This window comes from Pleurodeles waltl, chromosome 7 (genome assembly GCF_031143425.1).
Source record: "Pleurodeles waltl isolate 20211129_DDA chromosome 7, aPleWal1.hap1.20221129, whole genome shotgun sequence".
Taxonomy (NCBI): Eukaryota; Metazoa; Chordata; class Amphibia; order Caudata; family Salamandridae; genus Pleurodeles; species Pleurodeles waltl.
Window position 1 is genome coordinate 218,729,453 of NC_090446.1, and position 121,896 is coordinate 218,851,348.

The following is a 121,896-nucleotide window of genomic DNA, read 5'->3' on the forward strand; positions in this document are numbered from 1 at the left end:
GGGCTCTTCATACTGGCAGCATACGACTTGTCCAGATCCGTAACCATGACTTACTGCAGCCCAGCGGTGTTTCAGTTGGTGGTCATTCCATCCTGTGGCAAAAACGCTTGTGAAGTGGTGGAGCACCTTGCCCCACTGCAGCTTCCTGGCCTCTGTGGGGTAGCCCTGTATGACACGGCCACCCAGTACCAGCATAGGATCATGGGGAGGTAATGTTGTATCAGCCATTTGAAGCCCCCCACCCCAGCTCATCGGCTGACATCCTGGCCATCCTCCCTTTCCCTGACATAATGGACTGCAAATGCTGTTGACTTAAAAAATAAAATCCCTAAGACTACCCAAACTATCCCAAATACCCAAACAACTATACTACTCCAGACGAACACCCCACAATACAGTGACAGATACAGAAGACTGACAATAACAAAGACGGATTAAATGCCAAATAAAACACAACAGCTACAGGACACATCACAAAAAACACTCCCAGCTCTACAAAACTCCAACAGCACCAGCTCCACGCACCCTCACACAGTCAGAGACAATAAGACTGTGAAGTAAAAGTGGACACACTGTGCCATGTATGCAGGCAGGATGTCCTGTTTCATCACTTCCTCGGCCTGTGCTTCATGTTTCCAGTCATGCGTCGTTTTTTTTAAAAACACGCCAGTCATGCGTCAATTGTTTCCCTTTGAGCATGAAAAGACCTGTGGACGTGTGATAGACGTTCAGGGGCTAGGCGTCTTAGCTTAGGAGAAAAGTATGGTATATGAGTATGCACATACATTTTTGACGCATGAGGTAATGCGTCAAATTTGTCCTAACTGTGCATGAAAAGGACTGGGGGACATGCAATAGATGCCCAGGGTCCAGGTGTCTTTTACCTGTGGAGAAAGGGATGAGGTATAAGTGTTTGCGCCTATATTTTTGGTGCATGACAGTCATGCATCGATTTTGTTCATCATGGTGCGTGAAAAGGCCTGTGAATGTGTGAAATGCTAATGGGCCGGGTGTCATTTTTCTGATGTTGCAGAGTGTAGAATTGAGCCGTTTGTATCACTTTTTTGACGCATGACAGGAATATGTGGAATTTTGCAATGTAGGCTTTGAGTGCACCCATGTCACATGAGCTATGCAACAATGCTGTAATTATGGAATGGCTACATGTGTGGAACTGTCCAGTTATATCTTTACAGTGACATTGGTATGTTGAACCTATAGGTTGGTATTTAAGTTTGCTGCATGCAATTACTCAGTCCTTGTGCATGTGTAGCTACACTGTGTCCACATACATGTTAGCACACGTGTACCATGAATGTACATGTGTGTTTTAATACTAATTTGTGGGATTACTACATTGTTATGTCTGATATACAAATACACAAACCAACAACACAAAATAGATGATGGCCTATGCCCAACACATGGTAAGGCATTTGACAACCATGACAATTTGTACTCAAGAGTATGCAGGGGACTACGACTAGGTTGACATCAAGTTACCCCTGCCAATTTGTGTGTGCATGTGTGTCCACTCTGTGGTGTGTTGTTGGTTTTGCCTCCATGATGCTCTGCTACACGTGACATATAGTTCCCCATGCATCTTAGTTGCAGGAGATGGTATGCACACTTGTCACTGAGGGTTGGTAAATGTTGTGTGTGTGTGTGTGTGTAAAGAAATATGTAGTGTCATTTCAGTAACATATAACCACAGTGGTGTGTTCATGGGATGTGAAACCTCACATTACTATCTTCCTGCATGGACACATGTTGGACTTTGACAAATGCATGTGTAGTCATATCAGTGACATCTATGTTTCTGTATGTCGGAACACATGTGAATGTCATTTCTTTCAGTCACTGATATTGTGACACCTATACCCTTACATTTTTGCTAGCTTGCCTTTTGTTCAGAATCCTATACACACTACCATGCCTAAGCCACTACAGTGGTGCATGTGTGCTGAGATGTGTGGTATATGTGTGCATGCCACCAACTAGGCACTCACATTTGTCCACATCATGTTTGTTATGACGGTCACATACAATGGCATACACTGTGTAGCAGTGTTGCAGTCTGGCATAGATGGCAGCCTGCTCTTCATCACTACCGTGGGAGTTTGTACGGCAACACAAACCCATGGTTGCACTTGAAGGGGCAGGTTTACGGATTTCTAGTTTACTCAGCCCACTGTGCACATACATCAGGCACTTGCCAATGTCATACATTTATGTAGCCAGAGCAGTGGTGGTAGCGTTTTGAGTGGGGATCTAGCCTCTTCATGATTGCTACTCAGCAGAACAATGCACACTCCCCTGCAGACAGACACATGCACAATTCTGATCAAACAGACCTGGATAACACACTTTCCTCTGCAGTACTTGATATCAGCCTTTGCCTCTCATGTACAGAGGACTGGGTACTTGCACGTGCAGGACATATCTCATCATTTGATGTCCATAGCAATTTCCATGCGCAGCTTGGTTAGGGTTTGAATATCTGTTGTGACTTCTATTTTGGGAACGTGCCAGGATTCAGACGGTGTTGTCTGTCACTGCGTCCTGTCATGTTGGCATGCGATGGGCAACTACCAGGTTATGGTAGTGGCAAACATGACTGGGTTTTGTACTGACCTGGCCTCCCTCTCTGTAAATATGTTAAAATGTAGACACGGATGTGTTGGACAGTCAGTATTGGTCTATGTGTGTTCCTTGTCCATGTTTTCCCACATTACTTGTAAGAAATGTATTGTCTCCTACATTGCTCCCATTCTTTAGGCTGCTTGCATTTTGTACACATCTTCTACAGCAGCATTCTGGTCATACATGGACAGGATGCAACATGCGACTTGTGTAAATTGCAGATGTACACATCTTCTAATACTGGCTACATGATAGTTACACCTGCCACAGCACTTGTGTTGTCTCCAAGTGACCTCCCATGTTGTATTTGCAAGTATGAATGGGAATTTCTCAGCTGTCCATCCACATCCTCGGATGAACATGGGTATGCATTTCTTCCAGCATGCCACAACCTAGGTAACTCTTACCATGACTGAATGATGTTGAGGTGGGAAATAATCTTAGTGCTTTTCGTTAATCAAATGCAACACATATGGCTACTTATACTCCGATTCATTTTTTTGATGGGGTCTCTGAAATTTTTTAACATTGCTGGACATAGTTGCACATCCCACACCCAATTGCCATGTTGGTGGCCAAAACATGTATGGGATAATTTGTAATTTTTTCTACCTTGCACTTGTTCTGGCATGTGAGTGACATTGAGTGGTGTGTATTGCTATGTGCTGTGTGATGTTGTTATACAGAGCATACTAGGTAACCATGCTGACACATGTAATGCACTGTTGATACTAGCAAACCCTTTGCTACCTAGGACATACACCCGTACATCTGTCTTCACATGTTTATCTGGAATTGCTGTAAGCATGTATCAAGACAGCAGATTTGTGTGAAATTTTTGTGCATCGTATGTACATAGGGATTGTAGCACTCTGCCTCCATTCCACCCAAAGAATTACATAGAGGTGCATTGTCCCATTTGATTTTTAGATCCGGACAATGGGTCATGTTTTTGGACAGTGATTCAATTTGTTTGGCAACCCATAGCCAACATGTGTGTGTGTGTGCCATAAGTGAGGTACAGTCCACCAGGTGTCAGGGTTGTGCCCAATGTCAGTGCCAGGACATAATCCTATGGATAAACTGTGCAGGCTCTGCCTCTGACACTGGTCACAATCCCTGTACAATTACTGAAGGTCCATAGTTACCAATGATGTCCCCCACATGCACCGCGCAGGCAAAGCAGCAATCACCCTGAGATGTGACAGTGTTCAGTTCTTATATTACTTAAACACCATTTGATCACAGCTCCTACCTTATCTGTGCCCCCCTTGCATACATCATGGTAAGCATTGTGTTGATGTTAGAAAAGGGCTAGGAATTGGCACCCTGCCCACTTGACGGCACAATATATGTAGTGGTGCATGGATCTAGGCCTTCAGGAATCACAGGCCCATGAAATGTGTGTCACTGATATGTGAAATGGAGGCAGTAGACCCTCTTACGTCACAAAAGATGTTGCTACCATACTTTTAACTATTGTGTTTCTTATCTGCTCCCTGAGGTTTGAGTTATAGTCCGATGGTATATGTAGTGGAGAATGTCACAGGAGATTTAGGTGCAAAGTATTTTATTTGTGCAATTAACAATGTGATGATGATAGTCTAGTCACAATATATAAATGTTCTCTACTATGTGGAGTCTCCTGCGAACTCCTGCAACAGGGTTCTGTTGTTCCCCCCTCTAAATTAGCCGCTCCATCATCACCCTCCTCCTCGTTGGGGACGTCAACCTGTTCATCCCAGGGAACATTTGTTCTTATTCATATCTTAAGGATGGATTGCACATGCCAGTATGATTTTATATACCAGTGGTGGAGCATAGAAGAGGCTTCCTCCTGTTAGGACCAGGCACCTGAACCTTGAATTAAGAAGCCCAAATGTCCTCTCCACCACATTGCGTGTTCTTCTGTGTCCTTCATTCTATGCACATTCTTCGACCATTGTGGGATTGGCAAATAGAGTCATTGCCCATGGCTGTATGCCGTAAACTTAATCAGCTGCAAAGGAATGAGAGAAGATGTGTTAGTAAAGCTTGGCAGTGGTTTGGAATATATTGTTATGCAGTTGTTAGTTATAGGTGGAGTGGTGACTCCGACTTGCTTGTGGTATAGTGTATGTTCCTCTGCTTATTAAATGGTTTCATAGGTCTGTGTTGATGGACATGACAATCTTGGGTAACGGCTCAGGGACCTGGGGATTTTCATATTGATTCCAAACTGATGGTTATACCATTGCAAAAATGTGTTGTGTAGTCCATGTTTGAGGCAGTGTCCTATTGTTGGATGGAACGTACCACCCACTTTCACCACAATGTTGTCAGATGTAGAGACGCCATGGTAGCCCTACAAAGCCAAACTGTGTTGTCCATGTTACAATGTGGCACTACGTATGCAGTGCAACAGTTAATCTTTGTGGCAGATGATGGTTGTGCCAGCCACTAAGTGTACAAGGGTGTGTATTACACATTTGTAGGATGATCTAATTTGGTGAAGTAGTATCTCCTAGCTTACAATACATGATTTATCACAGACACTTTCAACACATGCACGGTGCAGGCTTTGGGAAGGGGCACACCTATTTTTCATGAGTCCTTATGTACGGTGCATGTAAGGTTAGGTATGTCCTCTATACCCCTGCTGAGTCCTAATACGGCATTCATGATCTTTACAATTTTGTCAAACTCTGCACCATTTCTAGTATACAGAACAGACATGGTGGTGTTAGGGGGCACTGAAGTAGCTGTTGGCCCATTTCGCATGATTCTGTCCCATGGTCTTTCATGACAGGTTAATTTGTATTCGTATGTGTGCAACACAATGCAGCAGACCGGTGTATGTGCACACTACAGGTATGCCAGGTATGTGTAGATGATATGTAGTTGGTAATGGCACTACTTGGGTGGCATTTGATATAAATGCTGCCAGAGGCTTGGACACCATGATTTATGTGGGGCTGTGCCTGTATGTGACTTTCTTTAAATGACCATGGCCTATAGCTGAGCTATTCTTTGTTTGGTGTAATGAGTGTGGGATGCGTATTTAGTTGTCAATCAGTGGACACTCGTAGTGGTTTGTGGGCAGCTTCTGTATGCAAAGAGGACATTGCTTCACCTGTCCACATGTGGTGAGCTAGTCAGGTTGTGGCTGTGTTATGTACATGTGGGTGTATGTGTTTGTAATGTTCAATGATTGCTGTGTAGTGTGTTGTACATATGTGCCCATGCGTATATCGTGTGGTGTAAGTCTTGTTTGTCCTACATGGTTGGTGTGTTGTATTGGTATGGTGGCATATGTGCCCATGCCTTATTGCTTATCCTGGAACTGCTCATTGATAGTGGAATGGCGGAATATATAGGCATCATGGATGCTGCGGGGATATTTTGCTAGAATGTTAGTGAAGAGCCCACGGTGATCCACAATGGCCTGCACATTGATTGAATGGGTGTGCTTGCGATTCCTATATAGATGTTCAGTTGCTGCTGGTGGCACCAGTTGCATATGGACGCAGTCCATTGCACCCAGCACATGCGGGAACCCAGCAATTTGGTAGAAACCTTGCTTGGACTCCAGCTGCAGTTGCTGGTGTTTGGGAAGCAGATGTGGTGGAGTGTGAGGCATATGATTGCGTCCAGGACCTTAGGTAGGACGACAAAGAAAGATGGCTGGGACATACCAGTCACTTGTGCACCTGTTATCTAAAAGATCCAGACACCAGCATATGAAGGACAGTGCAGAGTTTTGTCGTAGGTGGAATAGCTGAGGGAGTTTGCACCCTTGCATTGATGTGTGGCGCAATGTGGTGCAGCCAGCGTACAATGGACTCCTGCTTCAGCCGGCACATTGTGATGACATCTTGTTCCCTGAGGCAAAGGATGGTTGTCTGAAGATCCTCTCCTGCCTTCTGCACTACCTTTGTGGCTGCTGTGGTGGGTTTGGGTTTGCTGCGGTGGTGGCAGAGGGACCTGCTGTCTTTCCCGACATCTGCGGCATGTGCCAAGCTGAAGCAGTAACACTTCCATGATGTCCTGGAGGCTGCAAATGCTCCTTTTGTGTGTTTTCCTTGAGTGGCAGTGTGTGGGCCTCATTTTAACTCTTGGTCTGTCCAGACATTAAATTATGATGCTAAATGGACTTAGCGTCATATTTGCAGTCCACTTCCTTGGTATGCATCGTTTTTGTGTCTGGAGGTACATATTGCGCTAGAGGGCTAGCGTCATTTTTAGGAAGGGAAGGCCTACCTTGCATCTCAATACGCAATGAGACGCAAGGTGGGTTGGCGCTTTTTAAAAATGGTGCTAATACTACTATTTTGACACTAGACTGGTCTAGCATCAAAATATCAATATGGAGTTAAGTTAGCGCCACTTTTGTGTCAACAATCTTTACACAAAGGCACCACAAATTCTTCATAAATATGGTCCCTGCATTACACAGAATACGCACAGTGTCACACCATTTTTGCAAGCATTTGATACTTTGAAGACTGCAGCCGCTTCACCTACACCATAACGTTTTCAAATGCACAACGTAAACATCCACTGTAGGTCAGGTCGGTGGATCTGATAGAATAGAAGTTATAAGCCCTGCCAGAAGACTGCAGAACCGTTCTGTAGCCAAATGCTAAAAATACATTTTAACAAACTCTAAGTTTGACTTTAATAAACCTCTTCAAAACCCAAGTATAATTCAGGCATGTAAGGGAGAGCACAATAAGGGGAACAAGAAAACACAGTTGAACAGAAGAGGTTGGTGAATGGCGGTGCAGGAGGACTCAGCTAGAGAAGAGAGGTGACAGCCAAGCATGGGAGGTGGCAAGGAAAGGACTAATATGGGCAGATTGACAAACTGAGCAAAGAAAGAGTGGGGGCACACAAAGCATGGCCCAGAGGGGTTAGAAGGCATGGAAGAGGGTAGGGCAAAGGTCACAGCAATGAGGGCATAGTAAAGGGTCTCAGGATACAGCAGAAGGAGAGCAGAGAGCTGTCATGCTGTTTAGAAGATTTTGAAGAAGTTAACAATATGAAGTTGGGGCTTCCATAGCACAAGAGTGAACTTCAACGTTTGCCTGCAGGGAAATAGAAAATCCAGCATGGTCTATTGGTACTTGCGGTCTCATCATTATTAAATATGGCAGACATGCTTTAAAATATTTAAATAAATGTTGCAGCAGTGTTGTGGAGCACAGGGAATAATAATGTATATAATACTATGGCACCAGACAGGATCCTACTTACTTTTCCTTTTTTATTTTTTTACCAATCTTGAAATATGTACTTTTTGATTTACATTCTGGCATCCACTTTAGGGGTATACAGATAAGTAATACAGATGTTCCATATTCTGCCACCCATATTTATATTCTCTGTATTGTTGAACATCATCTGGTGTTTCGTAATCACCCAAGACCAAGACTTTCTTATACTTTTCAACACGTCTTTGAATGTTCTCAGTCTCAAAATCAAAATGTGATTGTGTTGCTATTGCTTTAATTCAAAGCTTGGCCATTCTTTCAGTTCATCTTCAGGGAACATCTTTTGCATGTGCTCACAAAGAAGGAAAACAAAGGACAGAATAGGCCCACTGTCAAACTCTTGCTCTTCCCTGTACAACAACATCAGATCTCTTACTATGCTGCTCCAAAAGACAGTGTCACCAAAGTTCTGTTCCTTATATTGGACAATCTTTGCTCTTGCACTGTACCGCTTCAACAATAGTCAAAGAACTTTTTTGGAACAGTTTGTACAAGCAAAGGGAAATATGGTAGTTTGAGTCAGATAGCTTATTGTAACAATATTTAGCAATTGGATCATTCTTCTTAACTTTCTCATGCTCAAAGTACTTAAGAAAAGCCTCATAATTAGGAATTAGTGCACAAACTGCAAAATGCCTTGAAAGCCATAGGGCCTCATTCAATGCCCGAAAAGAGACCACTTCACATTCAGTGACTGGTGCAATTTCATCCTGCTTGGAAGTCCTTGCAGGAGATCTTGAGAACACAGTGTAGACAGTCCTCAATAATGTCTCCATCACTTTAATCATCGGGACCCTCTTCAAGGCATCATCAACTCCCAATTCTTCTCAATTGGTGACACAATGCTGCTCAACTGGATGAGAAATTGATTATTTAAGGCGAGTAGCAACACAATTATTCCTGCATAGCACCACAGAAGCACCATCTGATATCAACCTGACCTTTTTCATAAGGTGCAGTTACACAGCAGTGGCAATTGCCTCAGCATTACACCTAGTCAGCTTTACTAAACAGTGTTTTGTGCTCTGTTGATGTTGCGGGTTGGAACTTGAAGTACAGGATGTTTTGTAATAGAAACAGCTGTGCTCTCATCAATTATCAATGTGTGATATAGAGCAGTGTGGAGTTCTGCCACAGCCTCAGAGTTTATCACTTCTCTTGATGACCTAAAGTTACTCAAAGGCATAGTTTATGCTCCTTCAGCTGTCAACCTCACAGGTTGATGTTACAGTAGGTCCTCCTTCCATCTCAGTTCAGTGTTGTCATTGCCCAAGTAATCCACTGGTTGACTGCTTTTTTACACAATGTCTTTCTTCTCAGTAGATTCAGCCATGCCTAAAGTGAAATTGCTGGTTTTCTGAAGGGCAACTGTGTGGCTGATGGTTGGATTCCCTTCCGAAACCAATGGAGTAGGGAGTTTGAAGTTTGCCTATGGTACCTTCCTAATGTCACCAGTGCAAACTCTGATAGAAGGTGGCCTTGTCTGGTGATTGCATGTTTGTGTATATATTTCAGGTAGATATAGCAAATACTCAGACCTGAAGAAGGGGGCTGCAATCATTATGGTAAAATAATAGTCTATGATAAATAACAGCCTGCATATACTTTCTCTTCCAAATTCTTCAAATGCTGAATGATCCCCACAAGCACCAGGTTTTCAAGCCGTTTGTGGTATTATTTAATTGTTCAAGTTCAACCCAAAAGTTAAAATAACCCACATTCCCATGAAGATAATTCTATGATATGTAGGGACCTATTCACAAATATAAATGTACATGTGAATAAATCTACACGTAAATTTTCCCTTAAACTTTTGAGTAGCTTTATCACTTTTTGCTATTCATCATTTACAAGTGTAAAGTTAATAAAAAAGTGTAGACCTGCATCTGCCCACTCCCTGAAACTGGAGTGGAGCCAGTAAAAACGTCATAAAAGAATGTAAATGTACTACCTAGCAGTAACCTTGCAGCTGTTTTTAACACGTTTGGTGAAGGACTCTACAATTGGGGAGGGGATCTCCCGGTGATAAAAGTACAGGCAAATTTTGAAAGAATAAAGTTAAAAGAATATTTAAAATATTTGTAAGTTAAACTTTAATGTAAATTAATGTTAGATATGTATTTTGAATGTAGAATAATTACTAGGTCATGCTACCGCATTAATAATTATTTTAAATATGTTAAAATTAAATTGTTTTGAAATATTTCCACCTAAAATAAAATGCTTATAATTATCTATTATGTATCAAAAGTTAACATTATGTAAAATAAATGTAATTTTTTTTTAATTCAAGTTACATTTATTGAACTTACATTAATTGAAAAAGTCATTAAATTATTATTTTATAAATAAAATATTTCAAATTTCCTTTTTTTTTTTACATTAAAGTAAACATATTCCTATTGTTATATATGTATTGCAAGAAGGGCCAAGGAAGAAGACCGTGAAGGTTGAAACGCGTTGCCCTATGTTTCTGCTTTATGGAATTTTGGAATAAATGAAGGCCATTGTGTTTGTAAGGAGTGCCAGACTTTGATTTATATATATTTTTTGGAGTGGTGTAAAGTAAACATATGCATACTTTTAAAAAGGTTAAATAAATGAATTTCTTTAACATTATTTAGTAGGAGATTTTAAGTCCCTGTCTCCATTAATTTCTATAGGAGAGTATTTTAATACCTGCAAATGGTGCTAGACTCAGTGCAGCACTTAGAGCTGGAGTACCTTTACGACTGTTTTGAGTGTCTTTCGACTGTAGTAACTGTAGAACTGTAGGCTGTGAACAGAAATGGTCTTACTTTTCTGTGGGTGGGCACCTGCCCCACCCTAAAACTCCACCTAGCTCTCCCTTAATTCTCCTTGCTCCCCCCCAAACCACTACCCTTTAGTATCCTCCATTTCCAGTCACTCCTAAAGACTCTCCCACATTTACTACTAAAATGTAAACCTATTTTTCCAGAGAAATTCACAGCGGAGGTGGAGATCTCTACATGTGACGAATACAGGGACGGCGAAGGAGAAGATCTCCACCAGTAAGTCTATAAATAGCAATTTGTACTACCTTGGTACTGCTACTATTTGCACTACAACATGCAGTTTCTGAATAGGCCACATCGACTCTAGAGTTAATCCCAGGCTAAGAAAATTGGCAAAATAATTGATGTTGAAATCTGGTTTTCGGAATATGATCACAAGATGTGAGACACTCAGGAAGAGAGCACATTAAATCACAAGATATTCAGAGGTTTTGTATATCCCCCATCGTAGCACAAATGTATAGATTGTTGCTACTTGCCTCTTTTCTTGTCATATTATCTTTGAAAATTTTACAGTTCACATGCATCACACTTTACAGAAGGCTTAGTCAACTTGTGAATACCAGAAATGCTTGCTCTTCAAAAGATTTGAAAAAAACAGAGGGCATGAAAGCGACAAGATAGAATTTCAACAGAATTCAAAATGTTCTTTGACAGCAAACCAGTGAATGTTGGCACGATTTATTAAAGGAAGATCGTGCAGATGCATTCTATTATCCCCCCCTCATCCATTATGAATTCAGTATCTAAATCGTCCTAGAAGTCATGAGCTACAAGAGACTAAATTGCAGGAGCCAACCTCCAAATTGGCTTCACTAAGAGTTTAAGAACCCTCAACAATGTCATAATCTCTTTCTCTAGATTTACTCTGTCAAATATGCTCCCTTTGTTTGGCTTCCTTGAACTAGAGATGAGTCTTGGTACAAAAAAGGCAACATTGAATGTAAATCTGGAAGGCATGGTGATGGAGTTAGCCCTTCTTGTAATTAACATGGGTGTACGAAGGAGGTGGAGCTTGCCAGGCCTGAAGATGGTCACCATCTAGGCGAGCTCCTTCTGCCGCCATACAAACCTCAATAATCATGTGCTGCACCATTACTAATTTGCTGCCCAGTTCACCTCGCTGTCACACGAACAGAGTAGCGCTGCAGCTGAAATGCAGCTGTGCGGAGGTGACAGGAGACCGATCTCAGCATGCCGATGTTCCCCAGAAGGCGGAAGCAGTAACTGGGCTGCAGAGCTTGCCTGCAGCTCTGGGACAGATAGATGAGCCCGTATCTCCTGATGTTGGAGGCCCTGGTGTTGCAGGGGGAAGGGTCTCAGGAATTAACATGGCTGTACCTTAAAATATTTGAGAAAAGGCTAGATTTGGACTGGTGGGAAAAAGTGCCAGTTTCATCCCAAATACATTATTTCTGTCAACGATCCCTACCTAAGGTATATTTGTTAGATTTCTAAATAGTTATGGATTATATGTATGGATGTAAAAGGAGCAGTCTCATGTATTCATATGATACTTTGTTTCTTTTAAAGACAGCTAATGGCTGCCATAGTTTGTCAGCATTTGCAAGTTATTTGGACGGACAACCACTCTTCAACCAGATCAATAAATCTAAAGTTATTCCTTTTGCATTGTGGCAGACCCAAAAGTAAAAAAAAAACACATTTTCTAAGTCAAATACTCTTGATGATGTAGATTGTTTTCGTTACTTTGGAGTAACTTTAACTATTTATTTGTCATGGCCACCACAGATAGTTAGATCGCATACATTTAAGCACAAGTGAGTGGACCTATCTTCCACTATCAAACATTTTAGGTGCAAACCGTTGCATGCTCTGTTGAAGGCCCACAGGGCACAATTCTTGGCATCTGTTGCATATGGCAGCAGACTGTGGGCTATTTACCAGTGCAAAGTAACAGATTCCTTCTGCAGATAACTAGAGATGCTGTGCTCTGCCTCAGTTTGTTTTACAAAGAGTTTGTGTGGCTTTTTAGTGAGGAACTGATTGTGAATGCACCTGTTTATTCTAGAAGCTATTTACCATATCATTCATTTTTGAGACAATACATCATTATTGATATTCAGAGCTGTGGAAATGTTGGCAGTTTTGTCTTGGCTCACATGTAGGCCAATTTGATACCCTTGAGCGTTGTCAATTAGGTTTTGCATAAGGCAGTTTTAACTGGCTACCAAAGTCCAGGTCTCCAACCTTCTAAATCAGTTGCATTAAGCCACTGGTGTATTTGAATCAGACGCACTTCAGCAGCTCTTCAATAGCCATTAAACATATATATTTTAACATGTCTACTAAAGAGTGCTTGACATTGCAGTGTGTGTATGGGGGGGGGGGGAAAAGTGTCCATGTACTGCAATAGAGGTGCATCTGTGCTTCTAAAGTGTCTCCATTCTCTTATTGATGCTGCACCAACAGTGTCTTTGCACCTTAATGTGAGACTGCACCAGAAGCTCAGCACCTAAGTGAGTTTACATCTAAATATTACTTATGTTTGTAAATGCTTTGCACACTTATGCTGACTTTGCACCAAGGCTGATATTGTACCTCAATGCACTGTCAACCAAACGTGATGCCAACGCAGATGCACAGCTTTTGCGCCAAATGCAACATCTTTTTAATGTATTGGGTCACCTTGCACGCAAATACAAAACAATACTGTTGCTCGCTTTGCACTAAGGGTGATTTTTCAACTAATTGTGTTTGTCCAACCAAATATAATTTATGCTTCTAAATGAAGTTTGGTGCCTCAAAGCGCCTCCACACTCCTTTTGATGTTGCACCAATTGTGATTTCGCACCCACTGTGTTTCCACAATATTTTGCACCGTCGTTGGTTTAATATCTGAATAGGTTATTTGTTGCACCTACAAGTGTTTTCACACTGCTTTTGATGTTGCATCTAGACTTGGTTTTAGACTTTTGTTGTTTTGGGGTGGTTGGAGAAGGGTTTAAAGAGTGATAGCATTTAAATAACCATACCTGTAGGGTTTAACAGGAACTGAAAGTGTGTTTTGGGCCAATCTACAACCCAGGGTATTGGTAGCATCAGTTCCCTTTCCCTCTGCTCACCAGTTGCAGGCTACGAGATTGGGCTGGGCCCAGAGTCACCGAACAGGCCTTCCTCCTCCCCTGGCACCTTGCACAGCCCTTTACATTTAGGGCCAACTGATCTATGCAGCTAGGATTTAAACTAGCTGGACAGCTTAGCCTCCTATTGGTTTTTTGTGTTTCTTTTGGCAATAGGGCTTGATCTCCTATTGGTTACTTGGGCTAGCATTCCACTTAGCTCAGGTCATCAGATCAGCATAGTTATTTAAACAGTGAGTTTAGGGCACCCAGGTAAAATATGTCAGGTTAAGGGTACTGTTTGTTAGGGCCGATGTAGAGGCCAGAAAAGGGCCAATGGGGAGAACCAGTCCATCTCCATGTTTAAAACTACATGCAAGCAACCAAACATTCACACTTCTACTACTATTCAAGTCATTCTTTATTGTCCACAGAGACTCCCAAAGAACAGGACAACTATACATACAAGTTCCATTTAAGCAGTACATACAAAAGAGGACACTGCTTTTCATCCTTCGTTCCTCTCATCAGCAAATGCCACCCTCAGAAGTCCTCAGCACATGCACCCTGATGATATGGTGAAGATTCAATAAAATATGGAATTGAGAGGTTCCATGCCTCAGGTTGCATAGCTCACAAGGCGACCATGACAGCTCTGTTAATCTGCCTTGGGCTACATTGTGTTTTATCCCCCTCGTGGTTACACAATCTGCTTTAAGTGGTTGATACTCCAAGTGTCATGATGCCCTCATGCTACTGTTCATGTTTTTCTAAAAAAAATAAACAAAACACCATAGTCTCAGACTGAGCTATATTCAAACTGACATTTTGTAACCAATGGCATATCTTCATGGACCAATATGATGTGCTTTTTCTAATCTCAAAAGAAAAAAAAACCCTTACAGAAAAAACAAATCTCTCTTGGAATGTCACAAATCAAAATGTGAGCTATACATCACCCTAAAAGTGTCTACTGTGGTTAAGGAAATTAATACTGCTAAAATGCCCACCATATCTACTGAGAACGCCGTCACTCTCTTCCATAATTCATGCCTTCTCTCTAACAGCCACACGTCCCTCGGGGAATGAAACCAGGTAGCACAATGGCAACATAATTAAAGTGTGGACCACAACCTAGAAAAATCCACTCCAATCCTGACTGAACTAAATACATTTATGGACCAAATCCATATTGCTCTCAAGTAGCATCCTCTACTCCATCTGCCACACACCATCCTGGTTCAGTCAGCTAACCCAAAACAAGAGGACAAAGGCTGAATCTCCACAGAATGACCTGATCACTGATAGGCATGATTTAATCAAAAGGTGTGATTACTTCCTTCACAATTTAACAAACTCACATATTAAAGACCAGAGAATAAATCTCCTATCCGCGGCGGGTGGGTAGCATCAATCAGAAGCTGGATCATCTACTTGAGATGATACAAAGTCAGCTTAACCACACTTCACACTTGAATCCCTTAAGCATCCTTCCTCCCTAGGACTGCTTTCTTACCGCTCCATGTTACAACTCACTCAACACACCTAATTCCTAAAGAGTCCAAAACCGCACTCCTAGACCTGGCGTAAGAGTAGAGGCTTCCTAATCTGTTTTGTTTGTGTTAAATTGTGTTTGGGCCAGTCGGAAATGCATGAGATTGTGAGCTCAGCAACAGCTCCCCTCTCCTCAGCATATTAGTTGTGCACTAAGAGATTGGGATGGGTCCTGAGTCACCAAATAGGCCTCACTGCTCCACGTGCACCTTAAACAGACCCCTGAGACAGAATCCAGCAAGATAATCAACTTTTCAAGTGGAGGCTACCGATTACAGGCCACAGATAAGTAACAACACAACCAGCATACTACTTCTTATATCCTGCTAGGCTAAGAAGGTATGACCTGTGGTTAGCCTGGGTGTTTTATAGTAATGTCAATTCATAAATAACCCATCTTAGCCACACAAATAGTAATGCCATGATAGTCACTTTGGCACCCAACTACCAAGGGTGTGAAATTACTATAGCCCAACGCCCAGGACATGTTGTATGGTTTCAAGGACCACACATTTTCAGGTTTATTATGTCCTTTTGGAGAAGTAGGGCCAATCCCCTGCACCACAAAACGTTTGGCTGCCAATTTACAGTACCACATTATGGAACAGGGAAGGGAATTGTCTATAGTGAGCTAATATTTGTGTCCATGTGGTAATGCTGTACAAACTTGTATTTATGGTTCATTAATGTAAAGACCTAACTATTAGGGTGAGCTCTTTAAATAAATGTTGTAAGCTTGAGCTGAACTACTGATAAGAGTTTGAGTAAAAAAAAAAAAAAAAAAAAAAAAAAAGTGTACACACGTTTGCAAAGTTTAACAATATGAGCCTATATATAATGGTCACAGAAATGCTCTCTGATGAGATTCAAATATATGCAGAAGCTTGGAAGCAAGATTGACAATTCTTTGCTTTCAAAATAAAATGTTCACAAAAGAAGGAGCTAGGAAAAAATGTTTTGCTAACTACTGTGAAACTTTAGGTAACATTTCTTTGAAGCATCATTTAGTAAAAAGTTGTTGATTCAAGCTAGTAGTTCCAAAAATATTCATAATGGAAAGTCAGTATAAACAAATTCAACAAGATTATAGGAAACATAAAAATAAATAAGCATTGTCACAGCCAATAGGTCTAACATTGGTGGTCAGTCTTTTGGTTTTGTCCATCCGTGCTTTGTTATGGAAGCTGCTGGGCGCTCACCATTGTAACAAATAATAGCAAAAAGCAAAAATACTGTTTTGATCTCAAAAAGCACACATTGTCAATGTAGTTTCTGGCACTGAACAAAACTGCATTGTGTGTTGATATGTTCCTTGTGGAAGAGCAAATTGCGATCAGTGAAGCCAGTTGATAGATTGCTAGATAATTTTAATAAAAACAAAAGGTCTTTGTTAACACCAGACCTAACAAGAAGCCCAATTCTTAAAGAAAGTCTCAAACGTGCACCATTGGTATGACTTTGTATTAGTGCAGATTTACGTATTTCATGAATTCACAAGAATTTACAGAAGACCAAAAAATTGTAATCCTAGAAAATATTTGTGAATCAATCAATCAATCAATCATTAAATTTATAGAGCGCACTACGTGAGGGTTTCAAGGCGCTGGGGGAGGGGGTGCTGATACTGATCGAAGAGCCAGGTTTTGAGGAGTCTTCTGAATGAGAGTAGGTCTTGGGTCTGGCATAGGTTGGTCGGGAGGGAGTTCCAGGTCTTGGCGGCAAGGTAGGAGAAGGATCTGCCCCCGGAGGTCTTTCGCTGGGGGCGGGGATGGCAGCCAGGGGTGTAGAAGTTGAGTCTGCTGTTTAGGTAGGTGTTGAGGGGGGGCCTTGTGTGCGTGGGTGAGTAGTTTGAAAGTGATCCTCTTGTCTACGGGGAGCCAGTGAAGGTCTCTCAGGTGGTGGGAGATGTGGTTGTGGCGGGGTACGTTGAGGATCAGTCAGGCAGAGGCATTTTGGATGCACTGGAGGCATCGTAGGTGTTTGGCAGAGATGCCTGTGTAAAGTGCGTTGCCGTAGTCCATCTTGCTGCTGACGAGGGCCTGTGTCACGGTTCTTCTTGTTTCAGTCGGGATCCACTTATAGATCCTGCGGAGCATGCAGAGGGTGTTGTAGCATGAGGAGGAGACTGCGTTGACCTGTTTGGACATGGAGAGGGAGGAGTCGAGGATGAATCCTAGATTTTGTGCATGGTTGGTGGGAGTTGGAGGGGTTCCCAGTGTGGTCGGCCACCATGAGTTGTCCCAGGCTGAGGGGGTGGGCCCGAGGATGAGGACCTCCGTCTTGTCCGAATTCAGCTTCAGCCGGCTATCCCTCATCCATTCGGCGATGGCCTTCATGCCCTTTGGAGGTTGGGTTTGGCGGTGTGCGGGTCTTTGGTGAGGGAGAGGATGAGCTGTGTGTCATCGGCGTACGAGATGGTGTTGAGGTCGTATTCGCTGGCCATGTAGATATTGAACAGTGTAGGGCTGAGGGAGGAACCCTGGGGAACGCTGCAGATGATGTCGGTGGCGTTGGATCGGAAGGGTGGGAGGCGTACACTTTGGGTTCGGCCGTGGAGGAAGGAAGCGATCCAGTTGAGGGCTTTGTCTTGTATTCCGGCTTTGAAGAGGCGAGCTATCAGGGTGCGGTGGCAGACTGTGTCGAATGCGGCAGATAGGTGCAGGAGAATGAGGGCTGATGTTTCTCCATTGTCCAGTTGGCGTCTGATGTAGTCTGTGGCGGCTAGAAGGGCGGTCTCGGTGCTGTGGTTCCGTCTGAACCCTGACTGGGAGGGGTCCAGGATGTTGTTGTCTTCGAGGTGGCGGGTCAGTTGCATGTTGGCGATTTTTTCGATGACCTTCGCAGGGAACGGGAGCAGGGAGATGGGACGGAAGTTCTTGAGTGTCAGCTTTGGGCTTCTTCAGGAGGGTGCGGATTTCGGCATGCTTCCAGCTTTCCGGGAAAGTTGCTGTTTCGAAGGAGATATTGATGCCCTTCCGTAGTTGGGGGGGGGGGGGGGTGATGATTGCATCAGCTTTGTTGTACACGTGGTGTGGGCATGGGTCCGACAGTGATCCTGAGTGGATGAAGTTCATGATCTTGAGTGTCTCTGTGTCATTGATCTTTGTCCAGGAGGTCAGGTGGTTGGTGTGGTGGGGCTTGCGGGGATGGGGTCTGAAGTGGTTGTGGTAGAGGAGCTGTTGTGGATGTCGGTGATTTTCTGGAGGAAGTAGGTGGATAGAGTCACAGAGTTCTTGGGATGGTGGGATGTCGTTGACGTTGGTGCTGGGATTGGAGAGTTCTTTCACGATGTTGAAGAGCTCTTTGCTGTTGTGTGTGTTGTTATCCAGGCGGTCTTTGAAGGAGGAGCTCTTGGTTATTCTGATGAGTTGGTGGTATCTGCGGGAGGCGTCCTTGAGGGCTGTGTGGTTGTTGGGGGTGCGTTCGTGGAGCCATTTATTTGTTAGTTTCTGGCAGTCGCGTTTGGAGGCTTGGAGCTCGTCGGTGAACCAGGTGTTTTTTTTGCAGGCTTGGTTGTTGGATGGGTTCTTGAGAGGTGCTAGGGAGTTGGCACAGTTGGTGATCCACTATTTGAGGTTGAGAGCGGCGGTGTCTGGGTCGGTGGGTTCGGCGGGTGGGTTCTGGGCGAGGGTATTGGTTGGTTGCTCTTTGGTGACTTTGCTCCAGCAGCGGCGAGGTGGTTGTTGGGGGCGGTGGTGCTTGGTTTGTTTCTTGAAGGTGAAATGGATGCAGTGGTGGTCGGTCCAGTAGAGTTCGGTGGTGTGGTTAAAGGTGACGGGGGCGCTTGTGGTGAAGATGGGATCAAGCGTGTGTCCTGCGATGTGGGTGGGTGTGGTGACGAGTTGTCGGAGTCCGAGGTTGGCGAGGTTGTCTATCAGCGTGGTGGAGTTGAGGTTGTTGTTGTTCTCTAGGTGGTAGTTGAGGTCTCCGAGGAGGATGTAGTCCGTGGAGGGGAGTGCGTGGGTGCTGGCGAGATCGGCGATGGTGTTTTTGAAGGGTGCTCGTGGGGTCGGTGTGGATCTGGAAGTGTAGGTGCTCGGCGATCTTGAGGGTGTTGTCCGTGTAGGTGGAGACTTTGAGGGTGGATTTGTGGGTGATGGCTATTCCTCCTCCGATGCCATTGGTGCGGTCTCTTCGGGTGATCTTGTAGCCGTCTGGGATGGCTATGGCGATGTCGGGTGGTGAGGAATCGTTCCACCAGATTTCGGTCAGGAAGGCTATGTCTGGGGCGGTGGTGTCGAGCAGGTCCAAGGGTGCGATGGCGTGCTTGCGAGTGGAGCGGGTGTTGAGGAGTATGCAGTGGAGGTGGTTGGATCCGGCTCTGGGGGTTTCGTTGTTTTGTCGCAGGTGAAATTGCAGGTGTGGCAGGAGAAGGGACCAAAGGTGTTCCTTGGAGAGGATCGGAAGCAGTCAGTGTTGTGGCCAGGGTTGAGGGCGTTGAGGTCGCTGGTTGTATAGCGGCGTCTGGCGGTGTGGTGGTCCCGAGGGGGGGGTGGCGCTGGGCGTGGTCCAGGCGCGGACAGGCGCAGACGGGCTTGCCTCTGGCGCACCAGCGGCGTGGACGTGCAGCGACCGCCATTAAGAAGGGAGGAGGGAGTGAGGAGCAGCTGGGAGGAGGGAGGGAGAGGCGAATGGGGGCGTGAGGTGGGGCGGGGACGCAGGGACGCAGCGGCTGGGGAGCGGTGAGCGGCTCAGAAGGAGCCGGAGCGCACAAGGGGCAAGATACAGGCACAGAGAGTGGAAAAAAAGGAGGAAATTGCACAATAGACAAGGGGCAAAGAATAGTCACAGAGAGTGGAACAGAAACGGAGGAAAAACGCACAAATAAACAAGGGGCAAAGTACAGGCACAGAGAGTGGAACAAAAACTGAGGAAATGGCACTAATAAGAACAAGGGGCAAAGTACAAGCACAAAGAGCGGAGCAAAACAGATTGACACGGCGCAATAAAAACAGAGCACAAAAAAGTAAAATTAACCAACGTAGAAGTCTAGCGACGCTTACCTGAAGCCCACTAGACACCAAGGATGAGGCGCAGGCGGGTCGATGAGGGCCTCGAACACGCAAACAGCAGCGTGGGCAGGGGTCAGGGACACGGAGGCAGCAAGGTGGTGCTGCGATCGTGGGGGAAGCGAGCTCCAGGCCAATGGTAGGTCAGAGGTCGCTCCCACTGACCTAAAACTGTATTTTAGCACAAACAAATATGTATGTGTAAATTTGCTTGTGTGAAAATCTGTGAAGCGTTTACAAGTTCACTTTCTCTCCAACCACTTTTCTCCCCAACCATGGAAGAGGTTTTAATTCTGAACCTTGGCAGGAGTAAATTTTCAACCTTTCTCAGCAGGGGAAATGATTAACAAAGAGCTGGAGAAAAGCAGTAAAATATAAAAAAGTTAGCAGGTCTGCACAGATGCAAAAGGGCATTGCAGCCCTGGAAGTATTGCTTATCGCTAGCTTCAGCCCCAGTACGTATATCTGTAGAAAAGTGGCAAAATAAGGAAATCCTTAGTATTCAAGTACTACTATTGTATTAACCCTGGATGGAATAATCAGAGAGGCTATTATCTGAGCTCCTATATAATGAGATTGCTGCCATACTTTGTTACCCCACTACATGGCACCAAAAGCACAAGTACATTTGTTTTTACAGGACAAATAGATTTATGAAGTAACCGATTCCATCGACAGGTAGATATTTCATTAAATTCCATACTCCTGAACTACAGATTAATCCTTTTATATTTTTGTAAGACAGATCTGCCATAGGTCTTGCCCATCACACAGTACTGTACCAGTCAATAAACCAGTTTCACCAAATGAACGAGCATTGAATAACTATAGACATCTGTCACTGCTGGCCAAACAGAGGACTCTAATCTACTGTAGCACTGCAGGTCCCAACTAGCTACACATAATGACCACCTCTTTAAATCTCACAAAGATATTCAGATATGGGAGGATAACAACAAAGCCAAACCCAGCAAATAGACCAACCATCTGTCCGTCCAACCCTGCCTGCTCGGGACCATGAACTTAAAAAAAATATTACGTTTGACAAAACAGTGCAGCAACCAGTTAAATGGGGTGTATTAATAAGAAATACTGTAATGGGACCTCCGGAGCTGCTCAAAGCTGCCAGCAAACTGAAAACCATAAGCTGTGTATCTACCCGTCAGACGTCTTCCTTCACAGCACTGCGAAGTGCTGCATAACATAATAACCACACCTCAGTGCTCATGCACAATATGGAAATACTTCAAATTTAGGATCAAAGACGACAACGCACTTCCAACCACAAACCGTACATTGTGTAGCTTGCGGCCCATGTATGCAAGTCCTTTAGCACCCACATAGGGGTAAGCGCTATATAAATGCTGCAATGCCATAACAACCCATTACAATGCTGAATATTACCCACCATAAAAAGTACTGGTTTATGAACATGTCTGTCATCAAGAAACACTAGATACATATCTCTAACCCTCACAAATTAGAATAGTGACACCATGGCCATATTGCTTTCAAAATCCTGGCATTAACACACTCTCTCCATTCTTAAATCGAGACAGAAATCGAAGTCTACAGAGACTAGGTTTGGGACAGCCAAAAGGTGTGGCTTTAATGCGCCAATTGCTGCAAACACGGGTACGCACAAATGTGCCCAGCCTACATGTCCAATGTCTCTTTGCAACCGGTCTCTTTCTGTACTTATATCTGTGTCCATTTTGTATTCACCAAGCTTGCACACTACTGTGCCTCTAGTTCTCCAAACTTAAGGTGCCATTTAGAAGAGCAACCTTAGGGAATAAAAACAAAATAGGGAACATACCTAGGAGACGCAGAGAGGCACGTTTCACAGCACAATCCTGTGTGCGTTTATGCATTGCCACATTGAAGCCAGACCGTGATTGTTTTTTAAAACATAAATCTATTGAAACGCAGGAAAACAAATTAAGAAAAATTGCACACACCAGTTGGCACAATGTTTATCATTGGAAGTGCAAATTAATATTTTCGCCTGTGTCCAATATTTATCTAGGTGAGGTGGATACCTTCACTAAGGTAGAATGCTCGAACTTTTTCGCACAGGTCCGCTCCAATCGTCAGGTTAATTTAACATGTCTGTGCAGACAGTAATGGACATTCTTATCTTCTGCAGTTATGAATCTGGGCTTTGGACTCTTTTAATAAAACCACTTACATGGAAGTACGGTCTTTAAGACCAGAACTATTAATGTTACAGGGCATCCCAAGCACATATGCAGAAGTCGAATATATATATATATATTCAAAGAAGCCCCAAATGTATATTAAATGATCAGTCTGGTAGGCATACTGTCCCCACGGTTTATACATACATCAAGAGGCTGCCTAACTGATCATGAATTGGGTTGTTGGTTGCTAAATGTACAACTTTTTGGGCGTTTTATTGTGCTCAAAATGTGTTTTGCCACCTGTTTTTATATACTGAGAGAGGTAAAGAGAGTTTATTTTCATTCACCTAGTGGTTTATCCGCTTTTCCACACATGGCAAAGAAGACAGGGGTTCAGCTAACACAAATTATGGTACATTCACATTCTCTCTCTCGTTTCTTGTGATTTCCAGTGTTTCATGTAAACTGATGTTATTTCCAGCTAGTTATTCATTGCTGAGTCGGTATAGCAGTCTCCTCTAAAGTGAGCAGTACATGTACTAATCCACAAGAGCCTGTAGAATTATGTGATCTTCAATATTTTGAAGTGACTAATAACCAATTTAAAGGGGTGGGACATTTGTTTATATGTACTACCGGAAGCGGCTATCCCAAGACGAAGCAACCTATTATTGCAACTTATTTTAACATTAAAGGTACACACAAAGTGGTCTACAAAAATGCTTGTCTTTATTAAAAAAACAATACACGAATAAGCGTCAAGATGTTATTATAGATACATTTTATACATTAAGGCAGATCTTTTGACATGCCGACCCCAGACTCGTTCACAAACACTTATTAACAGGAGTAAGCACTGTTCATGCCTAAAAAAAGAAAACAAATATATGTTTGGCTGCTCTCAGGGGAGTTACAGAAACAAGAACAGTTGAAAATGTAGACGATAAAGAACGGTTTTCATTCGCAGTTATTTTAACATATAGGAGCTCCAGCTCTCCCACGGACAGTACAATACTCCTGGCTGTGAGAAAAGAGTAGAAAAGCAAACAAAACACGTGCCTTTCAAGCACTTGTGCTGTGATTAGAAAAGGCACTGTAAAAATAGGACACAAGCACTGCATGACTGTGCTATAGATTCAGTGCCAAGACAGTAAGTCTGCATTAGATTTCTGTTGGTTTATTAGATGGATCCTACTGCTGAATTAGAACATGACGGTACATCAATTACACGGGTAACTGCCATTCGTTCCAAGGGAAGACCAAAATAATTAATTTCCGTCCAGTTTTGCACAGTACACTTACAATGTGCAAATAAGGAGTTTTGAGGTTAAAATCATGTACACATATGAACTGCAACTAGTATCATCTGGTGGTGGGTCACCCATAATTAATAAAGAAGATGCTCATGACTATGCAGAGTCTCAAAAAGTTAGACGTTCTGTGTTTTCCCAGCAACTGATATATCTACATCAGATATCTACACAGTGCTTTCCATTGGGTTCGGATATAACTTTCAATGGATGTTAGTTACAAGACCTGCTCCACATTTCTGGTCCAAAACAGATTTCCATAGGAAAGAAAATCATTTCGAAAGCATACTGTACATCAATCCCATCTACTTCTTATTTCGAGGCTTTAACTCTTCTGCTGCATTACGCAGAAAAATGTAGTTTTTCTTTTGAGGATTATAAAATTCATGGCCCTAGAGGAAAAAAAAACAAGTTAGCAGTTAAAAGTAGGAAATACGAACAAACAGATCTACAATTAAATACGTAAGTTACAATCAGGACCGGTTTTCAGGTTTTGGCTTTGTTTATAATACACAAACAGTGGAACTTTCAGTTCATCCCTTTCAACCATTCGCTCTCTTTGATCAGTCTCGCTTGAGACAATCACCTCGACTCTCCCCAATGGAGTTAACTCTCTCACCTAATGTTACTGGCTGTTTGGGTGTATCCGTCCATCTGCACTTTAATGCTTGCAAGGAACTGTACATGGGACTACTTTACAGGTTCCATCTGTGCGCCTTGCTCTAATTTTCTAACCTGCCTGTGTTAGCACATTAGACTAATACCTACTGTCTTTTTCAGTGATTGTTGCTCAGTGCACCTATCCTTTATAAGCATGAAAAATACAAAGGGTTATATTACGCAAATTATTAATACTTAATAGTCCAAAGCTAAAGATATGAAAGCTGGGTTGGCCTTGCAGGATTAAAACTCATCACCTGCAGTTCATATCAGTTTGTCAGTGGCCATCTTTATGTTTCAGTTTGCTGGAAATCTCCATATCTCAAAGCATTATTCTTAGCTTCTATGCCCACTCCACTATGGTAGACAGTCCCAATATACTAAGTTTATAAAAACGTGAAAGTGGGTATTTGTTCTTCTACCCAGAAATTCACAGCCTACTCTTTCATTTGTCCACACACATGCCGAAATTGGCACTGAACTACAAGAAACAAATTATAGCTAAAAGTAAACTAGCAATGGGCCGGGCTTGGCATTCTCAGGCGAAGGCTATTTTTTTGTTTTATTATTTTTTATTTCAAGTGTATACCACAAAAAGAAAAAGAAAAAACGTGCTGGCTCTATGTGGCAAGCCATATATTTGGAAGAAAAATTTCAAATGTAAAAAAGAAAAGATCTCCTCTAATTTAATAGAATAGTAGTAGTGCTTCCTTGCTGGCAGGCATATTTTGAACAGATTCAGAAACCTTTGTAGTTTTAGTACACATCATAGTAAAATGAATCATAACGGCACAATTAAAATATTATAATGGCTTTGAATTACGTGTAAACTTATTCTGTCTAAATTATCATCTCTGTGCGGCAAGTCTCTCCTGCCAATACCCCATGCACCACACAAGCAGCTGGGGGTGAGGATGCCCCTGACTTTTTACAAAAAAAAAAAAAAAAAAAAAAACTTTTCAGGATATGGGGACCAATTCCCAGGGTCCTGTAATGACCGCTGCAACATTTTGCAAATACGCTGCAGTAGCCCAATCAGATTGCGTGTTACTGCAGTGCCCCTGTGGCTCGCTCTCCTAATAGGATTTGAGTATTTTGTTCAATTATCGGTATGACGGGGTTCCTGTTCAACAAAACAGTGCACGAATTTCGTAACTTTTCTAGGAAATTAAATACTCACCCTGAGCAGCTTTTCCAACTCAAATTTTGTTGAAAACTACTGAACGGACTTATACCAGATACAAACATCACACTTTGAGTAAACTTCTAACTTTCTACCAAATTTAGTGTAATTTTGTTCTGCTGTTTTTTCAATTTCGGAGAGCAAAGTTTCCTATGGGAATAAAAATAGAAAACTGATTTTTTGGGATGTACCCATTTTTACTGAAGCCCCAGCTAAAGACTTTGACATGAAAGTTTACGTGAATTAGCCAAAGTGAGTGAACTTTTTTTGGGGAAAAATTTCAAGCAAATTCGTCTAACAGCACCAACGTTTTAAAGAAAAAAATGTCTTTCCAATAGAAAGTCAGACCTACATATTTTTACTTTGCTGAAAACGGAGGATTGAAGAGCATGTGGGTAGGAAGATGTCATGAAATCCACACAAGTGAGACGCCACACTGGACTCCACTAGGTGTCTTGTTTTCAGACATGTTTCCCTGGTGGAGGCCAATCCTAGACAATAATAGTGCAGCATTCAGCATGGCAAGTAAGAGGAAATTCGAAATAACTCCACTCTGCCAGTGCATATATGAAAACTACATGCCACAGAATCCAAATTTCCTCTTGCTTGCCAGGGGTACGGGGATGCTCTGAACTCAGGTATGCAGAAAGACCTTTGGGGCTGTAGGAGTGGGTGATAAGCCCAGAGCCAAGACAGCCCACCCACATCCCATGCTTTTTTCTTCTTTTAATAAAAACAAAAACATGTATCCCTCGGATCTAGGAAGCTCTTCTTTCCACTGGGTACAAATATGGTAAATCTCAAATCAACCCAGGGGTAGAAAGACTATTGGGCCGGTTCTGGGGTGGAGACACAGTCCAATACCCCCCCTCCCTCCTTTCTTAGGACCGTTTTAATCCCTGGTGTCTCGTGGCCTTTCTACCCATCAAGGGACAGATTAGGGGAAAACTCCCAATCAAAGCAAATATCCTACTTGCTCACTGGGGCAGAAAGACTATTGCCGCTTCTGGAATGGTGGCATAGTCCAATGCTCTGGTGTGCTGCCCACCTTTTCTTTTTCTTGCCCATTTAAAAAAACCCTGGTATCTAGTGAGCTTACTGCCTCTATCCCTCTCAAGGGATCAAATTGAGACAAACCCCTTATCTTCACCCCAAGAGGGGAAGAAAGACTTTCACCCATTTTGGGTACGGTGGGGTAAGGTCCAATGTTAGGGTGACACACCACCACCAGTTTGTTGTGCCCCACTGTAAATTCCCTGGTGTCTCGTGGGCTTTCTAATGTAAGTGAAAGTAAAATGAGCTGATCAGCTCATTTCAGTTTCAATTTTACAATAATGACATCAGTGCGCACAGAACGTGATTAAAGGGGAAAAAACAGCCTTGGGTTTCCTAGCAGCCCCACCCGAAATAAAAAAAAAAATAAAGAGAATCCCTCTAGCGACCGCCAGAGGGATATTCCTTGTCCTGGGCATGTTGTTGTGGCCTCCATGTCAATAGCGCCTGACTTGGACCACTCCTGTTGTAGATGCCACATCAATAGTGTTCAAGATGTTAAAGGGAAAAATTGTCAAGGACATTAATTGTAAAAAAATAAAAAATAAAAATCACATTAGACTGAACTAAAAACCTGGGATGCATTGAGTTTAAGAGTGCTCCAAATATGAAAGGGTAAGTTAGCACAGAGCTCATAAACCCTACGTTACTCAGTGTGAAAAGTGAACGTGATACATGTGAATCAACACAAATGGCTTTATGTGAATGATGATGATGACAGGGAAGTGGCTACCTGTTTCTTCTGGTTGTGGTAACTCAAGTACATTAGCAGGTTATTAATATGTCCATATTTTGATCCACATTGTGTAAAATTAGCGAGATAATCATCAAGACTTGAGACAAAAGAGAATGGAGTTGGGTGAGTAGGTATCCACTGATAAAAGTCTATAAGGTAGGTAGCGTAACTTGTGGCAGAGTAAGAAAGAAGGGATGTAGTTCAAGTAAGGTTGTACAAAGAATATATCTCATGCTATAAAAATAGTACTACACTTGTGTGGGTGGGCCTATCACTGGATACAGAAAAGTTTCCAAAATGCAACATGAAAACATCAAGATTTTTCCTTTTAATTTCAATTATTCTGGGAATATGGGTAGCTATGGTATTTTGTCCCCAGGTTAGCTGGCACTATTGAAAACCTACCAACCTCAGATATTTTTGAAAAACAGACACCATGGGGAATCCAGGGCGGAGTGATGAGTGTGGAGGCCACTACTGTTTCTTACATTGAATGTCTTCCAAATGTCAACCATCTACAAAAACACAAACTCCTCTCTGTGTCCTGCTCCATGGGTACTAAGACTGGACATTCTTGAAAAATAAAGACCAAGGAATATCCAGGATGTTGCGGCTTGCATGTATACTAGTATATTTTCTTACACAGAATGTCCTGCAAATGCAATGGATATGACTAAACAAATATTAATTTTCTTGCATGCAGGATGCCTGCAGTATATGGCCCAGAGTTGACTACCACCCAGACGAAGCAACCAACTCAAGACATTTTAGAAGTCTAATCACACAGGGAAGTTCAAGATAATGTGGATTAACTGGATCTCAAGACTCACTGTCCCTGCATCAAGCCCCCCTGTCACCCATTCCCTTTCCAAGGGCCCAGGACTATCTTTCTGCTCACCTCGGTGTCAGAGAACCCACTTGGCACAGATTAATGAATATAATAAAATGAAAAAGAAAAACTGATCAGGTGGTGGACTGGCGCGACCTGGCATCAGACCCTCTCACCACCACGAGGTTCAAGTTAATGTTTTTGCCGTCCTAGGGAGGAGGATTAGTGGGGGGGGGTCCGTCCATCGGTCCCTGCAGGGAGCAGATGTCCCACTAGACAACAGCCGAGATTTTTAAAGTAGTTATAAGGTTTGGATCTGGCCTGTGCAAACATCAGTATTCTCACCCTCCCTCTACACCGCCACCAAGCCCACACCATCAATCAACTCACCCCCTAAAAAGGGTTCATCGGAGTGTTTACCCCCGTATTGGTCTCTCCAAGGGGCAGGCAGCCCAATGGACACCAATATAAGGTTAAAGTAGTGGGAACTGGCCCGTCCAGACATTGAGCTGCCCTTCCACACGCCCATACCTAAGATTTTTTTCTGCCCACCCGCAGCCAAAGTCCAAATAAAGAAATCGCCCATGGCAAGAGAGGAAATTTGGATTTTGTTGGGTGCAGTTTTGACATAAGGGTAGACAAAGAAGCAGTAGACCCCCATTTTACTGTTGGGGGTCAGAAAGAGAAACAGGTGCCTCAGGGTGGGGCCCAAAGCCAAGATGGGCCAGCACCTCACATCCTTCCTTTTATGGATACTCTGCCCTTGTGTCAAGGAGGCTTTCTGCACACTTGGGGCAGAAAGACTGGAAGTTAATATTTTAATCTGCCCCCCAAAGGGGCAAAGACATTGATGCAGGAATGGAGAGGTGGAACCCAATGCCAGGCTGGATAAGCCAAGCACCCCATTCCTTTTTACATTTTTTCCAGGTTGTTTCTTCAGGCTTTCTGGCATATCCCCTGAGCTGGTCAACATGGGGCAAATGCCCCAATTTCTGCACTCTTTGGACATAAAGTACATAAGACCAACAACAACAACAAAAAAGAAAATATTAAAAAAAAGTTAGGGGATGGGGTGCGTCCATTGTCCTGGCAACAGGTACCCCTTCCTAATTCCCCATGTCCAAGACTGTTTCTGCCTCCTCTTGCGGGCAGGTTTGGGACATTAACCACAAATGTGTCCATCCCCAAGGAGACAGGAAGCATACTGTTGGGGGAAAAAAGTGAAAAAATGAATTGGCTGAGGAGCCACTGGCATGTCTTGGCATCGAGCCCCACCCTCAGGCACCCGGCAATCTTTTTCCCTCAGGGGGAGGCAAAATGGCACCTTTAACCCATCTCTGAACCTCAATATGTCAAAACTATGCCCAAATAAATCCCAGTTTCCTTTCACCTATCATTGGGGAAGGGTAGAGTATTCGGGCTCTAGGTCAGCAGGTCCCCACAAAGCACTAGCAACACTAGTCATTTCTTAATACTAAAGACACAGGGAAATCCAGGGTGGTGTGACTTATATTAATTCCACTTTGTTGTCATACCCAGAGTGCCCTGCGAATGTCAAAACATCATGTAAAAGCATTTTTCAACGTAAAGTCGGTTTGTAAGTTATCATTTTGAAAATGCCACTTCTAGAAGTTGGCATTTTTTCTCTCTAAACTGCCTTTTTGGCAGTGTCCTGGGTCACATGATTGTGAATGGAGTTTTGTGCATTTCTTCCAGATATGGTGCCACTTTGCACTGATAGCGACAGTCCACGACGACTGGCTCTTCAGGCTGCAACAGCGACCTTTCACGACATCCAACCTGCTCCTTGCGCCGCTAACAATGACGTCATTGAGGCCCCCACCAGTGCGAACAGCAGCTTCAAGCAGACTTGAGAAAGTAACTCCTCAAAAGGACGAACTCTGTCCCTGTATCTAACCTGTAATCAGCCTGAAATTGTGACTTTTTCCCAGGCCAGGGCAACCAAACAAATTTGAGTGGCATTTTGTGCTTTTTGCCCCTATTTTCACATAACAACTTAAAAACTCATATCTCCAGTTCTACTTATTGGATTTTTGTTGCGCTGGTGTCATTTTATCTTTTAAATTGGAGTCTATTTGCTATAAACTGGTTTGGGATTATTCTTCTGTTGAGGTTTTCACTTTATTACGGTTTGAGTAATGCATAAATACTTTACACATTACCTCTCAGTTAAGCCTGGCTGCTATTTGCCAATCTATGAGAGGGTTAACACAAGATTTTTTTTTTGTAAATTTTGAAGTTGGCCCTGACAAACTGAGGTTATTATTTGAGTAGGGCTTTCATACCTCTCAAGTAATAAACCAATGTCTTACACCTGGCATGTGACAAAGCTAAACCCATTAATGTGGAAGGGTATTCTACATCAGAACTGGTTATAAAAAGCAGGGAGTCTTGTCTAAATGTGCATGAGGCCAAGGATTGTTCATGTTTTTGGCCTCCACAAAAACATTTAAAGCTGAATCAAAATAATCTCCCCGACCGAGTTTTGAAAGTTGATTATGGCATTCCTAAGCATGATAAGATAGGCTGAGGAGTCTAGTATCCTTGATTGTGTTGTGAGAAGCTGAAATTCTCAAGACGTTTGCATGCAAAATAATTATTTATGAAGATGTTGTCCCGTAAGTGAAGAAAGCGTGGAACGCTTCTAAATACCGACAGAGGAGTTCTGGAAGAAATTGTTGAGGTTAGATGAGGAGGGAATTTGAGAAGTAGAGGCTTCTTTCTGAGTGGCTACCGGAGGCCTCAGAACATGGGTAAATATGAAAAGTCGAGTTTTTGCATCTTAGTTCAATACCCCCTTTCCCACTCAGAACTTGTGAGAACCTGACGATACTCAGGGGAATGCGGTCGTCTACTATTCACTTGTCATCACTAAATCGTAAAGCTAAGCAAGTGTATCCCATGTCTTAATAACATTCTTAATACGGAGACGAAAATTCAGGCTCAAATGCATGCTTTTTTTAACTAGCGTCAACATTTGGAGTGGTCCAAAGGGCAATTCATCAACCCATTATGGGAGCAAAAATGTACTTATTTCCAGGGACACAGACCAACATATTATTCCAACAAAAAGAAAACAATGTAACCTCGCTCAAGGTATAAAGGGTTTTAGAGAATTGTGGTATGCCTAGAAAAAGGGTATGTAGGCCATCAAATAAACAGGGATGGGGATGCCCCAAAGAAAATGTAAGAAAAGGTAGTTTGGTGGAACATTATTCCACATTTATCAGGAGCTTGTAGTAAGATCCTAGTGTCTACAGGTATTCTATCTTCTTCGATTTTTGTTTGATTCATTACTAAGCTGTAGTGTTGTGTCATGTGGAAGATTTTAAGAGTGGAGAAAAGTTGCATTACTACAATACACCTGGCAGGGTTGATCCCTATTGATTCCTGACCTAAGCACATACTTGCAAGATTATGCATAGCCATGAGAGGAATAGGTTTACTGTATAGTTTCAAAAGCCTTAGGTATCTGACATGAGAAAGTGGGCTAATTTAGAAAGAACTACTGTGTGTGAAGACCTTCTGGTCACAGACCTAGAAGGGATTTCATATGTGAAGTAGGATTATCTGAAATGGTTTGATGAGCGAGCAAAATAGTTTAATGCCTCTATGGGCACCTTATGCTGATGCTAGTGTTGCATTTGTAAAGTTAACACAGCATAGGAATGCTTATTTACCATTATGGTTACTGTTTAAAGTAAAGTGTTTCTAATGATATAAATGGTTAGTGGTTAATGCTACCATTTACATATACAGTATACTGAATGTATTTATATGAAAAAACTCGCTCTCTTCTGTATGACCAATAATTGCGAGCGTAGGATGTCACTTCTTACGCACAACCCAGTTTCTGTAATAGACTTGTTATATTAATTTGCGTAACTGCCAGCAAAAAATAAAATAAAAATTATAAGCTCTTGCTATATTCATGCACTTGTTCTTTAGGTTTAGTGTGAGGGCTCCCTTCATTTTTAAAGTAACTTTTATTTGACCTTCTCAAATAAACTACTGTGTACTTCCGGCTTCACCAACTATCTTTACAGGCAGTTGGAAGTCATCCTCTACAGCTATAAAATCCATGGTTTAATGTTATCGAAAAATGTGTTCGGATAAAGGTTGGTCTTACAATAATCGAATAAAGTAGGTCAGTGGTATTAACATCTAAGTCAGAATTTGAGATAACTGCAAAACTATTAGACGAATGAGCAGACCTGTGTCTTACCTTGGACCAATCGTAGCTGGATGCGTATGCAAATATGTTTCCATTATTATTAAAGGCGCAGGCAGATATTGGCTGATCTAACTGTTCAGATGTTTTCAGTTTGGTTCTTGCATCTTTATCCCAAAAGCTGAATCTTCCATCAGAACCAACTGTTGCTAGTGTACCATGTACAGGATGAAATGCAATACCATTCACCTGAGCAAGAAAACAAAACAAATGAAAGCTTGATTAGAATTGAGCAACAAATGAAAATAAAAAATAAAAACAAGCCGAAAAAATAAAATCACATTTTGTGTTAAAAAAAAATAAAAACAAATACTGAAAACGAAATCATCCCAGGTAGGACGCTGAAGTGTTTTAGTGTCCGAGGAATGTCAATGTTTGTGTAAGGGCTCAAGAAGGGGACGTGGTTCACCAGTATTACACATTGGCTCATGAAATGATCAGACTAATAAATCACCTGTGGTCAGACTTTAAAGACGTGAGCTTGCGGCAGCATTAGGTCCAGTACATTCCCTAAATCAGGTGTAGTGAAGGAACATTGTTTAAAGAGGCCTAACAAACTGTACACATTGTAAACAAAAAACAGAACCGAATGTGCTCGTCATAATGAATATTTCAAGCACTCTGAAGGCAGGATTATTCTCGTCAATTTGCAGAAGCATAAACAAGCATGTGTTAGCATACATGACTAGAAATTAACCACACACAACTTCTATCTAGGGATATAGAATGAAAAAGATTTTCAAAATTATAACCAGTCTTCCCTTCTCTCACTTGCGGAAGACCTTCAAAGACACTATCCGATTCATCCCAATGGATAACAGACTAAAATCATGTAATAAGAGACAAGATATATCTTTAAGGCATAGCGAATCACTTAAAATTAATGCCACAACAATTAACTTGCCATAGTGGAAATTCACAGGGATTTCATAGTCGAAGATCTACAGCTCTGTCCTCCAGTCAACAAGAGAAGTATCACACTTTCATAGACTAAAGGAGGGCATCTCTAAACACAGACCACCAGCACATAACCTGGGACTCCAAGGGCTACTTATTACCAGTCACTACTGGGTGTGCAGAAGTCTATGCTGCCCTATTTAATCTATTTGTCCTTTTCTGTGGCCTGACTGTCCGTGCATGAATTTTCATGGTACACTACAACAGTGACTTCTGAGGGGAGGAAAGGTATCTGGTAACGGCATGTCAAGGAGGAGTAGAGGTACAGAATTACGGGGGTTTAAAAACTTAGTCCATGCTCACCATAGGAGCGTGCTCTACCATAAAACTAGTCTATAGTTTCATACTCAGCAGAGACATAAGAAATCCTGCATCACTGAGAAGCAGGGCAATTTTTCTGTTGGCAGGTCTGGCGGGTCTGGTGGAATGAAGAAATGGTCTTGCTTTATTTTAGGCTGGCAGAAAGGCTGATGATTGGAATCTGCACCAATGTTCTGTGCCTTTGAATGGTGTAAGATAGCTACTGGTCCCCATGGTAACTTTTGGCTTTCAACTCTGGCTTCTGCTCACTGGGGCAAAGGTTGGTTGGTGCAAGCAGTGTCACAAAAAAATGCCTAACAGATTTTAGTGCTCCATCCATAAGCAGAGCATATTCCCACTAATCTACCTAGGTGGTGCCTCTTCACTGTACAAGTATAGTTGGGATTCTGTACATTTGGTTTCAGTCGAGAGTACATCATTTTGTAACAGCAGCAGAAAGCATATCAGATCATTATTTTTTACTTTTATATATATTTTTTCTTTTTTTACAGCGGACCTTGCCTACATTTCATATGAATGGTTTAACGAATATTGTAGGTGCCGCCTTTCTTCACTGGATCTGCGTTGAAGCAGTCTCCTGAAGAAGTACACAATCTGCACTAACGTGCTTCCAGCAGCAGAATAAAAAGCAAATTATTTGCATATATGAGATTCCATCTTTGCATTCTTGCGGGACGGAGTGGTGACAAATCCGTTGCTGGATATCTCAATTTTCTTGAAAATATAAAGAAACCAGAACTACATACGTGAAACACAAATATCTAAAGAAACACTTACAGCATAGATATCTTGAGGTGGTGCTGTATTAGCTCCATTTGAACGATGGCATTTAAAAGTGAAGTTATCTTTCGTGCTAAAAAGCAAACAGAGGATACCTTTAATTTTGTTTAAAATATACACAAGCAAAAGTTTATAAAACAGAGAGGTTCGCCGAAACTTACGGATTTGGCGGGTTGATGTACTGGATCGCCACTCTTCCTTCAATACTTCCCAAAGCAAATCCGGTGGGTTTATTTTGTTTGTCTTTAAATATGGCAATACAGCGGTGCTGATCAGAAAAAAATAGGAGAGGTAAGTCTGGAAATGAATTTTACACCTTCATGATGCAGATTGGAAATGATGTTATGCAGCAAATGACACGAAATTCAGACACACAATGCTTTGATGAATAGAAAGGTTCATACCATGTCTTTAATTAAGAGAGGTCCTATTTGCTTTTTTGGTATTGACTAAGTTACCTGGTGTTTGAGAGGGGAATCTATCCTCCTGAATTCCGAGGGCTGGTTCTCTAGTTGGTAAACTATAAGACCTCTATCAGCAGTTGCGACAGCAGCCATGGGGTAAACCTACAACACAGCAAGTGCACATCATGTGGTCAGAATTAAATACGATGCCTGGATCAGATACATCAAAGCAAATTACGAACAGGACCCTTTACTCTTTTCACAGTCCAAACACACTTAAACATAATATCTGTGCCATTCTTTAATTTCTTGGGACTTTAAGAGAGTTTTGACTTATTTGGGACGATCAAACTTTAATATTCTTGCACAAATTGAGACATCAATATATGAATAAAAACGGTCTCCAATTTTCTTAAGAGTGTAGTTCTGACATGGTAACTCACCTCCCAAAAAAAAAGATAACACTATTTTACAGAACAAGAAATGTAAGGTTAAGAATGAAAAGGTATGAAGAGAAAACTTTCAGCTTCTCTTCTTTTTTATTTCTCTTAAAATAGGCAGTCATCGAATGGCAAAGAGACATACATGGTGATATAGCCATTGCTAGAATTCAGTACATAATCCACCTGAATCTTATCATGCATTAAAGTCAGAGTCGATAAAGGCATACATCAAAACAATTGTTTTAATAAATTCCAAGCTGTATTGCGGTCCGTTTATTTAAACCTAGAGTTTAGATTTATTCCACATATCTGCAACCATAAGAATACTTTCATTAAAAAGACGCAAAAGAAGGATAAGTTACTTACCTGTAAATCCTAGTTTTCTTCCAGGGGATCCTCATCGAAGTCATAAGCACTGAATTATTCCCACCTGCGTGTGGGGATCCCAGAGCACGTAACACATATACATATAAATATATATAAATTAATATACATATACATTCAGACTTTGTCATAAAGGTAAAAAAAAAAAAAAAAAAAAAAAAAAAAAAATCTATTATTTTCATTAAGTTTTCTTTCAATAAATATGAAAAAGAACTCCAGAATTTCTGAAACTCAGAAATAAAGGAGACAAAGATAACAGGACTATGTTTCATTGAAGAGAAAACTGTAAAGAAGAGCACATACATTTTTAGCCAATAGGCTGCATTAATTTTAACATGGTAAAGCAAATAAATGGCACCTTTCCTTTAAAGCCTCAGAGACCTCCAGTCGCCCACCATGCCTCAGAGGTGAGACAAAGGTGACAGTTAGGTGTCTAGATGGATAGTTTCTTGCATTGTATTTACCTATTAGTGGGCTGATAAACAATTGACTGCCAAGCCCATTCTGCCAAGCCCATTCTGCCAGGAGCAAGACAGCAACAACAGCTCTTCTGAAAAATGTCCCCATCTCTGAAATCTGCAAAGCAGCGATATAGAGATCGGTACATACTTTCACAAGACACTACTGTCTCAATTCAGATACTAGTGCAGACACCCAAGTAGGACAGGCCTTGTTACCAAACCTGTTTAAATGATCTGGTCAACTGCTGTAGCTCCTTCGCTTCATCCACGGGGGTACGGGATGGGCTTGCTACTCTATTTAATGCTTATGACTATTGATGAGGATCCTGCGGAAGAGAAGGTTAAGTTACTTACCTATAATCCTAAATCTCTTCCATGGGAATCCTCATCAAAGTCATAAGTAACCCTTATGATGAACCTCGAATACAGCAGTTCACCTTTGCCTGACCTCTGAGGCATGGTGGGATACTGGCGATCTCTGGGGCCTTAAAGGCACGGACGGTGCCCTTTATTTGCTTTTCCATGTTAATCTGAATGCAGCCTATTGGCTAAAAATGTCTGTGCTTTTCATTACAGTTTTCTCTTCAATGAAACATTGAACTGTTATCTATGTCTCCTTTCTTTCTGAGTTTCAGAAATTCTGGAGTTCTTTTTAATATTTATCAAGAGAAAACTTAACGAAAATGAGACTTTTTTTTAACCTTTATGACACAGGCTGCATGTATATGTGTATCATTTATATATATGTATATTTATGTACATATATATGTGTTCTGTGCTCCGGGGTCCCTGCACGTGGGTGGGAATAATTCAGTGCTTATGACTACTGATGAGGATCCCCTGGAAGAGAACATGAATTTAGTAGGACCATGATGAGAGCAGCAAAGAAACCAAGTATCATAATGAAACGAATAACCTGTATCTATCATACGTTAAAAGGAACTAAACACAAGCCATTCTGCAGAACCACAAGACCAAAAAATAACTAAAACAGACTAGCCTTTTTAATGTTCCATCAAAACTAACATTCATAGAAACAAGTGTGATATATGGTTCTCTGTAAACGTCAGCAATGATTTGCCTGGACTGTCCTGTAGACCTCTGCCTTTCTTGAGACAAAACTTCAATTTCTGAACACATCAATAGTTATATGCTTCAACTGCTGACCATTCAAGCTAAGAGTATTTTCAAGCTAGTCTGCAATGTACACAAAAGTTCTCCACTTTGTGGACCCAAAATACCAGCCACAAACCCCATCCTTCTTAAAATACCAATGGAGTGCTGAGAAAAATCTGGAATGCTATTTCTCCTATGATCTCAATAAGATCTGCAAATGTAGTATTCCAGCATCATGTCTACCAATGAGTTACGACGTATTATTCCAGCATCACTGCTACCAATGAGTTAAGACATATGTTCCTAACTTGCCAACAGTCTATCCACATGAAACAACATGTACAATTAATATGTTTATACTGTGTCACTATAAATGTACAACGCAGATATATGTATGTGTGTATATTCTATTTCTATAGTGCAAACCTAGCTAAAACACAGTGGGGAGCTCTACAGGGTGAAAGTGTAAGTTGCAATCAAAATGTACCAAACGTGGTAGCTATGCTATAAAAGTGGAAGTTTGTCCTTAAAGAGGTGTGTTTTCTGCTTTCCTAAATGACAGCAGTGTAGAGGCAGTCGAGAGAGATAAAGGAATGATGTGCCATATATTGGTTGCATAAATGCAAAAGGCCAGTTACCTTCTTTTTAATTTTTACATTTTCTATCCTGTCTGATCGTGTCTACGTGGGTGTCAAAAGTCACTAGAGATGCTTAGCCTGTGAGCCAGACAAAAGGAGGTGCCAGTCATGAAGTCAATGTAGCGGATGCATCTGTTTTTGAAGATATTGCAGGGCAGCAAGGCGACCAAGTGGTATTGCACAAGAATGAGAGCAATGTGGTCATATTTCTTTACACCCTTGAAGAGACACCGTGCGGTGTATTTGATGCCGGAATGGGGGCGTGTGGAGACTTGTGTGCCTTAGGGAAGACCATCGACAACAGTCAGTTGAGGGAGTTTCAGGGTTTAAACAGCACTTTTAAAGTCGCTGTCTAGTATAAATGGTTTCACTTTTAGCACCAGGCCTTCTTAGTTTTCTTGGTGATGTGTTCCTTGAGGTGAGATCAGTTTCTAGTGTGAACCCAAGTGATTGGCATTAGATATGTTGTCAATGTATTTGCTGTAACACTTTCATCGCCTACTGTATCTCGATTACGCTTGTTTCTATTTTATTGAGATGGTACCACATAGTGTGTAAACTGATTGTTATTATTTTTCACTACAAATAAATATTAAATCACCCCAATGCTAGAAATGTGTGCAAAATGCAAGCACACTATTATGTCACCTCAAACTATGAAGACACTGGTCCTCCTAACATACAATAATGCGTACACCACAGTTCTAATGGCCAGGTACACAAACTCTTTTAGAAAGTATTTATTTATTGCTCCGTAATTGTGTTCTGGATCCTATGAACTCACCACATCAGCACAATAGCATCTTTCAGGCAGCGGCAATGTCAGCAAAGGGTTCGGGGATCGTGTGTCCCAAAACTAAAAAGAAAACAACATGCAACAAATTGATACAGGCTAAAAAAAAACCACTTCTTTTACTTGAGGGACTGGTCATTATCAAAACCTGCAAAAAGATTTAGAGCGAGCCATCAAAACAGCAGAAACGGCATTCTATTCCACAGAGCATACCTTTAATGTCTTATCCCAGCTGCCAGTCATTATACACGAGTAATTTGGGGCTTTTATCCAGTGGACGGTCTTGATAGGAGATTCATGCTAAAACAAACACAAAATACAAACATTTGCTTATATGATTACATTTGGTAAACTAGATGTTCCATTTTCAAATTGTGGGATGCCAAATGTTTCCTGAATAAAGAGAATATGGATGTCACAATTAGCCGCTGGACTGTAAGGGACTCAAAGTTGTCTTGAATTGCAAACTTTTCCAGGTACATCTAAAGGTGCAAAGGGCACAAACTGGAGTTGGACATGAAGCAGCGACTGCCACTTGTGTGCCAGTATCCCGTGATGCAAAGCTTCAATCAGTTTCTGAGCTTCAGCTATCCCCATCTCGATAATCTTACAGCCTTTTCATGAAGAGGTCGTCCCTTTTCTTGGCTCCTTATATATAGTCAGCAGAAGGCAAAGACATTTGATATGCTCATTCTTTTCATCTGAAGCATAAACTTTAAATATATTGGACTCAATGCATGGTTTTCTCAGTGGTAGGAAAACCGAAAATGTTAAGGGACGCATAATGTAGTACTGAGCTTAGAAACAATAAATAATACAACAGATGGCGCACATATGTGGTCTGTCGCGTCCTGCGGTAGGCCCAATTTTCAAAGAGCCTGCCACTATGGTGTCTGAGACCTTCCCTACAGATCCAGGTCATGTTCATGGCTGCATGGATCGAGGGTGACTAACACTTTGAGGGCGTATTCCCGGAAGAGACGTGCATTACGTTCGAGGAAGCACAATAAACGTACAATGTGGGGACTCGACAATTTTTACATTTTGACAAACTCAAAAAAACAGCTAGAGACATACGGCCTCGTTTTCCACAGGCCCCACGCAATACTCTGAATTGGAGGTACTCTTAGATGGGGGAAGCACTAAAGGACTCATTACAAGAATATGTGGAGCAATGAGGAGAGATAGACCAGTGGCCCTGCTGATGGCTAGACAGGGATCTAGGAGAAATCATGTCTGAAGGTTATTGGGCAAAGGCCTGTGCATTGATGAGTAGGTTTTCTAGCAATGCATGATTCAAATGAACCCATTTTTAGGGTCGAGCCTGCGTGGCATGCGCTCGCGCATGCGTATAGCAGGGAGACTCTTTTGTATTTAGAAAAGGGCTCAGAGCCCTGTCAACTTCACGTCAGTTCTTTTTTATTGGTTCGTGGGCTTCCCTAATTAAATCGGCTTGCTTTCATTAGTCGAAGGCACGCATATGTCATGCCTTTTCCAGTGGCAAGTCCTCCTCGAGCGCAGCGACCAAGTACAGAAAACATGCGAGGCTCGCTGTTTTCCATCGGGCTCATGGACTTTTTTTTAACTAATTTACGAGCCCGATCTCGCTTGGCAGAAGTCGAGAGCTTTACTACTTGATTTCACTTTTTCGGGTTAAGTGCATAAATGCACTTTTGCCCGATAGGTGAAAAGTCGGGTTAGGAGTTTACAATGCGATCGGCTCTAACACGAGGAAATGCGAGACCCGATGCATTGTAAATGCTTGTTAAGTATTGTACCAAGCCTATCTCTCACGTAAAAGACTGGGTAGGATATATATAGTACCAGATCCCTGCCCTAGGTGTGCGAGCGCTGAAGCAGACTTTCTGCATATGCCATGGGGCTAGCCAGACTTGAAGCTACTGGGGCATGGTCACCAGCCGGCTTGGGGACGTGAATGATATACATATAAAAAACACTGGTGCAACACTGTCTGTTACACCTAATACCGAGCCCAAAGGGAAGTGAAGTATTCCACAAATTTGTATTGCTGGGGCTTGTACGGGAGAATCATGGCTGTCTCCGAAGAAACCTACTTATGTACAGTGAAGCAAAGATATGGGAGTCTGGGCACTAGCGTAAGAACACAGGATGCAAGAGGTTAGGACTGATGACAAAATGGAGGAGGATTACTCTGAATGGGCGGGGACGTTGCAGGAACGAATTGCCCAGAAAAATAACTCTGGCTCAGATGTGGATCCGACTTGATGCTCGATGCTAAATTAATGAATGTGATTAAGTGTATATTTAATTTAAAATGAGTCAATATTTTCAATTAAGCTTATTACCTAAATAATTGGATAAAACTAGCTCAAATTAAATTTATTTAAAGGATACTAAGGTTAAACTCACCATTAGGCTTTTAATACAATTTCGCACCTCAATTTAATGTTATTTTACTTACAGTCCAGAATATAATTCTATATAAATAATTCAATATGATATAGATTTACATAAAATTAACTATACTGTGAAGGCCAGCATGAATAAACCAATAAGGTTATACACTTTCTCATGCAATTAGATTTCAGAATATGACTATAAAATGTGAACTGTTGCACAATAAAAGGGATATATATATTAGTTTAATTGAATTCAGGGTAGGGATTAGATTTGCAGTTGAAATATGGCATATCATTTAATTAAATAGATGCAATTTAAATGACATTTGCATGTGCTGTGTTTAAAGAAATAGTGTTAGGCTGAGTATCATGGTTAGAATAAGGTTTAAAGTTATTTTAAAATAATTCACAGTTAGAATAATATTTAACTTAACAAGTTAATTTAATGTAAATTATTCATATAAAATTAAGTATAGAATTAAGGCTATCACTAAGATTACGAAAATGTAATGATGTAAAATAAATCGAAAAATGTAGGAGATTGAAGACATATAACTGTTTGCCACCAAATCAACTAAGAGGTCACGGACAGAGGGAAAAGTACAATGTTTTAAATGGGAGTAAAAGTATTTTGTTGTGTCCAATATTCAGGCCCAGCAGCCTATGTTTGAGAAGCACGAGGGATATATTATACAACAAGAAGCTCGTGATTGCAAGCTGGCTAAAAGTAAAAAAAAAAAAAAAAAAAAGGTTTACAAACAATGTGTACACACACAGACTTCTATCCAAGAGTATACATATCTTAACAAATCAAATGCATAACCTGTTTCAACTGATATCTAAATAAATATACCAGCTTCACTATTTAACTTTTGTGCAATGTTTAAGAGTAAGAATAATATTCTTTAGAGCCAGAGTAAAAGTACGCTTTTTCACACATATATTGTTAATCAGCAGTTATCTGAAGAATACGTTTTACTTTGCAAAGTGAACCCTGGATGAAACAACAAAAGCAAACATAAGGTGCTATAAAAGAGGTACACTACACGGTACCTGTGCTACTTGTATAGCTTGATTACTATTCAGATCCCACATTTTCGCGGTTTTATCACAGGAAGCTGTAAATACTTTGGTCCCATCCTGTAAATGAAAGAGAATTAAACACATTTTAAATACAGTACTTGAACAGTTAATGGCAATTGTGTATTTCATAAAATGTCTGCAAATAATTCAAGGGAAATGTGTTCATCGTAAGATGCTAACAGCAGATGTACTTTATCGTTTAGATTTTTAGCTGAGCACATGTCCAAACCCTAATTTATTTTAAATGCTTGTAGGCTGTCTCTACACCGGTGCCTTAATTAACCATAATAAGGAAGCAGGGCAGATTTTGTGTTTCTCTTGTTTTGAAAGATAATAAAGGAAAAAATATAACTAATCTGAAAGTGAAATACCTACAAATTAAAAACATACTTCAAGGGCCACATATAGACGGTGGGAGTACATTAGCAAAAGCGAGACAAGCGGAACCAAATCAAGATAGAGGGAAATCAAAACAAGGCAGCACCGATATGAGAAGGCATGGTCAAGAAGAGACCATAGATACAACCAGGAAGAGAGAGAGACAGGTGGAAAGACTAACACGGGAGAGATATGTACTGGAAAACACTGGCCTGAGGAGACGAAGGAAACTGGGGGCAAAGAGAGTCACAGAGACTAAAGTGGCAGACACTGGAACAAGGCCAGATTGGGAAATATGGGGAGTCGAGGAAGAAATAGCATGATATCGCACAGTAATGTGCATGAAATCCCGCATACAAGCACACATGCTCCACCCAGAGCACGAACAGCTCAGAAAGGTGTTACAGAAATAGAAAGTTAAAAACACATTAACAGCATTAACTTCTGCATTGAAATCTGCACACTTTGCAAAACTTTGTGTTGGCAAGTACTTTTGAATGGGTCTAACTGTTCACTGTCTCAAACGGATAGATCTACAAGCAGATTGACAAAGCACTTAAGATGGAAATACATTTTTGGTTTTAGGTAATTAACATCAAAAGAGCCTTAATAGAGGAATGCCTCCAGCAACTTATGTTTTAGGTATTGTTTGCAATGAAAAATAATAAAAGATTGAGCTATGGCCCAATACCGGACTACATGCATACCTTCTTATAGAGTCCACGAAATGCAGGTGCACATTTCTCTTTACTAGCACCTGACACTGTTTGACTCCTTTCTTTCCATTAAAGCCCCTGGAAGGGCCTCAAATACATGACCAAGAGTCAGGTGTATGTGCGTCAGAGCTAGTCCTAGAGCATCCCCAGTTAGTGATAAAACCAACATTTTGGGGGAATCCACTGCTTGACAAAGCCAAGCAGTGGATTCCCCCAAAATGCAGGAGATAATACTGCAGCAGCTAATAGGCCAGTGTCACCTATACATGACTTATACAACTGGCATCTGCAGGCACAGAGGTCTATAAAGTTATGTGTAGTGGGCGCTAAGGAATAGGCTGTTTATTGAAGTTTGCGGTTCAGAGTTCTTCTGAGTTTTTCAAAGCACACAGGAAGAAGCTGTAGTAAAGAAATGGTTAGGTAAGAGCTGAAAGGTGGGAAAAGCTAGAGTCAAGGGAGCAGGATAGAAGCCCTCACTGTACGGAGACACAAGTGAGCCAGTGCGTTCAATATATTTCAACACAGGTACCAAGTAGGGATGGCCATGTAAGGTAAAGAACGTAAATAAAAATTGTGTTTTTTCAGATTCTTCAAGAAACTCTTAAATAGTTATTACACTATACCTCTTTGACCCCCCTTTCCGATCCCTGCAATCGCCCAAAACTATTCTAACATTTATAACATTCCACCGGTTTCGCTCTCCCGACTGGTTTGAACAATCTTGATCCATATTAACATTAACAATATGAATAAGATTAAGGGACAAGGTATGAGAAGAGTAAAATGTGGAAAAGATCTGGAGAGGCAGCCACAGACAACAGAGGCAGGCATAAGCCAGAACACCAAAGAGTGGAGATGAAGAAAGGGCAGATTCCTGTTTGCCACCATATTCATTCTTAAACTATTTGAAACCTTTGGACTATGGGTTAAAGACAAGTCAACAGTAAGCCATTGAGGAAATCTCAGTAATCTACATCAACCACAAGCACACATCCATAGGAAATTCGCCTTTCTTTAGCATGCATGGATTGTTTTATCTATGTCTGATCTAACTTGTAGACAGAAACTTGGAAACAAAAACAAAAGTTATCTAATGGTTATAAATGTCATAGCAGTCATAGTGATCAGATCCGCAGAGACAAAAGTCAAAGCAATAATCACCTACGGAGAAACTGAGTGCTCACTTTAAAACTAAGGGAATTGAAGTAACGGTGTTTGATGAGTTCCACCTTCTCACTCTGTATATAGAACAAAGACAGTCTTTGTAGCTGAACACATTTTAATGATAGCGAACTTTAAAGGGTCAATGCTCTTTTCTGGGGATGACTCACTTTTGATAAACTTTTATCATTCAGAGCATAGAGAACTGGATTGTCTCTGAATGTACTAAAAGGTGACACATCATGTTTTGTTTTCTACTCAGTGGCAAAAATCGACAAGAGTCTACTAGAGAAGAGGGTTGCCTGAAGCCTCCACATACAGCCTTACGTTTGATTTAACCAGTGTCACATGGACAAGCCACACAAGAAATGCCATTGAGAAAGTGGCTTCTCCCGCCAATACAATTGTAAGATTTGTCTGGAATAATGGCAGATTACTTCTCAAGAGGAGACGGTGGTGCGAGAGGGAGAAAAAGCGCAGAGCCTCTATGCTATGATGCACAAACGTAGGGTCTGTTGCCAAACACCTATGTAGCTATGAACAGAAATTGTAGAAGAAACTTATTACTACCTAAAGATACACCAATAGCTACCCTAAAATGCAAAGTGGGCTTTGCCTAACCGAAGATGCCATCACAATTACCCATGTGAGGAACCCTTTGTAAATAAGCCTGGCACCGAATACCTAGCTAAAATGACCTGGAAGAAAATCTTGAAGTTAGAAAAGAAACCAGTGAAATCCGTGAAGGCAGTACTTGTTAAAGAGAGCAATATTGGTCAATAGCAACTTGTTGAAGAATAAACGGAGATAACCTGGCTGAAGTTTTGAAAGGCAAATTTGTGGACCAGATGTGATCAGCCAAGATTGAACCCAGCACACAGGACCTAACTGCCAAAGCTCAACATCAATACATTGTTATACCTGACAAGTCACTTATCGGCACACAACCACACTGACAAACCATCAGGACAGAAGACTCTTTGCTCTAGTAAGAGCTGGCAACCTTCTTGAGGTTCCGGGGAAATATCGAAGAGGTTTGTTGTCATTACTGTGCAAACAAAGAAAGTCAGCAGCACCTTATGTTAATCTACCAATATATTAACAGGTCCCGAAAAATCAATTTTTTTTAATTAGATCTTCAAGTTAAGTAACTTGAATAATCTACCCGACCCAACTGCAATGCACTGGAAACTTAAAAGGGTCTCAAATTGCGTGATCATACGCAAATATTTTATTTTATGGAGTCTTTTTTTCTTTATTCTCATATGCGTGCACCTTCAACTATGTAAGTTCAGCAAATCTGTGGTACCAATAAAAAAAAAAACTTGTCTGATTAAATGTCTAAACGTTTGCTCCATGTATAACGTGGGGCCTATTTATGAGGCTGTTTGAATCCCTCTAGCACCATGCAAGCCTCAATACAGATTTTTGAAGCCACTCTGTGTGGTTCTGAGTGGCTCCAAAAATCTGGAGTGAAGCAATGCAGCGCAAATTGCTGTGTTGCATTACTCTGCCCTGGGAAGTCATTCCATGGCCGTTGCATGGGTGTTCCCACGCACCTCTCATGGATTTTAACACATCCCCACATTTACAAGAACTTGTATACCTGGGGATGCGTGAAAATCTTACACCTTCACATGGAAGGCGTAACAATAAGAAATATCTCTATTTCTCATCGTTTCTTCGTCTTTCTAGGTGTGCTGCATTATGCAGCACACACAGAAAGAGGAACATGACTTCCAGGATTGTTTTGTGCAGTAAAGTGTCCCTTCCTGCAATCCAGGCATCCTTGCACTAAGGTACAAAGGGGCCTGCATTGGTGCTAGGCAGACCATTTTGCACCAGCACATGGGAAAGGACAGGACTGCACTGTACTGTACTGCCTTAAATATGGCACATTCCTGCCCTTTCCCCATACTGCAGTGCAGCAAGATGACTTGCTGCACTGCGTGGCTCCCTCATGAATGAGGCGCTAAGAACGTAGCCCACATAGCGGTTACACATGATCCCTAAGGAATTCCCTCTTTGTTTACTAATAGCACTGCCATCAGGGCAGGGGCAGAAGCGTTCCTCGGTTTATCTTTAAACATTCACTTTTGATAAAAATAGTACTAAGGTATGATGTAGTAGCACACTGTAATTTACAGACAGTAAATTTCCAAGAAATGGCCAAAAAACCTACCCACTAACTTGCAGCTTTACTGATAAAAAATATGTAGTGTGTTAACAATAACCTGTCAAAATTGGGTTTCAGAAAACATATTTAACATTTGCACATCACCAAGTAAAGTGGTATGATTTGATTTCATCCTATCAAAATATTTTTTTCTTCCCTCAGAAGTGCACAAAATGGGATTTCACAACGACTGAAATATATTTTTAAATGTTTTTACAGTTTACTTATTAGCTATTTATATGTGTGTTAGGAAAAATCTGCCGCCCTACAGACTTTCATTTCAAGTTCTGTACAGCAGGTAAGAAAGTTCACTTTACAAAATCCTGGAACTCTGCAGTCAAAGAAGGAAAGGTAATTATAAGAAGACTAACTGATTTTTGACCTCGGTCTCTGAACACAGAGCAAATGAGTCCAGATAAAAAGATTTAAAGGTGTCTCTATTGCTCCTTAATTTTCTGACTGAACAGGACACCTGTTTATCAACTCGCAAGAATGGGCAAATAGGCCCTAAAAGTTGCTTGCCTGATAAATTATGACTCGCCATAGTGAGTGGGTGAGTAGATTTTTCTGATCAAAAATATGAAATAAGCTCACAGCACACTTATAAAACACAAGGCCTAGGGCGTTTAAAATCTGTTAAGCTATTTCTCCTTGGACGCCTCTAAAAAAGTAACCAGAGTAGTCAGTGGCTATTTGCTGGCAGCCTGGAAGATGAGTGTTATCAATCCTTGGTATAAACAAGGTTTAACAGTTCTGGTTCATATGCAGTGTTGAATGTAGGCTTTTATTTAGCCAATACAAAGGAGCAAAGAAAGAAACAAACTAAAATCTGGGTGTTTTCTTTTGCACGTCTGGAAAGAAGATGAGCCCATGATTTCCTATTGTCGCTGTGCCTTCATCACCAATGTATTTGGGACTTTTATATTCCGTTCACTCTACTCTCATATCCCACAGTCCCCAATAGCTGTAAACTGGCCTACCTTTTCACACAGGTTGCCACACAGATTAGAAGGCATAGTTATAGTGCAGGATTACATAAATCAGGGGTGCCCGACAAGTTTCATATAAAAGTTTACATATCTTTATTTAAAATAGAAGACAATACAAAAACCATTGTATCTAAACCTTCACTGACCCTGCTACTTTCTTCCACCCCATAGGGTGAACAATGTGCATGATGAGAGTCCATTATCACAGCAGAATAGCTGAGTTTTTCTAATTAAACTGGCTTTTTTTTCCGTTTGACCACTCGTCCTTGTCCGAACTAAGTTGAGGAGGACCCAGTCTAATTCCACAATGTTTCGTGTTTGCTCAAAAGGCTCCTTTGACCTCATGATACTCCATAAATAACAAAAAGGATCAAATCACCAGTATGATCCATGGTCAAGTAACTTTCAATGTCCTAAGGTGATGGAGCAAAAGCCATTCAGTAGTCCATCTCCTTCCTGTCTGACCAGTTTCATCATGCAAGATTGACAGCAATCATATCCACGTCAGTGACCACCATGTGCAACGTCCAATGAGGTTCAGCAGCCTTGGCACCCATGTTAACAGTAACATGGTTTACCACATGAATGCAAACAACATTCAGTTTCACTATCAAACCGTTTACTGAAATGATAAGGGTTGAAAATGTGGAAGGGGAATTCCACTTGCAGATGGAGCTCATCTTTTTTCATTTTACGTCGATGATATGTTGCTGTTCATAGGAGATTAAAGCTCAGGTGTGGGCCCTTAAGTACAACACTGAGTGGAGTAAGGGAGGTTATCTGATCTTAAAGCAAACTGGTCCTAAACCTGTTCACTTTCAGTAAATTCATCAATGCAACAACAACACAAGCTGCAATGCAGCAATATTGCCTGGGCGCAACATACAATCATAGATTTGGGGCTAAGAACCAACCACTAAAAGAGTAATTAATGGCAGGAAAACCAGAAACTGCCATGAGATCCCTGAAAGATATGATTGAATTTTGACAGGCAAAGTTATCGGTAATGGGACACATTCTTCGCCTAAAATAGTGATGTGCCAGAGTCGTACATTATTTCATTTGTTTTGTCTTTATGATCTGCCTTAAATGGGTTATAGAGCTAGAGGTACTCCTGAGGGGCTTTATCTGAAGAAGGTGCATGCATAGTCTCATTTGCCAGAACCAATGCCTGAAGGAGGGCTCAGGGCACCTGACCTTGACCGTAATGTTTACCAGCCCAAATCCAATGGACAGCTTAGATGGCCGGAGCAGCGGATTCACTCAATAAATGGGTACACTGGGAACTGAGCCGTATCAAGATGTACGTGTTTCCCAAATACTCCCGAATCACAAACACATGAGGTTTTTCAACTGCTATCCACAGCTGGTAGCAGTCGCAGTCTGATAACCTGGTTCAACAGATCTCTCCTGGATGCAACTAAAGAGAACTCACCGAGAAGTAAATTGAAATGGGAATTTAAAATAAGCAGAGAATTTAAATGGAATAGGGAAGGGCATTAGGGCAAGCACAGAAAGGGTCTGGAAATGTAAGGTTCAAATGCGACCTGAGAAGTGCTATGACTACTTGTTAGACTGATACCAACGAATGTTAGTAACAGGGTCATAGACATGGCTTTGTACTATTTAAAAAAGCAGAACAGTGCACTGGAAGGCGGGATGTCAGCAAATGGACGAAGAAGTGATACGTAACAGATTAATAGCCTATCAGTGGGCTGAATTAATATTGAGTTTTGAGACTCCCAGTAAAGAGGGGCAAACCATGTATGGAATGTGTAACCCATGCAGGAGAAAATGGAGAGTTCCACCAGGTGGACTCAAACCCATACGACAGGTAGGTAATAGAATTTATGATCCTATTTGCTCACAAAACCATAATCACACAGAATTGTTTTGCTTATTATTCACTGAACAATCAAAGAAATCTGTGACTTAACCTTCCTGTGACCTCTGAACATGTATACATAATCAATAACCGAGCGTGATGGCTTTAATATGTTGGTATAAAGTAAAAGCAGAAATCTGAATGTACGCAACCTGTAAAAAAAAAAAGAAACCTCATAAAAAACGATTAAAAAAATATAAAGGTTGAAGGCATCAAAACTTGTTGTCCTTAACCCCCTCTAAGACAAAGATCCTGCTACTGGAGAATGCACATCCATCACTTTGGGAGTCAATTCTGACACAATCCTGCCAGGAAGACAGTGTCAGTGAGTAATGAATTCTATCACTTATGTGACCTATGTGAAATTCTTCCTCTGTTACATCTGCACAAATGAATGTCATTCTTCAAGCTGTGGTCTAGTCCTCCAGTATTGACAACTGAAATAAAAACTATGCTGTCTATATTACCGTATAATGGTTAAACTATGAAGTCCAAAACCATGCCTTATTCCTCGATTTTGGGATAAGCACACAAACCCTAATTCTCAAAGGCGGGGTTCTCTTAACTTTCCACCCTGGGAACACTATACCATCGAGCCGATGACGCACACACATTGTGGGGAAGGGCTATCTGTATGGAAGGTACCTTCTTCCGGAAACTCACTTTCCCAATATTCGGACTCAAATAATGTTTTCTAAGAATCAGAAAACCATGAAGACACATCTGTTCCAACAGGCGTTCAGAATATAGTCTTGTCAAATTCTTAATTCCGGATTAGTTGGCTGATAGAACATGATGGCTCTGAAATTTAGATGATTCCACCATCAGCAATGTAGCCTCTCATTCCTTCTTCAAAATAGTCAGTGGATAGCAACAGTACAATATAAGTATTATATTAAAAATAGACTTTAAAACCAATTTTCACCCACTTATTTATTTTACTGTCCTGTGAAGTGTCATTGATCTTATTTCACTTCAGAGTCTTTGAGGCTCTGGAAATAGAAGACAAGGGGGTGGCATTTATATGGGAACGAAAATGGGGCGAGTGGTAGAAATAATATCAAATGAGATTAGTATTCAAAGGTGGAGCTTGTAAGAAAGGTGAAAGTGTAGAACCTTGTTATTAATCTGTAAAATGTGCCAAACCCTGGTAAAGTAAGTTAAATATTTCATCTTTGGCAATCAGTGGTGCATTGATTATGAGACCAACAATGAAAACATAGCTCACATATCACAGAGGTTTTCAGCCAACAAAAAGAAAAATTAGATACAGCAGCAAGCTTTAGCATTTTTTAAGCATGAGTCACATAAGGCAATACAAACTTCAGTTTGGCTATGCAGTAAAATACATACATCACTCCAACACACATCCAGTACTGGCCCTGTGTGCATCTGCTGAGCCTTTGGAATAGTTTGTCCATTGTCCTGCACCTCCCAACACCGCACCTGAATCAGAAAAAAGAGAAAGAATAATGTATTTGTTAAATTCTTTAAAGAGCAATTTATGAACTTATGGAAAGTAAATATTTTCAGACTGATGGTTTAACAGATTCGGGTGAAGCAAAAACAACTTGATTTGCTATTTTGAATTAGGAGGCTTTGTAGACTTGCAAGAATAGACTGAGGATCAAACACTTGTCAAGCTGGTGCATCCAGCTAGGATGTTTTTGCAGTATGTCATCCAGTGAGGGAAGAAAATGTGGTTGATTTATTTTTCTTTCTAGTTTTCAGTCAAGCTGCTGATTGAGGGTTCCTCCAAATGAGTCAGAGAAGCATTCCTGTAATCAGGAAGTACAAATGAACTACTTAGCAAACGCTAGTGGCCAGGATGAGTGAGTAAGACCAAAATAAGATAGATTTGGCGACCGCTGCAAAATGAGCTTACGTAGTTAATGCATCGTGTTAATGGCGAAACCTGTTTATCTGGCAAATGAGACTACGTTTGTAATAATACCTAGTTCGCATGCTCAAATGTTTGGGGATGAATTTCTACAGTGCCAAGTTAGGAATTCTACATTACATGCTTTTATTTCAAGGAGATGAGAGCCCCATACATTTCTAGGTTGACTAGAAAGGTGTTTAGTTTCTGACTCAGTTAGAAATGAACCCTAAGGAATAGCTAAGTGTTGAGCCATGTATCTATTGACAGATGCCAAATAGTCCACTGATTTTTTTCCCCAGCTTTATATAGCGCAATCACAGCCCAAAGGCATTGGAGCACTTTACCTGAGAACCAGTTACATTACACAAAGCCAGATTAATTTTTTATAACCACAGGAAGATTAATTGATTTGCCCACTGCTGAAAGGTCCAAGGTAGCCACTGTCCTCAAGAATCAGCATAACATCATCCTGAATTTTTAAGGCTGCAACCTCTCTACTGAAGTTAGGAAGGGATCTAGATTGGTCACTGCACAAAAGGTTGGTTTATTTGATAGGTACTTTCTCAGTAAATTTTGAGATGGGTCTCAAATTTTGAAAGACCTCCAAAGGAATTATCTCCATAAGCATCAGGAAGACTTGTTTTAATACTGATAACATTTTTAGAAAGATTTAGGATGTGGCTAGAGCCCATTACTTTAGAAGCACAGCTGGTATGCGATCCTGACCAAAATAAGTAGGCTTGCTATCAGGTATGCAGTGTTGTATGTTGTACTGTAGTTGGGCTGATTTTTTGAGACAAGCTGTAATAAAATGGAGCAAGAAGGGATGGTGATGCAGAGATTCCCTGCAACAGTGGCCAACGAAGGGGTTTCATTATGGCTACTACTGCATTTGGATTTTTTCCCAGTGCTGGTAGCTTCAGCATCAGAATGGTGGATGGGTGGATTCGTGCAGTGTTTACCTATGGCATAACGAATATGTGAGTGATTTATCATCCTGAAATGTGGATGCTTAAATAGTTTACTTCTGCATTTGTAATCCGGTTTTTATTATTATTCCTTTATACCAGAGTTTTACAAAGTCAATGTGGTCTTGTGAGATTCTCTTTTTTCTCTAATGCCCCGCATTTTTGTTTAGAGTCTAAAACTACTGGGAATTATAATGCTTGTGGCTCTTAGCTGGTTGGCAATAACATACACATTCATCACAACAGAAAGGGGAATAGTGGGCTGTGACCTATTAAGAAAAATTAGAAGCAGTGTAGCAAGTGAATATGGGGAATATGATCCCAAAGACTAGACCACGCTGCACTGAAAGCAAGAAGAAGGAAATAAGAGAGAGGAGGTACAAGGAAAAAGATGTAGCTGGTTAATGGTGTGTTTGATAAAGGCAACAGAAGGTCACAGTTGACATTAGCTCCTCTTACACCGCTACAATAAAAGCTACTCCAGTAGGGTACTACATGTCCCCACCTAGTGTATTCACCAGTAATAAGACAGAAGCAAAATAGATCCATCACAATTTCATAACTGCTATAAAAATAGAAAAAAATGAAATGGTATAGCACAAAATTTACATAACTGCCTTCTTGCCTCGAGGGCACAGCACCAACTGGCAGGCAGCAATGCACACACACTTCAGACAGGCAACGTAGATGCCTGGCCAATCAATGTAGCCTAGTTATCCGGAACTTAAAAGTGAGAAATCAGGACTTGCTCTCTTTCTTCCATGTGTTTCTCCCTTTGCTCCTGTGTTCTCTCCCTTGTGTTGCTTCTCCCCCAGCACTGCATTTTGCTTCACCCCAACCTGCTTCCAAACCCTGCTCACCATTTCTTTTTTTTTTTTTTTAAAGAGCGTTTGCGTTATCTTTTAAAAAAGCGTTTTTGCTCTTTTTTTGTTATTATTCATAGATCCATGTTGGATCTGTAAATGCAAAAAAAGGCTCTTTTGTAGGCAAACACATGCAAAAAAAATGCATGAGCACCTACAAAATGACATGGAGTTCCAGTAATGTGCATTTATTTAATTTAGTCATGTTTCATAGCAGATTCAGTACGGTACATCATGGCTCTTTGGCATTACCTATAGGCCTTGCCAAAACTTGTTCTTTGGGTGAGTGTCAGATAGAGAGACAGAGAGTTATTTATCCCAGAGGTTACATAACACTGTTCTGAAATACAGACCCCAAAATTTTAGAAGAATCACCACAAGACGAAAATGCATGCAGCACACAATGCCCGACACACAGACTGCACCGGCCACTCTTAAGTCACACATACCATTATTGTGGCAACTGATTTTTGGGGTGTTAAGAACACCTCTTTGACTTTCAGGTCTACCACTTGTATAGCTTCTACTAGCATATCTTTCTAGTCTACCCTGACTCCCATCGAGGAATATGTTTGGAATGTGAGTGTGTGAAAGGTGGCAGGAAGCTGAATGTGATGTGTCAAGGTGGTGGAAGGGAAGGATACCTGGTACGAGGTAATGGGCAATACACAATATTTAGGGGTGGTAATTAGGGGTGATGGTAAGCATGGCTAGAAGTGTATAAGATTTGAAATATTACATGTGCAATGTCGCCAGATATCTATTTTTCCAGTTCCGGGCTTTTGCTAGGAGACCACTGCATTGTAGAAGTTGTAATGTTTATTCATGTTTATCATACCAAATGCTAACTGGTAAAGAAAAGCCCAGGGCTAAATGCTTTTTGCCAGAATGACAAGGACCATATTGGTTCCCTAGATGAGACAGTGCATAGGGTGAGAGTAAATGAAAATACTTAAATGATGGCACAAAAATTGTACTGTTAGAGAAAATTATGCATTTGTATTACGCATAATTTGCTAATCCAGAAAGGTCTGAGAACACAATAAGGCCTCAAGAAAGGTATAGATCAATATTTTTCTCAATTCTTGCCAAACAAGATTTAGAGGTTGTTTTGCGTTTAGCACATAGTCATAGCTACTGATGTCTAAGAACATCAAGCAAAATGAATAGGTCAGATTGAATGAAAGCGTGCCCACACCAAAACATGACAGGCTATCTGTATTCCTTAAGATCATGGGCGACTGTGCCTGCCCTGCCCATTGTAAAGGCCAACATGTAGAAAATGCAACAATATTTAACAGCAAAAGTACCCTGCCATTTGTAGTTCTAGTCTACAAAACAGATCTAGCTTTAAAGATCGCTGTAGAGATTTTTGATTTTTTTGTTGTTGTAGTATGGCACCTAAATCAGAAGCGCTGTAGAACAGTTTGGTGTCCACTTTGGTTACATTAATCAGGATGTGAATGCAAGGTAACCAGTTTAGTGAAACCACTGAATTGTCTACTTCACAGGGCAACATCCGCATAACGCACCACCATGTTAAGTTCAAACATTTCTAACTATGATTCATTGAGTTGAAAGAACTTCAATAAAAAGGTAAGTTTTTCAATTTTTTATCCTTCAAAAATGGATTGACTTCGTCCTCGGATGTAGGATATTGAAGCACCCCATGCTAAAATGATGAGATCTACATATCATTCACTAATTCCAAATTAATGATTCTGTTCCAGTTCAGGCTGAGCCCTTGTTCAGGGGATGTGTCATTCTAAAAAACAAATAAACAAACGGAAATGGAGTATATAGGTCCAACAATGCAGGATCAAAATCCTTTGCAAGAAATATTCATTGGGCATGGACAGAGAACTCCCCCTAACACCCATCCACGTGGTGAGGCCAGTTAATAACAACAACTGTGGTGATGAAAACCGGATTCCAAAAAGTGGTTAAATAAATGACTGAACCAATGTGAATAAATCACCCTTCTTTAGCAATGCATTCAATCATTTATTTTTCTCTTTTTGAGATTAGCTCTGTCAGCGGCTCAAAGGAACACACGGATTCACAATTGATGAGAACAGCTGGGAAACTTAAGTGTAAGAAAAAGCTAAAAAGAAAGGCCAAGGGGATGGAAGCTGAGAATGGGAGGAGGTGATGATTTCTGTCCTTTGAAATGGGTCTACTCTGCGCCACAGCAGGTGTACTAGGATGATCTGGGACAGGAACCAATACTCTCCCCTTCGGAAGATAGACATTCAAATCCTTCCCTTGTAAGTGAAGTACTTTCACTGAGTCTCATTTATCAGTCTATCAAGCAGCTCCAAGAGGAAACTTGCAATGATAGCTGGAGGGTGCAGGTGGCTACTAAAAAATCTGCAAGGGACAATAAGGAAAATCAGCAAAGCATGCTGTGAGATAAGGGAAAGGGTTCCTGCAGTAGAAGACTGCACCACAGCACTAGAGTAAGACCTGGAAGCTCTAAGAGATCTAACAGAGACGTATGAATCTCAACTTGCTGATGTCTTATAGAACATAGAAGATTTTGAGAATTGTCAAAGGAGAAATAATTTGAAATTTTTAGGCATCCTAGAAGGGGTCAAAGGTAGGGGCATACAGTCCTTCATGATCTCTCTGCTGAGGGGGGTTTTCACAAGCTTTGTATCTGGAATTGGGAGGCGGAGGTCCAGAGGGTGCATCACTTTCCCCTAATGATTAAAAGGCAGAGGCCAATAAAGGATGAGGCTGCTGGATGACCAAGAGTGGTGTTAGTTTATTTTGGGAACTTTCTGCTTCAGCTAGCAATCTTCAAAAAGTCCCAACCAGAAGCTAAACGGGCTTCTTTGTAAGACCCGATTTCTGCCATGCGACAGTCAAGCTAGGATGGAGACTTCAGCAGCTGAAAGAACCTTTCCAGGATGTTGTGAGGAAGCTGATCTGATCAGCCCAGCTTGTCTGAAGGTCAAACTGCAGGGCAAATCTTGCTCACTTACCTCAGAAATCAAGGCTAGAGAGTATCTGAATGAATGGACATCTGGGCAACAGGATGGAGTCAGCGAAGATGGAGTCCTAGCAGACTGCGTCTGCTAGGAAAGGAGCTGAGGGGAAGGAGTGTATTCTATAAGCTAGTGGTTGCATCTCTACTCAGATTGAAATGTATTTTTTTCTTTTCTGTATGACTAAGATAGTGGGATATGGTTTTTGGAGAAGAAGGAATCTAAAGCAATCAAATTACCAAAGTCTATTCTATTTTTTGCTATGTCTTTAAAGTGTATTCTCTCTTGATTGCACTCAGGGGGTTTGCTGGTTTGCCCGGTGGCTGGGGAGGGGTTTGCACTGCGCATGATTTCTGGAGTTCAGGCCTGAGGAGGTCTTGGAGGGTAAGGAGGTGGGAGGAGGGATGATAAGGGTGGGGGGTGAGGGTGGAGGGGGGCTGGAGGGGTTATCGGGGTCACAACAAATGAGGAGGTTGTTTGCCCTCAGGTTGTTTTCCCTTACTCTACTCTTACTGGGTCTCACAAGATCCGAAGCGTGTAAGGTGTGGTAAACAGATTTACCTGGGAAGCAGATAAATCTGATCTTTAGAAATGGCTCAACTCTGTATAGCAACAGTTAATATGTGTGGGTTGAACAATGGTGTTAAAAGGTGTAAAGTAGCCCTTGATCTCAAAATCCTGTGGGCAGATTGCCTCTGCTTGCAGGAAACACATACTGGGGGGAAAGAAAGCTGCTTGATACTGTGGGATTTTCACTTGTAGTTTGTACCACACAGAGCACTAGGACACGGGGGTAGCGATTTTAGCACAAAAAAAAACTTAGGTTGATTTAATCGTAGGCTTGCTGATAGATATTGGCATTGGGTCATTACATCATAGCAAGATAAACAAAGCTCCTTCACTGCATGCTCAGTGGTCTTTGTTTGGCTGACCACAGAATTGTCCCAATGGTCAACTCCAATCATAATTTGCGGGGCCTTCATTAGTAATCTGATTGGTGGTCTTTTGGGTAGCAGAGCTCCCGCTTATAGTGTTAGGAAGCCTAGGGTATTTAAATCCCTACTTTTTCTTGGAAAGGACCATGGGCTGTGTGATGTGTGGGCCAGGGCGAAGAATTCAGATCCTGGCTTTACTTTCTTTTCTGTCTTCCACAAGAAACAGTTGCGGCTGGACTGTTTTCTGATCTCAGTTAATTTCCTTAAAGACTGTAAGATCGAAAAATACTCCAGGGTTATGTCTGATCACAACCAACTCGTTTTAGAAATCCAGGTGAAGGGCAAGGTTAAATTGCAGCAGGATTTGTCTTTTGTGAGAGCACTGCTTAGCAACGAGGACTAAATCCAACATATGAATGATTGGATATTACAATGCTTTTTCTAAATTTAACTGGGGAAACGTCTCACCCGGGATGGGCTGGGATGCTTTCAGGGGAGAGATGCTTAGCATCAGCCTGCACCGGCAAAAGAAGTAGAATCAACAGTTTATGGATTTGTATAGAGTGCTGTGGGAAGCAGAGGCCCAACTTACATCTGCGGTGGCTTATTTAGATGTAACTCATTACAGGGTGGTTGTTGCTAGGGCCGCTGTCACCAATATCTCATCAACAAAAGTAGCTGATAAGTTCTTAACCTGGAGATGAGAATATAGTGAATGGGTGGGCCATCTCCTGGCGGTTTGAACTAGACAGTGGGAAAGTCAAGGTGAGATCACTGAAATAAGATTTTCAGAGGGACCTGGCTACAGACCGTGATGAAATCCGAGCATTTTCGAGATACTATGAGGGGTTGTACTGGGAGAAAGAGCAGGTTCCCAGGAACAGCTGACAGTTTGTGGAGGCCCTTCCAGTGAATAAGGTAGGAAACGAGGACCGAGATCTTCAGAACACTCCTATGAGTGAGGAGGAAATTTTGACTGCTCTTAAAAGTCTGGCATCCGGGAAGGCAGTTGTCTTTTTTTCCCAGACAACTGGCCCAGACCTCGTTGATCTTTTCTTGGCACTACAAAAGGATGAAGTCGTACCAGAATCATGGTCTTCAGCAAACGTGTTTTTTTGTTTAGACCAATCACTTTAATAAACAGTGACACCAAATTATACTCCAAGGTGTTTGCCTCAAGGCTCAGCCAAAGTATAAGCAAGACTGTCTCCCTGCTGCAACACAGGTTCGTTCCGGGAAGGGGGACCATGCCAGCCAAGTGATTACTCTTTTTGACGCAGTGGCTACCTCTGGAGAACCTATGGCTTTAAAACTGCTAGACACAGAGAAAGAGTCTGAGAGGATCTCCTGGAGGTATCTGTGGCAGGTAATAAGCTGTGTTGGATTTAAGCAGGATTTTATGAAGGTCATGCAAGCAGAATACCGTAAGCCTATTGTAGGGGTACAGTTAATGTGAGGCCGGTTTGACCTGATCCAGATGCAGCAGGGTACTATGCAGGGGTGCCCAGGTTGTCAGTTGCTTATTGCCCTCTACATTGTCCCTCAGCTTAGGGAATAAGAGTCTAGTGAACTAATTTTATCCATGCATTTTCAAGGCTGGGACACAAAAGAGCTTGCAGATGATGTTCCTATTATCATGCCAGATCATGGGGCGAAAGGGGGGGAATGCAGGAGAGTGAACAAGAGACTTTCAGGGGAATTTTCTGAATAGCTGCTAAATCAAAGTAGGTCTTAGGTTGTGATTAATAGATATACTCAATTTACACACATGCGGGTCGTTGAGAACGTTGTATATCTGGGAGTCACTATTATTGCAGACTTAGACCAAATAGTGGAGGTTATGTAGCACCGCTCATCAGGAGGGCTAAGATCGAATTACAGAGACCAGACAGTCTTCACCTGTCTATTGTGGGTCAGTGCAATATTATTAAGATGCTATTTTTGCCCAAAGTTCTGTATTTCTTCGGGGCTTTCCCGCTGACATTCGAGGGCCATTGGTTTAAGATATTGGATGAGCTTGTACGTAGATTCATCTGTGCTTACGTCAAGACTAGAAGGGCCCTTATGTATCTGATATTACTTAGGGAGAGGGGAGGCTAGGCAGTGTTGAATTTTAAATTATATTACCAGTCAGCAGCTTTGAAATAGATGTACTCTTTGGTAGAGGAACAAAGTGAAGAAGAGATGACTGATTATACAGTTCCACCAGCTTATGTTCTACTGAGTGGGGAAGAAGCCCAAGAGTGTTTCTTGAGACAGGTCCAATCCAGCTATTTGAAGAAGGTCCAGTTTAAGACACTCCGGGCCGCAAGCAAGATTTGGATTGCTCTCTGAAAGAAATTAGGGATAGGGCGACTAAAACATTACAGTTTGCTTCACAGAAATCCCATACTCCCTGAGATTTTTAACAATCATCATGTACAAGCCTGGAGTGGCTGGGGGTTGTGGTGGTTAGGAGACTTTTATGATGGGAGTGGGATTATCTCCTTAGAGGAACGGCGGGGTAATTGTATGATTAGCCATAAGTATTTTTTTTTAGAGTATCTTCAAAACCTGAATTTTCTTTATAGGAAGGGCGGGGGTTCTAGTGGATTCACAAAAGTAGGGCGGATTGAGCTTCTTGGGGATGGGATGGAATGTTAAATCAGTCCAATTTATAGTAGTTTGAATTCTTTGACTTGGGATGATCAGATGTAAGAATGGCAAAAGAGATTGGGTACCTCGGATTGTTCTTTTCTTGAATCTCTCAAACTTGGCCAGACAGTGTTATGTTCAGCTGGTCCACAAGCACAGCACAATAAAAAAGTGTTTGATCTTTATGACACACCAGCAAAGATAGCTAAGTTGGGATGGGGTCAGCTGGCACTTACTGCCCGCGGTGTCAGCTCCCGGAAGAGGATCTAATCTATATGTTTTGTTCTTTCCCGAACTTAAAATAATTAAAAAAGGAGATGGTTTAATTTTTGGGGAGCTCGTTATAGCTGGATATCACTTTAACCCCTCAGTTAGTACTCCTGGGAGTTCACAATGAGCTCAGCCCTGGGCCTTGTAAGATCTTCATCTTTATATCTATGGCGGTGCTCCGGTTATGAATTGCTTCCGCCAGGTTGCATCCTGGCCCTCTACCCTTTTCACAATGGTTGTCAAGCTTGCTTGGCATTATTCAATCTAGAAAGGTCTTTGTATCGCGGAAGAACACAAAAGTGAAGAAAAAAGGTGAATGGATCTGGGCACAGCTGCAGGGCTCGGTTGTTTCTTGTAAGGTACCTTAAACTGGGAGTACAGTGATGATGGTAGAAAGCTGTCTGCTCTTTATCACTTCCTCCTTTGAGATTTTTTGCCAATACCCTAGTATTTCTGTTTCCAATTGAGACACTGGTATGGCACTGAATAGGGTGCATGTTATGGATCCTGAGCCCATTATTTAGTTAGAATTTTCTTTGGGGTAAGGTAAAGCACGAAATGCACTTCATGGATTTCACAATGACTTTGTTTTATGTTCGTGCTGCTCAGTTTTTCGATTAATTTTGGTGATGTTACATTGGAATTGGGGGCAGATCTGTATTTATGACATATTTCCTCCTCTTGTGCTTTTAAAATAAATGTTAAAAAAGCATGTTAAATTACTTTGATGTAATAAAACACTAGTTCAGTTGTACTGAAAGACAACTTCTTTAGAACGAAAAAGATTCTGGCTGCTTGGATTTGTAGTCTAAAGAATCCTTCTTCTGGTCGGCAGTGTAAGCAAAGTTACAGTAGTTTAGTCCAATCCGATGAGAAAGCTATAGCAGCTGGATGACAGTTCTCAGAAGCATGACATTAACACTTGCTTTTCTTTATCATTTTGACATGAAAGTGAAATGATTGTTTCAAATCAAACCATACTTTGAGATTAGTTTTTACTGGTTTGGTTGGAGTCAGTGATATAGCTGGTTCCTCAATGATACAGCTAATTCCTCTGACCAGACAAAAGGAAGGTATCAACAGTGGTATCTCGGAATCTGAGGATTAATGTTTTATAAATAGTTCTCTTTCGTCCAATGATAAACTTCTTTCCGACAGGTAGTGATATTTTTGTACTATTTACTTCAACTCACTGTAGAGACTCAAGATGTATATCATCTTCGACCATATGGACCTGTTTGTGTTATTTGGAAAACTGCATCAATTGATTCATTTATATGTTAACATTAAAGGAAAGAGAATGAATTCATGAGATAGCTGCATGAGAAGAGTTTCAAAGCAGACAATGAAGAGCCAATTTTGATTTGCTGAATGCAGTTTTCAACAGTGAATGACATCACTGAAGAGATAATCCGGTGATCCAGGCCCAATTCTCCAAGCATGCTGACAAAGTTTTATGCTCCATGTACCATAAGCATTCAATAGTTCAAGGAGGACTCTGGCACATTCATGCCCAGCAGATGATAAATTGTGACACAGAGGAAGATCTTCCCTGTCTGAAACTATATTACTTGCCCTGCAGAATTAAGCTAGGGATGATTAATTCTTGTGCTTTTCATTATCTTACTGATAATGATATGGCTGTTGAAAGGTCTGTAATTTGCGGATTCCAGTGGACTGGTCAATAGTTTCTTTAGTAATGGAGTACTAACAGCACGTTTTAGAGTGTTTGGTGATTATTTCTTGTTGTTAAAGAAGCAGTTAGGATGTTTACCTCTGAAGCAAGTGTGAAGGTGTGGTCTTATTTTGCTCTAGCTATGTGTGGGTAGACTGAGATTCTCAAAGATCATACCGAACCAGATCTAGGCCTATGAACTATCAGAATGCATGTAGGATTTGAGTGGATCACTGGTAGGCAAAGTGGCAACCAGATTTAATGGAAATCTCACAAAAATCTTAGTCTCAAACACTGGTATCAGGTTTTCACAGTGCCGCTCAGTGGCAACATGTGTACCCTTAACAGCTTTGAGTCCTGTTCCATTCAGGAAAATCTGTAAAAATTCTCTGGTTTTGTTAGATGGTTTATTGATTTAACAATAAAACGTGATTTTTTGCTTTCTGATTATTTTATTTGTTATTTCCTCATGTGAGCATTACACAGCTTTCTGCACTAACTGCATTCTGAATTACCGCTAAGTCTATAAGCAGTGTTCTAAAAAAAAACTAATGGGGGCTGTTTTCTTCCTATGTACTGAAAACAGGCAATAGTATCAAATATTCTCTTTGTGATGTCAACAGGTCTAACCTTTCCCCCCTCCTTCACTCATTTAAACAACTTAAAATATATGTTTTTAAGTGCTATGTGCCTGTTGAGATGCTAAGTTTGGAAACATTTCCCATTTCCAGCACAATCGTTATTATCATCTCTATAACTGAAAGTGTGACTAATCCAATTTCTCTACAAAAATAAATGTTTGTTTGTTTACTTTATTGAGGCTCAACGTCATAAAAGTATAGAAAAAAAACAGCATACATTGCACAATTAATAAATGAAGTTTCTACGTAAAAGCGCAGTGCAACAAATTTCTCAAAAGTGTGTATCTATATTAAATAAAGTTAAAAGATAAATAAATAACTATTAATAACTAAATATAAAATTGATAGCTCAACAGAGTGTACGAAGCGGTCACACATACATTTTCCTTATGCACCAAGCCAAAAATAAATATCTGGAAACAGCAAAGATGATTGATTGTTGTGTATCTGTGTTCAAAATCTTGAGTGTTGTATGGCACTGCCCTATACCTAGGTTCCTACAGAGTGTAACCAACCATTTAGATCTTGATTTCTGGTATGCCTTGTAGCAAGTACCCCCTTTTTGGCTTGGTTACCTCCACATTTTGACTGTTAGCAGTAGGTTTTGACTGTGTGCACTGGAATCCTGCAAACCAGGACCCCAGTGACTTTGCTCTCTCCTTTAAACTTGGTTGCTTGGACCGCAAACACCCCCACATTTGGCATACTGGTGCCCCCTCTTATTAATCCATAAAATATTTTACCGAGGGCATTGGGACACCAGGGGTTCCCCAGGGGCTGCAGCATGTATTATGCCTCCCATGGCAGCCCTTAAAAAATGTGTCTGCAGGCATGCCATTTCAGACTGCGTGAAAAAGTGCATGCACTCTTACTTCAGGTCACTGCACCAGGTCACTGTAAGTCACCCCCTCTACTGGGCCCTCACAGCCCAGAGAACAGGGTGCAGGTACAAACTCCAGCTCCATTTTTCTGGACTTCATGAGTGCGGTGACGCCATTTTACGCGTGTACTGAACATAGGTCACTACCTATATCTAGCTACATAATGGTAACTCTGAACCTAGGCATGTTTGTTTGGTATCAAACATGTCAGAATCAGACCCAAATACTGTTGCCAGTATTGGCTGCATGATTCCATGCACTCTGGGGGCTCTTACCAGCTTTCTGGGGTTTCCCAGGCAGCCCACGCTACTACCACCCCTCAGATGAGTTTCTGCCCTCTTGCTGCTTGACCAGCTCAAGCCCAGAAGGGCAGAACAAAGGATTTCCTTAGGGAGAGGGAGATAACACCCTCTCCCTTTGGAAATAGGTGTTACATGGTTTGGGAGGGGTAGCCTCCCCAAGCCACACTGGTTTTCTTCGAAGGGCACACTTGGTGCCCTCTTTGCATAAACCAGTCTGCACCGGTTCAGGGACCTCTAGTCCCTGCTATGGTGTGAAACTGGACAATAGAAAAGGGGAGTAACCATTCCCCTGTCCATCATCACCACCACCCCCCTCCCCCCCCCGGGGGTGGTGCCCAGAGCTTCTCCAGATGCCCCCTTGATTCTGCCATCTTGAATCCAAGGTGGGTGGAGGCCTCTGGGAGCATCTGAATGGCCAGGTCAGGTAGGTTACGTTGCAGACCCTTCTAATAGATGGTCACCTGGCTAGGTGACCAATCCCCCTTCCAGGGCTATTTAGGGTGTCCCTTTTGGGTGGGTCGCCAGATATGACGTGCAAGACTCCAGCAGGACTCCTCTGCATTGTTTATTTTGACTTTTGGCCACTGGAACGGCAAGTGGACTCCACAGGAACCTACAATCTGCAGCTACAGCGACGACTCTGCTCTGCAACATTGTTTCTCCTGCTCCTTCCACCAACTGCAACATTTCCCCAGTTCTGCATCCTCTGAGGGCAGCAAGTCTTCAGTCTGCACAAGAAGCAAGAAAGAATCTCCCATGGAGTGAAGGAGTCACTTCTTTGCATCCGAAGGCACCAACTGCAACGATGACCAGCTGCATGGATCACCTCTCATCCTGATCTGTGTGGATCCTGCATCACAAGTGGTGGCCTGGTGTGGTCCCCTTCGTCCTCTCTGCCAGCAGTCCAACTTCGGTGAAGGTAGGCCCTTGCCGCCCCACGCAGGACAGTACCCTCGTTCACCGCGTCTCCTGCAGCTACCACGGCTTGTCAGCATCTCCTCCAAGAGATCTTCAGGCTCTGTGTAGCCCCAGCACTCTTCCTTGCGACGCACAGCCCTCTGTGGGCTTCTCCTGTAACGTGGGACCTCTCTTTAGGTGTGCTACATGGGCCTGTCTTTGACTTCTTGGCTCCTTGCCTGTTGGTGTCCTGTTGGGGCTGCTTCTTCTTCTTTAGAATCTGCACTGCTGAGGGTTGCCTGGGACTCCCCCCGTGGGATAAGTCCTGCTGGACCTTGCTGGTCCCCGCCAGCTCCACTTTTCTACCAACCGCAACATTTGCCTTTGCCAAGGCTTGTGGGCAGTTTTTCCATACCACAGACCGACTGCAGTTCTTCAATCAGTATGGAACCTCGACTTCATCACCCAGGAACTCTTCATCTGCTACAGCGCTGCACTGCTGACCGTCTTCGTCTCAACCTTGAACAAATCCTGCATCCACAGATGGGTGGTTAGTGGCTCCTGCCACCACTAGACACATCAACGTGAACTGGACTTGGGACCATTCTTTTCCAGGTCTTTCTCTTCCAGGTTCCACCTTTGGTTTCTTGCAGTCTTGTCTGGGTCTTCCAATATCCTTCAATGAAGTCCTTTGAGTTGGTTTGGGTAGAACCAGTTGCTTACCTCTTTTCTCCTGGACTCTGGGGGGGCACTCTGGTATATACCTTGTGGGCTTCCTAGTTCCTCCAGCTCCTCTCTACTGATTCCACTTCCTATGGTGGGGGCCCGACTTTCACATTCCACTTTCTTAGTATATTGTTTGGTCCCCCACTACACCTTCAGTATTGCCTATTGCTTTTCACTGTTTTCTATTGCTTTTTATGCCAATTTCTGATTGCTACTGTGCAAATAATAGTGTGTTTACTTACCTCCCATTGGAGCATTGCCTATCTAGTATTTTAGTATTTGTGTCAATAAAATAAAGTGCCTTTATTTTTTTAACATTGTGTGGTTCTTTCACAAGTGTAAGTGCTGTGAGACTACAGTGGTATTGCATAAGCTTTGCATGTCTCCTAGAAATGTCTTGGCTGCCCATCCACAGCTACCTCTAGAGAGCCTGGCTTCCTAGACACCGGCAACACCTCACTAATAGGGGATACCTTGACCTGGTATAAGATGATACCATAGGTACTCACCACACACCAGGGCAGCTTCCCACAAGCCCGGCAAAAGGAGAGGAAATGCTCCACTGTCTCCTCTGCCAGGCCACAAGTAGGGCAGCAGAACCTACTACATCGCCCCGCTCTTCCAACTATTTGTGAGCATGCGCAGGGGGCAAAGAAATACGTCTAAATTGCAGGTATAGCTTCCAGGCAAGCGCTGGCTGAACATCATCCAGGTAAGGTTCTAATCTATAGGAATCCTTAAAATCTAACAATCTACAGGTCATGGAGCCTAGAGGTGGGCTTATTAAATTAGAAGACAAATTATACATTTCATAACACTTAAAGTCCTTCTTGGGCACAGACAAGCAGGTCTCCGCGGTCTGCTCCTACAGACCAGCTTGATCCAAATGTTTCTGGGTTTTCCTGATGTGCCGGAGGCAAGGCAGTTTCCCTGCATCCAGAGACCCTAAGATCTCCTCCAAACCGTGTCTGTAGGAGATTAGTTTGGATGTGACACACATTCTTCTCCAAAACAAAACAAAAGAACCAAGGGACTCAGACATGTGCCTGAGGTCCAAATCACACCTTAACAGACCGAAAGGTGTGCTGGGGAACATTCAATAATTGCCTAAAAATGCATTCTCTGAGTAATGTTACCAACTGCTTTGTGGCCCCATAACTCCACCCCATAAATGACCGCCCCCAAGGCTTGTGCTCTATAGATTTCAATCACAGGCCTGATAGGTTTAAAAAAGGACCCCCTGAACGTCTTTGCAAGCCCACCAGTAAACTGTGCCAAACTCGATCTCTGATTTTCTATACGGAACGACCAGTCTATGTGCTCATTTAACATAATTCCCAAGTACTTGAATACTGTGACCCTCTCCAGAGGTATCCCATTCAGTCGGGGGTTAGATCAAGTGGAAGAAGATGGATTAAGTACCATGAATTTAGTTTTGGTCACGTTAAACTCAAAACCCCTTATCTTTAAAAAATCATTAAGACTGTCCAAATTCCTTTGGATGTCCACTGGAGTCTTTGAAAAAAGAAGGGTGCCATCAGCGAACATCATTGTGGGCACCTTAACTGAGCATCATTATTAATACCATTCAATTAAACTAATAATGTAACAATGATTAATGTTGGTTCCAACACGCAGCATTGTCTAACACCCTTCCTAATTGGGAAGGTGCAAAGAGTTCCCCCAATTTACCATAATGTGCCTGTGCAAAGCTTCCCACATGTAGCCTTTGAATTATATTGCACAAGTATGGTGGGACCCCATGTCCATCAACACCCGCCATAGAACATCTATGGGGACCACATCAAACACCGCCTGGAAGTCCCCAAATATCACGTACAGGCTAGCACCCTCCAACACAAATGTTCCCAGTATAAAAGCTGCAATCTGAATACTTGATCAATAGTAGAGGTGCGTTGGCAGAAACCCGGCTGGAACGGGCTAAGAATTTTCTTATCCTCAATCCAATCTATGCATCATATAAATCAGGCTTATGGGTATATAAATGACAGGGAGCAAGCGGGAACCCTTTTTAAAAATAGGGATGATCTCTGCCCCAGCCCATGTGTTAGGAGTAGGCACCCCTTCCATGATAGCATTTAAAATAACCAAGAAGTATGGGCCCCAAATCTCTTATGCTGAATGATGTAGGTGCCAGGTATTTCATCAATGCTAGGGGCCTTACCAGGAGATAATTTGTTAATATCCTTAAGCACCTGTTCCTGTACTTTAAATTGGGGCTGCCCTACTGATGTTAGAACCCACTTGATCATTCCCATCAACTTGCTCACCATACAAAGAGAAAAAGAGTCATTCCATTGAGCTGCTGGGATATTACTATCCGTATTACCACTAGTTGCTGGACTCCCTCTTGCTACGATACTCCAGAAGGCCCTAAAGTCCTTGTCCCTAATAGCACTATGCACAGTCTCCCATTTAGGAGTTTCCCAATCTTTCTTGGTGATGGTAATGGTGTTTTTGAAATTGCTTCTAGCAATTCGAACCAAGCCACTACCTTTTCATTTTATGGCCTTAAGTAAGAACCTTTTAGCCAAACTACACTGTTTGTTAGGCCATGAGGAATGGTGCCTCCTGAAGCCTCCAAAGCGAGCTTCTACCATAAATAAGTCTTTAAGGGCTTCCACCAACCCTTGGTATCTAGGCTACTGTCCAAATTTCTCCTCTAAATCTATTGACTTTTCCCAACTCCTCTAAAGCGATGCTGAATGCATCATGTAACGGCCTAACATAGTTAGGAGTCTCCATGAGTTCGCTCCACTTAACACTACGTCTGTTCGGTACCAGACTTAACCTAACATGTAATTGCTTTGGATAGATGTCAGTAACTTTCCTGGTGGGGAGCCCCAATTATGGTTGCTATCACGCCTGGAAAGGACTATTATATCTACTAAGGAGGGCCTTAGCTTTTACGGCCACTACTAATCAATCAGAGAGGTCCTGCCAGTGCAATTGAACGTGTGGGATCCTAGTCTACCAGATCTGGTTCGCCCAATACAGGCATGAAGGGAGTGGTTCAATTATAATGCATTGATCTGGAGTGCCAACGGTGTCCATTTCTCAATAAGAGGTACAGTCAATAAAGGAATTGCCTACAGACTATACTGATTACATAAGATGATATCTGTATTAACTTTAAGAGGCTTGAAGTGGCAATTAAAATCACAGCACACTATCTTGTTGTTACTCTCGGATAATGTAGATAAATGAACAGATAGATTCTCCACCACAGCAGACTCTTGCCCCATGGCAATTGGTCTAGAATAAACATTAACCAGGTAGAGATCTATACAATAGGCAAAAAGTGAGCAAAATCATAAAATGTCGTCAAAGACAGTTTCTATAACCTTAACTGTACAACCTAAGTGGGGAGCTACCCAAGAGGAGAGTCCCACAGACGGCCTCCCTTCCCCCGCCAATAGCTACCTTGGAATAGACGGCATACCCTGGGTGCTGAACTTCCTTAGTCAACCAGTTTTCTTGGAATAAACAAATATATTGGCTTATGAAAGAATCCCAATCCGAATAGTCCAGTTTTCCCTTCAATCCAGCCACATCCCATGACACCACTTTAATTTCACTCAAAGACTGTTGCATGTCTAGGGATTTTACACCACTCTCCTGAACATCCTGTAGAGGAGAAGCCATAGCAACCTGATAAAACTTATAACTGGTGTCATAAGTAGGTTTGTCTGACTGTCTCTATATTACTAGGGCCTGTGGCAAGAATACCCGATTCAGCTTCTCTCCTCATTTCAGCATTATGCTCTCCAACAAAACCCTCTATGTAACAAGGGGTCATAAGTAGATTTGATAGCTCTGTCTCTATATTACTGGGGCATTTGGCAAAAGTACCAGATTCAGCTTCCCTCGCCACTTCAGCAAAAATGAGTTAAAAGGCTTCCCGGAAACCTCTTATAAAACACTGAGATGTAACCATCGGGTCTACAGTCTTGGCTCTCATTGACCATTAGATTGTTGGCAGGAGCAATCCTTTGGTACAGATGATGCTTCTTGTTCCCTTATAACCTAAAGTATCAATGCCTTGTTTACATAGGCCTTCCGTAACTTTTCTGTTTCCTTTCAATCATACAGAGATTGATAGTATTTTCTCAGCTGGCTAAATGGAACAACACCCTAAAGATCATGCCAACACATGGGGTACTGTGAAAACTGGTTAATGTAAAAAAAAAAAAAAAAAACTTTTCTTGGACTTGGACTTTTCCGACTCAATACCTGATAGTAGCATACAGAGCAAGTAAATGGTCAACTAACTTATTCTGCAAGCATAAATTGGTTTTACAGATTGCAGGACATACGTTTAGATGCAAATTCAGTGACTAAAGAGCAGATGTCATTCTGAAAGGTGTCTGGAGTTCAAAGACCACAAAGATGACACTTTCTAAATCTATATGCTGATTAGATGCAAAATGCAGCTGCTTAAGATTTCAGACTGTAAAGGAATCCTGCTCTGAATTATGAAATCCCTTTCAATCTCTACATCCACTGACAAATTTACAGATCACATTTTAGACTTTAGCAAATCGGTATGTTATGTGACTGACTGCAAATGAAAACACCCGATGACATTACAATGAGTACACCACCAATCTAATTATTACTTAAGGTACCCAAACAATACTTCAGTGGAAAGGTATACTTTGGTTTACTATTTTAAATGGAGTGCACTAATGTAGTTCAGAATTAGCTTGGAAGCAACTGAGAGCTGACCAGAATGAGAGACAAGTGCATTCATGGAACATTACCAGAGAAAGAGAGATGGAGTGTACTCAACAGTTTAAATTATGGTTTTCTATGAAGAAATGTGTATTCTACCATTCCAAACTAACCACAGAGTTACTTTACCATACATTCTGCAATAAGTTGAAACTAAGAAAAAGGTTTGTTTAGAAGTACAAGTATGCAAAATAAGCCTAGGAAGTAATGGAGGTTTTTCATTGTGAGTAATCAGGTGAAAAGCAAGACTGAAAATATGCCAGATCCATCATGGTCAGCCTCTGAGAACATTAAAATCCCTTCTAAAATCCCTCGTCAGGAATTCGTAACACTATTTTTAGATTGAAGGCCATTGTAGCCAGCCATACATGAGTTAATATAGATAAACCCGAAAAACATCAGTTTTGCCTGAACAGTTTTCTGAGAAGTGTCCCAGCAGTTCAGGCTGTGCTGCTCCTTTTGTGGCTGGCCCTCTTCAACAATGGCAGTGTGGTGTGACCTTACAACGGATACCATTCAGTGAATTCTCATCGAGTATGATCAATTCAAGCATCTCTGTCCATTATTTTTATGAGTCATCTTAATTTTGAAAGATAAACCAATAAATCACTCCATAACTCACTGTAACTAAGAGACTAACACTAAAGTTCACTAAGGACGTCCAGTGGCCATAATGCTGTTCTGGGTGGTTTAGTGTTTGGTAGGGGGATGGGAGAGAATGAGGCTTACTATTTTGACTAGGATTTTGTCTTTGGAAGCAGGAGCACAACTGATTTAATATGGCTGTCGCCTGTCTGAAATGGCACATATGTACTACAAAAATGCAAGGGAGGTGCATCTAAAAATGTGAACTGAAGGGTGCCTGAAGGCAATTGATAAAGTTTTCTGAAGAAAGGGTATATTACTGAGTATAGAGAATCGCCTTTAGTGAAGTATAACTATAAAGAGGAATTTTTGAAGAGTATTTTATTTAAAAATAGTAAAGAAGAAATGATGTCCCAGCTAATTACAAGAGTGGTAGAACCAGACAACTTCCCATCAGTGATTGATAAGGTAAATACTGACTGGTGGGCAAAAATTCTTAACCAAACATTTAAAGTGATTATAATTATGGAAGTTATGCCTGAAAGGTTTAAAGGGGCCACTCTTTAAGAACGACCACTCACTTGACCCAATAAATGTATTCATTAGCCTTACAGATATGGGTTCTAAAGTATTCTCAAGGTCTTAGTTACCTATCTCTAGAAATGGATAGAAGCGAATTATTTAATCCCAGTGGATCAGGGTTGTTTTAAGAAAGGTAATTAGCCATAATACCATTCATTCAGTCAATGGTCGATGGCTAAGAAATCGCTGAAATGATGGTCAACTTTTACTCTGCTGTTTTGTTGACTTCAAGGCAGTCTATGATTTGGTTAATTGTGAAACACTATGGAAGCAGCTTAAGAATCTAAAAAAAAAAATCAAAAACAAATCACAAGACATTAGAGATCCTGAAGCAAAGCGCAGGTGCAATTGGTCAAGAGTGTAATTAGGTCAAGAAAGTCTGTTGTCTGGAAAATATATTATGACAGGGTTGTGTACTGGACCCACTCGGTTTGCCCTTTATTTACCAGTTACCCTCACTCCCACTGAGTCTCGTCTATTCTCTCTCAGAAAGGGAGAACAACATCTAACTTGTGTTCTATATGCAGATAACTTAGTAATTATGGATGTAACACAAATAGGGTTGGAAAGGAAATTGGATGTCTTCTCAAATGCTATGGAAGGAAAAACAGCGGAACAGACAAAATAGTGATGACTAGAAATGCTTTAATTCTACTTAGAGAATAAGAATTAGCATTATTGTAGCCAGTCAGTGAAAAAATAAGTTTGAGACCTTAGTCCATTAAACTACTGCAAAATTGAAAAACTATTATAAAACTCCAATTCATCATATATGCATTAAAATTCAACAATTCTATTGCTGCACAAGACATTTCCATGAAGAGGAGAATGGAAAGATTGCCTACGATTGCTGACAGTAGCTCGCTGAAGAACCATTGTCAATACTAACCAGTATGTTTGAAGCCAACATAGACATCACAATAGACTAAAAGCTGTGGGAATAACTACAATGGTTAAGAACAACAATGAAAGTTCTCCAGACATAGATGTGAACTAGGGAGAATAGCTGGAATTGAGATTGATTAGCTACCCGTTCACTAGTGCAAGAGCTGGAAGATTAAGGGGACTAAATTGTTGGTCAGGGCTCAAAACTAACAATTTAAAGGGGAAATTTGACACGTATTTTTTTTTTAAATGTTGATCGACTGGAAACAGGAGGTGCCCGAGTAGCAAACACAACCACAGGTTATCGTCCATTTGTGTTGGAGTAAGCAAATAATGTATCTTTAGGTAATTAATCCCACATGGAATAGCAGTGAAATTTCACTGCTGCAACGTTCTGACAAAAATAAAACTGAACTTAAGGGCTTAAGCAACCACTTATCATAATGCTTCTATATTCACCAGAGAAAGCAAGATTGAGGTCAGAGGACTGGAAGGCTAGACCACAACAAAGACTGACAGGAACTGATAATTCTTCAAGTATTACGAAGGTGAACCACATGCATCAATCAAGAATTGAAACAGACAAACCTAGTCCCATCAAGAAAGAAAGCAGAGACAGACAAATATGTTGCAAAATATATCTGTGCCAGATTAGTTAAAATCAGAATTAATGTGTTGTTTAATGCAGTGGGCCAGGCACAGTTATCCCCGACTGAAGGTCATAAGATATAATGTGTAATGGAGCAGACTGTTCAGAGTTCATTTAACACAGAAACGTGCATTTTGTCTCGATTTTGCTTCAGATGTTGATGAAATCAGCACAATGGTTTATCTTAGCATGAACAAAATAAAAACAAAGCGTTACCACATTACCTTCATACCGCCGACAAACACATTCATAAAGAGGCTATCCCTTAGAGATAGATACCCCTGCACAACTTTTACATTTCTTAAATGATGTCTTCTCATTTAAGGATGGCAACTTTATACATTGCAGTTAGAACACCAATAGTCATGAATATGCTCTTTCTTCAAATCGTAAAAAGGAAGTTACTGCCTTACGTGCAGACTATTCTAAAACCATTGTACGTAATGCATTTTGGTTGCTTTAATAAAGGAAATGATTTCCCCATTTTCCATCACCACCAGCAGGGAAAGGGGAAACACTTAACAGCAATGGAAAGAAAATGTATGAACTGTTGACAGAAACCTCATGCAGAAGTGTTTATAAAAACAAACGATAACTATGTGCTTCTTCGAAGTCACAAAAGAATAGTTACCCAAAGCAAAGGAGATAATATGTGTGGTTTAATATCATATGTCTTAAACAACTTACGTCATTAGCCCAGGACCCAGCAATCAGGAAGTTGCCTGGTAATGTGGGTGGACTGAAAGAAAGGCAGCTAATACTGTCATCTGGTGGAGATGTAACTTCAATATCCTATAAAAACAAAGCACAATCATATAACACACATACAATTACACAACAAAACACATGAGAATGCGCATAACGCTCTTTCATACGGGATCTAGGTAAAGAAATACATTTTTTCTTACCATATTTTCTTTAACTTTTTCCCCTCCCTTTGGCACAGCTGAATTTCTTCATATATTTGTTTTTTTTAGTCCTGGATGTAGTCTATTTTACTTCTTTGTAAAACAAGACAAAAATAGAACTCTACACTTTCATTCAGTAATAAAGGAAAAGTAATAAAAATAATAAGGAGTAGTCGTCGCTAAACAGGCATATCCTCAAATTTAAAATCACAGGTCACTATAATGTATGCATTTCTAGTTAATGAAGTGGTTTAATGTCTATAAACTATGCCAATTTTCATGTGATGACAAAATAGAATCTAACTGCAGAAGAAAGTACTGGAAATGTTTTCGTTTTTATTGCAGTGTCACATTTGCTAAAACCTACATCAAGGTATGCTATTTGTTAAAACATTTTGCTATTGCTAAAAAACATATTTAATGCTATCAACAAATTAAAGGTAAATTATTGCAATATAATAATTTTCGTTATCCTCTACCCATGGTCCATTCACATCTGTCAATCTACTGCCATCCAACTGGCAATAGGAAAACATTGTGGCTAGTTCTAAAACTCACTTCCTCTACACAATTAAGATGAAATTCCCATGATCAATCTCTGCTGGAATCAAGTGGTCAATAAGATCAACAGAATAAGGAGGTAGCCGTTCCTAATACAAATACAAGCGAAAGGCATCCTTAATACTTATCACGGTGACACATCTGGAAAACTCCAATTGGACAGCAAGGCTCTCAATTGTCCTATAATTCAGAAGAACTTTACCACCAAAGATTTACAATGGCCAGTTAGGAACCTGCAGAAATAGTCTCCAGCAAGATGGTTTTCTTTTCAATACAGATCACCTAAAAGGAACTTTCTAGTTTGACCCTTAAAAGACAAATGAGAAAAAAAAAAGACAAATGAGACCTTGCTGGAAGAAACTGCTGCCAGGAAGAGCGAGACAGGAATGAGCCCTTCAATTAACAACGTTATTAATGAGCTAATAATAAAGTCAGAGACAAAGTTTCGTTCAATAGGAATGCAAAGTATGCTGAATAAGACATGCACGTGAGACCACTCTGATACCAGAAGAGGAGAAAGGTATAATTTTCAAATGTCAAGCTGCTGCCAGAGTGGCTAGCCAGAAGTGAACGATCGTACAGACAAGCTATGTGGAATGTTGGTGCTTCTAATTTCTCAGTTCCTTTGGTACTATTTTGGTTTCTACAAAAGCCTACATCAACCAACTCCCATAGCCAGCTGAAAACTGTGGAACACCTCAGTCTTGGACTGTCAGTTGTTCCGTAAGGCCACTCTCAACAGACAAAGTGTCCCAACTGCCACTGTCATTTAGGTAATCTATTTTCCTGAAGAAGTGAGTAAAAATGAAAGAGGCACAGCACAATGTTACTTCTTTAATGAGTATTGGAGAACTATATAAAGGAGTGTGTTCATCTTTGGGTTCTATTCAATGCACAGCTTTCCCCTCTTTAATGCCCATTACGAACATCTTGCAATGTTTGCCCCTCTTTTTTGTGAGCACAGAGAAGAAACTGAAAGCATGTAGTAGAATATACTTTAGAAGAAGACATGTATTCTGATAGAAATATCGTCAATAAAACTCATAGTCGGCTCTGGAACATGGCTTGAGGCAAGGCAGATAATACAGACATTGTGAGTGTTTGTTTTAGCCTTCTTTCTCCCACAGGCAGGGCACATGTCAAACAGAGAAGGCATAATAAATGAAAAAATGCCTCGATTGTCTGTCAGAAAAAAGCTGTAAAAGGTGAAAGAGTGATAAAAGACGTCGAGTGAAATAGTTTAAACCAAAATTCATAGGTATATTTTGAAGAAAAAAAGCCTAAAAGGCCGAGTTCAGTGCTCCAAGGTCCTGTCACAGGGTACCATAAAAACATAACTGAAGCAACTGCCACCTGCTGAGCATGATGGGACACTGGTGGTCTCTGCATTCTTAAAAGCACAGTCACTGTTTTAAACCCACATAATAGTTTGTGAAGGATAGTTGAGCTGTTTTGTAAAATACCTCAAATTATACATTTATATGGGTGCTTTTAATCTTTTCTAAGTATAATCTGAAACATTTCCCCACTGTAGCCTGTTTCTTAGGCTGCATATTATATTCTTTCTTGAGTATTTCTACAGGTCTTCCTGAAAAAAAGGCAAACATCGACCATATTCTATAAAGAAGTGCTCCGGGATTCCCGCAAGGGAGCGGAACTATTCAAATGCTTATGACTATTAATGGAGATCCCCTGCGAGAGAACAATGTTTTCAGCACTTTCAAAACCAGTTACCTTTGGACATGGTCTGAGAAGCTATTTATCAATACTGATCACTTCAGTTCTCTAACAGCATATATAACTTGGTGGCAAGAGCATTAGTAACCAAACTAACAACATGGCACGAGTTCCATCAAAGAACTAGTTTTCTTACATTTTATCTTATAATCCAGATCATAGCAGAACATGTCCCAATGGCACGCCTTCTGCCAATACGTATTCATAATGGCTTAAACAGGATAACATATTACCCTGCTATACTCACAATCAACCCTTGAACAGATAATCTTGCATACTGCACCCAGGATACTGGACTTCAGGTCTGTCAAGGAAAATGCTAAGGTAGTGAGTAACAATGCATATTCACACTGCAGTACGAAAACTCACAACTAAACTATCTCTATGAAAACTAAACTTCCTATTGTCACTTCGAAGGGTGTACAGAGCTCAACTAACAGGCAGCCACATTTAGCAGTAAGAAGAGTTTCCTTCATCAAAGGTGAATCATTAATGGAAAGGAAAGGAGGTCAGTTAGCTTCTGCTTTGGAGGAGGTCAACAAGCAATTCAAAGACCCAATCCTTGTACAACTACCAATACTAGCTTTCCAAATGCTACTGTTTCCAACTCAGCCATGTTAGGTCTTGAACTCAGACCCTTACTACAGAGGCAGCATGGTTATAGGCAAACAGATAGACGAGAAAAATGAAACTTTAAAAGATCTTTATCTTTTGTGGTCAGGTTTCCCTTCTAGTGATACCGGCATAGTTATATATATATATATATACACACATATATATACACAACTTGTAACACTCTGAGCCCAACACTAGATGGTGGGATGTGCAAATCATGTGTATCTGCAGCTACACATGCCATCGAACATATATATATATATATATATATATACACACACTTTTAAGATCCAAAAAATACAGACTAGGCTGCTATTTATAAATACCTGGTTATTGCCATGCATGATTAGAGCATGGGCGTTTTCCCTCTCAATATAATGAAAATGTCTGAGATACAATGGTATTTCATGCCAAAAGAAACAGTTGCCTAATAATGAGACGACCAGAGGACTATCTGGGGCTACAGATTTGCAAAACAAGAAACTTCACTAAGAAAAATGCTGTCTTCAGCATGGCCACAGGCCTCAGTGTGCTCTAGGATAGAAGTGTTTGTTATCAGATTATTGAAAGTATCACATCCTTACTCAAATCTCCACAACAGGTTACACATAATGTAGCATAGCCAGAGTATGAAAAAACTTGTAATAAGGTGTTTCACTCTAAAAGGAGATGCAAAGCTGCCTGCTTAAAAAAAGTTGTAAAAGAAAAGTATTTAGGTACAGGAGTTATAATCCTGCTAGTGCTGGCAGAAGCTAGGAGCACTAGAAGGGTCAGGAAATGTGCTTGGAGGGAGGCCGCTCTACCACCATCAGTAGTCATCTGGTCTTCACAGCAGCTGCCAACATTTAATTGGACTGGGCATGCCAGGAGTGCTGGCAACAGCTCCTTGATCAAAATCAAGAAGACAGACCTATATAGATGCAATCTTTATGGTCGTAGTATGGCTGTCCTCAAGCAACCTGAAGTAGGAAGCTGAACCTTTTACCAATAGAAATCATTTGAAACAATGGGGAATCCACTACCGGGGAACCCTTTAAAAGAAGCATACTGCAGATGTATCCAATGATAACAATCGCTTGGCAATACACTGGATACATGGCACCCACGCTCAAATAAATCATCCAGAAGTAGACTGCAATGACAACATAAAAACATAAAAATAGCCCTGCTCAAAAAGGGTGATTAATTGTTAAAGTGTAAACACAGTTTATGAATTTGACCAAAACCGTGAAAAATTGTATGCCAGGCCACCCAATAATTAAATAGTATTGAAGAGCTCAAATGCAGAACAGAAGTGGAAAAATAATTTTAAAACTATGAATAATTTCAATGGGTACCTTCATGGGATTGTGGTTATCGGTAGGTGTGGAGCCAAACATGCTGGTGCCGCCAGTTCCAAAGCCAGTGCTTGATCCAAACAAACTCATAGTGGCTCTGTGAATGAAAAAAAAAAAATATTTACTTCAGTACAAGACTCAAAGTCTCACACATTCTGCTGATAATAATGACAATGAAACACTGGTGGCACAGTGGGCTAATGCTTCCACTAAAAGGAACTGTGCTTGACCTCATGATCGCTGGTTAGAATTCTGGCAGATTCACTCAGCCTTTCATCATTCAGTGGTCGATGAAATAAGTACAATAAAGCTGGGTAAAAATAAGCATCTTATTTCATTTGCAAGACAGTCTTCGGGGAAAGGTGTTATTTACAAATACACCTTTGAATGTTGTGTACACAGTTTCAGCAAAACAACCCAAATTCTTAATACCAAATTTGTTCGGGTGGTGTAATACCTCCCTCAATTTCCCCATATTTGCTTGATCTTTGCTGTGATTATACTTCAAGTTTTTCCAATATGCACATTCACCCCAAAGCTGCCTTCCTGGCGTCAGGCATGAAGCAGTTTAAGAGTTGAGCATAGTTAATAATAGATTACTGCGAAAATAATCAAGTTTTAACCAGCCATGTACAATGTGGTTCTCTGCCACCCCGGTGTAGAACTTTACAGCTTAACTATGGAGATGGCGACTTTCTACTACTCCAACAAGTGCAGCACAACTAATTGCTGGTAAGAGAAGGATTTTAAAACGCATTTTAGGGAGAATACATCTGGAATGGCAATCAGAAAAGAATGGCATGTAAAATCATGACGAGGGCAATGAACATTGGCTTGAAATTGATATGACGGCTGAAAGCCAATGATAGCACAAAAGCAACAGGGAATAGTTATGACTGGATTATCTCTGGGTATCAAGAGTGTCGATACTAAAGGCATCAAATAAGATACCATGGCATCTTTAAAAATGGTGACAACTCATGCCAAAGGGCATGAGTTAGGCACAGTTATGACCTGCAGGTCGCTAGACTGAATCCCTTAAAGTTCAATTTAGCCTTCCATTCTTCCAAGGTGGGTGAATGGAGCATTTACTGACATGCGTAATAGCAAGACCTGGTAATTACAGCACTTAGAGATGCCAAACCTGCGGTTTAGAGAACAAAAACAATATTATAGTAAAGAGTAATGCAATAATAGTCCTTGCTGGTAGCTTTTTTTTGTTTTACTCAAAAAAGTGCAATGTCAATATATTCTCTTGAGCACAGTTTGTCTTAACTCGGGCCTTATGTAACGGAGAAGTATTTACTTGGAACACTGGCATTGATACTAGCACTTGTGCAAAAGTAAACTTTAAAAAAAAAGCCTGTCTGAGGGGGAAAATTGCATGATTTGATGAGGGAGGCTCTTATAGTCATGATACCCAAACCTGATAGAGATGTTAAAGAGGTCTCCTTGTACCGCCCCCTCACTATGCTCAATGTGGATGTTAAAATACTTAGCAAGCTTCTGGCAAAAAGGCTGCAGGGCCACCTGTCAGCCTAGGTATACATAGACCAATGCAGTTTCATTCCCCGCAGAAATACTCTGTGTAATTTACGAAGGCTGTCTCTGGTAATGCATGCACCCGAAACGACTCCTATGCACTGGCCCTGCTTGATATGGAGCAGGCATTTGATTCCACAGTATTGTGTTCTATCTGGTCTCTCTGCTCATAATTTTGATACCTGGGTCTCCTCCTCCTTAGATTTTGTTGCCCCTGCAAGAAATAAAATATTGTCCACAATAAAACCATCTGCACCCTGGTTCTTGGCTGAAATTAAGGAGTTCCATTTGAAATGCCAAAAGGCAGGAGCACAGATGGTTGTGTACCGCTAACACTGAGGTAAAAACTGCTTGGAAAAACTAAGCATAAGACTATGTTGGCACATTATAAATTGGCCATTAAAACTGCTGAAATTGCCTTTCTTATAGATAAAATCAGGACAGCAAGCAATTCCTCCAAGTGTCAGTTCAAAACCATTAAAAAAACCTCACCTCCCCTCCCTCACAGAATCAGGTTCCCACATCTCACGATTTCTGCGATGTATGTCCCTTCAAAAAAAAAAAAAGAAAAAAAAAAAAAAAAAAAAGATTTTAGATCTATACTCTTCTTTTGACCTTTGACTGCTACAGATCCTTTGCCTGCTGCGGTGGGCTTCTCTGGACAAAAATTGCTTGAATTTCCCATAATATCACTTGAACAGACTGAGGAGTTACTCCTGAGTATTAAATCTGGGTTTCCGTTAGAACCCTGCACCACCAAATTTTTTCACCTAGCTTCTGAGCCTATTGCAGACTTCCTGCAAAATACTTTCAGGCATAGTTTACAAGCAGGCATTTTCCTTACTTCTTGGAAAACAGCCTCTGTCACGCATTTACTTAAAAAAAAAAAAAAAAAAAAAAAACAGATGCTGACCCGGTCGATTTTAAGAATCATCACCCGATCTCTTTGCTCCCTGGTCCTGCTAAAGTCTTAGAAACAATTTTAAATCAGGAACTTGCTAAGTTTATTGAAACACAGGGCTCCTTCACAAAAAAGGTTTCAGATCAGGTCATAATACGGAGACCGCACTTGTGGCAGTAACTGACAACATCCATCGCCATATTGATTTGGGAGGGTGTTATGGCTATTCTACTTGATCTGTCCGCAGCATCTGATACAGTATGGCCTGCTCGGATGATTCAACGGCTGGAGGAGATTGGGTTTGGTGGCCTTGCTCTCAGTTTACTATCTTCCTTCCTCAATGACAGAGTCCAGGTGGTCAACTGTGGTGGACTTCATGGCAGACGCCTTCAGTCTTCCTTGTGGCGTCCCCCAAGGCTCTGCCGACTCGCTTTAACATCTATGTGGCGCCTTTGGCAGCCCTGGTTTTATCTTTTGGCTTTGAGGTTTAATCATACGCAGACGACACTCAAATAATTGTGACAGACGTGCTGGTTTTCCGTGCCTAGGACTCAATATGGTCTAATATCTGGTGACCTGAACAGTGAGGGTCTCTTCCCACCCCAGTGGCATCCACCGCAAACGTGGGTATCTTAGTTGATAATTCTTTGAGTTTTAACAATCAAGGCAGTTGTACGTCCATCACTTGTTTTTATATCATTAGAGTACTGTGGAAGATTTTTCATTCCCGAGGGCTACGACAGCCGGTTATCATTGTGCTCATCACCTCTCAATTAGATCATTTTAATTCCCTCTATCTCAACATGGATAGGAGAGGTGTCAAGTTGTAGGTGATCCAGAATGCTGCTGCCTGGCTCATTTTGAACATTCCTAGAGAAGTTATTGGGTGAGGGAAGGTTTCTGGGCTGTTCACGGACATCTCATCAGAAAGAGAACTACTTACAAAGCTCTGTGTATGGTTCCTAAAGCCCTCTATCCAAAAAGAACTGAACAGTTTAATGCCATGTTTCATTGGTATGTACCAGCAAGACCTCTTAGATCTTCCTTTCATAGACTGGCTACTGTTCATAGATTTTGCAGAGCCAAATGGGGAGGCAGGGCTTTCTCGGTGGAAGCTAAATTGTGGAACACCCTGCCACCACAGATTGCAGATGTCGAAATCTTCTCAATCTTTAAAAAACAACTGAAAACATGGCTTTTTACCCAGTATGGCTGTGAATGAATGAGTGTTCCTCTGCTTTGGTACAGGTCTCTGCTAGTGCCTTGATACCCTTGGGTTTAGTTCCCTCTATGAATGCTTATAAATATCGTGAGAGTTTTTGTGGCAGGGCCTGTCTAAAGTGGGAATGGAAGAGTTATTATCTAGTGGGTACAGCTGCTCTATCAGGAACCAGTGGTGAGGGTGCATATTGGCAGGACAGTGTTGCATTGGTTCCCCTTCAATGGGGGATTAGACAGTGGTGCCCACTGTCACCACTATTATTCGCACTGGCTATGAAACCATTGGTCTGTCGGTTGCACTCGGTGCTGCACAGCTGGGGAATGACAATAGGGAAGACAACACGTGGTCTCTTTGAATGCAGCTGATACATTCTTTTATTTAAGGCAGCCAGTGTATTCAGTCCGTATTCCGTTAGAGACCCTCATGGAGTTCGGAGAGGTCTCAGGACTCCATATCAATCGGGCCAAATGAAAACTGTTTCCATTAGGTGTTCTGGGAGAGACCCCGCAGCATCAGCTCCTGCTGCTGGACCTCCCCTAGGAAACTTCTAGCCTGAGGTATCTTGGGATATGGTTCGCAAGAGAGACAGCGACGTCTGAATCTTTGAATACTGGAAGGGTCTTGGAAGGCCTTAGACCACTGGTTAAAATCTGGAACACGCTCCACTTATCCTTAATGGCCAAGGTGGCACTTATGAAAATGATTATACTGCCCGATGTCTCTACGTCTTTCAGGATGCCTTGTTTGACATCCCAAATAAATATTTCCTCAAACTGTACAAGATCAGTGTTGAAAAGCTCTGGGTGGCTAAAAGGAAAAGAGCAAGTATGGCAACTATAAAACTCTCCTGCAGTTGAGGGTGGCTGACATTGTCCAACTTGCAGCTCTAGTACCTCGCTGCGCAGCTACACCAGGCAGTGCATTGGTTGGACGAGGGGGAAAACTGAGAGAAACGTTTACTCCACAGCACCTGTGGCAACTCACCCCTTCCCGAACTCCTGATGTTAGAGACGAGAGTCCCCAACTCGCCCCCTCAGGGGTGTGGAATTTAATAAAATAAAATATCTACTTGGCCATGGGACGGGTTGCTTCTTAAATTTACTTGTCCTGTAAATAAATCTACTTGTCACTTTGGTTCCAGGTAGTGCAGCGACAAATTATGGCAGCAATCTCATCATGTAAGAGCTCTGATGATAGCCAGGTCTACTACTATAGTAGGGCTTGAATACTTGCAATTTCAATCCCTACTATAGCAATTTCCTTATTTTGCCACCATTCTGCAGATCTAAATAGGGCTGGAGGAAGCAGTAAGCAACATTTCCAACCCTGGAATGCTTTGAGTCTGCAAACCTACTAACTTGCATGTTTTAAGGATTTTCAACAGCTCTTCTCTAATCTTTTCCCATAATGAGAAAGGTTGGAAATGTACTCCTGACAATGGCAGAAGTAGAAGGTCTTTCACGGTTGGGTAAAAAGTGGTTGGAGAGAACATGAACTTGTAAACGCTCAATATATTTTCATGAGCAAATCTACACATGCATATTTGCTCATGCTAAAATGCAGTTTACAAATATTTTCTAGGAGTACGATTTCCTGGTCTGTTTCTGTAAGTTCTTGTCACTCCATGAAAGCCACTAACTCAAAAGACATATACCATGGGTACACTTTTGTGACTTTCTTTAGGAATTAGGTCCCTAATAAGGGCTGGTGTTAACAAAGAAATCTTGGTTTTATTAAAAACTTCTATTTTTCTATCTATCGACTGGCTTTACTGTGAGTGATTGCACTCTGCTCTTCCACAAGGAGCGCATTGGCATACAAAGTAGCTTTGTTCAGTGTAAGGAACTACTGTGGCAATCAGTGGGGTAACGAACCTGGAGGGGCCTCCACTGCAAGGAACATGAAGGAGCCCCCTTCTAGCCTCACTCAGGGCAGGTGCTGTGCTGATGGGGGCTGCTGGGCCTTTGTTATGCCGCTGGTGGCAATGTGTGCTTTTGAGACCAAAAACCATTTTTTTCTTTTTGTCAGAGTTTGTTACAATGGGGAGGACCTGGCAGCTCCCACAACAATAAAGTGTTACAAAAGCCATCTAAAAAAAAGACATGCATTGACGAAACCAAAAGACTCACAGAAGAAGTCAGTTTGGTTGGCCATGCCGGTGCTTGTTTATTTTCATGCTTCCCATAATCGTGTTAAAAATAGCTACACTGATATTCCAGTACGAATATTTTTGGGAAATATTAGCATGTATCAACACATTTTACTAAATGATGCTTCAAAGAAATAGCACCTAAAATTGCATAGTAGAGAAACATTTTTTTTCTACTTGCATTTTTTGCTGAACATTTTATTTTGAAAACAAATAACCATCACTCCTGCTTACAGGCTTCTGCAAACGTGCATCTAATCGGAGAGCATTCTGGGAGCATTATACTTAAACTTTTCAAACATGTGTACATTTTTTTTACTGCAACCACTGTCAGTAAGTAATGCAGTGTGATCTTAAAACGTTATTTACAGTGCTCACCCTAATAACAAAGGCTTTTCATTAATGAACCATAAATACAAGTTCGAACCTATGGAAACACATATTATCTCAACTGCAGACAGTTCCCTTCTCTATAAACTGTCAGCCAAAGGGTTTGTGCTGCAGGGGGTGGGGCCTACTTGTGTCAAGGACAAAATAAAGATGAAAACTTGTTGCCCTTGACCCGAAACAATAATATGTGGCGGGCAATAGAAATTCCACATCCCTGCCCCTACATGATATGATAGGTGTGCAGGACATGAAAATAGGTGGTCCGCTGAGTGCTGCGGGCGCGCTCCTTATGCACAAGCCATGCCAATGTGGTCCTTGCGGCCCTTCATCCAAAAAATGCACACAGTGGTGATGGATAGGTGATGGGCAGGAAGTTGTAATACCCTACGTGATCTGTATCGAAATGGCAGATTTATCATGCTCCAAGATGCAACGGAGACCTTTAATTTTAGCCTGAGGCCATTTTTACAATTCGCTAGCGGCCACTGCCATGCGATAGATAGTGCCCTCATTCCAAGAGGTCCCCAAGGAATCTTGTGCACTGGTTACTCTGCTTGATATGGGGGTGGATGTAGATCAATCTCCATTCTATATAGGGCTCTCCACAATGATGTTCCACTGTGCACGTTGCAGGTACAAGGTAGGAGGGAAGAAGCACTGGGAGAATAACTTACAGACAAGGCATGGGAAATTGTGCAACAGCGAATGAGAGGTTGAAATGAATTCATTGTAATGATATCCATCAAGTATATCTCACTCCGGCCATGTTACATACCATTATCCAGGGCGTGCCTCTGCCTGTTCCCAGTGTCTGGTTGAACATGCAGACTTCTTACACATGTTGTGGGGATGCCATGCACTTGGTACTCTTTGGCAGACCGTGGTGGATAAGTGAACACAGCCACAGGTTGGATGGTCACAAAAGATCCCAACAAATGCCTCTTAGGCTTTCTCCCCCCGCCTGTAAGGAGAAGGGTCTGAGCAGGAAGTTCCTGGTGTTGGGGTTAATGCTAGCCAAACACAGGGTGGCCATTAACTGGCTTTCTCCGCCCCCTCCAGGGGTGCAAGAATTAGTGAGGGGCATGGCTGAATGGGCAGTGGCGGAGGAGAGCTGTATATACCTAAATGCCCAATGGATAACAAATTGGCAGATGATTTGCAGGTCTGGGACGCCATGCTCGCTGACCTACTCGAACCCCCAGATGCTAGGACATCCAAGATAGGTTGGCCATCTTGGTCTATTAGGGAAGTACGAAAATTAGGATCCTGGAATCAATGATGAATGCAGGTGCCTTGGGAATGTATGGGCTTGTGCTGCCTGAAGGATGAATCGGTGGCCCCTGATGGGTTGACACATGATGTTTTGATTATTTTCACACAACTTCTTCTCCAAGAATGTTCATGTTTACGCTATGGTACAGAGCGGGGTTGGGAAGGCGGGTGGAAATGGGCATATTATGATATGCAACTGTTATGCTAATATGCCAATAAAGACTACACAACAAAAAAGTAAACTTCAAAACGTAGGATCCAAATCTTGCACTTTAGTATAGGAAGAATGATTAGTAAGAATCAATGACTTATTGACTTATAAAGCACACTATTAACCATTAATGGGTGTCCAACTCATTACAAGCAGGCAATAGAAAAAATATATGCTACCCAGTTCCAAACACACATGGTTTAATTCGTTTTCGGAAATCAGTTTAAGACGAGGTGGCCCACAAAGATAATGTTCATAATGTTCCTGATGAAGCATGCTGCAACGTTTTGAACGATTGGAAAGGAACTGAAAGGTTTTGCTAAGAAATAGGGATATGCTGTAGTCCAAATCTAGCTGTAATAGAGGCTTGGACTATTGTTTTAAGTGTTTTAAAGGGAAAGTAACAAACCTTTTTCAGGGCTTTTACTTTGAAAAAACAACAGACAAGTTTAGAAATGCATTCTCAAATATAAGGTTGATGTCAAACATAAAAGCCAATATTTTGGCTGATGAGACCGACGGGGGTGGGGGTAAGCTGAGCCTAGTTTGCCTACCCACCAATTAGAATTGTAAACCACCGACTAATTAAAAAAAAATATATATACAAAAAGCAAAACTACAAGTTCCAAGAACAGCCAAAGGCTGCACAACATGTTGCGGCAAGAAGAATCCTATGGGAAACCAAAGACAACATGTTTAGTACAGGAAAAGAGGCCTGCTGTGCTCACCTCTCAAGACAAGCATTTGCAATGCATAACTGGACTTTTCTTGCCAAATAAATTAGTCAACCCTGCTGCATAATATGGTGCTCTCTGCCACAATATTCCAGTGGCCCTGCATGTAACTAAATCACTTCCATTTACTGCAGAGTCTTGCCCTGATGACCTTGAACATTTCTTAGATTGTTTTTAGTACTGTTTTCTTTTAATTTATTTTTAATGTGGGTGATGTGTGAGGGACCGCTACTGACATTTTCAGAGAAATGTGTTTGTTTCATGCAGCATCAATAAAATAAGGTTCTTTAATACCAAAACAGTACCTCAAATATGAGAAATAGAAGTGTGTCGCTGCTGTGTTGCCAGTAGTGAAAACACAGATCACTATCCCTGAATATTAGATGTAAACACATTAAGAATTTGGATGTGTGTGCCAGTGCTTTGTCAGTGACCCGGCTAAAGAGGGTGAGAAAGAGCTGGAACAGGATCATACAATCAAATAAATCTGTTACGAGCAGGGTCCCCCAAAATACGTTTGGCCCAAGGCCCCCAAAATCCTTAAGATGCCCCAGGAAGTACTAGGGCAAAAGTATGATAAATGTGTTTGCACAAGTAGGGAAGTGGATTAGGCTGCAGTGGTCAGTAGCTGGGATAGTACTTACAAAGTGTTTGCTAAAGTATTTATGACAGATGTGGAGCATTACAAGGGGCAAAATTGAGTCATGGTGGCTGACATCTCATTGCTGCTGTCACTAAGAAAAAGTTGGAACTGGAGGGGTGGCTTTTAATCAACGTGACAAGCGCTAGTCTGTGTAAACACATTTTTACATCCCAGGCTTTCAGTGGCTGAAGCATACTTTTATATGGTAAGCAGGGTGCACAAGAGTAGCTTAAGGGGCAGCTGAAAGAGATGCAGATTTGTAGGTGTAGTTAGTGGGATAAAGCACCTTACTTTGTTAAAAGAACAACATTTTTTCAAGTCTTTCCTAACAGAGAGAGGGAGTGAGTGTGGACACGTTTTTGCCTATGTGTAAAACTTCCTGGTGAAATCTGACAGACACCGCACCATACCAGATGGAAAGCACCTTTCCATGCCAAAAAGGATGACAGGTTATACATTTCAAAGCGACTCCAAGCGTGGCATCGATGTGAATTATTGGTGCTGGACGACTTATGGCTTAAAATCTTCTCCAAAATCAAAGAGGTTATTTTGCACTTTTTATAGAGCAAACTTGACCAGCAGGCATCGATGTGCTTTACAGGAGCAGATTAATTTTTTTTAACAAGATTAACTAAAGCATGTGAAATGTCAATCAGGAAGAACATGGTTACATTAATGCTTTTACGCTTATAATATGCTGGCTGAAAAAAAAAACCTGCAACATTTACAGATCTAATGTGCACGAAGTGAGGAAAAGGTGCACTACCACAGGCTGTCCCTAGGTGTCCCTTGGGACCGCTTTTGGCCACATAAGGTACTGCACCCTCAATCTTGAATTCCACACATCCCCAATGACTTTCAGGTGCTGTGCCGTGCTAAAAAATGAAGAGCCTGTTTTGATAAAAGTTTTACACTGTGCATTTAGGTATGGCGGGGACAAGACTAATATGCTGTTTGAAAATAATAAGTAGGAGGTCATGATATATGTCACTTCAAATGGTGATGTAAAGCGTTCTTCCGATCGATTTCGCCCTACATCAAACTTCACGTCCTCACGTAAAGCACACCACAAAGAAATAGCGACTTGCCCAAAACAAGGAACAGGAAGAAACAACATCCAGCCACGCAGCACGAAGTGGCAAGGCAAAAAAAAAATATTGCACGCCATTCTAAGCTGTATGGCCGATTATGTATTCATCCATGTAACAAGTTCAGACTGCAAGGCGGTAACATAGCAGCCTTAAGGTGGGGCAAATGTGAAGCATTTACCTACAAAATCAAGGGAACTCTGAAAGGCAGGCCAAGGAACAAATGAAAGTGATGGGCATGAGATGGGAGTGGATAAAGCCCACAGATGTAGATTACAACATGTCGAGAGGCAGTGTTTGCACGCTGCCGAGGCTCAACCTAAAAAGGAGACTGACTACCGTATGAGCTGAAAACCTGAAGCTGTCAACTGAAGAGATGTGGAAACTGGTGTTTAGAGAGCTGCCGTGAGGACTGTCTACCAAAGAAGGAGAAGCCTTCTCAAAATCAGTGCTTCTACCGCTTACTTCCCAGGCGTGCACTGCAACAGCATTCATCGCTGCAAGTTTTGCAACACCCAGGAAATAGTGTCTTCGGTCAAGGACAAATCTGCATGTTTATTTTGCCACCGCGCAAAGTAGCCTGATCTTCTACAGGGCAAAGCTTTTGGATGCCAATTTACAGTACCCTCAAATATTTACAACAAAAAAACGACAACTTTGCAGACGGCTAAAACAAAACTGTCCAAAAGGGTTTCTTGTCAAAATAAAATGATCTAAAAAAATATTTGAACTTAGAAAAAACGAGCAGGGGTTACAAATAGTTTTACTAAATAACACTGCACTCTTAAGGACTACTTTAAATACTATTTAAATAATTTTCACGCGCACAATGTAGATTTGTGACTTTTAGGAATTGAGAAAAAAATAACAGACGTAGGCGTGGAAACCTGCGACAGTTACAAGATTTTAGGCATACGAATATATATTTACATGCAGAATTCATGCAGTGCAACCTTCTATTATTGTTTACAGATTCCTTGATTACCTCTCCATTAATGCTCCTGATATATTAGACTATTCTGGTTTAGGAAAAGTCGGAACCTGCTACCCATCACAATTAGGACAGACTAGATGATAAAATAATATAGCCGCTAAATGCCCATTCATGGGGTCATGGCTTCAATTGAGATTGTATGTACATGACACTGAGGCGATATATCGTAAACACACAAAAATATAATAAATTGGATTTTTATAGCTTAAATAACTGCATGGCAATATTCGAAATAACTATTGTAAATGACTGGTCTCCACCTTGTATAAGTAAATCACTGTATGTACAGTCGAAAAACACAGTGGGAATAATCCGAAATGTAAAATTTTAAATTATAATCATTTGATATTTTTTTGCACATTATACTCAAAGAACATATGTCATATATTGTTTACAGCCTATAAAAGCCCTGAGGAAGTTGCGGGGCAACACACCCCAGATGAAACACGTGCTGGCTATGGCTGAAAAGATGTACATGGAAAGGAATAAAGAAGTTTCTTGAGAACTGTATTGGGACTGGATTTTATATGAATCAATTGATCCATAAGAAGACGTGCATAGTCTTTCATATGGCCACTAGGACTAGCCACTGCTTGTACTTACCCAAATGTGTTGTTGTGACTGAAGTCCTTTTTTATAAGACAACTAACAGGCAGGATCTAGGCCAGGCTTGCAGGGTAACCACTGTGTAAATAAGTTCCATATAAATTATTTTTATGTAATTTATCTTATGTGGGTATCAAGAACCTCTGATATGGTTTTGGACCTACCTTGAATTCCAAAACAAAAACCCACATGTTTGAATCCTTTTCATAAGCCAAAAAATGCCAATTAACCAGCCCTGTAGGGCACCACTGGTCTAGGCGAAAAAACACTATCGTCCAAACTCAGGCTTCCCGCTCTATTCTGAGGGGTCCAGATGGCAAGGCCAAGACTTCAAATTTTGAGTAGCCACCCCAACAGAGATAATTATTATTCCAAAACCATTAGCCAGTGCACAAATGTATGCACCGAAAAGGCACCATCAAGGCCCTAGAGATTCAGGTACACTTATCTTTTCTACAGAGTCCAGTCGTGAGCTGAAGGCTGTCATTAGACTATTAACCCAAGGCAGTGCTTTAATGACTACAGAGTACCAGGCCTTCTGTGTTTTCATTTAAAACACTGACTCAAGGGCACAGGTTCCCACCTTATCCTGTTGGCACATCTAACACTCAAGCTCTGTTTCACCAAATCTGCACACATTTGAAGCCTCCTGTTCAGTTAAGCTGCATCTTCTGTTATTCTCTTTACATACAGTCAGTGTTTTTAAAAGTTAGGCTGGTATTGCCAATCCAGAGGAATAATTCCTTTAAAAGTTGAACACACAGACATATATGGCTTTTCCCTTTTCTTTGCTCCTAACTCTTTTGACCCCTCATTCTCCAGGTTAAATGCCACTAAGGTGCCTCTTTGTGACTTGTTTGGTGCTATAAAAGTTTAGGTAAACAAACTAGCCAGGGTTGCATCTCTAGGGTACCATAGCCAGTCTGTAGGAATGAGGCAAAAACACTCCCAAGACGGCGGCCTCGTTGTGTTCTCTCTCCTGCAGTGACAGGCCTGGGAGAGTTGATGTGGCACCTGGCATACATCCACTCCACACCAAAACACACAGATAAAAGACACTATCATTTACAACGTCAATAGCTACAACTGTCACAAATGCGAGACCTGCTACATTGCAGAATGCTTGTTTTCTTTGTAATCAAGCTGGTTTGGCAACTGCATGTATTTTTTGTAACTGTGTTTTTTTTATTTTTTTTCGGAACACAGCCATTGTGTTTCAATGCATAAGGACTTAATGTTTTTCCCTCCCATGCTCAGCTTCAGTATTTGTCTTTTTCCTTTGCAATCAAGCTCATTTGACGACTGCGTATAATTTTTGTAGCTGTGTGTTTTCTTTTTTTTTATTTCATTCATTTGTATAGTGCTAATTCGACCTGAAGGTACTGGAGTACTTTACATGACTACCACTTTTGAATAATGTAGAAACAGCCCCGCTTTCAACCCTTTTTTCGTAGGATAGAAGACTGCCACCTACATATCATATCTGGGCATATAATATCTTGAATCAGCGCAGACTTTTATTCACCTGATAGTTACAGATAAACAGAGTCACTCATACACGCTGAGCATTAATCTCAACAAAATAAAGTCCTGTTGTTCTATTATGCACCCACCATCTTCCAAGGGTTTCTTCTCACCCCTGAAAATCCAGAGGTGCAGTATATTGAGCCCAATAGTGCCTTTGTCTTGTTTTGTTTCTTCACAAACAGAACATTGTATTGCATTGTAATAGTATTTATATAGCTCTTACTACCCCTGACGAGGCGTTGAAGCGCTTTTCGACAAGTAGCACTCTACTCCGGAACCCAAAAGGAATTAGTGGTGGATTAGTATATGTTTTGCTTTCCTTCTCTTATCTTATCACCGAGCTGACACAACTTCTCTGGCATTTACTTCTTTGTTTAAAGAAGACATTTATTATTATTACTTCACCACGAGGTTCCTGAAAGATGAGATTAGTAGGTTGGAAGCACACGTTTAAAAGTAGTCACAGCAATGTAAGCAAAATATATCAAAGTACTTCTCAATTGTACACAGCAAATACATGTGATTATATTATAGCATAACTTCAAAGCAAAGAATAAAAGTCAAAATTGCATCACCATAGGGCCTATCACTGCTCGTCATCCTTCTCATGCCTGCAAGTAGATGACTCCTGTTCAACTGCAAGAAGGAGATTTTCCACCCAAACGGGAGACCAGGCAGCTGATGTCCGCTCCTGACTGAAGTAGTGGAGAATCTCCCCCTACTGCTGCCCAGGGACACTGTTAAAAAAGCCTGGCCCCTTCCTCTCAGACCTGGGAAATAAAAAACGCCATTGAAGATTGGCCAGATCTCCTAAGCATCTCCTCTTCCTAAGGCTGAGCAGAAAGGAAAACACCAAATATACACTCTCTTATCACGTTAGGGTTCGGGTGAATTCAATTTGAAAAACACAGCTTACTCTACCATGTGGAAAAACACAGCTCATCTGCAATGTCTCAACTGCAATGTCTAACTCCACTTTAAAGCCAATAGGCAGCTAACCTAAATACCAAATGTAATGTCTAATGCCATGTTAAAGCCAATAGGCAGCTAAACTGAATATCTAATGCCACATTAAAGCAAACAGGCAGCTAAACTGAATACAGAATGTAATGTCTAATGCCATGTTGAAGCCAATAGGCAGCTAACCTAAATACCAAATGTAATGTCTAATGCCACGTTAAAGCCAGTAGGCAGCTAAACTGAATACAGAATGTAATGTGCTCCTGATGAACATTGAACAACTAATATGCACAGTGGTGAAACACAAAGTCATTGGTCAAACACAATTAATGGCATAACAGTATAGGGAAATAGGAGTACAGTTTTAGTATTATTATGAGTTAATTTGAGCCACGGATATGTGAGTTTGTTAGTTGGATTGACTGGAGTAATGGAGGGGTGTAGGAGGGAAGAATCCAGAAGTGTTTATTGGGAGTTTATGGTAATAGGATTTAGGCTTGGGATGAGTAAAGGGGGGATGGAGGAGGGAAGAGTCAGTGGAAACGGTTAGGGAGATCATAGTAGCAGGGTGAGATGAATGAGGGAGAACTTAGTAGGGTTGTTTGGGACATCATGGTAGTAAAGTGAGGTTAGTATGAGTTAGATGTGGAAGAGGAGGGAAGAGCTTAGGCAGGGTTATTTAGGAGATCAAAGTAGTAGAATGGATTTGGGATGAGTCAGAGTGGGAATGGAGGATATATTGATAGAGACATGACATATGGTGATGGGTAGACAAAGTGTGATATAAAATGAGAGCAGGGATTCATAGGTATCTAGTATAACAACTTATCTAGGAGTTATGCAATGACCTATGAACATGTTAAGCATAGAATAACATACACACACACACACATGAATACACATACATATACATATTTAAACCATGAGTAAATATACATTAGTTAAACAGGTTTAAAGCGTATGTGTGTATTTTATTCTTATGACATAGTAGCAATACATATTTTCTAAACAACTATATATAACTAGAATACACACATAATCAGATAAAAAATATTTATCATCATAGGCATATGCAGTCCATAGCTGTTTGAATATGGTGGTTTTGAAGGAAAGAGCCAACTCTTGAGTACTTTTCTGAAGACAAGATAGTTATATGTGGCTCTTATAGTTGGGGGTAATGAATTCCATAGTTTGGCTGCTTGAACGGAGAAGGATGTACCACCTATAGTCTTTTTCTTGCATGGCGGTGTTCTAAGGTGGGGTGCCAATGTTGAGCGGAGGTTTCTTTGTTGAATGTATTTGGTTATTTTGTTTCTGATAAAAAGCGGTCCTGTTCTATGTATAGCTTTGTGGGTGATACAAAGCAGCTTGAATGTGCATCTTCTGGCAACGGGTAACCAGTGTAGTGCTCTCAAGGGAGGGGAGATGTGGGCTTGTGGCTTTACATGTCATAGTAGCCTGGCTGCGGAGTTCTGAATATGTTGTAGTTTTTTCATAATAGATAGAGATGATCCATGGTAGAGGCCATTGTCATAATCCAGTTTGGATAGTACAAGCGAGATAGTAGCTTGCACCTTTTGTGGAAATCCAAGATTGGGGAAGATGCGTCGTAGAGTCTTCAAGGTGATGAAGCTTGTTCGTGCTAATTTGTCCACTTGGGAATTCGTTGTTAACTTGGAGTCCATGGTGATTACAAGGTTTTTAACTTCTTTGGATAATTGAGGTGGTGGTCTGAGATCATCAGGCTAGGCGCACAGTGGGTCATAATTTTTCCAGTCACCACATATGAGTATTTCTGTTTTGGAGGCAGTTAGTGTGAGATGGCTCCAAGTCATCCACTGATCAACGGCTCGGAGGCAACTGAAGATTTCTGAGTTTTCAATGTTTTTGAGGCATTCTAATTTAAGTAGTATTTGTGTGTCATCTGCATAGTTGGGGCATGCGAGATGAAAATCATTGATCAGTTCTGGTAATGATATCATGTAGATGTTGAAAAGCAAAGGTGAGATGATTGATCCTTGGGGGGGCCCAGCTTTTGTGCGGTAGGGTTTGGACGAGAAGGGGGACAAATAGATGATATTAGTTCTTTTTTTAAGGTAGGTTGTAATCCAGTCAATGGCAGTCCCTTCTATGCCGGCTTCGTGGAGTCTTTGAATTAGGGTGTCATGGTCAACTGTATCAAAGGCAGTCGAGAGGTCCAAGAGAAGTAGTGCAGCAACTCCATTGCGGTCGACTGTGTTTTTAAGATCATCCCAGGTTGCTATGAGTGCCGATTCAGTGCCTCTTCCTGGGCGGAATCCAGTTTGGAAGTCTTAAAGTATAGAATGGTCTTCAATGAATTGTGATGTAAACAACTGCATCACCATCTCTCCTTGTAACCAGTGATTCACCTTTCGCATTACAGTGTAGCAGGGTCCACCCGAAAGCAGGTACATTTTTCCACACTATATCAAGCATTCTTTTTTTCTCAGCATGTTCTTTATTTGTGGCTGGGCAGATGTGCTAACTTGAGTGTCTCAATACCCCCTCCCCATCTGTTCCCACAGTCTTGTAAATCAATCAGGTCTGAGGATACCCTACTCAACAAGCATTTGCAATACAATGGGACTCCTGTTTGCTCGAGTTAGAGCTATTATCATTGTAAATTCATAACTGGACTTTTCTAGCCACGAATTTGAAAATTAGAAGAAAAACAGTTTTAAATAAGTAAGCCAATTCAAAGCGCTACGGCCGCCATGAGCGTGAGCGCAAAGGACAGAAACAAAAGGAAAAAAAAAATTTCGCCCAGTCTAACGTATCAGCAATCATGCCATTATCCATGTATCAGGGTTGATAGCCAAGGTGGTAACCAAACCACCCAAGGAGGGACAAACGTAAAGAATTTACCAATGATGATAAAGGATTTTTGAAAGGCAAGCCCGTGAACGAGTGATAGTGATATGCATTTTTAAAAGCCCACAGATAGATTATAATACATCAGAGAGCCTGCGCGCTCGACCTAAAAAAATGTATTTGTCAGCTCAAAATTGCAAAGGAAAACAACTATGCTAATTTCTCTAATTACACATTTGCACAGAGAAAGGAATGTCTCCGATATATATATATATGTATATATATATATATATTTATTTCAGTAAATAACTTGCTAATTTAGGCAATTTTCCACACAGTACAAATGTAAAGTTCTCTAAATCAGAAACTTAATATGCACAACAAGGGACGATGTTAATGTCTCTAAAAAGGAATACGGGTTCTTCATTTTAGCAGAGTGAATATAGTTTTTCTGCTAAATTATTCTAAAACTGCCATATCCTAAATAGTAAATAAACAATTCTAAAGAGATAAGCGGGTTTTGGTTAGTTAAATAAAATAAAATCTGACATTCCAGGAACTGAATTCAGGGGAATAAACGTGTGGCTAATGCAGCGACACTTCAGTGAAATGTTTAGTTGTATTTAGTGGAGCATGAATTTACGCGCCTGTCTTTTGTGTATTTGTCCCACAAGTGATAGTGAACTACTATCAATCAACAGGTTACAATATCGGCACCACGGGAGAGGACCCTATTCCAGTGTAGCCTAAGACTAGAAAGAGGACAACACAATGTCATCCGTTACAAAGACCGTTGTGGTCGAAATACATCAGTAGAGTTGCAAGCTTTGGAGCAAATAAAGGAACTTGTAACGTTCACTAAGTGCAGTGCAAATTATTTTGGAACATTAAATTGTGAGGGATCGGTCTTCCCTCTTGGCACGAGGACCAGCTGTTGAGCGTGTCATCAATAATAACTGCATTGTGGATAAATTACACACACACACACATATATATACAGTTGCAGTTGGTCTATTTATAGCGACGTGCCTAACTGCCGGGGCTGTGTTAGGATTCAGACGAAAATCCTTCCAATGACCAACAAAGAAACTACACTGCACTCTCGGAGGTTATGATCTGTTCTTTAATTACAAAACGAAAGCTTTAAAGCAGACACCACAACGCGTTTCGACGACAAAGTCTTCTTCCTGGTGGTTTGCATCTGCTTTCTCCATTTCATTTTAACCATCTGATTTATAGCTGGGCACTCTAGGCTATACAGTCTACATACACCCCACACCTGGGGACCCTGGTGGTAATTAAGCTCACTGCAGCACAAGCATTTCACATCTAATTGGTATGGTAGTATGTACTTTCCTTTCACGTTAGTTCAAATTACTGGAACTAAATGTGCTTGCAAATAGTATCCATTTCATGTTTTCTCTCTCCCAGTAACACTTTCCAAAGTATATTGCTGCACAGACGACCTTTCTTACTTCTTCGAATTAAACGTGAGGTAATCACTGTCCATGTTTTACAAGCAGTTCGTGCCCCAGTGTTATTGTATATTTAGTTGTCTCCAGGGAATTTCCTGCCCTCTATGCTTTCAGATGCATATAAATAATGTGACATTTAAAGTCTCCGGACCCTCAAAGGGCCGCATCAGCAATATAAACAAGATCGGCACTGCTCACCATAATTTTTTGGAGTAGTGCCTTCATCTGAAGTTGCACCCGGCGCTTTGGAAGCCAAAATCAGTTGTTTCTTCCAGTATATGAATACACGCAAGCAATAAGTATTGCCTTGCAAACTTCAAACTCTCCAGTCCTTTATGCCGGGCACTGTCGCTTTTTGAATTCACAAACAGTTGCAGTTGGGCTATTTATACCGACGTGCCTAACTGCTGGTTCTGTGTTAGGATTCAGACCAAAATCCTTCCAATGACCATCAAAGAAATGACACTGCACTCCCGGAGGCTATGATCTGTCCTTTAATTACAAAACTAAAGCTTTAAAACAGACACCACAATGCGTTGCGATGACAAAGTCTTCTTCCTGGTGGTTTACGTCTGCTTTCTCCATTTCATTTTAACCATCTGATTTAGAGCTGGGCACTCTGGGATATAAAGTCTACCTACACCCCACACCTGGGGACCCTGGTGGTAATTAAGCTCACTGCAGCACGAGCATTTCACATCTAATTAGTATGGTAATATGTACTTTCCTTTCACGTTGATTCAATTGCTGGAAATAAATTTGCTTGCAAAAAGTATCCATTTCATTTTTTCTCTTTCCCAGTGACCCTTTCCAAAGTATATTGCCGCACAAACAACCTTTCTTTCTTCTTCAAATTAAACGTGAAGTAATCGCTGTCCATGTGTTACATGCCCAGCTTTAAATCAGATGGTTGAAACGACCCTGGAGACAGCTAAATATTCAATAACACTGAGGCACGAACTGCTTGTAACACAGTTTGCTTTGATTTCTGCCCATGTTTGCTCTTAGACTTGTCTCTTCTCAAGCTGCTACCTCCACAGTTTGAGAGAGAATTGATGTTGAATACACCTACTAGGAAGATGGACAGGATACAGCTTTGTTTAAATGCAAGGGTCTAATCAAAGAGGAAATTCGAATAGGAACATTGGTGTTTACGAAAACATTCCCAGCATATTCATAAATTTATTTGAACACGTCTGCACAAAGTTTCCTGACCCGTGGTAGTCTGAGAAAGTACTAAAGTTCATTCCCGGCAGTGTGATTTCAAACTTAACACAACATTAGCTAAACTCAGCACGTAGTCTGGGAGATTTAGCAAATAGTTACACCGTGCAGAGACCTGCATCAAGATGTTGCATCGTTGAAAATAAACTGGGTTTGCTTTGTTCTACCATGAATGCTACCAACGCATAAACTAAGCATGAAAAGGTGTGAAGGAGCTGCGATGCTGTGCCGCATAGAGGAAAGAAGGGGCGTGTTTTGAAACTTCCTGACGAAATCGAAATGTTGACAGTCTCTTTGGAAATTTGTGCTTCATGAATTGAAGGAACACATATAGAATATGCGGTGTCTACGTTTAACTTTTTGCTTGTGTTTTTTTTCTGTAAGAGAGAAAGTTTGACGGATCATGCAGATCTTCGTGCAGTCCTGATAAATGTTGAATCCCAACAGGTTTGCCTCAGTTGTTCATTCTTCTAAAGATGATACACGTGCAATTGAGATGGGGAATGCAGCTTAACAGCTTTAAAATGGCAAAATCGGTCTTACGAAAACTCCTCATTAATTATTTTTCTTTTCGAAACAAATACTCCCTGAAGTCTTTATACTCTGCTTTTGCCCGCCTCCACCCACCTTGGTTACTCACATTACGATAGGACCTATCACGATTATTGTGATTTGTGTGGGAAATCCTATGTGGTTACCATCACACGGAGTGCCAACAGAGAGATTCTATTTGTATGGCTTCAGTGCAAGTGCGGAGAGAGCTGAAACATTGAGAGATGGGGAGAAGAAAGAAAATGGCTTACAACTGTATTTTAGGCTGCAGTGATGTTCAACATAGATGTAAGAATGCTGGATCTGAGGCAGATTTTTAGGATAACTACTTAATATAAAATGTCTTTCACTTTCATTAACTGTATGTAAATGTTATATTAGGTAGATATCCTGAAAACCTCCCATGGATCTGGCCATCCTGCCCCTGCACTGGACACGTTGTCCTTAGAGGATATTTCATAGTTTTTCTCGAATGTTGGGGTCCTTTCAAAATTGTTATCTTCAGAGTTGCACTGCTGTCGTTGTGAAGATCATCAAAACCAACCAACAAACTCAACTCTAAGGAAGATAGTACAACACCGAGGGCCAGATGTAGGAAAGGAACATTTTGCGACTTGCAAATTGCGAGTCTGACCGACTCGCAAATTGCAACTCGCAAAATGGGATGCAGAAAGGTGTCTCAGACACCTTCTGCGACTCGCTATGGGGTCGCAAAGACCCACCTCATCAATATTCATGAGGTGGGTCGCAGTTAGCGACCCCATAGCGAGTCCCTGCACTCACAGGGATGGTGGCCTGCTGTAGTCAGCAGACCTCCATGTCTGTGACTGCTTTTTCAATAAAGCAGTTTTTTTTCCTTTTTACAGCCCGTTTTCCTTAAAGGAAAACGAGTTGCAAAAAGAAAAAACTTCCGAAACCATTTGGTTTCGTTTTTTTCAGAGTAGGCAGTGGTCCATAGGACAACTGCCTGCTCTGAAAAAATAATCATGTTGATATTCACAAAGTGGAAGGGGTCCCATGGGGACCCCTTCCCTTTTGCGAATGAGTTACCACCAGTGTGACACTGGTGGTAACTGCGAGTTGGTTTGCGACCGGATTCGCGGTCACAAAGCAACTCAGCATGACGATGCGGTCGCAAATAGGAAGGGAACACCCCCTCCTATTTGCGAGTCGCATCCTCAAATTGCGAGTTGATACCAACTCGCAATTTGAGGATGAGCATCGCGTTCGGCCTTTTGCATGCCGCAAACTGCGTTTTTCGCAGTTTGCGACATGCAAAAGGCTTCCTACATCTGGCCCCTAGTCACTTACACAGGTATGTGTGTTTTTAAAGCTTAATGCTGGAAAGAAAGGATAAGAGGGAGTTTCCTTTGGCTTCACGTATTCAGGATGAGGTGCGACAGGTGTTGTGGAACTGTTTTCCAAAAGGCAGCTATTGAAGTGCGATGACCCCCATTTATTTCTGCTAATGTTTCCTTTGTGTGATTTTCCTTCAGGATGTCCCGAATTGCTTCCAAAAAAGGTTTGTGCTCATCACTTCACGTTGCCACCACCACCCCACCCACCCCCAACAGGAGTCACTTGCCAGCACTTGTCCTAAATTCTTAAGAAAACAAAAAGGAAGGCAAACAAGATGTTCCGTGCCAAGAAGTATCACAGGCTACTCATTAGGATAATGAGCTGCCTGTGCTGTCTGTGAGAAGCCATGCTGGACTTCTGGGGCACCTCTGACTGAATGTGGTAGGCTATGCCCATTCCTAGGTCGGACCTAGAGATCGCTTTTTTTTTTTTTATAACTCCACATAAATGAAAATTAAGTTTGCACCATGAGCTTGGAAATACATGTCGTATAAGGTTATTTACTGCAACTGAACTAATGAATACGCCTTCACACTTACATTACTACAGTACACATGTCAAATCCAAGCTTACTACCACAGTAGAGAGGAAATGAGCTGAGAAAACACTATTTACCGATTCACAGACTGCATGTCAGTTACTTTAAGCATGGAAACAACTATTTTAATGAAGGTGCTGCGAATGTGCTTGTATCTTTCTGTATAAATTTTGCCCCTTGCATTCTGGTTTTGATGAAATATCAAACCCATTTACATGAAAATGCTATGATATAAACCATACCATGTGCACAGGGGTAATACGCTGTTAATTACCACTGTTGAGGGAAGGGAGGGGCATCGTGACCCAGTCCTAGCTTCACCTTTCGGGAGTCATGGGCCCTCCACCACTAGCTGGCATGCTTTGTGAATTACGGTTCCACTGATCACGTGCAAACCAACCTAAAATGAAGTGCATTTAAGTGCTAAAACTGGTGGGCCAAGACTTTAATTTGACAATACCTTGTACTTTCCTTATTTTAGTCAACCATGGATTTTTCCAACTATGTCTTCAGGATGTAGTAATTAAGTCAATTGTACCTTTTTGTTGACCAATACAAATTACATATTCTGTGATGTACATTCAAACTAAAAAATATTTCTTTGTTTTTTCCAAGGACACCTGCCCACTAGGAATCACCTGGACTTTTGTATTAAGATTATATACAAATATATTTTTTAATGTAACATTTTTATTACAGGTATTGCCCCACCTCACTTAGGCACATGTTTTCTTTATTTTTGTGAAAAATGCTTGCAAAATAAAATTGCAAAAGCTTGCCAGACCAATTGGCTTTGCCAGTGGTTTCTTTTAGTGAGTGTTGCTTTTCTAACCCTTGAAAGAATGACTTCTGGTCTCTTAAGTGACTTCCCCTGTCAAATAATGGAAGGAAAACACACATCCTTAGTGCAAGTGCCAGTGGAAAGATCGAGAGTTAAAAAAAAAAAGAAAAAAAAAAAAAGTGTCTAACTTGGTGATGAGGAATAACGTCAGAAAGTTTCTTTGTGACTGGTTTGGCACATTCTATTCACCTTACCACACTGTTTTTGTCATGCAGGTTCCTCCAGGTATTACTGGGGTGAATTTGCTTTTGCTAGAATTTGGGACATGTACCAACTGTATAGGAATTAGGATTTGAATTTGGGCACAATCACTGCTTATCACAAGATGTAAATGTACTGCTTCTTCAGAATTAGGCTGCGAGGCAGGATATGTGTTACTTTTAGGTTGTAATGCATGACTGTTAGGCCAAGTATACAGTTCTGCTGAAATTCCCGATGCAAAACTTCAAGCCAGTCCGACACCATTCATTCACCGGACTTCTAGAAGCTCTAAAGTTTTACAATTGTGTTTTCCGGAACCAAAATTCATTAAATTGAACTATTCCCCAGGTGAGGCTACTGTACTCTCAGATCAAATACTGAATAACCGTATCCAAGAATCTCAGAGGCTTCATTTGAGACTGTACATATTTTTGAGTTTCTGAGTTATAGGCAATTTTCTGTAGACTAGTCATACTTTTTTTTTCCTTATCCACATGCTTGTTCCTACCTGTGGGGTTCCATTTTTAGGTTGAGCACGCAAGCACTCTGGCCTGTTGTAACCTATGTGTGGGCTTTTAACCACACCCACCAAACGCCCATCACTGTCAGCTGTTCATGAGCTCGCCTTTCAAAAATCCTTTGTTATCATTGGTAAATGCTTTACATTTCTCCCTCCTTGGGGCAGTTGTGTTATTCCCTTGGCCATCAACCTTGTTACAAGGACAATTGCACTTTGCGGATACATTTGACTGCGAGTGAACTTCTTTTTCCTTTTGTGTCTCTCCTTCATGCTCATAATCATGGCAGCTGTGGCGTTTTGAATCAGCTCACTTATGTACTTATGTCAACTGTTTTACTTTTCATTTTCAATTTATATGGCAAGAACAGTCCAGTTATGATTTTACAACACTAATAGCTCTAACTCGACCAAAAGTGAGACCCCCTGCATAGCAAATACTTGTTTTTACTTGTTTCATAGCTGCTACGCAATATGTAGGGCTTAAAGGTGAAAGGAGTGCTACAACACTGTCAACCCTTGCCTCTTCATAGTGCCTTTGTTTTTACTCTATAACACGTTGCACAGCAGTTCAACTGCGCTGCAATATGTAAAATAGTGACAAAGCCAATAACGTTCAATAGGCAAAACCAATGGGCTTTGCCAATGCTTGTTGTTTTATCTCACCTATGTACAATAGACAAATCTAAATCTGTTGCTGTCCCTTTTCAGTTTGAATGGAAGTGCTTCTGTTAAATAAGACTGAAGTGATCCCAGGGAGTATGATATTAATAAAGTGCCAATGTGCTTAAAAGAGAGGCAGTCATTTGAATTCAAAATGAAGGGATTGCAATCCTCGTTGCTCATTTACAGTGAGTTTGAAATAGGGGCACCGTAGAGATGATTCTCAAACTTCCATTATTTCCTACAGGTCAATTGATCTGATCATAACACCATAATGGTATATTTTTATGACTTAATAAATCTGTAACGCACCCAGATATTCCCAGGAGTGTCCGGGCGCTTTATATTCTTATAAGTCCCATGTTCGACCCACTGGCTAGATCTTAATGAGCCCCAATCAGCATTCATGCATTTATGCCAAAAGTCTGATATGCGTGGTGCCTGGTGTAATATTTGGGGCATCAGATTGAATTCTGCACAAATCTGATGCTGGGCTCTTGAAGATGGTAAGCTGAAAAGCAGTCTAAATGATTACATAAAGCAGTGCTGAGCCATTTATTCAGCAATGCTAAGAAACACTTTGCAACCAGAGGACAGCAGTTGCATATATTTTTCTTTAATTACGCTACTGAATTAAATTAAAGGCTGTTCAGATTACTTGCCAGTTTCAAAAGAGCATTCATCAGATGTTTTGTTTGTATAGTCAATTAAGCCTGCCCTTTGGCGAAGGTTCCCCCGTTGTTGAACCATCACCCAAATATTTATATGTATCAGCCAACTTAATTTTTTGTTGTATATGTGCCAGCAGGCTTTCCCTATTTTCCTGTTTCCAAAGTATAGTACACGTTAGATTTTTCGTGATTTACCTTTAGGCAATTGTTGACACAACATAATTCGAGCAGAAAATGCGTGATGCATTCCTGTTCTAGTTTGGTTGAAGAGAACCCTGTCATCAGTGCACAAAATCACTTCCTCCTATTTCTGATGGATATGCCCTTTTGTTAATTATTTAGAGATATTGGATGCATAAAGGATGAAGGTTCTAAAACACAACCCTGTCTTAAGCCTCTGGATATACAAATTTGTTAAGTAAGGGAGACACTGTGACCTAATTTCACGTGGACACAAGCCTCTGTATCTAAGACGTGACGAGCTCTTAACAATGTGTTATCAATTTCGCAACATTGCAGTTAGAACCATAAATAGTACTGAATGCAGTTTTAAATCGATGAAGCAGGCCCAGAGATCTTAAGAAGGGATGTTTGCTGGTTAACATTGAGATATTCACTATACGATTCATAATTCTGTGATTATCTTCGACTCCTGTTTGGTACCAAGAAAACAGCTCTGAGTCCTACTCCCATGCTTATTGATCAAACAATGGTACATCCTAAACTACTGTCATCAGAGGACCACCATAATAAAAGTGCTGGCGTATTCACAGCCCTCCAATGACTGTGAAACTAGCGTAAACAGAGCTTCTGCAAATTCAGTGTCTGTGAATGACCAAAGCGCCTGAATGTTTAGAGCATCAGAGGAGGAGCAAAGCATGGAGCAACAGCAGTGAGGAGCAAGGCCAGGAAAAGCAAAATGGCACCTTTGAGTCTGCAACTATAGCTTGGCTCACCAGAAGTTGTCCAAAGCGATCCAAAAGGTGTTCAGACATTAGGACATCACAAGACATAGGCCAATCTGGTGCAGAGGCCTGTTTGCAGTAGGCGGTAAACAACAGCAGGCGGACTACAGCGTACCATTTGGGGACTGCCAGAAGCGGAGTTAGAGAAAAAGGACCTACTAGGGGTAATCAGTGCGCTCTTTATTGTTTGCCACATTGCCTTAATACCTTATTGCATTTTAAATCCAGCCAAAAGGTAACCGCCTGGAGGGCCTAGTAAGAGTGGTGCACTTTAAAAACTATAGCCCCATTGCAATAATAGCAACCATAATACTCACAGCTACTCCTGTTTGATCACTTTATCGCCCCTACCACCATATCAGCACGAGCTACAACATGCCTGGTGTGTCAAGGCTGACCCAGGACTAGGCTCTGTGGCAAATCGCTGTGGAGATGTCCAGAGTGCTCACGCCCCACGGCCCTGAGTGACCATCTCAAGCACCCCAGGCACAAAGGGGATCCTCACCCACCCTTAGCCTCTCTTCTGTTGAAAACTGCTGAGGAGCCAGTGCTACGAGGGAGAGACAGCTGGCTGGTTGTGGTCCTCTGGCACGGCAGTGGATAGAATTCAGTGTGTTGACTTGAATTGAGCAAAGGCAGTTCGTGGGCGAGGACACTTTGAGGATGCTTGCCAGGTCTCGGGATTTTTAATACTGGGAGCCTCAGTGGCTGGCGTCTCAGCATCTGGAGCTATCCACACACCAATGCACAGCCAACACAAGTCTGAGATAGAGATGCTCTGTGTTATAAAGTGGGAAATAGCAGCTCATCTTGAGAAAGGTGAAATACACCACAAACCCCGGCAACATCACTGTCTCACCTTGTAATGAATGCACCTCAGCGAGTAGTCCAATGGAATCCCCAAACGGAGCATTATCCTGTTTGCTTTTTCTTCACAAAACGCCATGCAGCAAACTTGACTCAAAAGGAACAACATTGCGGATTTCATCTGACTCTTTTCTTCTAAATGAAGAGGACTACAAGGGCATGGAATCACTTAACGATCAAGTAATTTCACTGATTCCCACGCACAACACACACACCCTAGTAATAAATACATCTGGGCTAAAATGTTCTATTGAGAATGACAAAACAAAAATTAGAACCTCAGATAAATTCGAAATACCATTCATACAATTAATATTGGGAATCATGAAAGCTGTGTGCAGAACCCTTGACATCATAACAGGAGCATTATCGGCACAGTCAATTAAATTAGATGACTAATCTCAAGTGTTATGATAATCATAAATGCCCATTTTGAACACTGATCACAGAATGGGTGCGATAGTAGAAGTTGTAGAAAGTAAACTTAGATTACCAGCAGACTAAAAAGAGGCATGCACCTGCTCACCAATCCAAAACAGTTGTCCAAATTATCAGAAGCAATCTCTATTCTATTAGACTGCAAGATGAAAATAGCAAAAGGGTTCGCATCTCGGACTGTAGATCACATGAAGTGAGCACCCAAACTGTAAACTCGTGAAATAGCTCATAAATGCTCCCCTTATGCTAGCATCAAGGTAGCAAATAACTTACCTATTTCAGCAATAACAAAGTCAAATTTACTTATATCCAAAAACTACAGGTTCCTACCTTGGGAAAAAGGACTATTATTGCAAGAAGACCGCTCAAGAAAAGGACTCAACAAGCAAATGAGAACAGCAAGACATCCAACCTGAAGTGGGAAAATTAAAACTGCCTACTACGGTGTAAATTTTGCAAGAACAAAAAGAAAACGACAGACATCCAAAGAACACATACCCCACACACTGGCTGCCATAAATAACATACTTCACTCATCAAAGCCGGCTTTCTGTGTGATAAATTGGGTATAATCCACATACGTCAAAAGACTGCCAACGGTTTACAACCAGACAAAATTGCTGCCCGAGGACAGCACAATATACTGCTTCGGGCAACCAAACCACCATGGTCCTGTAAGCTACACCTGCCAACTGTGCCACATGGGCCGCATCAACTCACTGTGAAACAAGAGGATCAGAGCTAGCCACTTGGATGGGAAGGACCTTGAGATAATCCCAAGGCCTTCTGTGGCAGAGATGCATATGTCAATAGACAATTAAGGGGCGGTGGCCTATGGAGCAAGCCTGGATTGGTTGGGACCCTAACAATCCAGTACTAGATACCAGACAATATAACAAGGGCTGTAGCCTTCCGTGACACCGACAACACTGCAAACGTATCACTAAATGACAGCGTGGTGAATTTTCATTCCAAGGTATAGTTTCGACCCAGAGTGCATCTAAACACAATAGGATCTTCAAATGCGACCCAGAGTTTAGATTCTACCACAGAAAGGCATACGTTTGACCCTAGAATGATCGTCCACTCATTCAATTTATTTATGTTTTGGAACTCAATTAAGGTCCACATAAAAAAAGACATTAAAACCATACATTTATCCCTACAACAGTTTACGCACATAAACAGATTGAACACATTTAAAAATCCATAAAATTTCTATAAAGAGTTTAACATTGATTTTTACAAATATACTATCACAAAATACAGTACTCCAATTAAAGTGCGAGGAACATTCTATATTAACAATAAAAAGTAAAAGGCAATTAGGCAGATCAAATATTAAGAAGACACATTGCTCGATTGAGGCAGAAACAACTAATAGTCACGATTCATACCCAGGATTTCATAAAAATACATTAGTGCTTCAAAGCAGAAACCATATAAAATATAAGGTAAAATATAAGCGAAAGCCATCGGATCCCTTGCTCGTCTACGTAAAAAAACAATGGTTAAAGATATGAATGAGCACATAGATACTTTGCCAAACCACTTATATCCTATAGGTGTAATAAAATGTGTTATTATAAAGAATCCACCCAATTATATTCAGCCATACAGCGTCCTTGACTCGGTTTCCAAGGGAAAAAAATGAGCCTACTTTTTAATGCATGTAGTTAGAATAAATGCAAAAAAACATTAAAAAAAATTAAAGAGTCTGAAGCAGAATAAAAAGTCTAAATTTATCAATAAGTTCCAAGCCATAAAGGAGAGATGTGGGGATTTTAGCTTGACATACTGATAAAAGGTGTGCAAAATGCCTCCTTCCTGTAGCTGTGTATAGAGCCCCAAGACCTCTTGCTTGACCCTCGGCTTACGATTTATTAGAGGATATATGAGCTACAGCACTAAAATTCCCCACAAACGATTTTCCCTAAAAAAAGGATATGATTCCACAACTTCCAGTTTTTTCAATCCTAGCGACCAAGGTAAGTTAGGAAATTTCGTCTTTCTATTGCCATGAAAGCAAAGAACCTTACTTTTTGAGGCATTAATCTTGTAAAAGTAGGACTCCGAATATTTTGACAGATACTGGAGCCGATTCTGAAGACCTTTGGGTGTTAAATCAAAAATTATAATGTTATTAGCATATAACAGGCAACAGAGTACCCACTTATTTAGGGGATAAAGTCCTTGCTCTGAGACAAAAAAAGAGGGAAAATCTGAAATGTATAGGGAAAAGAGCAAGGGTGCCCACTCGCTAAGGCAAGTCAGATTTCATGAAGGAGAGAGCTATTTTTAGGGTGTTATAGCCTGTTCTGGTCGGCTCACAAAGAAAGTGTTGTGTTCACTCAGAAAGTGAATAAGCGATAAAGATGCCTTTAAATCTTGTTTTTATTTTGTCACATTTATTCTGGGTTCAGAGAGAGATATCAAATGTCAGCTTGTGCCTTCATACAATTTGCTGCTTATTTTAGCCTGGAGGATGGGATTTACTTTTCTTTCTCTGACTAAAAAAGTTAGAGGATTTTGTAAACTGAACTAACAATTGTGCTGTACAAAGTGTGTGAAATGAAAGGCTGTAGGATCTCAGTTTTTTTTTTTAACACACAGCATTTAAATAGCTTGTAAATCAACTGTGCAAACATTTCAACATATACTTTGGTAGTTATGAATCCACATTTTTGTAACACTGTGTGATGAAAAAAGATTTCAACAGGATGAATACAAAACAGAACACTTTACTTGGTGATGCAGAAATAAATATTGTTGAAACCCAACGTTCAGATTATTGTCTATACGCTGTATAGTTTTACTAGTAAAACGGCATGTTAGTGGGAAAGGTTGTGGTCATTTCAATTGAAAATGTGTTATTTGCATATGATAATGGACTACCACACCATGCTTTAGTGATTTATTTATTACAACTGAGGTTGTAAACAAACTGAGAAATTTTCCTGCACCCACCCTACTGACAATGCTATTAGTGAAATAAGAGGCAAGTAAGTTAATCGCTTGTTAACTAGTTTAATCAATGCATCCTTAAACACATCAAAATCCTCATCCTGAATGGATCCTTGCGGTAAGGTCCTAAAGACCATTTGGCCTTCATACCCAAGTCAATGTAGCAGTATATTTTTCCCTCTCCTGTGACATTCCATCCTCATCAATGGCTCTTAAGTATGTAAAAAAACTCTTCTTTCCACCTAGCCCAGGGTTCTGCAAAGTCAGTCCTGGAGAGCTGGGTCCATGCCAGATTTTTAGCATATCCACGTTTAGAAAAAAGATGTTTGAGAAATCTACATTTTCCTAAATGTGGATATGCTAAAAACCTGGCATGGTCCCGGCGCTCCAGGACCAACTTTGCCGAACCCTTACCTAGCCCATGGCATGGGGGGGGGGGGATCCCCTTCATTTTGTAAAAACTTGGCAGGAAGTTCAAATTGCATGTTCCCTCTTCCAGATCCCAGAATCAATAAACTAATAGAATTGATATCACAGCTCAAAAATTGAAAAAACAAAACAAAAACAAAAAAAGTCTGTTATTGCGAACCACAAGCACTGTAGGACAGTAGGCGATCTCGCTGTTGTTAAAAAAAAAATTAAAAATAAAAATTCATTGTCTAGAAAGCAAATAAGTTTCCTGCCGCAGCTGCTCCATATACAGCAACAAAATCAGGGTGCAAGGTCCAGAAGAATTCTTGAGGAAATGCGGAGATCGCGTTAAACTGGATACGCAGTGCTAACAAAAAAATGTGGCAGCAACTTAGTAACGCGTCCTTGTTGCCAGGTTACAAGAAACGCAATAGTCGCGTCAAACCTTGCGTGCAGCACAGTAAAAAAAACACCTCAATAGAAATGTGTCCTTGGCAACCCTGTAGCTAGGCTGCAAGGAACGCGATAGCCGAGTACGCAATGAACTGTGTAATCAACTCGCATGTGGTGAGTGTTGCCAAGCAACAACCAAGCGAACGCGATAGACGCGATGTCTAAATGTGTCTATCGTTACACAATGACAGGTAGACCTCTCAAGGCTGCCAAAACACACACCACGTAATTGCAGTCAATAAAAACAAATAACAGTACCAGCACATCCAGCAAGCCACGTTGCAGATAACGAAGTCCACGCGGAGTCCTATGCCGTGAGAGCAGAGAAAGCAGCACCACCCCTGCGCCAAATTTGTAAAATTCAGACGTAGACGGAAGAAAATAACAGTAGCATTTATTGTGGACAGCGCAGAGCACCCAGCCTCGAAGCTTCCCCACCAACAAATAAACTTCTCACATTCTACAGTCCTCGCATTCCACATTCCAGAATACATCCCCTAGGCAACCCCACAGTTCTAATGATAAAATACAACACACGCCACACAAACCACTTCATACCTTGAATAAAAAGATGCGGAGCGCTTTAAATTAAAGCACTGGATAGCAAATGTCCTTAAAAACAGGCATGTAACAGAGAAGGATGAAATATGTCTGCTAGAAGCTTGAAAGATTTATAAATAACTTATAAAAAAAAGAAAAAGGTAGCCAACATAACAAGGCATGGAAAGCTCTGCAGGCTACAACTTACCAAAAAAACACTCCTGGAGATTATTACATGGGGGAGTGAAGGAAGGCAAAGAACTTAGAATCAAACAAACTCCGAAAGATCGATCCAGCACTTTATCGTTTTACCAGGAGGCTCCTGATGAAGGCAAAGAGGGGGCGCAAGAATAAAACATTACACAAACTGGCTAACACTCATTTATTTCACGCCCTTAAACCAAGCTTCAAGAATGTAGTCAGAAAGAGGTAGCTGGTGTTATCCAGAGACAAAAATCTTTGAAAGCTCTGGTACGACAGAGATACCGTTGATGAATTCCGAACAACCAGGACCTGTGGCCTGCTGCATTACCAACCCCCTTCAATTCAAGCTGGATGCAGGAGGTGGTACCAGTCTCACTGACAACCTCCATAATTATTTACATTCATAAGAAAAGGGAAAGCAATGACCCTTCCAACTATCACCCCATCTCTCTAACTAGATGGGGGGGGTCACAAAAAGCAAATTAAAATCTTCTATTATCAGGGCTCAAGACATAGTCAGATGACAGTCAAATTATACTGCATCTCCAGATTGGCTTTTGTAAGGGACAAAGTACAATAGATCAAGTCATTGGCTGTAACTAATCTGCTCCAAATACATTAGTTTGAGAAACTGTACAATTTATGGTCTTAATGGCTTTCCACTGTGTCAATAGACCAACACTTTAGAACATTCAAGAGAAGCAAGGCCTACTAACAAGTGGTTAAGGGTCTTGGTAGATTTGCACAGTGGCAATAAACCGGGAAATATATGGAGCCAATGAAGAGTAACTGGGGACTTCCACATGACCAGTGAAGTAAGACATCTGTATGTTAGCTCTGGCGTTGTTCATCAACTATATAAGCAGTGTAGGAAAATGAACTATCCTATTGTAGTCTCGATGCTCTGAAATTGGACAAAGAACATATACCAATCCTGTTATTCACAGACGGTGCAGTGATACTTGCATGTACGTAAAATTCAATACATTGTCTCCTACCTGGATTTCAGACTTCCTGTGGAAATGGGATGCTTAACATGAAAAAAGAAGTTCTGGAACATCAAACCAAAATCAAAGCTTATATCAACTTTTAAAATCTATGGCAAGCCACTCAAAAGCGTACAATAATATGACTATTTCGCTATATGCACTGACACAAAAGACAATTGGGAAGATCAAAGAGCAAAACAATCTTGAGCCAACAGGCCGGTGTAGTAAGAAGATTCTTGAAAAATGTTAGACCTATGCAGATGCTCAAAGGGCGAATATGAACAATCATTTCATGCTGGTATTAGAAAAATCATTAAATGTCTGGAAATATTACTGATGTCCATTTTTCTTAAACACAACACACGTCATGCATGTTCTGCTACGAGACGGACTTGAAGGATATTTCTCTGGCTGTAAAATCATACATCTATGCAGCTTGGAAAATAATAGATGTTAAAAGACTGTCCCAGAGGGAATGCCCCTTGATATAGTAAATTGTCTTCTGCAAATGTATGTTCCCTATTCTGACAATGTATTGCACGTTCCCGATAACCTACTAAAAAAAAAAACTTGCCCATGCAGACTGGTGAAGGGACACTCGATTGGTTGAAAATCACAGTGGACTTATTAAAAGGCACTTGAACTAGACACAACGCTAGTTTCAAAGTTGACATGGGTTTGGGAGTTAAGAAAGGTCTCCTCTCACTAAAATCAGAGACCTCTTCTACGTTCTGATACATGTCGTGCAAAAGAACTTGCACTATCTGTATATATGTGTCTGCGCATATTGTTTCACACTCTCATTCCACTACTTTTTCAAAGCCCTATTTATTTAAGTTTAACCATTGTAATTGTAAAGGCATATTGTTGAAAACGAAAAAGAACCCTGATTTGACGAAGAGCACTTAAATGTTCAGAATCCACATAATCAGAAAGATGCATGATCAGAGCTTTGCTACAATCCAAAGCCTAGCCAATAGGATTCCTGTATTATCACAGAGGCTAATATTATAAGTATTACATAATTAGAAAGTTGTTGCAATTTGTCGCATCTTTGCATGGGGTGAAACAGGATAAGTGGATTTTTTGCAGGACAAGTAGATTTATCAAGAATCCAGTCCTTTGGGAAAGCAGATATTTTATAAAATGCCACACCTCTGTTTCCACAAAAGAAGGAAATGGGTGTGGCTGAGCTGTAACGGTATGTTATAAGAGAAGAACTCAAGAACGAAACGAACAAACAGTTGCGCTGTGCGAGTTACCCGAGGCACTCTTTCCCATCTAACTATCTGCTACTGCTGCTCCCTTTGGGTTGGCTACTTGAATGCCACAAGTATACCCACTCTTATCAACCACAGCCAGTTGGATCATGCAACTACTACATCACTCAGTTCCCCATGCAAGGAGTCAGTTTATGGGTGTGTTCTGTCTGACAACTGGCTCCTATAAAGAACTGATAAAAATCATCCAACACAGAACTCAACCCAGAATTTGGAACAGATCACTGTCAAAGTCAAATAACTCTGCAACCCACCAGCATCTTATAAGGCTAAAGGTGCATGAAAAAGAACGTGCTTTGAGGAGCCCTCTGTGGGCAACATACTCCAAACCAAAGAACAAATAATATACACAGTGAGCAATAGCGTACAGAATACTCTGGCCTTTGTTGGAGACATGACCATATATAACCTTGGGAACACAAAAAGGCTCCTCAGTCACCAATATCTCTGTGAAAGCTACCTTGCAGATCACCTACACAGAAAGAAAGCTAAAAGAACCCTATTAATAAGCAGAAACAATTACATGTAGCACTGTTGTACTTTTGGTAGATTACTGAACTTAACAACAGAGATCTTAGTTTAATAAATTTATACAACTGACTGGAATATCAATCGGCAATTTATCCAAGTTTCTACGCCCCTATTAAGCTTCAGGATTAAGATTTGACTGTCAATCTCACCACCCCTGAAAGTCAAAGCATACTGAGAAATTAAGCTAGCTTCCAATTAGCACCTGGTTATTGTAGTTCCAGGAAAAATATGCACTATTTCTCCAAAGGATTGCCAGCGTTTCTAGTTTACAGGCCATGGAACAAAAGCCCGACGTCAAGATATCAAAACCTACTGTATTAAAATACTCGAGATGCAAGCGTTTTCTACAGATAATCAAGAAATTACAATCTGTCAGTCGTTTCGACTGCCCATCAGTGTCGATATTAATTTAAATAATAATATTGATAAATCGATTTAATTTAGCGTTTTATATGACAACTGCCACTCCCAAGTGTTATGAAGTAAGTACACTGGCTCTTCTTGTTCCTTCCGTTAAAAGTTTATTTCCAGTTATAATGTACAGACAGAGATACATGCGCTTGCCAAACCGGCACAACTCCGACCTTTCATATGAAAACATTCCAATCCCCTGTCACAGCCTGCTCCGACATTCCACTGCCCCTGATGTCATAGCATTCTTCTTTTACATTCGAACTAATACATCACTACACATCCCCTGCCCTTTAAAATAAAATAAAAAATCACAAAAAAACAATAAGAAAAATAATAATAATATATATATAAATATATTTTTATTTAATCACACAAAAATGTTTCTAATACCTTTGATTTTCTCAGAACCCTGCCGAAACAACTTTTCACTTCACCACAAGCTACATTTTTATTCTGTTCACGCTCATTCACATTACATTCAAATTCTCCCATATTAATAGGAGTCCCCTAACAGCCACTAGCTTCCAATTCCCCAATAACTCTAGAATCTTTGTTACCATCAATATCACACTCCAACCACCAATATTTGTTATTATTACCTTCCAGCAAATCAACCTGCACAAATTGTTGTTTGCAAGGCTTAAGAATAGCAATGCGACTCATGTGACATACACTGCCATCATCCAAAATGACAGTATTTCTCATCACTTTCTTAATTCTTATAGGCTCGCCAAACTTGCTCTCACCTTTAGCCACTTTCCTTACGGATTTCACTCTCACCCAATCTCCCACATTCAAATGTACTTCCTTAGTGCCATATTTATTATTAAAATACTTCTTGTTCTTTTCTTGTGAACCCTTTATGCACCTTCTTACATGTTCCTTGCTCCAAAGTACTTGTCTGCTTCTTTGCATCCAACCAGGGTTAATCTTTGAAAATGGAATTCTACCTCGCATTATATCAAGTGGACTTTAACCTATTGTCTCATGAGGTGTTATAAGCCCATAACATTTTCCTTAACTCAGAATCTATATTACTTTTGTTTCCATGCTTTGCAATTTGAATGATGCCCTTGAAAATCCAACTTATACGTTCCACTACAGCATTCCCCCTGGGATGATACAAAGCTGTAAACCTTTGTTCAATACCAGTCATTTTAGCAAACGTTTTCATTTCCTCAGATTTAAATTGAACACTATTGTCCGTCAATAAAATTCTGGGAAATCCTTCCCTCAAAAATATTTCCTCCCAAAAATGTATCACTGCCTTAGTATAAATTTTTTGTAACACAGAAAATTCAATCCCCTTGAAAACAAATCAACTAAAACCACAATAAACTTTGAAGTCCCATCATGCCATGTAATAGGACCCAGAATGTCTAAAGCAACTTCATCCCATGGTATATTAGGACAACTTGAAAAAGAAATCGGCGGGTTAAGTGTCTTTTGAGCTTTGTCGCTATTCTCACACTCCATGCAGTCACGTACAAATCTCTCAAATTCTACATCAATTTTTGGCCACCAATAAAGTACTTTAATTCCTCTTTTGGTGCGAGATATTCCTGAATGACCTTCATGTCCAATAGCGATAAGTTTATTTCTAATACCACAGGGAGGAATAATCTTCCCACCTCTACACACAAAATCACCTTCAATACTCAATTCATCTCTCACTTCCCAAAATGCTCTTAACATATCACTGCTTTTGACTTTCTTGTCATTATACCAGCCAAACATCACTTTGTTTTTAACTTCTTTCAACACTTCATCTTTCTCATACTCCATGATCCATTCTTCTTTTTGCAATGAGCTTAAAATATTCCCATCAAACACACCAGCTACACACCAGTCATTCCATGGATCTTGATCCAGCTCTCTCAAAGGTAGGGACATTCTACTTAAAAAAATCTGCAGTAACATTTTTTACCCCAGGAACATACTGCACTTCATATAAGAAATCTTGTAGTCTCATAGATAGTCTAGCTTTCTCGCAGATGCTCTACATAAACCTTCCGTAGTTAACAATTTAGTAAGGGGCTTATGGTCAGTCCGTATGATGCATTTTTGCCCCCAAACAAATTTCCGAAAGTGTTCTAATGCCCATACACATGCCAAAGTTTCTCTCTCTATCAGAGTATTTTTCCTCTGTGGGAGACAAAGAACAGGATGCAAATGCAACCACATATTCTTTACCCACATTGTCACTCTCTGTTAATACACTACCAAGGCCCTTACCACTCGCATCCGTAGTGATAATAGAACAAGCTTTTGGATCGTACCCATGCAACATTGGAGCACTCCCAATTGCATTCTTAATTTTCTGAAAAGCCTTCTGACAACTTACATTGCATTCAAATTTCACTTTGTTTTTTAGTAACAGTCTCATTTGGTAGGTTTTATCTGAAAAGTTTTCTACAAATTTTGAATAAAACTCGGCTAGACCTAAAAAGGATCTCAAAACATCTTTAGATGTGGGGCATGGGGCATTCTTAATAGCTTCCACCAACTTTTTTTTTAGGTCTTATGCCTTCATGATCAATCTCATGTCCTAAATAAGTTACTTTTCTCTGTGCAAATCTACATTTACTGCTCTCTGCGGTCAAACCTTTTTCTTGTAAGATGTTCAAAACATTCCTCAATTCCTTATCATGATGTTTCTTGCTACTTCCCATAACTAAAATATCATCCTGAAAGAATGTAACATTAGGCAAATGTCCAAATAACTGCGCCATCAACCTTTGAAAGACGGCAGCCGCCAACGCCAAACCAAATGGCATACGTTTGAAACGAAAACAACCCCATGGTGTACAAAACGTTGTAAGATGTCTGCTATGATAATCCAACCTAACCCGGTGGTAAGCAGATGACAAGTCCAAAGTGGAAAACCATTTAGCATCTCTCGTGGCAGACAACATCTCATCAATACGAGGCAAAGGAAACCGATCTACTATGATATTATTGTTCAAACCTCTCAAATCCACACACAAACGCACTTTGCCATTAGCTTTACGTGCAACAACCAAAGGTGAAACCCACTCAGAAGCTTCAACTGGTTCTATAATCTGTGAATTTTGTAACCTGTCCAACTCTTTTTTTTACCTCATCCCTGACAATAAACAGAATATCCTGTACCTTATGAATTTTTGGTTTGGCATCCTTTTTGAGTCTAATCTGATGTGTGAAGCCTTTCAGTTGACCTACTTGCCCATTGAACACTCCTGGAAACTTTTGTGTGACCCATTTTTTTGTGTCTTCTTCATCACACATTACTAAGACTTGCTCTACACTGTTAGGATCTAGCACAATATGTAGTTTCTTTTTGTCTTTCCTGCCTAATCCCGACGGACCATCTTTAGCCACATATAATTTACATACTGCTTGTCTTTGCTTAAATTTGAATACCAGCAATCTAAAACCAATAATATCTATACTATCACCAGTGTAACTTTCAGGAGAAATGTCAGAGGTTTCTAAATGTTCCCCTAAACTATGTACAAAATGCTTTTGCCATGTGCTTTCTGAAACAATAGTGTATGGGGAACCAGAGTCTGCTGCCACTTGCAGCATAACTCCCCCAAATGATACCCAACACAAGGGTTTGTTTGACATTTGTCCTGAAATATTCAAAACCAGTTTTGTGACCCCTCAGTTTATAATTCACGCCTTCATCACTGTCATCAGAACAGTCTTCCACCACCTCCTTAATGCAGGCCACTTTATTGTTCACCTTCTTCATTTGTTTCTTCCTGCACACCCTAGCAAAATGGCCTACAATTCCACATTCCAAACATTTCGCATTTTTAGCTGGACATCCATCAAATTTTGCAGAATGATAGGAACTCCCGCAACGGAAACACTCATTTCTGGATCGATCAGGCATGTTAGATTTTTGATTCTTTGCAAAAGTTTGATTTTTCTCTTTTTTAAAGTCATTATCCCGCTTCTCCATGGACCATTAGTTGTGCTTCCGATCATTAATTTTGGCAACGACTTCTTCAGAGTTCTTATCCTGTGCCAAAGTAATTTTCGCACATCTTTCAGATAACTCTGCTTTCTTCACTAAAGCAATAACATCCTTTAGACTGGATTCGCCTTCAATCCACAACCTCTCTTGAATAGATTTGTTTTTAGTATACATTACAATCTGGTCCCGTACCAGTTCATCATGTAGACCAGCAAACCTACATGAGCTAGCTAAATGTTTTAAAGCAGAAACGTAGCTCTCTATGTCCTCGTGTTTCTCTTGTTTCCTGTGGAAAAATGTGTGACGAGTAACCGCAATGCAAACAGCAGGAGAAAAATTATCATTTAAATCCAAAATAGCACTCTGAAACACATCTTCATAGTCTCTATCGTGTTTTTGTAGTTGATTGTAAATACGAAGACCTTCAGGACCTAAACAGTGCATTAAGATCCTTTTTTTTCTTTCAGCAGAGATTAAACCATTGCAATCTTCTAAATTTGCGATGTAATTCAAAAAATATTCCTTCCACTCCTTCCAATGTACAGCTGGTTCTCCAGGAGACGCTAAAAATTCCTTGGCTGTACTCAACTGCAAAGAAAGCGACGTCCCTGTACCAGAAGAATCTCCACTCGAAGACATATTGTATTAAAAATTACAGCTGTAAAATATAACTCTTTAGCTTACTTCTTCAGCAAGACATGTATCTCTGTTAATAATAATTTCTGTTAATTTTCCTTTGTGCCGGATAAACTTCAGCAATGATGTTGCTAAAAAGTTAAGAATAGTAAAAATAATACCATGTACTTGGTACTAATGAACATTAAAAGGGCGCTGTTCCTGCTCCCATGTAACTTCCAGCGCAAGAACCAGCACATTCACAAGACATTGTTATTAAGCATTATGTTGTCCAGGCAACCAGTAACCACGCGTGGTGCACGCGAGGGCCGACGCGATAAAAAATCTAACGTTTGAGCAGCAAACATGCGCCTCAAACAAAGTAAACAAACGGCAACTGTATTAGAGAAAGAGAAAAAAAATTAAAAAAACTTCCCTCACTTGCTTAAAATAAGTTGCCTTTAACAAAGCAGGTCCGAAAATAGCTGCCCTCCAATCCTCAATGTCTGTTGCCTTCCAATAATTGCAGTTTTCTAGGTCCAATGCTTGCTGCTTTACGATCCTGCTTGTCGCCATGTGAAGTAAGTACACTGGCTCTTCTTGTTCCTTCCGTTAAAAGTTTATTTCCAGTTATAATGTACAGACAGAGATACATGCGCTCGCCAAACCGGCACAACTCCGACCTTTCATATGAAAACATTCCAATCCCCCTCTCACAGCCTGCCCCGACATTCCACTGCCCCTGATGTCATAGCATTCTTCTTTTACATTCAAACTAATACATCACCACATGTTACTATGATATATCTAATGGTACTCAATTAACCACTGAAGGACAGGAGTTGTAGAAGAGAACACCGAAAACGTCACCTGCGGACTACACCCATATCAGATGGCAAGTGTTTAACTTATAGGATTTTTTACGCATCATGGTAAAACCTTAATGACATGAAACTGTCTGGGGGGCTCCAAGTCCAACTTGCTCTGTCTTTCACGTATGGAAATAAAGAATCCCATCGCTCTGAGATTGCACTGGCATCACTGTGTACGATTACTTTAGTTTCATACTGTATCCGACTTCAAACCCACTACTGCTGCCTCATTAATTTGGGAGTAACTTGTGTTGCCGAGTTGCGTGAAATAGAAAAGGCAGTCTATTATGATGTTATGTTTGTCGTGACGACATGCATGATGCGAGGTGTGGAATGTTGGCATGTAGCTGACGACAGTTGGAGAGAGCTTGAGGGATGGTTCATATTTCATGTTGGTTTAGGAATAAATGTTACGTTTATACCACAACCTGCTGGACCGTATCATTACACAGTTCTTGGACAACAATGGCTGTTCATACAACTCACACCAAATACCACCCTATGACATGGAAAAAAGTTGCGCAATACACACGATCAAATACATTATCACAAATGATTTTTTCAGCATGCATTACACAGTGATGTGTGCCTTTGAAGTTTTAACAGTGAGTGTTACCATCCAACTGAACCCTAATCATTTTATCGACCAAGGAAGGATATAAAGATGAGTCTACACAGTCTGAATAGGATGTGTCTTAAGTAAACCTACATTTCTAAAGAAGATGCATAACACGCTGGACTACAGGAGCGGAGGGAAATCTAGAAGCAGGCGTGCTAGTGATGGCTTACTCTGCAACCCGTCGTCCAAAATAAATCCCTTAAGTGAAAAAGATGGGAAGATCTGGCTACTGTCAAATCATAGGGAAATGGGCAGGGGCATTCGACCACAGCTGGCTGTCAGAATGAGAGCGGGTGGGCCCGCACACACCTGGCGCCAAGCAAGGTGAGGGTTAGTGAAAGCATGGGGCTGTCACCGAGTTTGCTGTCCCCAAAGACGTCCAGTGAGATTCTGTTCGTTTCCCAACTGTTAAGAAGACCTGCCCTGGCTCTTTCGATTTATACTCACCACACAGGGCTCACCGGCAGGCAGCAAATACACACTGAAACCGCTTGCTTGGTCAGGGACAGCACATTGACACTCTCAGACAGCTCCCTTGCACTTCCGCTTCCGGTTGGTGCCGGCGCGACAGGAAGTCTTTGTGAAAGGGATAAATCCAGCGGCCATCTTGGCATAATAATGCTCTGTGCAAAATACAACTGAACTACCGAAAATAAGCTATAGTCATATAAATGACCAGATCATTCTCATCTGAATCGATTCATATTTTATTTATTTTATGAGTGCATTGTTGTGGAAACTTCGGCTTTTCGTATCACAACAAATATCGTTTTTATAATAAAAAAAAGACTGACAGTATTGTAACATCAAAATATGTTATTCCTTGCAAAGTTTCTTGTATAGCCGTTCAGGCACTTCAATTAGATTATTTATGAGGGGGAGAATGCAGTACAAAGTTAAGCTTCCGGTGCATAATTCTCTCTAGTCCCTCACTTCCTTTCTATTGTGTTCGCGCAGTTGCTCCGCCGCCGGTGTTCTAACCGCACCGCATCTTCGCCTATGCTGGTGCCGCTACCAACGCGCTTCCCCCCCTCCCTGAAGCCGCCATGGGTAGATCAGAGAAGCCCAGGGCGCGGATGTCCCCCTTCTCCTTCTTCGTGCAGGCTTGCAAGGCAGAGATCCGCAGGAGGCACCCCGAGGCGCGGGTGAGCGTGGCCGTGCTCTCCCGGGCCTGCAGCGAGCGCTGGCGTAGCACCACAGCCCGGGAGAGGGCCATGTTCGAGCACCTGGCCCAGGGCGACAAGGAGCGCTGGGAGAGAGAACGAGGGGGCGCGATCCCCGCCCGTGCCCGGCCCCGCAAGGACCCCCGCGCGCCCAAGAAGCCGCTCACAGCCTTCTTCCTCTTCGCTTCCTCGTACCGGCCCCAGCTCCGGGCAGAGTGTCCCGGTCTGTCCGTCCCCGAGCAGGCCAAGAGGCTGGGCCAGAAGTGGTCCGAGCAAAGCCCCGAGGCGCGGCGGCCTTTCGAGCTCAGAGCCGCCGTCCTAAAGGAGAAGTACGAGGCAGAGGTGGCGGCCTATCAGAGCGTGGCCCTGGGCCAAGGGGAGCCGCTTACAATTGGGGAGGGCGACAAGAGAAACGATGTGGGCTCCCAGGACTTAAAAGGATCAAACGAAAGACAACAGAAGAACGACATAGAGTCAAACTACAGTGGAGTGGCTGACGAAGCACACGGAATTGAGGGGCCCCACGCCATACGGCCTCTGGAAAAGGGTGGGACCGAAAAGGATGGCCTGGAGACGCACCACCGTAGAGGAGCCAGGTGGGAGTTGACAGAGAAGAACCGGGCGGAGGCTCGCTGTTCTGGGTCCAGGGATATGGAGAAGCACTCGGCAGAAGACCACTGCAGCAAAGAGGTAAATGAGCGGAAACATCAGAAGACGACACCCACTATAGAGGACATTCAGGAACTCAGTGAGGAGAGTGAAGAGGATGGCGTTGACCACTGTGTGATGCGGATGGGGAATGTCACAGAGCTAGTGACGAAACAAGACCCAGAGGTGGAAGAAGATAGGGGAGAGGACGATGAAGAGATGGAGGAAGGCGGACTTGTTGAAGATGGGACTTGAGGCTTGGAACACAGCAGTGCTTTCCCATAGATCCGTTTGTTATGTTTCAGCTGTGGTATGTATACTGAAGAAACTGTCCACCTTGAAGCGATCTCGGAAGAAAAACATATCTGATTAGCTACTCTTATCAATGGCATTTGTGATATCTGCATGATAGAGGACCAGTGGTGTGATGTCGCCGTTCTTTGTCTTTGTTTGATTACATCTTTTTTACTTTTTTATAATAAAGGTGTTATAAAGTACAGTTTACTCCGTTTTTCTGCACAGAAATACCGCCAAACTACTGATTCACCCTTACTGTCAGATATCAGAGGCAGTAAAGAGTGATGAATGCAGATCCTATATTTACGACCGATCTTCACAACAAGGTAGTAATGGCGCCTCGTTTGTTTGATATCTTAGAGGTAGTTTGTAAGATAGGTCAGTCTGACGAACAGAATGGGATCCCTAAAACCTTATTAACATTTGGTCTAGGATGAGTCAGACATGACATGTAAGAGGGTCCAACATAATAACGGGTGCTACCAGCAAAACATGTTGCAGTGTTTGTATCAATATGTTTTTATTGTCCAGACTTGTGAATAGTAACCACTTTACCTTGCCAGTTGGGTGGTAGTTAATTTCACGTTACTGCCCTCTTCCCAAATTTGTGGTACGTTTACGTGGAATTAGGAAAATAATCTCTTAAATATTCTCACAGAATTACTTATAAGGCAAATGGATT

The 121,896-nt window shown here is 41.2% G+C and overlaps 1 protein-coding gene and 1 pseudogene across 1 annotated transcript; one reads left to right on the plus strand and one right to left on the minus strand.

The window, feature by feature from the left end:
• Nucleotides 1-23,208: 23,208 nt before the first annotated feature.
• On the minus strand, nt 23,209-119,675 carry RAE1 (ribonucleic acid export 1). The gene is made up of 12 exons (XM_069243592.1): nt 119,554-119,675; nt 77,869-77,965; nt 73,398-73,502; nt 50,944-51,036; nt 42,256-42,342; nt 39,035-39,121; nt 38,813-38,884; nt 35,041-35,148; nt 34,744-34,850; nt 34,580-34,655; nt 32,519-32,713; nt 23,209-24,203 (listed from the first exon to the last, which is right to left on the minus strand). The coding sequence occupies exons 2-12, from the start codon at nt 77,956-77,958 to the stop codon at nt 24,117-24,119; spliced, it is 1,107 nt and encodes a 368-aa protein (XP_069099693.1). The 5' UTR covers nt 77,959-77,965; nt 119,554-119,675; the 3' UTR covers nt 23,209-24,116.
• A 349-nt stretch (nt 119,676-120,024) lies between these two features.
• On the plus strand, nt 120,025-121,414 carry LOC138303981 (high mobility group protein B2 pseudogene; annotated as a pseudogene).
• Nucleotides 121,415-121,896: the final 482 nt, after the last annotated feature.

Bases quoted from the DNA above. Each gene is read 5' to 3' on its own strand.
- RAE1 (XM_069243592.1), bottom strand. From the start codon at position 77,958: ATGAGTTTGTTTGGATCAAGCACTGGCTTTGGAACTGGCGGCACCAGC. The intron at 39,122-42,255 runs GTACCGTGTAGT...TGTTTGTTTTAG, and splicing joins AAGCTATACAAGTAGCACAG to CATGAATCTCCTATCAAGAC. The intron at 34,656-34,743 runs GTAAGTTTCGGC...TTTGCTTTTTAG, and splicing joins TACATCAACCCGCCAAATCC to CACGAAAGATAACTTCACTT.